General features: G+C 40.6%; 3 long non-coding RNA genes across 4 annotated transcripts; all 3 read right to left on the minus strand.

The window, feature by feature from the left end:
• Window positions 1-22,911: 22,911 nt before the first annotated feature.
• LOC110352184 (uncharacterized) lies at window positions 22,912-47,021 on the minus strand. The gene is made up of 3 exons (XR_002400743.2): window positions 46,825-47,021; window positions 24,016-24,116; window positions 22,912-23,005 (listed from the first exon to the last, which is right to left on the minus strand). It is a non-coding gene; the product is annotated as an uncharacterized lncRNA (long non-coding RNA).
• Window positions 47,022-61,973: 14,952 nt separating this feature from the next.
• On the minus strand, window positions 61,974-72,631 carry LOC110352185 (uncharacterized). 2 transcript variants are annotated; one of them, XR_005264871.2, is made up of 4 exons: window positions 72,506-72,631; window positions 70,056-70,151; window positions 68,768-69,194; window positions 61,974-62,600 (listed from the first exon to the last, which is right to left on the minus strand). It is a non-coding gene; the product is annotated as an uncharacterized lncRNA (long non-coding RNA). The 2 variants fall into 2 exon arrangements; XR_002400744.4 differs by lacking the exon at window positions 72,506-72,631 and adding an exon at window positions 72,289-72,464.
• Window positions 72,632-103,915: 31,284 nt separating this feature from the next.
• On the minus strand, window positions 103,916-136,803 carry LOC110352180 (uncharacterized). The gene is made up of 3 exons (XR_002400732.4): window positions 136,604-136,803; window positions 107,953-108,049; window positions 103,916-107,633 (listed from the first exon to the last, which is right to left on the minus strand). It is a non-coding gene; the product is annotated as an uncharacterized lncRNA (long non-coding RNA).
• Between the last annotated feature and the right edge of the window lie 7,376 nt (window positions 136,804-144,179).

Below are 144,179 nucleotides of genomic sequence, written 5' to 3' on the forward strand. Positions count from 1 at the left end.
ATGTTGATCCTTACTGGCTCTTCCTGAGCAAATAATGTTTTTTCATGAAAATGCATATACCTGCTTGTGTACATCTATCGTATGATTAATATTTGCAACCTGCAAAGAAGATTAACTGGAAACCTTGCCTGTGAATCCAGTGTTAATCTCCAATGAGCTCACACTTCCTCACCTTGTTAACCTCAGCTTAAAACATCTAAGATAAAATCCTGCCTAGCAGGCCATTTCAGCTGGGTGGTTAATCCAGGTTTCTCACATTGAAGGTTTAGGTTTAGCTGAGGTCCTTATTCAGTACATCTGAAGTAATCTACCTAGGTAAAGGGCTTTGGAAGCCCTTCCTCAGCCTGAGGGTAGGACTCTTCAACCACCTATTCATCTCAGCACCCACACTTTCTTCTCTATAGAAGAAGTTCTTTTATAAAAGTATTTTTATTTATTTAAAAAAAAATAATCCACTGACATTCTGTTTAACAACCTTTTACAGCAAATGTGGAATATATCATTTGCCCTACAGAACTACAGCTATACTAAAGACTTCCTTCCTTATAGATAAAAGACTCAAATAATCCCTCACACATGCTTTTCCTTTCTGGGACAACAGAAAGTAAAAGCCAACATATTTAAAACTTTCTTATTTCATCATATTTTAAGCATTTATTAAGTAAACAAATAATCCTTCTTATTATTCCTTACCTCGGGTTCCTTACCACTTTGATTTTTCCTGTTGTTAGGAGGTACAAACCAATATTTTTTTTGACACACATTTCTAAATAACCAAACTTTTTGGATTGTTGCCCTCACCTTTTGTAAAGAGTAGAGTTGCTAATTGATTTTCCACACACCTTGCCTTACCTGCCTCCTAGAATAATCTAAGGCAACTGCATCTCTCCATAACAAATAAAAGATTAACACCACCACCACCAACACCCTATTTTCTCCTCAGTAACCTGTGCAAGCAACATGGGTTGTACTTTCTGTGAGGAATATATTACATTTTGCAGGATAAATGCCAAAGATCAAATTTCTTTCAACCACAGTAGCTGGGGGAGGTGGTTCATATTCTATCCCTTATCTTCTTTTTTTTCTTTCTTTCTTTCCTTTTCTTCAATTGATAAAACTCACACGTTGATGGAATCTTAAATTTAAACATTTGAGAGTTTGTCATTGTTAAAAGAAAACTCTCTCGCTTTCCTTGTGTGCTGTAAGGGATCATCTGAAGTCAGGGAGTGCTCCTTCAACTGGAAGAGTGAACAAATAGAGAGAGGAAAACAAATATATGTTAGGATATGTTTTACCTTTTGAAGGTTTGACAACAGCAGCAGCAGACAGTTTTGGCTGACAGATATCCATGCAACCAGCAAAACTGTTCCAGAAGTTCCTTCTTACAGCATCTTCTGTCTTAGAATGTTTCAGTGCTATTTGTTGGTAGTCAGTGATAGATAGAAGGTCTCCCTTCCTGTCATGAGTGAAGCTGAAAAGACTACATCCAGATATATAACCATACCCCACGTGGAAGACCATCCTTTTCATCCTATGCAAGGGGAGTCTTTCATGACATCTAAAGGCAGTAGATTTATAATGGAGAAAGGCATTATTTTCTAGCACAGCAATCAGTAAAATTAATCTGCTTATTATGCTGCTCTCAGTTCCACATTGTTATTTCCCTCAATAAGGCTAAAAGCTTTGTAAATTTGAAGAAAGGATTTGGCAGGTATATGCATAAGATTAACATCTGCTAACTGTTATCCAGGAACATATCACAAGAGAAAATATCACCACTCTATGTTTCAAGACACAAAACTGACTATCTTTGGAGGTCGGGGAGAATTTTCTTTATATTATTACATAGTTACAGGGCATTATTGCAGTGGCTTTTATATGAGGACTGGTCATGTATATTCAAAATGTGCAATTTTGATAAAGCATTCAAATGAACTGTTAACTTCACAAAATAAGCATTCCAATGAAGACTATTTTCCATTCTGTTAAGATTTGCTAAATTTGACAAGAAATCCCTGTACGTTGTATTTTTAGAGGATTTTATAACATATCAGAATACTTACACAAAAATTGAAGATGTGGTGGTGGTTTTACTCAGCTGGGCAGCTGAGCTCCACCACAAATGCTCTCTCCTTCCCCATCCTCAAAGGGAAAGGGGGAAAAAATACAATGAAAAGGGTTCAAGGGTTGAGATAAGGACAGGGAGATCACCCATGTCCTCCATGGGCTGCAGGGTTGAGATCTGCTCCACCAGGGCCCTCTCCAAGGATGCAGGGGAACTTCTGCTGTGTGCCTGGAGCACTTCCTGCCCTCCTTCTGCACTGACCTTGAGGGATGCAGGGCTGGTTCTCACTCCTCTCTCTCCCAGCTGCTGTTGTACAGCAGCTTATTTTTTTTCCCCCTTTCTTAAATCTGCCTTCACAGACGCTCAAACAACATCGCTTATTGGCTCAGCTCTGGCCAGCGGTGGGTGAAAATGGAACCAGGTGAAACTGGCCCTTATTGAACATGGGTCAGCTTCTGGACTCTTCTAACAGAGTCTACCGTGCAGCCCCCTGCTACCAAAACCTTGCCACAGAAATCCAATGCAGAATATTTTCTGCAGATTATTTTGCTCCGACTACTGAATGTTCACACAAAGCTTTGGAGACAGGGTGGCCACACAGTGACTCTTTCAGAACAGATTACTTATTCTGTCTTTTTCAGGAGTATGTCTTCCTGCCTTTAAACCTGTTTATGTATGTACCTCAAAATCTACTTGCATATCTGCATACCCTACAGTAAACACATCAGTGCAAGGACTGGTGTAGGTTTTGGCTTTACGTGTCTGATTAAAGGCAGTAGGCTTTAGCTTAGCATCAGGTTATCATTAGTATTTATAGCTTACTATTGTATGCTAATAACGTTTATCTTCTATCTTCTGCAGACCCCTAAAGAAAAGTGAGAAAGAGAAAAAGCCAGTAGGGGGGCAAACAGTACATTAGCATTTTTTCCTATTTTCTTGTCAGTTATGACTGAAGATTATTTCTGGTTTTGCCTATATCAGTATTTGTAATTATTTCAATTCCATACCTTGTTTGCTCTGTCTTTTGATACAGCTGGAAACAGACCATATCAAAAAGTATAGATTGGCTAACCCATTAAAGGAATCCTATGCTTGCTTGTAACAAGCTTTTTTCTTAGCAGATTTCTGCTAAGGAATCCAAAGGACAGTTGGGGTCATATCCTTATAACTGATAACTGATATGCATATGATATAATTAATTACTGAAATGCACCCAGTAGCATGTATCCAGAAACTTTATTGCTAATTTTTGAACTTGGTATTTTCTGTATCATATGTTCTCCATAAAATTACCTGGATACTAAATGGTAAATATATATCTTGAAAGATGAATGACTTCTAGGCTTGATACCTCTGATTTCTAGAAGTAGGAGACACTGAAGTTTTGCTGTGAAGAAAATTCAGATTTTAAAATATTGATTTCCTCTTGAACTCAAACAAAACTGTCATATATTCTCATTTCTGACAGATACACAAATTTCTGAGGCTTTTGGAACTATCAAAATGTTTTATTTTGGTAGTGTCAAATTGTTTTGTTTTGCTGGTGTTGAAATGTTTCATTTAATTATGTCAAAATAGTTTCTTTTGTTAATGTGAAAACACCATAGCATTATCTTAAATCTTCAGCATAAAATACTGCTTAAAATTTCATATACATTCAACATAAAAAATTAATAAGTATATAACAAAAATCAATTAATCAAAATGGTGCAGTCAAAATGAAATGTTTTTACCTTATGAAAACAAAATGTTTTGACATTACTAAAATAAAACAAGACAGCTGAAGTGATTTGTTTTAGCTTTTTTCCAATGAAAATTTCATCAAAATTGACATATTCTCGAGGAACATTTTGACGCTGATGAAACAACATGTCACAATGAAACACTGTTCTATTTAAAATGTTTTTGTCGTCCTTCATTTTAGGAAGGGGAAAAAATGCATCCAAAGAGCTAGCCACAATGACACAGCAGATTTTGCTGCCACAGTTTTACATGTGCCTGGAGGTACCAGCAAAGTATCTCTGGCTACATATGCTTTGACTTCTTCCAAAACTAACCCAATGGGCTCTCTAGGTTGTTTCTTAAATGAAGACGATTCTAAAAATCCTGCAAAGGTTTATCTTTCTCTGTTCTTTGCTACAGTGAAAGAGCACAACTATAGCTGTAAGCATTTCATGCCATCTCTCTCTTGTCTTCTTTACTTTATGATTGGAGGTGATTTTCCCTCCTGCACACTTACCCTTCATGCCCCTTTCTTTCCTCATTTCCATGGTACAAAGGCTTGGGCACGCTCCCTTTTACCTTCTCCATGAGTATTCATAGTTCTAATTAAGTTAAATTCAGCTTGTCTGATTTGAGAATTCTTATCAGGAATACTTAACCTGTGCAAATAATATGCATAGACTGAAGTATTCATTCTGAATGCTAATTAACTATCATACAAGACTTCATACATAATCAAATGACAAAATACACGAAAAGCCTTAAAGCAAAAAATAAAGAAAAAAGCTTAAAAAAGGTAACAAACAGAAATCCTATGCTGGCACTTGAGCACCTTTCTTGATTTATGTTGTGACACTGGCTTCTAATTTTAGCTGGGAAAAGAGGGAGCCTAGCCATTCCTCCACCTGGATGAAGTGATAAAAAAAAAAAAAAAAAAAAAAAAAAAAAAAAAAAAAAAAAAAAAAAAAAGCTATGAGGGTCATTTAGCCTTCTTCATTTTCCAGGACCATATTTTTAAACTGAGTCTTGCAGAAAGTAAGTGATAATTAATTCTGTTTAGCTCTTTTTAGAGTGACTGCACTCCCAGCTATATTTTCACTTCAGTCTTTTTTTATCCTTTTAGAGCTTCTTGCCTTATAATATGTCTGTCTCAGGCCATAGCTCCTTCTTTTCATGGGCTAGTCCTAATATTCAGAGAGGGGTCCAGCCAGGCAGACTAAGACCCAAGGAGCAGGCTGCCATGAACCTGAAGATCACTGAGGAGACCCCTAGAACTTAGCCACCACCAACAACTTGCAGGGGCACTTTGAGTGTGGCAGTGTGATTCATCTTGCCAGACTTAAACGTGTATGTTGTATATGTCAAAACAGAGCCTTTTGTTCAGGTGATGCCTACAACAGGAAAAGATAAATTTTGGAGCAGGAATCCAGACAGACTGTTTCTCGTATCTGTATGTAAGTGAGCAAACCATGCTCTCAAAGGCTTCTTTCTCTTCTGTAGTTATATGGGACCTTAGCACAAATGTCTTCGAGAATTATAGAATAAAATCTGAGAATGCTTTGGGTTGGAAGGGACCTTAAAGATCACCTAATTCCAATCACCCCTTGCCATGGACAGGAATACCTTCCACTAGACATGGTTGCGCAAAGCCACATCCAAGTTGGCCTTGAACACCTCCAAGGATGGGGTACCCACAGCTTCTCTAGGCAACCCATGTCAGTGCCTCACCATCTTCAGGGTAAAGAATTTCTTGCTAATGACTAATCTAAATCTGCCCTCTTTCAGTCTAAAGCCATTCCCCCTTGCCCTATCACTATGCTCCCTAACAAAGAGTCCCTTCCCAGCTTTCTTGTAGCCCCTTTTAGGTACTGGAAAGCTGCTGTAAGGTCCCCTTGGTGCAACAACCCCAACTCTCTCATAGTAGATGTGCTCCAGCCTCTCCAGATCATCTCTGTGGCCCTTCTATGAACTTCTTCTTATACATTCATGTCCTTCATGTGATGAGGGTCCTGGAGCTGACATAACAACTATAGATACCTACATTGTTAATGCGTGAAATCAGTCAAGATAATTTCTTCATCAGGCTTACTAACTGGACCTATAATGATCCATGGACCTATATTTATCCACGCTGTGCCAAGCAATTTCAGTCACACCAGGATCAGGCATGAGCATGTCCAGGCTCTCAGTGTCCCCATGCATGAGGTCGTCTTTGAAAACAGGATGATGGATATGAAATGGATATGATGCATGTGAAAGGGCTGACACACAATGGGGCATGCCCAAATATGAAGTCAGAAAGTCAGGGATACAGTGTAACAGCTCTTTTGGACCCTCACGGACTTGTATATCCTGATGCATGAAAACCTGGAGCACCAAAAGTTACAAAGTACTTCAATCAACATGCCTAAAACACCCAAAGTCTTCTTCCTATGTATGTTTCTCATTATTGTCCAATTTCTTTTACTGTTAAGTAGGTCAATTGTTCCTCACTGTTAACGCTCCATCTAATTTCAGTAGCTCTGTACTGTAAAGATTCAATTTACAAATCTTTTGCTACTATCAACCTTATTTTTTTTCCTTCCAGAGTTTCCAGCTGTTTCTTCTTTATCCTTTCATCTTTTGATATGGTGAATTAGTGAATTAGTTTTTCCCTTCCATCATTTATATTGCTATTACGAATGCATCAGGTTATGACCACATCCTTTTCACCTTACAATTTTATCAGCATTTCTTTTGTCTAAATCTGTATTTTTTCCCTTTTTTAAAACCATTTCTTCTTTCTCGATCAAAGCATGGAAAAAAAAAAAGGATTTTTGCAAGGCTACACAGGTCACTGCTATCTCCACAGCTTCACAAGAGGGCCTATAAAATGTATAATCCAATCTATATGGTCCAGATAGAACTTTCTGTGTTCTGTTACATCCTCCCCATCTTCGGGCACAAAGAATCTAGTTGTCTTTTATGATATTCTTCCAACAACATAATTTTTTTTTATTGTAATTCTTCAGTATACAGACATAATTGCCCATTACATCATGAGACAAAAGAATATGTTAAATTTTATTCTGATGTAAATTTTGTTTTTGATTTGTTCTGCTCTAAAGATTGGCTTCTTCAGAGGTGAATTCTAAAAATCGCAGTAGTAATATACTATGGGAAGACCTACCATCACATTTTGAGCAGGGACTGCTTGGCTTTATGTTCAGTTTTCGTTGCTGTATGTATTTCTAATTTTGCACCTAGAAATAATCCTTCCTTCTGTCTTCCTTTCCACCCTTAGCTCAGTAAATGTTCTAATATGTAATGGTTTTAATCACGGAGAAATGTACATAATTAAGTGTGAAGTGGAAACATACAATATTACTATGCATGAATGCTGATATATTAAGAGCAACTGGACAAAGCCTACAAAAATATTGACTGATACAAACATGGATGAGAAGACTTTGACTGATGGCTATATGTGAGTGACTAATATATGGATGCATTAAAGGGATTAACTGTAAGTACAGATGGATGAGATGAATCAACAGACAAATGGATTGAAAAATGGACTGTAGCTGTACTGAAGGCAAACACAGATAAATAAAGGAATATTAGAGAGAAAAGGAGTGCAAGCATCCTTGTGGAATTTGTTCTCCTAAAATGATCCCTGTTGGATCTCTTTGGAAATCAGCTAGTTAGCAGTGAAATTGGTTTCACTTCACAGAGGTGTGAGGAAGATAAGAATAACCTTTGAATAGTAGAGGGAATCAGAATTTAGAAATGAAAGCACAGAAAGGTCTTAATGAAAGGAACACTAGGAAAGGATTACATCTTAGCAGAAGACTTAAGGACATAATGAAGAAAAAATTTAGAATAAAATAATAAATTTTCACATAAAATGGAATTCCTTTTTTTTTTTTTTTCACGGTCACATGTTACTGGCATTAAAGCTTGTCAAGAAACTGTGCCTTCTGTTTATAAAGGTGATGCAGTAATCTGTCTGTAGTAACACCAAGGGTGCAAGAGATAATATGCTCTTATTCACCTTGATGCTAGCGCTTGCAGCTAACCGTTTCAATTAACAGAACTATATAGCTCAGGAAGCTGAAATTTAAACAGCTTCTCCTCTAAGTCTCTGCTTTAAATCTCCATGGTGTCATAGTCATAGTATTGTAACACTACATGTATTGATTTATCATGTTTTGTTTTTCAATATGCATTTCTTCTCTGTGCACACAAATTGCGTAAATATTTGCAAGAATTTAGCATCCTAGGTCACAAATCCTGAATATCTCCTACTCAAGTCAATCACATGAAATAACCAGAAGTTACCACTCCTTAGAAACAGTAGCCTTTCCTGTGTAGGACCCTGCTTGTAGCTCTTTAGCAATCCACTTATTTATGCTATGGATAAAGTACAACTTCAGCATTTAGTAGCCAGTGACTGGTCAAATTCATTCTGCACAGAACTTTTCATAAAGCCCAGAGTAACTATTATAAAACCAAAATAGTTTTACATTTTTAATCCAAGTATGTGACCCTTCTATTGCAGTGGATATAGTCTTTGACCAGTATTTACCAAAAGACAGATATATATGGGGTTGGCTATGCCAACTCACAGTAACAGAAATTAAAGGGCAAGTTTCCTTCTACACAGAAGAGCAAGTAGACCTTTGAGGGAATAAATATACAATGGCAGAAATAACATTTTTCAGCTGACTTTGCTGAATTTATTCTCAGTTACTGTCAGACAATGTTTGAGGCTATTAATTTTAACATCATTTTAACATCTGGTTAAATGTGAGAAGCAACACTGCAGAAATGAACCATGGTACTTCCCATTATGTGTTCTCAGTATGTCTTCTGAGTCATTTCTGATTAGCTTGCTGGAAACATTATATTGTCAACAATGCAGAGAAAGCCAGCTGAGTTATCTTTTTGTCTTCTGAGCAGTGCAGCATCAATAATGACCAGCTGACTTCTGATTCTTCTCTATTTTTCACTGCAGTAGGGAGGTGGTGTGCTTTTCCTGCACTTGTCAAGATTACATTTCTAACAGGATGAAAAAATTAACTTTGAGCTGCAAACCAAAGCATCAAATTCACTGAGAAAGTATCCAGATAAAATGCTGTGCCATAGCCGCGCTTTTCGGCTTTAACTACAAAGAAGGGGAAAAAAAATAAAAAAATATTTTTTTAGGTCATATATTAAATGTAATTTTACTGATGTTCCTGTGATTGCTGTGACTACAGATATCTTTTTCTTCTTCACAAGTCAACAACATCAAAGCTCTCAGCTTTGGCATCTGTTCCTTCATTGAAAATACCTTGTTCTCTTCCTCAAAAAAAAAAAAAACAAAACTTATTTTCACCAACATAGTTTCTCTTCTTTGCCTCTATTCTGCTATGAATGGACTTCTTCCCATCTTGGAAGAATAATTAGAATCTCATATTCCCAAATATTTATGTCCACCATTTATTTACAGTCATACCATAATTCATAAGAACAAATCTGTTAACCACAAAGTTGTCTGTGTATACAAGCTTATTTCTGTTACATATAAAAAGCTATCAGACATTAATAATTGCCCCCACAGAGCTGACTCTTAAACTGTCAACTAAAATATCACTGAAAATTATCAAAAATACTTTTAGTTTTTATGGAAACTATGATGTTGTTGAGTTTTGAGATTTTACTGTAAAACTCAAAAAAAAAAAATTTCCATTTCACATTGGATTCCCTTTTCCACAGAGAATATGTTGTTGAGAAGTCTTTAGTTCCTTTCTGTCCCCTAGTTGGACTATTTTTTCTTATTACTGTGGTCTTCCCTTTTGGCAGAAGAATTTGTCCATAATTTACTATGCCATTTATCACGCATTTATCTTAAACCTAAATGAAGATTTATAATAATTTTTATTTTCCTTCTCAAAAAATATAATTATATAATTATAATTTAAAAATTATAATATTTTTTATTTTCCTTCTCAAAATTTATTTATTGATTTTTAACAAGATTTTCTTCAGGGGTCAGACAGCAAACATACACATACATGTATATAAACAATACTAAAAGAACATCACCTAATCAAAAATCCACTTTCCTTAGATATTTCAAAGACTACTTTTCAGGGGAAAATTAAGATAATTTCAAATTTTTCAGTCTTCCTGAAAATGTCAGTGCCTGCCCAGCCTGGCTTTATCTGAATAACGCTTAGAGCTGAATGCCATCAAAGTGATTGCCAAGACTGGCAGAAGCAATGGTGGCATCTGGTCAACCTCTGGTTTTAAAAATGAATGAGTAGTGGAATAATTACACTTTATTGTACCTGTTAATTTCTCCTGGAAAATGCCTTAATAAATTGATTGCATGTTTCAAGCAAACCTGTAATGAGAGGATTATTTACAAAGGCCACGCAGAAGCTGCTATTAAAAAGCAATCAGAAAGAGAGAGAAACAATGACAGGAGGGCTCAGTGGGGGAACCTTAATAGTGGGGGGTTTAGTATTTGGTTTGTATTATCTTGCTGACATTTTAATTAAAATGTATTTCTCTCATTTCCTTACTGTCTCACACTTTATCTGAATTAACTTTCACACTTTGTTAAGGAGGAAGACATTTTCTTTATGCACCAGGACGAGGCAGTGCCAGTTGCTTCACTATCATTTTTCAGACCTGAGCCTGTAAAATCTATATTTTCAAACATGGATTCTGTTGACATTGAATTTGAGATTGCTGGGTGAAGGGTTTTCCTTGGGCATCTGCAAGCAGAAAGGTCCAACAAAGGAGTAGACTTACTGCTTGTCAAATGGCTCCTGCAATCCTGAAAGAAATGGAGGCTTTAGCCAGACCTTTGCAGACACTGAGTTGAGACTATTAGTTGATAGTATGGAGAAGACATCCAAATTATTCAACCCTGATCTGTTTTAAATGTTGAAATTTTCAAATGGTGACTGAAATAGACTTTACACTAAATAAAAATGACATGTTATTCCAAATTACCCTCTCTCCCCCTTCCAAATTGTAAATAGGTTTAAAAAAAAAAAAGAAAATAGCAAGTTGGACAATTTGAAGTGTAAAAAAGAGATTAAATAAAGATATATAATTAGCTATAATTAATTAGCATATGTTTGCACTGGCCCCAATAAACTCAAGCACTACATAATTGTGATGGGGGAAGGAGGTCTAAATTATTAAGATAACTGGGTTTAGGATAGTGTTACCAGCATCTGAAGAACTTAAAATTCAAGGAGGGAGAAGTATACAGGATATGAGTAATGTTCCCAGAAGAAAACAGCAGAAGGACTGGAGCCTGAACCCTGTGTGGATGCCAGACAGGCTCGAAGCCACTTCCCTGGGCAGTGATCTCACTTCTTTCCCCTGCAGTACTGCCACCAGATGGGCAATGATAGCTTACCCTGGGCCTACATGTAGAACTAGCATAAAGGATTTCTTGAATTCTTCTCAATGTGTATTTGTAGGGCTCACTAAGGAAATTCTTATAAAACATTTTTGCTTTTGTTTGAAAATAGTTGGAGGAGGGCTTCAGGGGTCAAAACAAGAGGGTTTTCACAGTGAAGTGATGACGCAGCATCTCATGGGAGTTGCAGATCAGTTGTGTCCTTTTCGTGTACATGCGTAAGACTGACAGGGCAGATGCTTGCTCTGGTAGGACACCATAATGAGAAACTGCCACTTCTTCGCTCAAGGAAAAAGACAGCAGACTATCATAGGAAATATGCACAACCACCTGCTCCACTCACAAGGCTGAGAGGGACCGTGAGGCCCCCAGATATTCTGGGGGACATGACAACTTTCCTGTACATAGTTGGCCAGTCTGTGTTAGGATCTCTCTCAAGATAAATGGTAAGGTGACAATATCTGAATCATTTAAAAAGAGGCTGCATATAGTACTCTGTCACCACCAAGACCATTATCAGTCCAGCACTTTTTTTCTTATCCATTTCTAAGTTGATGTCACACTGTTTGTGATGCTAAAAATAAAACAAAGCAAAACAAAACAAAACAAAAAAAAAGTAGACTATAAAGCCCATAAAGTGAAAGCGAAAGAGTTGCTGTATGTAATGAGACCATTACTCATAAAACTCATTCTGTGTGTAGCATCCTTCAAACTAACTGTTGTCTAAAATGATTCAGGATTATAAATTGAGAGACAGCAGCGAGTATAACATATAGGTTACTTTAAAACAGTCTATAAATTGAAAAATTAACATATCTTTCCCCTATGAGTCTAATAAGAGACTGAAGAAAATGAGAAAAAAAACAGAAGGATGATGAAGCACAGTCCTAGCAGAGACTCAAAGTATGATAAAGACACAGCAATGTGAAGAGAGACAGGACCTTCTTCCAGGTAGCAGGAACTACAGAGAAAGCTCGCATTGAGAGCAGCAAGCCAGGAACAGACAGTGGTAAAAATAAGGAGGGAGAAGCCCTGGAGGGCTGCTGCAGCAGATCATTGGAGGACAGGTTTGTGTGGAGACTGTCAGCAGACAATAGTGTTGTTTCCCAAGCCTAAGCTCCTTCTGCAATGCCAGGTCTGAGTTATAGCAGCAAACCTGCCAGATATTCAGAGCTGCAGTAGCATCAAAGCCATCTGCAATCTTTCAGCAGCAGTTTGATAGACTATGGGTGGATGAAGTCTTGAGATATTAGAGTCTTGGCAACTAAATAAAATTGGAGGTTGAACTCAATGAAGATGACCCTCTCTGGCTCTTTTGATGCAGCTTTTCCCTCCAGTATACCTGCAAGCATATTTCCTGGCTACTTTCTTTTTTTTTTTTTTGTTGCTGTTGTTCTTTAAGGTGAAAACAAATTTCACTCCAAGGCAAATGTCACTCCCACTTGCATGAGTTCCCTTATCACCAACAGCAATTTTTCCAACAACCTATAAATCCTCAGAGGAACTAAATGTGACAAAACCTTATATCTGGCAGTTTTCTTACAAAATGCACAGGCTTCTGGCAACTAATATAGTAGGAAATGATTATCATCGTTACACTGCTTAGTTTTATGGTATGTTAAACTACTGATATACTGATTCAGGAAAAATGCCCTTAGTGTATATTTGCATGCTGAGGCATTCTTTGATTTACAGAAAAGCTGATTGTACCAAGGATCTGCAGTACTGTACAATAAGCTCTAATCTTTACTCATATTAGAATTTGTCTATCTACTTCTTTACTGTAGTATCTAGACATCTTTTATCATACCAAATGTGTAGCAATTTTTCAAATACGCATGACCTGTATCACTCCACACACAATATTGTATATAAGCCTAATAATCACTGTGCAACTTCCCCTCTCCCTAAAACCTGGAGGGATGGATTGCAGGATATTAAACCGAATCATTGTAAGTCCACACTACTACTGCATGACACTTCACATGAAAATACATTTAGTGGTCAGCGCAGTTTGCTGAACACTGATACAATCTTCTGGTCTTAGAAAATGTAATTTTGACTTCTGGGGAGCTTCATTCATTCCCAGGTAGTTTCAGGAGCAGAGGAAAAGTACTTAATTAGTCCACAAAGATGACAAAGGTTTGACTATCTGGGACTAGATTTTCTACTGAAAATGCCCCAGCTGGCTTCTAAGCGCCAAATAACGTCATTGTCCAGACAGGCCACTGATTCTAGCCTAACAACAAATAAACAGTAGGGTCATGAAGGGGGTTAAGAAATTCAAATATCCCCCTCTAGACACATTGCCTCCATTAGTAGTGGCAGAAACACAAGATTTCAGGTTTCCAGGTTTTTGAGTTTTCAGGTAATACTGACATTTCAAGATTTCACCTGAAACCGTCTCAAAATGGTCAGATGTGACAGCTCCCCACCATCCCCCAGATTCAGAGTTGTCTGCAGCCAAAGATCTACATGTGACAGATCTAAGCTGCTGCTTCTTTTCTAAAAAAAAAACAACAATAACAACAGCTACAACAACAAAAATCCTTGTATTCTAGAAAATTGCATTTTTCTGATGCAACTTGATTTTGTTTGCTAAATAGTTTTCAGTGATTTCCTCTGGCTGTCTGCCATCCCCTGTTAGACAGTGAGCACCAATGTTAATGGCTTGTTTCGGACACCTCTGAGGGAAACAGCAATCACCTCACACGGTTCACTGAGTGCTCTCTTCATGTGCAGCAAGTAGTATCTTGCCAATTGCAAAGCCCTGGTAGTGATGGACCATCGCACAACTTTTCCTCTTGTCCTCCTGCCAGCCTGCATGTCTGTGCTGACTTGGCATGTTGCGCTATCCTTAGGATTTACACTGAGTGCTCCTTTTTAAAAGGGGAGATGATAAAAAAGAGGCTGCCAAGTAGTGTGGAAACACAGTTCAGGGCACTTCTGCAAGTGAGACAGTGCAGAGGTGTGTTCTCAGCCCAGACCTCTTGAGCCAAAGTAGACCTTTAGCAGATTCCTTACCTCCTTCCTTGCACCTCTACAAAAATCAAAACAGGCTAAGCTGCAATTCCCTTCTCCAAATAAATAAATAAATAAATTGGATTAGCCATTAAGGTATGTTGGAGGGATACAAAATGCACTAACAGAGGTATAGGAGCCCACCCAAAATTATTCCACTGTCTTATTTGTGATATGGAAAGTTTCAAATATTTCCGTCCACATTCATAACTAGTAAATTCAAATAACCATCTTCTCTCTCTTCAGTATCTTATGACTTTACAAAACAACCTTAAATCCTGCTATGTATTTTGGTCTGAGAGTTTGTGTGAGTGCAGGCTATTTCTTTGTAAAATAAAAACAGGTGTATACTTGCAAGTATATGTACAGATACATGGATCCAGATGTGTCCACATCTTTTTTATAGCTTGTTTGTATACATACATGTCCAAGCAGGATCATATCTATCCACAAAGGCTAGATTATCAAAGTGACCAACAGCTCAGAGTTACCTTCATTTGTAACCCTTTTTAAAGTACCTGGAATTTCTAGTCAATGATCCTTTGAAAATCTACCCCTTTTCTGATTTCTTAAGGCTGGCATTCAAACAGATAAAACCAAGATAAATAGGTCTTTTGTACAATGAATATTTATTCAAAAGCACACGTAAGCAGCACAATGTTTATGTGTGTTGATCAATGTGCTAGTATATACATGTATGAATACCGTTGTGTGTCTATGATTTCGATCATGTAATGACATGATCTTTTAACTGAAATCTTGAAAGCTCAGGAGAAATATGGATGCATTTTATTTTACCATTTTAATGGAAAAAATGGTTGTGACTTAAGGGGCACACAGCACAACAGAGAAAGCTCTTGACATACAGTTCAAGCCTCCATCATTTTACAGCTGTCTGTGACTTTATAGTACAGCTAAATGGACATGTAAATGAAATGTAAATGAAATGATTAATAATTACAGTTGCAAGTTTACATCAGCATAGAGGAAATACACAGAAATTCCTGGATTTGAAATGCTCAGGAAACCAACTTTTTTAAAGCTGTTAACTTGCTGCAGAGTCAACACCACCCAACAGTTATGGCTACCCATAAGAAGATAACATTGGACCATTTAGGAGCTGTTTTGTTGTGATTTCTTTTTTCTATTTCCATTTACCCATATTAACAGTTGCTCCTTTAGGGACACCTGCAAGTTCTCTCTTTTGTGATAATGCATGGGCATGTGTGGCTTTGAGAGCTATTTATGTGATATTTCCATTAACAAGCTGTAATTAAACCATCTAATTAAAAAAGCAGTAATCTATTTAACAGGTTTTTTGTTGTATTTTTTTTAAAGAAAGCCTAGCAGAACAGTGATTAAGTTCCTCTGTTAGACGAGCATTATGGCTTTTCATAAGGCTCTTAATTATTCAACACAAAATGTTAAATAAATTAAATTAAAGGCATAATTTTATTTTTCTGGGAAAAAAATAATAATAAAAGAAAGAAAAGAAACAACAAAACACACTAGAGTAAAAAGCTGTTCCAATATGTCCATTAATACAGTAGGGATTATTTTTAATGTGTTGTGCATTTTGGCCTAGACAAAAGCTGATTAGAGATGTAAAATACAGTGAATAAAATCTTGCACTTACTAAACAGGGAGCTAACTGTACTTTTATCCCCAAGATGTATTGGAGCATAGGAATGGCCCTTCTGGGCCACAGTGGCAGTCCCCCAGCCCAGCAGTCTGCTCACAGTCTGCTGGGACACAAGGAGAGGCTGTCCAGGGAGAGTGCACAGCCCTGGCCTCTTCCCTTTCTCTTTCCCTTACATTTCCTCAGCATTTACCTTTGTTGGGGCGGGATTCCCTTTAGCATCCATTTAGAGATTTGTTGTCTGGGAATTCATCTATTCCCATTTGGAGCCTGCTGATGCTGTTTGCTTCTGGAACCTGCTGGGCCAGCAGCTGCCAGAAGTCCCCTAGCCACTGTGTGGAGAGGTGCTTTCTTTCACTGTTTTAAACTGTTGTCCTACTAGTTTTTGTCAAGTGTTCTGTAGTTCCATTGTTGGAGGATTTATTGAATAACAACTCCACATTTACCTTATCTGTGATCTGCATTTTATCATAACTCTATCAGAAATACTCATTTTCTTTTGCCTCTGAAATGAGATTCTGTTACGCGCTAATATCAGCCATACAATTCCCACCTCCATGCCTTGTATTCAAACTGAAAGACATTGAGAAGGCCAAAACTTCTACCCACTGTAAAAAATAAAAATAAAAAATCCTTTAATGTGTTTGCTCAAGTACAAAGCTCTAGGAACCATGCTCAGATCATTTCCATCTATGTATTCAAGTGAATATCCTAGAAATATAAAGTTGCAGTAGACAAAAGAGAGGCGTCAGGTTGCACAATTGCACGCACAAACAAGAGAAACCTGCCAACTACACTGGACATCAGGTAACTGAAAATAAATTCTGACTGGCTTTTAGGATTTGTCAGGGACCCTGGAGCTAATGTTGCTAGCTATTAAAAACAAAACCAAACAAAGCAAAACAAAACAAAGAAAAACTTCTATAACTGTTATAATTTATTTCAACGGTCTCACATTGACTTCTGAGCATTACTACTAAAGCTGATAGCACTGTCTAGGATGAAGATAGTGGAATTCTTCCCAGTAAAAGTCCATGCCAAAGAGAGCGTATTTTCAGTTTTCAGTTACTTTCCCTAAGCATGATCACTTCCGTCAGTGCTTCTCAGGCTGATCATCTCCAGCCTCATTCACTCACTTTCACTAAGACAAAAGTTTCTGAGGCCAAAAGTCCATCAGCAAAAATAAGGTGCTGCAGGAAGGAAATTATGTCTTTTGCTCAGTCTAATAAATAAATAAATAAATAAATAAATAAACAAACAAACAAACAAACAAACTTGTACTTTACTAAGATATTCAGTACCTCTGCTTTTTTATTTTTGCAAAGTTTAACAGGAATTAATTGCCTTACAGGAAAAATGCCTGCCTAAATCTCTCAGGCTGGTCATACTCAATACTGACATTGTGGAGCTCGGTGTTTTAATTTGCACAGGCTCTTAAACTCCTTGTGTGTTTGAAGGGCTCCTTGTGCTGCACCCAGTCACATGCTGCCTGGGGCTCTGGGAGCTGTGGTTAAGATGGAGTTTTTTGGCTGATGCAAGGCACAGTACTGCAGCAGACCCAGGGGCTGAGAGGAATTGGTTTCTCTCACCATTTTCAGTCTGCCTCTGCATTTTACACACAAGTAGCATGGAAGAAAAAGAGAGATCAGCCTACTCAGAATGCAGATGGGAGAGGAAAGACAGAAAATGAAGAAAGAGGAACTACAAAGGGGTTTTTCAGAAACAAAGAACAACCCCAGAGCTCAAGTATATTTATGCGCCTGCTTGGTTTGGACCCATAGCTTTTGCAGTGTTAGGGTTTGCCTCACCAAATCCCAACAAGAACAAACAAATTAGGCCAAAGAAGGGTGTTTGCTGTTTAATTTGAGCACAAAGCAGCGATATGTAAAATGAATTTCTGTATACTTAATCTTAGCCAAATGGGGCTGTCAGATGTTTTTTTCTCTAACCTGCCTCAGCACTTTATAGCACGACGAAAATGTTCCCAGAGTGTAAAGCACAAGCAAGTGGAAAAAAATATATAAAAACACCAAGAATGCAAATATTTATCATTTTATTTCTCATTAGCATCCCTTGCTTAAAAACCAGAACATGCTGCTTGTGCCTCCTTCATCTCTGTAAAGGTCTGGCTCCCCTCTCGCTCTTCCTACAGGCAGCAGATATTTGAGGCCATTGTGCAGGCTATTCCAGTGCTCAAGGGGAGTATGACAGGGTGCCAGGGTTGCCCTGTGACACTCACCCAGACTTCCAGAAGCTGGCACTTGCCTTACCCTGCAGCAGGAAATTGAGTTGTGGTTCAAGCCACATGCTCCCACTTGGTTTCAGGAATATTGGCCAGGCAAACAAGAAGATGGTAGTACCCCAGGCTCTTGAGTGGTCCTTCAGTACCAGCTAAAGCACACACACACACACACAAAAAAACGATTCTTAGGTGCAGCTCAAACTAAAGAATCCAGTTCAGTCAGTTTTCACTGCTGACCTTGTGCAGGAGATTGGGATGAAGGATGCAAATGCAGTCCTTGACAGGTTCCTATTCTCCATTACAAAACAAGAGTACCATTTATATAGGACTGATCTACTCACTTAGGCATAAATTCACTTTTCCCAGTAGGAACTTTCTGACGCCAAGTGAATGGCATGTTGGTTTCCAGTTCAGCCTGGATCTTTATCCATATTGATCCCTCTGGAGAGAGACCTTCTCCTACAGATCTCCCACACAGGGGGATCTCACATCTTCCATATGAACTGAACCATGGAAGCCACATCCAAAACATCACAACTGTTTTCTCTATGCATTTGGCCCTCCAGAGAAATAAACTTGGAGTGAAATGCAGAAGATATTGCTGACCCAGCAATGTCCTATGTTCTGCTGCCAGACAACACTGAAGAGAACACAGCAGAGAGTGAAGTGTAGAATAGCTTAGGTTGGAAGGGACCATAAAAGACTAACTAGTTACAAGCCCCTTGACATGGGCAGGGACACCTCTCACCAGACCAGGTTGCTCAAAGCCACATCCAACCTGGCCTTGAACACCTCCATGGATGGCGCATCCACAGCTTCTCTGGGCAACCTGTGCCAGCACCTCACCACCCTTGAGTATGGAATTTCCTCCTAACATCTAATCTAAACCTCCCTTCTTTTACTTTAAAACCATTTCGCCTTTTCCTACCATTCTCTGCCTTTCTTAGATTGCACTCTCCATCTTTTTTATAAGTTCTCTTTAAGTATTGAGAGGCCATAATGAAGTTTCCCTGGAGTCTTCTCTTCTCCAGACTGGATATCCCCAGCTCTCTCAGCCTTTCTTCATATGAGAGGTGTTCCAGAACTCTCATAATCCTCGTGTCTCTCCTCTGGACCCACTCTAACAGGTCCAGAACAAAAAAAGGCCTGTGTTTGGATGGTAAAAGAAAAACAAAAACACACACACACACAAAAACCAAAACAACAACAAGGACAAAAAATAAACAAAACAAACAAACAAACAAACAGAAATGTAGTTCACATGTTCCTTATTCTCTCTCTCTCTCTTTTTATTTTTTTTTTTTTTTTTATGTGGGGAGACAAGCTTGTTCCAGTTTCCTGGGTCATCACAAGTGAGCACCGAAAAGCCTAATCTAGACTAGTGAATCATAATGCAAGAGTATCAGCTATATTGAGTTTTGCTAGATATCTCAAGGACAAGAATACATTGTACCTCCCCATGTCACAGAAGGATTCATACAGCTCATGTACTTAGGAATCTGCTCTCAGAAATTGTTGTCAAAAGCAATTGTTGTGTTACTATACTTGTCCAAGCCCCAGTATAAGACTCTTATTTCCAGTGTGGTATTACCTCTTTTAGCATTACTGGGAGAATCTTAAAAGATAATGGCCTACTTCTCAACTTGTGATGGTTTCACACTGTTGACTTCAATTAAGTTATTGAGGTTTGAACTGATGTGATGTAAGGTTAGGGCAAAACTACTCCCCTACAAAAACATTTAGACACAGTACAATGAAAGAAATTGAGGTTAAACACCAGGAAATAACCTTTTAACAATAAAAAGACTGTACAGGAACAGATTGCCTGAGGAAGTTGTGGAATATCCAACAGTAGAGACTTTAAAGCACATATTAGCTAACAATTTCCAAGCATAAGATAGTTAGATGAGATTCTACATTGGGGCAGGAGCAACTGTATTCCTGAGGTCCTTTCCAGACATGTTTTCTGTAATTACTCACTTTGTGTTAACCATACTTAACCAAGTTGGATAACAACTTTGGCAATAAGTCAAATTTCATATCTGACATTTGAAATAGATGGACTGCTTTACTGTCCCTAACTCCTCCTGCACCGTTTCCTCAGCCTAAATCTCACAGACCTGTATACAAATCTGATTAATTAAATTCTTCCAAGGATCCCAAGGAGATATCCTTTTAAGACCCAGCATTGAATTACTTTGTGAAACTTCCATTTTTTTAGTAGCAGGCAATAAAAATATGTCATCAGAGTCTCACATCAAAGAGAATATTGAGGGAGAAAATGTCCACACCGCCAGCTGGTTCTTTCCAAATCTCATTCATATACTCCGTATGTGAGTGCTTGGGGGAAAAAAAGAAAGTACAAGGAAGGAAGTTTTAGACGGAAGCTGAAAGTTACATAAATCTGGAAGAAAGATGAGAAATAATGAAGCTTTTAATGCTGCCAAAGTCAGGAAACCTCATAGAAGGCAGAGATGAGTTTGGAAGTTGTAATTATATCACTGTGTTGCTGAATATGAATTCTTCCTTTTCAAATACGTTGGTATTAAAATGTACAGGAAATGGGAAATGAAACAAATTGCATACAGAAGGTGAAGCAGGTTTGTCAAGTTTCTTTGTGCAAAAATGTGAAATAGAAAATGAGAAAAGATTTGACAGAGGGGAGGGGAGGGGAGGGGAGGGGAGGGGAGAGGAGAGGAGAGGAGAGGAGAGGAGAGGAGAGGAGAGGAGAGGAGAGGAGAGGAGAGGAGAGGAGAGGAGAGGAGAGGAGAGGAGAGGAGAGGAGAGGAGAGGAGAGGAGAGGAGAGGAGAGGAGAGGAGAGGAGAGGAGAGGAGAGGAGAGGAGAGGAGAGGAGAGGAGAGGAGAGGAGAGGAGAGGAGAGGAGAGGAGAGGAGAGGAGAGGAGAGGAGAGGAGAGGAGAGGAGAGGAGAGGAGAGGAGAGGAGAGGAGAGGAGAGGAGAGGAGAGGAGAGGAGAGGAGAGGAGAGGAGAGGAGAGGAGAGGAGAGGAGAGGCTACAATAGAAATAAAACATAAGTTGTAGAGAAAGACAGCCTTCCTTCCTTCCTTCCTTCCTTCCTTCCTTCCTTCCTTCCTTCCTTCCTTCCTTCCTTCCTTCCCTCTCTCCCTCCCTCCCTCTCTCCCTCCCTCCTTCCCTTCCTTCCCTCCCTCCCTCCCTTCCCTCCTTCCCTCCCTCCTTCCCTCCCTCCCTCCCTCCCTTCCTTCCTTCCTTCCTTCCTTCCTTCCTTCCTTCCCTCCCTCCCTCCCTCCCTTCCCTCCTTCCCTCCTTCCCTCCCTTCCTTCCTTCCTTCCTTCCTTCCCTCCCTCCCTTCCCTCCTTCCCTCCCTCCCTCCCTCCCTCCCTCCCTTCCTTCCTTCCTTCCTGTTCCTTTATATTGTTAGGGAAAGAATAATTTTTTGCATTGGTAGCTCACAGTGTATAGTAACTGCATGCATGCATGGTTTCTGACCATTAGTTTACAACACTATTGTTTTTGAAGACAGATTTCAAGCTAGCTTATTAAATGCATGTGTTGTTGTTAGCATTATTTCTTCAAAGGAAATTAAACCTTATATCTGAATTTCAACTCTTTACAACAACAACAACAAAAGATACAATTTGATCCAATTCTGCTCCTAGAACGTCTGGACAAATCCAAATGCACATTGCTATTGCAGATTTAAACTAACTGAAAGCTCTTGACATGAAATGGGAACAAACATTTTGTTTCCATAGAGGGGATAGAGAAACAAGACATTTGTGCATTACAAGATGTTTTCAGTCCTACCTGGAGCCTTGACAGAAAGGTGCACTGAAGACTGAGAGTTCTGCTTGTCTAGGGAAGGGAGCTGGGGGAAGAAAAGAGAGAGAAAAAGACAAGGACTCTTTTGGGGAAGAAAAGAAGAAAGACTGTCAAGCCTGCATACCGATTCATTTTTTGAAGAGCACTGCTTTTGCAAAGAAGTAGATGTATAACTCTAGGGAAAGTATACAAAGGTGCAGGAATCAGAGCAGTGTCTTTTTCCTTCTTATTTTCTCTGAGCTGTCACGATAGAATTTTATATCTGGACTCTGATAAATGAAAAATCCATTTCCCCTTGGATTAATGACACAGAAAACACTTTGGCTTGGTACCTAAATCTAAATAGGACTTTATTCCATATGTACTCAGGAAGTAGGAATAATCAGAACAGCAGTAGCAAAGCTAATAACCACCAGACCACACCAACGCCTTTGCCTATGCGAGATCTCCATTACTCATTCTGCTGCCATTGCTTTTCTTGGATATGGGATACTGTAGAGAACTGCAAAACCATCTAAATTTGCTTATTTTGGAGGTGCTACATGTTTCATAAGCAGATGACGTCTGAAGCAGGGAAGCTTTCAGGGCAAGAATAATTCTTCTGCAATGTCTGCACGGGGTCTGGCACAGTGGGTCCACAGCCCAATTAGATCGCTTGCAGATACAGGAATACTGCACCAAGTGATAAGTAGGATGTGTGAGTGACACCCACAATATTCTTCAAATGCAGATTGATCGCTAAGTTTCATTAGTGTTAATGGTTGCTGCCTACAGAGAACGATTTATACCCTTAAGCCAAAAAAATCTTTTAGTTAGATCACGGAACAGTAATAATGTAGAAATGTACTGAAGTAAAATACAATAGCACATACGTGACCCACGTGTGTTTTCAGTCACAAACTGCCTGTGCTTTTTCAACATAAAATGACAGTTGTCTCTGCAGATGACAGAAATGAACGAAAAAAAAAAATACGAAAAAGCCTGATACACAGAATGCAAAAAATCATAATACTTGCCTAGCTTCATACTGCAAAATCACATCGTGTCACATTCCAGCGTTTCTCCTGGGTCCATAGCTGAGCAATTTTTGTCTATATTCAGCTACCGCAGCTGCAACAGAAGGATACCTGTGATTTGAACCTCAGCTTTTGTCATAGATGAGAAATATGTAGCTAATAACCCATTTACTTAAAAACATACATGGTAGGTAACAGAAGGGTCAGCATATTTTTCTTCTATCACCTGGCCAAGGGATTCCAACACATTGTCATAAAACTCATTTTATTCAGTTGACTATAGAAAAGTGGTAAAAAAATGTCCATTGAAAACATTCCTTATAATCTTAATGAAGTATGGGGAGATAACAAAGACTGCACCCTTATCAGAATAATACAATTAAGCAAATTCGGCCTGCAGCAGAACATTATTTTGCATTTTGAATTATTTTTAAACAGCTTCCTCTCCTGCCTAAGGTATTAGTTGATAAGTAAATGGTCATTCCACATGGTATCATGAAAATAACAACAGAGTGAGTACTGGAAAAGTTTTAGACCTCTTCATTTTGTGCCAGAAAATTGGTTCCTGTCTTTGACAACATAGTGGCCTTAGAGAGGTGTATTTTCCACAGCCAGCCAACACATCCACCTTAAATTGTCAGTTCTTTAGGAGGCCCCATTGCCTTCAGTAAACATAAAATGTGTTTCTGAAAGGTCTGTATTGATTTTTCATTGCATTGGAACTGAAGTGACTCATTGCTTGTAAAATTTTGATTAGTCAGACTTATTTTTTAATAATGGTAGGCATACATGCATCTTTCCTGATTTTTTTTAATAAAATCATGTAGGGAGACACCCTGAAAGTTAGCTAAATGGGACTAGTATAAAACTGGAACATCAGCATCTTCCTGCATAAATTTACAAGCACTGATTCCAAAAGGTTAACAATACGGCAGATGGATATCAAGATGTATCAACTCAAAAAAGTGAAGAACTCAAGGTTTGGTTCCAAAAGCACTTATAAGTTCAAGCATTTCCCCAGTCCTCTTGAGCAGGCTTTCTTGACTCATGAAAACCACCTGCTGCTTCAGTTCAAGCCAAAACCAGCCCAAGAACGGCACTTACATGTCTTCTGCTCTTCATCTCATTGAGAATGTGAAAGCATGAAAGCAGAGGCAAAGATGCACAAGTGTGAGCTCCCCATTTAAACTAATAAATGTCAGCCTCTGGAAAAAAAAAAAAAAAGTTAATCTAGTGTCCTATTTTGAGTTAAGGTCTAGTGTTTTCAGTACTCATTTTATGGCAAGATTCTTTCACTTGGAGAAACACTTTTGTATACCAGGAAAAATGTATTTTCTAGATTCTCAGTGCAGAAGTTGTTCCTGCATCCACATACCTATGATTTCACACTGTGCAACTTTTCTTCCTGTGGATGCTCTCTTTTCATATGGACAGCCTGAAGCAAATGCAGAAAGCTAGAAAAAAATGTTGAAGCTAAAGAAAAAAAAATATTTTTCTGATTTTCCTGTACTTTTAGTGTATTATATTGCTGTGGTTTTGTATTGTCATCAGGAAGAGCAAGGGTAATTCTCGGTTACCTTGGGTAAATAATTGCTGGTAATATGAGGACACAGGATAAAGCTGTGCTTTGCAGATGCCAAGGTGGGTATGAATGAATGGTAATGAATGGTCTTACTATACTCTCTAAGCCTCCATATATCTTGGTCTTTGGTTGTGTATGAAGTTGAGTAAGATTAGCATCTCAGGCACCATGGAAAAGGAAGTCCTGGAGAAAAAGGCTAACAGTTCTTAGACAATCACGTCCTCCACAGAGTAGACTTACCAATACATTTCAGATTTTCCACTTCAGGAAAGCCAAACATTTTACTCCTCCTCAGCATGGTGCTGTGTTTCCCTCTGATGGTATCTGGGCCACACTTTCAGGCAACTGAACATATTGATGTCTTGCATTACAGAGGAGTTCTTAGCTCAGTTCATGGATATATTTAGATCAGAGGTCCTAGGTTTAAAACCTGCTACTCCATCAAAATGGGTTTTGTTTTTCAGTCCTCTAGTGAATGAAGTCACAGGGACAAATTTTCAGAAGGCAGAGTTCTCAGCCAACAATTGAACTGATTTTTTTTTTTCCAGCCCCACAATGATAGAGGGACATTTAGCAGTCAGTACTTACCAGAAAATCTGTAAGGACTTTAGACCTTTCAATGTGAACACTACCAGGCTGCTCTGAACATTCAGTCTGTCTCAAGACTGTAAAACTACTATAAGAACCTATAATGTCCCTAAGTCCCTCAGGACTTCACAGAGTCACAGAATCACAGAATGGTTGAGGAAGGGACCTCTGAAGATCATCTAGTCCAACCTCACTGCAGAGCAGGATCACCTAGAGCATGTTGCACAGAATGGCATCCAGGAAGGTTATGAATATCTCCAGAGAAGAAGAGTCCACAAACTCTCTGGGAAACCTGTTCCAGTGCTGTCACTCTCACAGTCACCTGACAGCAGACTTAAGGTTTGAAAGTCTTCCTAGTTACCTACAGCTTGTAATTGGTCACCTGAGGACCCCAAAGAAGCTTTTCAGCCACCATGTGCTGCTTTACTGTTCTTCACACACTATATCCTACTTACCTTTGAATCACCACTTCATCACAGCTGGCTGCAGAGAGGAGTTCATTGGCAGTAATCTCAAGATTATTACTTTGTTTAAAATCCAAGTATTTAAACCACCTCTCAGTCAGTAGTAGCTCAGCCCAGCATGATAAAGAACTAGTTAAGTTTGTTAAGAAAAATGAACTGTGTGCATTTGCTGGTGATCAGAAGACTTAGCCATGAAGTGTTGAACCTTAGGAGAATGGTCACCTTAAGACCCACTTGAATATTTTTCTGTGATTAATACTTCTCAACAGGTCATAATACGAAATTTTGACTAGCAAGTGTTTTTTCATTAGTAAAATGGTTGTTTTGGCTATGCTGAAAACCAACGGTATGTTGAGGACCACATTGCTTTATTCCAAGAAGAAATTGTGTTTATGTAGTGTTAAAAATGCCGTCTTCTTGTATGATGAAAGTACAGCACTTAGCAAAATGTCTTAAGGTATTAAAAACAACAGAACAGTAATAATCTTCACATAATGAAAACACTTATTAGTCTAGGATCTGGGGATAAGGATGAAGCAAGTATTTCTTGTTACAGGACTCATCATTGGTATGTTCCCAGAAAAAAAAGAAAAAAAAGAAAAAAATGAAAAAAAATAAATAAATAGCAAAATGTGATTAAGATTAGCAGCATCGCCACTGATTTCCATAAAGTCAATCATATTTTTTATTATTTTTGAGAAAGTACCATTGAGCTTCAGACTGAACAGCAACATCCTAGACCTGCTTCCTCTAGGTCTGAAAACTTTCATCAAATCTGAATCTATACTACTCCTTAAAAAAAAAAATAAATAAATGAATAAATATCACCAAAAATAACCTTTATAACACAAAAGACTGATATTATTAAGAGGAGTTTGGAATGCTAGAAATGTCTCTGCAGGAATCAAGACTAGTGCCCTTTTATTCTGCTGCGGGCATTGATACAGAAATTCACAGGAAACTGTCTAATCAGAAGTAAATGCTCTTTCTGCAAAGCATTATTTTGTTTCTCTAAGCTATGTGTTCATGGAGGGGTGACTGCCTGGTGCTAATGATTAAGCCCAGTGGGGCTCAGCGTCTTCATTTGTGTACCCATACAAATTTCCCAATGAAGGCGGAGTCTCCTTTAGAAAGTTCACATACAGAGATTGCTGCAAGCATGTATGAATCTACTTTTCTTTGCCACTTCACACAGAACACACAGGATTAGTTCATTGATCACCTTATTGAAAAGTACTCTGATGGTGAATGTTTTTGTATTTTGCAGGTGACATAAGCTTGTTTTTCCCCTGCTGTGAGGGAGAGGAACTCCCTTGATTTATATTCAAGCTGCCTATGAGTTGAATCCTGCAATTAGATGTTCACAGCAGCCTGACCATTGCTGTGTTTCTGACAAATGGCATTGGTCTCTGTACAGCACCAGAGACATGCAGATGGAAATGTGTTCCAGTTAGGGTAAAATTTATGCCTTGGTTTAAGATCTCCCTCAAGACTGCTGATGCTTAATTGAAGAAACTGTTTTATTGGCAAAGGTTAAGACCAGTGAGTCTTCACCTAAGCCAGAGTGTTTTTAACTCTAGGAATAGCAACCAAGACCTGGATTCCTTCCCTGGCTGGGCCACTAGTTTGGATGCTTCTCTGGAGATATCAGATACTCAATTAATGATGTCAGGATTTCTTCTGCAGTTTGGGTTACTTTGGATAAAAGTTTATCTATATCTTCCTCTCCCTAAATTAAATAAACTTAATTTTATCTTCTGTATGACAGGCACTAGTAGGCTTAACTTGTGAACAACTTTATGATGATCATAGACTGATATTTGGAAATTTAGGACATAGAAATGATGACAGGCAGTAGTAATGAACTTGCTCTGGCAGGGCAATAATAAAAGTCTTTTGTGTCTTCCAGTCATTTGTTCTGCAAAAAGTATAAGTACAGGAGCATTGTGTAGGGTACAGCTGAGGAAACATTAGCATTTGTTAGGCTACCAACCCCTATCTGATTAACCTATTGCATTGAAGTGATAGAAGACCAAGGTACACATAGCAAGGAAAAGAACAGCTACAAGAAGCTGAGCACCTTGGAAATTGGGATGAGCTAGTTTATTTTGCTCAGATAAAAGGAAAATATCACATCAGGTAGCTTGTGAGTCAAAATACCACCAAGAAGAAGGAACTGGTCAGAAACCGCAGGACCAAATTTAAGAGGGATCCTTTGGGTCAAATACCAGCAAACACTTCCGGTCAGGGAGACATAAGGAATTAGGCTGCCAATCTAGATCTCAGCTTTTCTGCTCAGAGCATACCATATCCTCCAGTTTTATTCAGAACAATGTATGCCAGGACATGAGGAGAATATGTGTCCCCACTGGAAACCACAGGATTTCGTTATTCACTTAGTGCACCAACATACGCATATTTATCCTGTCACTTTCTCTGCTGCCATCTTTCTCTCTTTCATACACTCACCACAATAAATAAATACATAATTTAAAATAAATTAACACACATAATAATCCCAGTTTTTGAATATATGAACTGTATGATAACACAGGGTACAAAAGGCTTCTGATGAAGGCTGTCTTGGTAAGAGCAAAGTATTGCTCTGTGCACAAAGGCCATTAAGCCATAGGAAGGCGCACATATGGGGGGCACTAGGCAGGCTTACACATTTGGAAAGAGAAATATGTACAGGCTGCCTTAAAGGGAAAAGCAAAGAAAGCAAACCCTAGAAATAAAATGTGAAAACTTCCGAGCTGCATAGCCCAGGAGACCACGGTTGCTATAGTGTAAGATGGCACTGCTGCTTTCACAAGTAACGATTAAGATGAGCTCCAGTCTAGATATGAACCCTTGAATTACTGTGCATTGTCACAGTGTCAGTGCCTAAGCAATCCACCCACTCATGCTTTATAGATTGTACAAGAACAAGGATCACATTGGTCTGTTTCAAACCCCTGAACAGTTAATCTAACTGAGGTTTTTAAGGTTTTAGCAGGTCCTTCTAATAGCTGCCGTGGTAGTGTGCAGTTAACCTTTATTGCCGTGAGGGCCCTATTAAGAATGAGTTATGTTCATCTCCTTTAAGGAAGGAAGGATTATGTTTCCAGATGTGTTGATACACTTGACATATGCCCTGTGATTGCTAGGACTCTCAGGCACCAGAAGAGTGCTGTCTTCACAAGTCTGCAATTTTTGTTTATACAATGTATACACGTTTGTAATGGTAATTTGTGCACAGCACTTAGAAATTGAGTAACGAAACTCCAGAGAGAGAGAGAGATTGAGCGAGGCAGTAAGACCACACTGTATATAACATTGCATACTGAAAACCCATCCTCACAAGCACAGACTATGTAAAACTGGTTTCTTTTTGCTTGTTCCAATTAGAATATCCATAAACATTTTCAGTTGTTGCTATCATCACATCAGCTTGAACACATAGAATAGCTTGATTTGTAAGTATATGCAATTATATTTGTGAATGAAAGCATCGAATTTGGTTCATTTAGGCTAGTAGATGCACATTGTGTCTTGCTGTTCACCATTCAGAAAGCAGCAAGTCAATTGCGTGACTGTTGATGTTGCAGTTGTTACCACTAATAATTACTCATCCAGAAATCCATACCCAAGCCAAGGGATTTTTTTTACCCTACACTTTTTAAAAAACATTCTCATCTTTCTATGAGAAGAAATATAGTGGCTACATGCTCTACTCTGTAGGCTGAGGAATCTGGGAGTGACCTGAACCCCAGAGTTCTGCCATCTCATCTCCATATTTCTTCTATAGGAAATGTAAAATAAACCTAAGTTCATTCAGCTGACATCTCCCACCCTGGTATGCTTCATGGAAGGATCCTGGGGCATCCTCTGTGCTTAACACCAGGCACTTAACAGTAACAAAAAGCAGCCGTAGACAATGGCTGCTGAATGAAGCATGGGGTGTTAGGTAACATCAATTGAGGAAGAGCACATATCCAGCTTCAGACAGGGGAGGACCCAGGAGAGGATTTCATATGGGTCATCACTGGGTTAGTCATGAGATCCAAAGTTCATGTGGATGTATAACTAATCTAGCCTCCAGACTGTCCTTGCCCACCTATAATATATCTATATGTCCTCCATAACATGGTAGACACAACTAATGGGACCTCAGTGATCAATAGACAGTATGAGTTGGTTAATAAAGAATACATTTTGCAGGCAAATCTGTTCTTCAGCTGGCTCCATAATTTATCTTAGTGCAAAAAATATTTCCAGACAAAGAGCAAATATGCTTTCACAAATCTGGATCAGCCCATAAACAATGTGCTAAACAAAACAAAAGAGAAGGCAAGAGAGAAACGTGTTATGAATCCCTTATTGATGGTACCTGATCAGCTGAGATAAGCATTAGAATAGGAACTTGAAGGTAGACCCTTTTATGAAAAAGATGGTCCTCTGCTATACAAGTACCATATTTCTATTTATGTTTCTACCTCCTCACTTCCCTGTATCTCTTCCTTGTTTGTTCATTGTTTTATTGCTTGGTTTTATTTTAGTCATTCTAGTTTGGTTTTATTTTAGTCTATGTAAACAGAACATCTGTGCTCCTCCAAACTGCTGCTGCACCACAGAATAATGTATGGGTAACAAGCCTGCTTGGGATGGCAGAATCAACATCAGCTGCCAAAGGTGCAGGTCCATCAGTCTCTAACACTCCCAAGTGAGAACTTTGAGCCAGCAGCCCAGCCAAGTAGCAATGCCATTCCTGAAGAGTTGTGGGCTCCTGCTGCATGCACCATGCAACCAGCAGAAGGGGAAAAACTGTGTGGTGAATAGATGAATGAAATGAATCCATGCTCCCAGAGATGCTTTTGAAGTGAAAGTATGGAGAGCACAATGTTCCCTCATGTACCCAATTCTTTTCAGCTGCGTGTACTTCACTTCTGCAGCATTAGCCCTGTTGGAACAGCGCTGCAGCAAGATAGTATTGATAATATCATATGACATATTTTGAAACTAAAACAATGAGCTGATATCAGCATTGGCTACATAGGGCTTGCAGGTTACCTTCACATATCTATGACACCAGTCATATGTTTGCTGTGCCAGGGCTCCAATCTGTGAGTGCAAAACAGCTCAGTCTCGGAGGCTTTGTGAATAGGTTATCCCAGCTGAAGAGCTCTACTGTCTCACAAAGCATACCTATCCAGAGTAAGATTGTTACCATTGCTCTGCCTAGATTTGTCTCCAGAGACCCTCTGAAGTATAAAGCTGGCCTGCAGGGTAAATAGCAATGACCTGGAACTCAGGGCACAGTGCTGAGCTGTGACCACAAACAAGCCACTTACAGCTAGGTTTGAAGTCATTTAAGTTCCCACCAACAGGAATCAAGAACTTCTATTTTTCTTTTCCTGTCTGCAATTATGGGTATAATTACGCTATTTCATAAAATCATAGAATAATTTAGAGCAGAAGAGACCTCTGGAGATCCTCATATGGAGTTTAAATTGTCGTACATAGCTAATTAAACCCGCTTCTTTTTTATGTTCAAGCTCAACAGAGACAAAACTGTCTTGTACTGCCCCAACACACAAAAAAAAAAAACTAACCTCAATTAAATGTTCCTACAAGTAGTGAATAAATAAAAACAGGAAACAGGAACAAAATAGTCTCAGGGGATCTACCTGGAAGACTTAATACTTTTTGAACTTATCTTCCATCTGCAAACCCTACTATTTTTGTCTCACTGTGTCACTTGGAATGATATTTAAATGTCAATGCAAAATCTGTGGTTGTAGTATAGGGCAAAAATACCCTACCTTATTGTGCCTAACCTGACAACACCCAGAAGACAAACTGAAAAAGGCTGAATAACATAGCTCACAAACAGCAACACAACTGTTGTATGAACTGAGAATATGGTTGAAAATTATAAACCTGACTGACCTGTATGAAGAATAGCTACTCATTATGAGAATGAACTTGAGAGAAAAAGTACCATACAGCTTAGGTGCTGAGTCAACAAAAGGAATCCAAGGCTGTTTAATTGAAATTACCTTCTGAAATGAATGCAAAAAAAAAGCCCATCTGATTCATTTTATTTGGAAGCAAGTAAAAGCTGGGGGATCACTGCAGTTTTGTCATCCTCCTGTTAAAGACAGGCATATCTCGGCTGTGTGAACCTCTGCTTTGCAGTAGCCTCTCCACTCAGAGGCATGTAATGATGGATCTCATCCCACAGTGGGGACGGAGTGCTTGGAAGAGCCCAAGGAAATATTCAGACAAGCAGTATCTGAGGAGTTAATGATTCTGCAATATACCCATGGATAGGTCAAATGCATATGACCATTTTACTGATTGATCAATGGATTACAGGTACTGATTGCAAACGGTCTAAAGAATATGATCTCTCCTGATTACAAGACAGCTGCAAATGATGTAAAAGGGTATTAGAGAATATGAGTTCACAAACGTTATTTTTTGATTCTCCTGTACCCCAGCTCCACTTAGGATGACAACACTGAGTCATAGCCTTTGCTTTATTTTAAACCCTGTGACATTTGTGATTTTCCTTGTAGCTCAATGGATAGTAGGCAAGAATTGCATGAAGAAAAGCCTGAGAAGTCAGATATTTAACAGGCTGTTAAACCCCAAAACTGCTCAAAAAGTCCCTGTGACTGTGGGGCTGGGAGTATGACCATACTCTATGATCACATCTTCCTACCGTCCTAGGAAGGACAGTAGGACACCGGTAACATAGGACGTAACCGTCATAGGATGGCAGGACGGTAGGACAGCAGGTAAGACACCATCCTAGATGTCTGAAAGGGGCCACTGATGTAGATATTTAGCTAAAGATACTTTTGGCTAGGCCATACTCTAGATGCTATTGGAAGTTTTGGCTGGCTCAATTTCTCTGAAAACCAGGAGTTGTATTCAAGTCTGCTGAGCAGATTTTGGATGCTCATTTTAAACTATGGCTTTTAAGAATATTCTATTCCTATTCTGACCCTCCCTCTTTTTACTGTGTTGGCAAGTCCTGTTTCTTCCATAGTGCCTTCCAGAGAGACCAGGTTAAGGTGCATGTTGATAAAATAGTGGTTGTTCCAAAGCAGAATACGCATGCATATATGTATCTTTCACACTTAACTATAGTTCTTCCCTTTTTATCTCTTACTCTGTTTTTAAATCCTAAGACAAAGATTCATACATGGCAAGTGTGTATGAATGTGAACATCAGGTGATCAGGTGGGGAAAAAAAAAAAACACAATAGCACAAATACCAAATAATTATGAGCATTAATAATTTGATTAAATTCCAGTCCAGTCACCTCTCACTCTTCAGCAAGCTCTGAAGTGTATTTCTGATGCTAGAATGAGCATAATTCATTTGCTGAATAGAAGTAGGCTTAAAGCATGTTTTAATGTGTTCCTGACTAACAACCACTACCAGTATTCCATATTAGAACCATGTGTTTTTTTCCTTTTTTCCTGAACAAAAGTAAAAGAAAAAAAAATAAATCAATCAAATGGTAAAGCTCTTCAGAGTTTTTAGATAACTTAAAGTATAACCCTCAGAGTTTTAACCTGAATATACTAAAATAATTTTTTCACCTCAACACAAAATATTGTTCTGTTTTTGAGTAACTTGCTCTTTCTAATATTTTTTTCTTTATTTTAGACTTTTGTTTAAAATGAAATAAAATGTTCAAAGTAAAAAGGAAAAAATCATTTATAAAATGAAGAAAATTCTATTTCTAGGATTTCTATACTTGCTTTTTTTCTATACTTTCTTTTTTGTCAGTAAGTTTGACACAAATCAGCAAAATATTTTGTTCTCCCTGAAGTCTGTCTATGATTAGTTTGGCAAATCTACTAAACAACAAAGCTTTCCAATTGTTATTTTATGGTTCATTGTATTTGTTCTTCTTGAACATTAACACAAGAATATTTGTGCTCATAAGAAAGTTTGAGTGGCATATGAACATGCTGCTTGTGTTGGAGCTGACATCATAAATGTTGCTTGGGACCTATACAAGTAGCATGCAGTAAAAAGCGCAAAGTGACTGCAGTGATCACTCACCAAGTAGTGGCTAGCTAGTGAGAAATATGCTGCTGAAACACATGCACACCAACCATTGATTTGATCATTTCAAACAATGAGAAAAGCCTGTTTGTAAACACATACTAAAAAGAGTGGCTAATCCATCAAATAAATTGTTTGCTCCAGATGGTTCCCCCAGTGCTATCTATAGGTGTGCAAATAAAAACAGATGACCATATAAGCATGGCACACAGACCTATTGGGTTGTCTTGTCTACCTGTTTATCATCAGCCAGGGAGCCCCAGCATGCACACGTGAGCCAAGAGTACTCATAGACTTCTGATTGATCCTGGCAAGGTTTCACTTTTATCTTTTCTGCAGGAGTGTTTCTTATCCTGTGGGGTCTAGTACTTACTTGCAGCCTCAGGATCTGCAGCATGAAATGATAAGGAGTCAGGAAAAGTAAAAATAATGTTTTTTTAAGACTGTGGTTTCAAAGAAACAACAACAACAACAAAGGGCAGACTGAAAATGACATTATATGACTAGCTGACACCAAACTATCAAACAATACTATCCAGTACTAACCTTAAGAGACAGAAAGTTAAAGAAATTAAGACAAAAATGTTCTTCACGGAACTGTTACATGTTGTCCTTCAGGTTGCCTGTGAGCACAAAACCAATGGCAGTGGCAGGTAACATAAACTTACTGATAAATCTTATAAGCTCTCTTGTGCTAATCTACTTGCAGCTTTGTGCACCTCCTCTTACAGAATTCAAACAGGGGATGCACAAAGGCATAATAGAAGTCAATAAGGAATATGGTGGAAAGGTTTAAAAGCTGACTGGTTTTGTGTTTAGTGCCAGTGGATCATTATGGTTGGTACTGAATTCAACATCTTGAGGCACGACCATACTAGTTATGCTGCGAACACTCAGGAGACACCAAGAAAAAGGCTACAGGCATCAAAAATCTTAGATCCATGTTCATTAGGCATCAGCAGCAAAAGCCAAGGCTCTCTCTGTAGTCAATGAAGCTCAATAGGCAGGGCCACAGCGTGCTCCAGCCTACCTAGGGTCTGATACATCACCAGGGTTTTCCTCGTTTCCCTTTACATAGTCCACCAGAGCAAGTAGTTTCCTAATTGGGTCCCTCAGTTAGGTATCTAAAATTGCACAGGATAAGTGTGGGCTTCCATGATGATGTGAACAAACTAAGACTTCAAATTTCAAAAACTCAGAGAAAGCTCAGTGTTGAGATATATTCTAGCAAAATGATGCATTAGTTAGAGGTAATCAGCAAAACCCCAGCATTCCAGTTATTTAAAATTAAGCTCACAAAATCATTTCCAGACATGCCATAAGGAAAAATGCTGCACGGGAACAGACCAATCAATCTGGGGCATCACCCTTGTTGCCTCCCAAGTGCAAGGCACTTGCGGCCTTGCTATCCCAGGAACAGAGGCTTCAGGCAAGCTGGCCATGACTAACCATGTGAGAAAGACTGGGGGGACCAGGCAGTGTAACTCCTTCATCTGCAGGTAGAAGGTGAAGCAGGAGTCCAGGCTGGGACACCATTCAAGCAGCAACAGTCCTCAGTGACGAACAAGCATAGAAAGGCTCCTATTTCTGTGTGCACCCTGTATACTGAAGGCACCTTTTCCTGCCCTCAATAACCACACCACAGTTATCCAGGACAGAGGACTAGACAACCTGCTCTTTCCATGCAGCTACACCTCAAAAATACTCAGTCTGAAGCCAGCACATCATGCTGCAGCCTGACAGGCTGTGCACTGGGAGCAATTTAGACCTTGCTCCACACATTTCACTGACCTCTAGTAAGCTTCCAGGTGGAATTCAAGGTGATGGCTTTAAACTACACAGCCATCAATGTTTTGAGACCTTTTTAGCTTAGAAATGCCCTCCTTTGTCCATATCATACACTGACACTGTCTCTTAGGGGACCTGTACCCGAAAGGTGTGTCAGATTCCACCATTGTTTCTGCTATCATTCTATGCAAGACATCAATTTTGTGCTTTCTCTAAAGCTATGCTGAGCAGCAGTAGATCTATTCAGAGGTACACCCCTTATTTAGCCTATGACTTGTAACTGATTGTTAAGGTGCCTGAGGCACAGAATAAGTTCCTACACGTATATTCTAAAAAGAGCAAAAAATGAATAAAAGAACAGTTGTTTGCTGCTTTTGCTGTTAATTATCCACAAACTTACTTTCCTCTCTCCCTCCCCAGCACCTATGCAAGAAAACTGAGCTTTCACATCAGATGCCAGGTATTTTGTGCCCACTGTGGGGTGGAGGAGCTTCAACAACATGTGTTCACCACTCAACTGCACTCATCATGTTCAAAATTTAACATCAAACAGCTAATGAAGGAAAGAGACATTGATTCCTTTGACTGCCTTCTTATATATCCCTAACATGCTCTTTCTGCTCATCTGATTTCCATATGATTTTCTGTCACTTACCAAGCTATAGACTCCTCAGCACTTGCTTAGAGGTCTCCTACGGGCCATACCATTTTCTTTTTGTTGCCAAAGAGCTCTTCAGAGCCTCGGTCCCCAGCCTAAGCCCACACCCTCTCTGTAAGCTAAATTATAGCCATGGAGCTGAAAACCAGACAGAACAACTCACAAAGCCAAATAATTTGCACACACATTGATTTGTGGTGCTATGTTAAGAATAGACCGCTTCAGCGTTATGTGAACAGATGCCTTTTGAAAGAATAAGGAGAACATTTAGGCCAGCACTTTAAACACTAAACTGATAGGTGCTTTAGAAATGAGATAAAGGGTGAATGATACCTTCTACAGCTGTTGCAAAGCCCAGCTCTCTGGATATTTAGGGTTCATAATAATGGCAGTTCGATAGCTCCCCTTCCCTGCATTCAGAAGTGTAGGCAGAGCTGGCAGATGCCTTGCCTGTACATTAGGATACAGTGAGTTGACTGTTTGTAGATCTTACCAGAGCAATCAATAGCCTGGAGACCTCCAACCAGCTGGTTATGCAGCTGTCTAATAACTGTCATATGGCTTCCCGCTAGAAGAGAAAGGGAGCTGAGAAAGATGGAGTGAGACTAATTAAAAAAGAAAAACATTGAATATGTTGCTTTTAACTTCCCTCAGCCTGGTAATTCAAATTCCTAAATTAGCACAAGATAATGGAAAAAGCCAGGAAGTGATCAGGGGCAATCAGTGAAATGGCATTAGAAATCTATCCAATGTCCATGTCTTCCATATCTTTCATTGCAGTCATGACCATTATAGTATTTTCAATCTTTCATGCAGTCAATTCTCCAAAAATAGGTGGGTGGCAGTGAAAGAAATAAGTAGAAAGAGCCACTTTCCTCTTGAAGGTTCCCAAAATTCTACACACATTAGAGAGGAAGATTACATTAAAGTGGAGAGTGCATTGGAGTGAAGAGAGGAGCACTTTATTAGCACTTCACAGTTGGAAGGGGAGGGATTATGCCTAAGGATGTGTGGAGGTGCTGAGTTTTGGTCTATGGCTGAAATAGAAAACACATCATGTCAGCCACATTCTTTTTTGAAAGGTTGAAATTATATTTGGGGTTCAACAGTACCTTTCTTTAGAAGTAGAAATAAAGCATTTTGAAACACATTTGATTAAACAGAGTAGATTCAGAAAGTGAATGAAAAGAAAGAGTGCAGTACAGAATGGCTGTTATTCACCTACACTTAAATGGGGTTGAGGCTTCCTCTAACACTATTCAAAACAAGGATTTCAACCAAAATCTACTTTTTTTAAGCACTGAACTGAATGACAGCTGAAGACATTCCTATCTCACTCTTGTCTTTTGAAGATAATGCAACAGTCCTTTAGATACTGGCACAGAGTCTCTGTGACGTATAAATATAAATATATGTAACCTTAATCTTTTGGCTAAAAGCAGTTTTTCATTTTGTGTCAGGGAATATTTAAGGCAGACACAAAGTAGTTTCACTTTGAGCTTCAAAAGGACATCTCAATTCATAACATGCAATAGCAAGCAGTTAGGCCACCCTCCAAAGGGACAGACTTACTTAAAGTCCATACATTCTCAAAGAAGCAGGGAATGGCACGGACAAGTCTTGTATCTCAGACAGCCTACCCAGATACGTTTTAAAAGGACAAAAGAACAGATCCTCCTGTTATATATGGAGTGGTAATTCGTGTCGAGAAAATGGTTGATATTAATAAAGAAGGGGGAGATTTGGGAGTATGGCCATGGGGGTGGGCAAGCCCCGTGGTTGAGATAACATTAGACTCTTAATGATGAGGCCATCAGGAATGTAAAAGAGTTTAGAGAGAACAAAGAAGGGTGATTCAGGAGACTCCATGCAGTCTCTGGTTTCTTGTTCTCCAGCTGGTTTCTTGTTCTCCAGCCCTTAAGACATAGAAGTTTCTGGGTGTTTGCTGTTGTTATATTCAAAGTTGTTTGACCAATGAAAAGTTGTTTTGAAAAGAACTGCTGTGGGGTGAAGGGTATAAGAGAGGAGCCTGCCCTCAAGATAAAAAAAAAAAAAAAAAAAAAAAAAAGGCAACACGATGAAGTTATGTCATCAATAAAGAAGCAGGAAAGAGGACGGGAACAGGCACATTGATTGCCTCATGAAGATAGGTTCGGCCAAACTCAGCAAACTGCTCAGAGAAGCTCGCACTGAAAGTCGCTGGAAATAGGTGCACCAGAGCTGGGAAGAAGCTCAAGCTGAGAGAAGCGGACCCATGGCCACAACTGCCCCTCACTGGTAAGCAGCTGTGCATTATGGGGAATCATACGCCCTTAGAAACAAAGACGGTCCTGGTAACCTTACAGCTTATTCTCCTTATTAGCAATCAGACAGTTTATGATCCTGAAACATGGAACCAAATTGATGTCAGGGTGTGGGACTCTGCAACTAAAAACAACACGATTGCAGTGGGATTGTTCGGCACCTGGCGAGCAGTCTCTGAGGCCTTAAAAAGTTGTGTGGGACCACAGTCAGAAACGTGTGGTTTGCCAGATAGTGAGGGAGCTGCGGGCTCCTTTACTGATCCGACTGCTACACCATCGGCCCCCCCACTGCTACTGCCATCGAAGGCTTTTGCTGTTACGCCCCCTGTTGACCTGAACGTGCCTTTTGACCCAGGCCTTATTGGCCTTGAAAAGGAGATGGATATGCTTTTCTTTGGTCTGGGAAGAACAGGATACATAAGGCCCAAAGACCGAGTTGATTGACAACTTAAAGCAAGACATATTGTTCAAAAGGAATGGAAAGCTGAGACTTGTTTGTAATTAAGAAAAGGAATGGAAAATGTAACTGTTAAGTCATGGAACTTAAAGGATTGTTTGTTACCTTTCCTGATTGTACGTATGTATAGGCATACTCGGGTTTAGTATGTAAAAGCAATGTTCTATATATTTAGAATGTTTGATGTTTGTGTGTGCGCGTGTTGGTGGAGCATAGACTCCCCACACACCCAGCGCTGTTTACTTGCCTTTTATAGCTTTTATACCTTTTATAAATATTTCTTTTATAAATATTACTGAATTCAGATTGAGATGAGACTTCATTTATAACACTCCCAACTTATTTTTGTGGATGATACTTAAATCCACAAAGGTTTATTTGTTAAAAATTATACAGAGAAATGTGTATGGGTTTGTTATTAATTTTAAATGGACCTGAATTTTTTTATTTTTTTTTTAATGGAGTATTTTTGTGTGCGTGTGTGCATATTAAGCCACACATGATTGTCTACCTTTAATTACACTGAAATCCCCAGATCTAAATTAGATCAGATACAGATTGCATTCAAAAGTAGAAAAGTCAATTCTGGAATAATTAAATATCAGTATAGTATCTGTTCCTAGGAGGTTTCAGACCATGATGGAAGAACCCGATATTTAAAAACCCTAATGATAAGTACTGTAAAAAAGATAATAAAATAAAATAAATAGAGAAGAAAAAAGAAAGGGCAATTTACTTCTTTCAAAATCATTTGAAACTCAGAAACCCACCACGAAACTTCATCAGACTAAAATCCCGCCCCAAACCTTGTTCTGCTACAGTCTCAAATCTCTCTTCAAGCAGAAACATTGGTGTAAAACCACTTCCAAGCAAGAAACAAGGGCCTGCAGGCAGCTTACTAGGTCTTCACATTCAGATAGCTCATTTGCCAGTTATCTGGGGAGTGGAATCAAGGACCAGAGAGAAAGCATGGAGGAAAAAGCAAGTTTCCTTTTTAAAAGTTAAATTGAATTTGTGCAGTGTTTTCATGCATTTTATGACAAAGTGAGAGAGGATGAATTAAGTTATTTATGGTCAAGCCCAAACATAAAATATGCTGTCTGGCATTTCCCTCACCTTTTTATCCCTTGAAGTAATTTGCTTTACTTCAATGTAAACAGCATTGAGTGAACCCACTGCAAAGCTGCTCAGAACCAAAGGCTCCACAAAAGTCTGTGCTCAAAAACAGAGCAGAACATGAAGCAGGAAATAGAAACAATACTTATCAAACATTCGTGCCAGGAAGGTGCACAGAAGACCTCCCTTTTAGTGATTCTGGGTCTTTAGGGTTTCTGAAGAAAGGGTGCAGGTGGGGTGATAATGCATGCAGGGATGAGAGAAGGGAAGAAGCTGGGGTGAAGCCTTCTTCTCAGGACTCTACAGATGAAAATCTTTTCAGGACTTAAGATGTAGGAGTTAGTGTTAATTTTCCCTTAGAAAACTGGGGCTGGACCAGGTTGAAAATACTTGGCAATATTTCAGCCCTGAACGGTAAAATATCACGAGGCAGGATGCACAGAAGTCATGAGATTTAAGATATTTTTTAAAAGAGGCTCCTCTGATTTTTTTTTCTACCTTTGGGACACACAAACATGGATTGCATTTTCCAGTTTTCCTCTACAAATATGAACAATAAGGACTCTTTTATTGAATTATTTATTCTTAACTGAGGGCTGATATTTGTGCAGCAGCTCCACCTACACTCCCTAGCTCCCTTCCCATTATTATACCACCAAATATCACAACTTCAGGATCACCTTTTTAATTTTCTTGGAAATCATTCATCCTTCCTCAGCAGCAAGCCAGTAGCATTTACTCTTCTCTGTGGGTTTGCCCCAGACTGTCCCAGCTCCCTCTCTTATGTACAATTGACTTCCTATTGCCTCCATTACTTCAAAGACTAAATCGTGACACTAGAAGTATGACTATTAATAGAAAAGAAAAAGAATTCCAAAGCAATTGGCACTTCTTGGACTATTATTTTTCTTACTGAGCAAGAAGTTCGTGGGATTTATTTATTTATTTATTTATTCCGCTGGTATAAATACAAAACACATCCATTGAAAAGGAATAGTAATGAAAGACTGCTCCCTGAGTGCCTGCAAACCTTTCTGAAATTAGATCACAAAGGCCCAAAGTCTCCTTTGCAGTACATCAACATAGCCCCTTTGAATCTCATGGTGCTGTGTACATTTACAATAGCTTTGAATCCACCTAACAACACAGACAGATAGCCTGATGAAGAACTGCATATGGAGGGTATGGGTATGAAGTTGATGATGGGGAGTATTAATTGTCCTAACATTCTGTTCTACAATTTTCTTCCCTTCCACCAGTAGCTGTAACACCTCATTTTAAAGCTGGAGGTGAAAGGAAGGCTTCTTTGTGGCTCTTGATGTTCTTGTTTTATTTACTCCCCACCTACTCCTGTCATAGAAATTTGTTGCTCCTATCAGGAAACATGGCATGGAAAGCAGCCAATGAAATCTGATGCAGAAGGACCTCAGGAGAAACAGGAATGGAAAAAACATCCAATGCAGAGTGATCAGTATACTTCTGGGTATTGAATATTTGATGACACTGCCTGTTCAAAAGAAGAATTAGCTTTGCTTATTTCAACCCATAAAAGTGCTTTAATGGGTTGAGAATAATTTGCGCTGAGACTCTCTCTGTAATAATGTGCTATGGGGAAGAGATCTGTATTTTCTCTCTATTCTTGCCCATCCCCTCACGCACGTATACCTATATAATGTCCACCAAGACGTTCAAAAAAATGCAAAGAGTGATTGCGTCAATTTTGCAGAGTGCAATATTTCTTTCTATAGAAGAAAAAAACACCCACTATATCATCTTTTCTTGAAAGAGAGATTGTGATCCATATTAGCTGTATCATTGTTGGCTTCTCCATCTCTAATATTCCTAAGTTGCCAGCACATAAAAATACCCCTTGCAAATTCACTGGCAAGACCTAGTGTAGAATGCATTGTATCTATTTGCGTCTAACTGATAAATGTAGTATTACGGCAGGAACAGCAAGCAAGAGTGTAACAAACCAGCTCTTCATCTCTACATTAAATATAAGTTTCAAGTTTTATTGTAAGAGTTCTGGAAAATGTCAGGGCTGCAGGAGAATTTCAAGTGCAAAGTTCTTGTGGCTTTCCTACAAGCATTTTTCCTGAATAAACTTTTTTTTTTTTTTTTTAATTTGGTTGGAAATATTTGTGCATGTTCATTATCTGAGTGAATCTAAGTATTGTAAAAAGAAACTCCACTTTCTTTAACTTCTTGTCAGCGATGCTGGTTTTGGAAGTTTCTGTCTGAAGAAAACCCTAATAGACTCCCTAGAAATTCTGTGACACTATCCAACAATGAAAAAAGAATGTGTTCTGAAAAAGATACATGTCAAACTGGTACTTCCTCCATGGAAAGCTGAGTTTCCAGTGGCTTACAGTCATAAACTAAATCTTTTCAGTGATAAGTTTCACGTACTTTTTCCTTCCTGTACCTCAGAGACAATCCTTACAAGAGAAAGCACTGAAAAATACCTGACTCATGTACCATCATCAGAATTATTAACTGATATTCAGCTATAATGTCAAACTTCACCCTATGTCAGTCATGTGAAAAGCCTCTAAGAAAATGGGCATTTATTGGGGACAGAGGACAGAACTTCATTCTGGAGAGTTAACACAGAACAGAATTTGTCTTGCACAATTTACATGACTGGCAAGAAAGGTAAGTAGAAGAGCTGTTCCTTCAGCTGTTAAGCAGGCAGCCTTGAGGTGAGTATCTCTACAAGAACCTGACCATGGGACCTCTGAAGATTTCCAAATAAGTTGAAATTTAAACCAAGCATCTGCTTTTCTTTTCTCTGTGGTGAGGGAATCAACAACAGTCTGTGATCTAATCGGGCTCTGTTGGCAGGAATATCAGCAAGGGCACTGGGTGATCCTTTCATTAGTACAGAAGTCTCAGCTTTCCAGGAAAGAAAAGACAATAAAAACACAACAGAACATATGTCTTACTTCATATTTCTCCTATTCAGAATAATTCTGTCTGTATACTTATTAGCTGGAATAGTAATAGTTGTACAGTAATTACTGGTGTAAAAACAGTAGCATAGTAGTTTTTTGGTCAGGGTTTTGTTGTGCTTCCCTCCAACAAGCAGTGTCTGAAAAAAGGACAACATAAATTTGTGGGCATGCACAAGAAGTTGGATTGCTACCAGAATAAAAAGAGAATTAATGGGACTTTAGTGCATTTCTATATGTATTTCCTCCACTAATCCCAGTCAGTATAAATGTAAGCTTCTCTAAGCGCATTTCTCAATTGCGGATTTCTTTTTTTAAAAAATAAATAAATAAAAATTAGATTGATCTGAAAGACCCTGAGTACTGCACACTGTAGTGACAGTTAAAGAGTGACAAAGGGAACAGGATCATACCAACTTTGGGAGTGCTGCCAAACCTGAAGAGTAAAAACACCTTAATTTGCCATAGAAAATTCTGTTTCTGAAAAAAAAAGAGACAGTTTGTGATACTAAACCTTTAGAAGACAAGACACTAGTGTCCTGACTGACATAAAGACCAGATTAAGTGTGGGCATCAGAAATTGAAGAGAAGCTGTATAGAGGGGAGCAGGTGAAAGCAGAATGTTGGTCAGCACGGTTCCTACTTTGACAGAGCTAAATGATGCTGAGGATCAAAGTCTATGGCGAATGCCTGTAGTGAAGCACTCGGACCTCAAAGAGATGTGGGCAGAGGTGGGCATAGCAGATGATGAATGAGGTGCATAGGCTGGCACTGTGAAAAGATAAATAGTGCAATGTCTGTCAGGCCAGCCTCCCCGTGTGTAACCACTACAGTCAGCCTCCCATCAGCTGTAAGATCATTTGCAAATACTTTATAAACAAAGGAAAGCATTAAAAATTATACTTTCCCAGGAGAATTATCCTGACTTTAGTCTCTACAGCATGGTACCTTCTGTTTTGCTGCCTGTATCCTGAGCTTAATGAGCAAATCACCCTAGTGTGAGATACCACTTAACCAGTCAATATAGGCAATATAGTAATGAGCATAATTAAAACACCTTATGGCATATATGTTTCTCAAACAAAAACCAGGGCTGAGACACAGAGGCTGCTGGTGGAACAGAGAACAGCCTGCCTTTTTGTGAGATGGATCTGATGGAGAACAGCATGTAGAGACAAAAAGAGCTCTGATAAACAGATCTGATTATATGATGCACCAAGAAAGTGTGAGACTACCAAAACTGCTAAGGATTTTGCATGCTGCTACCACAATCCATGGTAGCCTGGCATTCTAACCAATGACATCTTTATTTTCTGTAACTTGATTTCACATTGAAGCACATTGTTTTTTGTCTCTTAAATGTATTTGGTTGAGGAGATTATTTATGAATCTCATCTCTGTTGACAGGAACTTTCCTCTCCCCTTGTAGCTTCCAGATGGATTTATGGTATCACCATGGCTGGCTGCCCAGCCTGGTCAAGAAGTTTAGTGGGGAAGATAGTACTCACACAAAAAAACAACCTCCACCCACTCCCAACAGAAAAAAAATAAAAAAAATAAAAAAATAAAAATGAAAACATCCTACTGGCAAGCTCTCTAAATCTAGATTCAGTCCAATTAAATGAAAATCAACAAGGGACTGGGTGGCATATGGATTCAGTAATGGCTCACAGAACCCTTCTTCTCCAGGGGGTTGGGTTAAAGAAGTAAGAGAATGATTCACCGTGGTTTCTACTTAAAGTTACAGGCAGAAGTCACAAATAGAGCTCAGGATGGAAAATAGCTACAGCAAGCACAGATGTTTTTCTCTATAACAGCACGGCAGGGAGAAAAAAAAAGACACCATTTCAAATCCTGAAGTTTGAAAAGCCATGATCATTCCCTACACATTAACTCCAGCCTTGCCAGCTTGTGAAGACACTTAAGAAAACAGAATGCAAGAGAACTGTTGTTTGTGCTACAAGATTATGAGGTGCTATAGTTACAAATCTTCTTTCTGGGACATCAGAAGTGCTGCTGATAAATCTTGCTGCCTGTGCCCAACACCGGAATAACTGAGGTATGTCAGACCACCCGCCATCCCTGAGATTTGGTGGTTTTCCATTGCCTAAAGAGGATCCGGTAGAATGGGGGACTGCAGGGATGACACTGATCAGAATTGCCTATTTGTTTCCTACTTGGTGATTTTCATTGCCTTTTATATTTACAGTGCATGGAAAGGTGCCTTGGACAATAACAATAAGGCAGCCTTTCCACACTTTGAAAGACTACTTGCTGGATGTCAGGCATGGAGCAGATTCAGCACTAGACAAAAAGGACACCAGCTTTGAGGAAGCTGGCAGAAAAGTGGTAAGAAAATGCACTTCTCCCTGCTGTAACCCAAAAAGGAAGTGACTAAGGAGTCTGCCTGAACAAAATGATGATCCCTATTTAAAGACCATGCTCCCTCAAGGACCTTAGGTATTATTAGAGGAGAGCAGGAGGTGGCATCCTGAAACAGTGAGCAGCAGTGTACTGCTTCTCCTTTATTGTTAAGTTCAGAAAATATTAAGGAAACACATTCATCTTGAATTTTCAAACTCAGTACAGGCAACACAAGAGAAATAGTTTGCTATGCTACAAGTGCATTTTGTGTGTGCATGTAAGGGTTTTAACATGGGCAATGCATTCATTATTTTCACAAACCTGTAAGAAGAAAAATAAAACAAAAAAAATGAAAAAATAAGAACTGTTTGCTATAGTAATACCATTTTTTAAAAGTACCATTTTAATTATGGGCTTGAGTTCCCAGTGCTGGGCACCATTCAAAATCAGTGCAATAATCGTCTACTGAATACCTTTTGCCTTTCAGTTCTGTAAATAAGAAAGGACACTGTTTGGGAAACACTGTAATAGGTAACTGAATGTTTGAGACACTGAAAAAATGCACTCACTATGGCAATGATTATTCATGTGAGTGTGCTGAATAAGGAATAATTATCTATATTCAGTACAAATAACTTTACTGGTCTACACACTGCAAAATGGAAGACACGGATAAAAGCAAAAAAAGAGAAGTGCTAAAAGCCCCTAAATATGCAGCAGCCTTTAGAAGCATATTTTTGTGTAGCACAGTCAGCATGTGAAGTTTCACCTTCCCTGCCAGAATGCTTTACCCTACCTGGGAAAGAATGAGCTCTTTGATGTCAAAGACGAAAACAAGGTTTTGGCAAGTTTAAGCCTTTGTTGTTGTTATTCTTGTGAACTATCATGAGGCTCTGGGACAAACATTATTCAGAATTATTCCACCAACATTTTCTGTTGAAATAATACATGATACGGGCTTTTTGAGTGTTATCTACTCTAACCACTTACAGACAAACACTATCAGTAAACCATTATTCAGGTTGGGTGAACAGTCATCTGCAGAGTGTACTATTGTTTCTGATCTCTAGCTGGCCAACATATGTCACTTAAAAGGTGGAAAGCTTTAAGAAATCATAGTACACGTAGCCATGTACAAATATACCTACTGTATCTAACTCCAATATTTATAGATTTGTAAAGATTAATGCCAGAAAGACAATATCTCAGCTTACCTGACCTTGCCTATTACAGGCCATTCAATTTTAACCATTTGCCCCTGCATTAAGCCCAATAACTCATGTTTGACTGAAGCATACCTTTCAGGAAGGCATCAAGTCTTGATCTGAATATAGCAGAAGATAGGAAATACATCTCTCCTTTTGTAATTTTTTCCACTGATTAATTCACCATACTTTTATATGTGTCCCTCATTTCTCATTTGAATTTGCCTGGTTTCTATTTCCAGCCATTGGTTCTTGTAATACTTTTCTCTGTTAATCAAAGTGCCCTCTCACATCTAGTCTTCTCCCCGTGAAGGCATGACCTTTAATCACCTCACCTCTCTTTCTACTTCTTAACGAGCTTACCAGCTCCAGCTTATGTGGGATGCGCTGCCCTGTTCAACAGTGCTTCCACGTCCTTCCTGGAGCCCCTGCTGCCGAAGCTTCTGCTTGCAATTCCACACTGAGACTGAATTGCCTCTTCCTGTGTAGATCTGACTTTGTTTTGGGCTGGGAACATACCCAGCTGATCCAGTGAAAACTGATTGCCCTGTGTGACTAGCAAGCCATCATTTTTACCACTTAACAGTACATCTCTTATGATTTTGTTATTATTATTATTATTTACTGTCACATGGTTGATGAAAATATTGAATAGAAGTGGATTTAATACTGAACCTTCTGGTATTCCATTTAGAAACACCCTCACTCATTGATGTTTTCTTACTGATAGCTAGCATTAAAAATTGTCAGACAGCCAGCTTTCATCTCTTCAATGTTCACTTTATGATATTGCATAGCACTTTTTGTTAAAAGAATTTCATGTGGTACTGAGTCAAATGCCACACAAAAGTCTATTATGCCTGTGCAATTTCTTTCATCGACCAAACTTATAATCACATCAAAAATGAAATTAGGTTTCCTTGACAAGATCTATTTTCCATGAAAAAGAATATCGACTAGTATTAATTCTATTACCACACTTAATCTTGTATCAACTGACTCTTGTATCAATTTCTTCATTTTTTTTAACAAGGAACCTTATCAGGCTAATTGCTCTACGCTTATCTTAGCTATCACACTTGCCCTTTGTGAACACTGGGACAGCATTAATAAGCATCCACACTTTGGGAATTCTAGTAATATTCTTATAGTTAGGAAAAAAAAAAAAAAAAAAGTCATTGAAGTAATTGAGCCAGCTAGTTCCTTGGCCAGTTTCTTTAGGATTCTTTGGGAGAAGTTATCACCATTGCTGACTCTGAAGTTACTCTCATACACAGTTTTTACCCCTCCTTAAGATATCCACACAAATAGATGTGAATAATCACATCACCATGATAGCCTGACTCACTATTAGTAGTAACCCTTATTACAAGTTGACCCCACAAAATCAGGTTGGCTATCTAATAAAGCAAAGTAAGAAGGGCACATTTTTTCTATTGCCTCAGATTAACACACCTCAAAGCACCAGAAACAGAAACCTGTGGGGACTCCTCATACAAAGTGAGACAAGTTATACTTGTATACAGTGTGGTAGAATGAGACTGGGACTTGGAAAATACTCGAGGAGCCCACAGACCATCTCCTCTTTCCATGGAAAATGTTTGTCCAGGGTTGATAGCCAGTGAAGAGACAAGCTACAAACACTGCTCATGGAAATGTGGGGTGATTGCTTGCTCAAATGTCCAGCCAACCACAATTCTGTGTCAGTACCCAACTCACTACTACTTTTTCCCCCTTTTCAATAACTTTCTCAGAAGTAATATAAACCCTTCTGGCATTGTAGGGTGATGATAAGATTGACAGAATACATGCTTCCTAACCAATATCTTTTTTATGAATAATCAATAGATGGAGCCAAGCTGATTCCCACTAGACTTTCCTGAGGGGCAGAAACTGAATTTGTTTTCATTGAGATCCTGTCCCAAACATAACACCTCCTGGGGAATTCAATGCAGAGGCATATGATACCAAATTTCCTCCTACTGATTTTTTTAAAAATAACTCCATTTGGTGGACTGAGATCATTTCAGATAAAACCCAGTGTGATAATCACTTCCCTGCCACCTGAAGGACCAGGATTTTGCACACTCCTGCTTCTCCTCTTGCACTCCAGCAAGAGGTGCCCGCTGAGCATTCTACCAGCATGTATGCCATGCTGACATGGCTTTACAGCTACAGCTCTCTCTGAAAACTCTGCTCATCTTTGGATTCATAGATCCAGTGATACCTGAACTCATTAAGATATCAAGTTCCTGGATGTCTGGACAAATTAGATCGTGTTGTCAACTCTCTCTGTTCCTGAATTTGGGCAAGAAGGTGGAGGTCCAACTAAAATTGAAGTAATAGAACATGAATGCAGAAAGCCATAGGAATGACGTACATAACACCTTCAAAATCAAATAACAAACATCCAATCTATGCAAACAATTTCCGTTACCTTCAGCACTGTACAAAACAATTCAAACCCTCATTAAGATGAAACAGAGTTAGGAAATAAAGGGTAGAAAGTGTTTGTGATTTGTCTGATATCACACAAATTTTCTTCAGAGTTCACATTTGGACTTCTTTGGCTGTAGAACACAGGATGATATGCTCTTATCTTTTGTCCTCTTGCACATTCTCTGCAGACTAAGAAAGCTATGACCACACATCGTGTTCATGTCAGTATATCAAGTCTTCCCCAGGTCAAGACCTGGTGATTGGATTGAAGCCTTTCAGAAGAGAGGAACTACTTATCTAATTCAGGTCTGGATCTAACCTGGAATTTCAGTTCTCAGGTATGTATCTTCCTGAGAGTTTACAGCACAAATAATTCACACCGTATGCTGAGACAACTATGTCTTCACCTTAATAAAACACAACCAGAACTGAAAAGAGAGGTTGCAACTGAAAAGAAGACAGAATTATTTCTGTCATAAAACCTGCAGAAGACCCAATTTCTTCTCAAGCATGACAGCAGAACTGAATGTCTAACCGATCAGCAAAGTGTTGTTTTTTTTTTTTATTCCACCATTCTCTCAGGCTGCTAGAAAACAGCACACTGGGTGGACGTAAGTCAGATTTTAGCTACAGTCTTACAACAGGGTCACATTAAGCGCTAAACAAACCTGCAAGCATTTACCTTGCAGCAGCTCAGTATTAGTATCTTCCTTATGACCAGCACCTGCATGTTCTTCCGTTCAGTAACTTCTCTTGCTTTCATGACCCAAGCAAGACACTACTGTATTATAATATATATATATATATATATATATGCTTCGCTTTGTTTTAAAGTGAGTTAGAGATGACATAACATTATTTTCTGCTGTAAAATGCTCTGTGAGCAGCTGGGGGGAAAAGGTTTATTGCAGCTTTATTAAAATATATTAAATAAATTGAAGACAAGCTATCCAGCCAGCTGATTGAGGCAGAGACTCCCTGTAGATATTTTGGTTGCACATTAAGAAAGTTGTCACAAGTAATTTGGACTGGAGCGTGGAGTTATAGACTGCCAAATGTTGATTAATTAAGCCGATGTTTGGATTAGTTCTGCTAGATTGTTTCATTAGGGAAAATGACTGAAAATATGGAATAAAGCAATCAGGGGAAATCCAGGAAAGATTTACATGTAAGTGAGACCTCCAGCAAAAAACAAGGGACTGGGCCAATCTCTCTGTGTTTTATGATGCTCTATAACCCTCCTCCTTCTCCCTGACTGGGGCAGGAATAGCAGTAGGAAAGCCAACTTCTGTTTGCTGTAATAGACACTGATCTTGCCGTAGTCATTCTCAACAGCCTAGGAATGGAGTCCTTTCTTTGCTGTGTGATGTCTCAATTTTACGGAAAACTGCCATCTATTGTTATATCCACAATATCAGCCTAAAGATGAGAAAGAATATATGATCATAAAAGTAATAATTGCATAATTATTGTTTATATTAATATCAGATTTTTCCTCCATATGTTTTTCCCCTGTAGTACTGTAGTAGAAAATGCCTTGATGAGAAGACCTCCTGAACTGGGAAATCCTTTTCTTATTTTCTTAGGTGCCTGTAATTGGTCTGTAAATGCACTGCCATGAAACTTCACTGAATTTAGCTGCATTCCAAAAATAGCAAGACAGTTAAGAAAAATAATAATAATAATAATAAAAAATCCAGCATGTCAAATTAAATTAAAACAAAATAATCTGTGAGTTTCAAAGCTGAAACAAACTGTTACGTACTCAAAGTAAATAATACTACACTGTCTGAGCAGTCCATTAAGAGAAGCACATTTTCCTCCAGCGCATTTAGCTTTAAGGGCAGGGAGAGAGAAGTGGGAACCTGGACTGGCCCCAGCCAAAAGTCTGGCCCAGCTTCACAGCCCTGCAGGGGAGAGAGTGTGCTTGCCAAAGGACAGAGACCAAATCCAAATTTCACGAAAGAAAAGTGAGTGAGGCAGTAGCTGAATGCCAGAGTGCCTCAGCTGGAGGAGGTGATGCTGCAGGTGCCCAGCACACTGCCCACAGAGCCGTAAGATCTCAAAATAGAGCATCGCGTGGCTGAGCCGCTGGCACCATCATAGGAAGCTGGTGCTTGTACCGCATAAGTGAAGTTATAACACGGAAAGTGAACTCATCACGCTTGTCATGATTCATAACATAAATCACTCTGCCTGATTCTAACTACATTTCACAGCCGTTGTGCTCCTGCTCAGCCAAGAGAGGCACAGACACAGCTGAAAGTAAGGTGCTGGGTAAGCTCCAGTATCAGCCTCAGGAAACCAGAAAAAGGCAGGCCACCAACTTTTGGCTGGCCTCATAGCATGGTCCACAGGTCTCATTGGTGGTTGAGGTGCATCAGAGGTCAAAAGTGTTCACATTGTGATAAATCGAGGTGAAATAAGTAACTGGGCTATTTGGCCATTTTTTACTAAAATGAAGGAAAATAAATAACACTTGTATACTATTCACTCTCTGAAAAAAAAAAATAAATAAATAAAATAAAATAAATCACAGCTGTTTCAAGGTAGTCAGTTCAAATAGTCAAAATCCTAAGTCACTCTGGAGAACATAGGCTCTATTTCCCTTCTTTCCAAGCTTGTTTATACTGCAGCTTAGAAGATAAAGACAATGAAAAATTTAAGAGAAAAATTCTAACTTAGTCTTATATAATATCATCTCAATATATCAAACCCCCAACTTAGACTAAGCAATCTAATAGGACTTTCACCACCTGAAGTCCATTGTCAGTTAGACTCTCACACACCAGGCTGGCACAGAGAAGAATCACATGGAGCTCAGGAGCGTTCAAAGAGGATGGAAAAAAAAAAACAAAGCCACCTGCATTCTCACCTCCAAAAAGAGAAGTGTGAGATTAAGCCAGCAGAATATCACTTTTTTGTCTTGGCTAATGCAAATTCCTTCCATTTAATGGATATGGAAAATCAAAGTGAATGGGCAGAGAAATTTTTTGATATGCTTATTTGCTCTGCTCACATATGTCACACTGCTCTTATGCTGGGCATAACCCTCTGATGTTATTCTTGTACAAACTTGTCACAAAAATCTGTATTTCACTCTGAGGTTACTCCAGGAAAACTACCTCTAGGTCAGTAAAATTACACTAGCAATTAACTAGACTAATTCAGCTCTGCCCCAGGTGGAAAATATGTTAATGTTTCAGAAGTTACAAAAATATTGTCTCTATTCTTCGCTCATGCTACTCATCAAAATTCAAAAATAGATAAAACAATGAACAAGAGAAAAACTTAATGTTTAACCCAACCCACCTCAAAGTATCCACCAACCATTGTGTTTACAGTACACTCAGCCGGTCCGCTATGTGACTTGATGCCACAAAAGCTGCTACATTTGTGGCCTACAACAGAAATGTAATAGGAAGCAGAGTGGGTTTTTTTGTTTGTTTGTTTGTTTGTTTTACTTGACAGCAGGTAACTAATTCTGAATCCAAACTATTAACAGTGTATCAGAAAACAAACAAATAAAAAAAAACAGAATTCTGAACCACTTCTTAAGATCTGTCCAAATTGTTCATATATCTTCTGTTAATTTAAGTAACATATTGTCTAACATATCATAATTTTGGCCTGCTTCTAACTGGTCAAATTTGATCTACAGCAACTTAGATAATTTCTGAGAAATGAGGCAGAAAGTGTGATGGGCAGAGCAAGGATAAACTACCACTGACTGCAAAAAAGAGATCTGCACTTTTCAAATGACTTGCCTTCTCACATTACAAAGGATTTGTACATGGGCACGTGCTTTGGGATATGGAAAATTCAAATCTGCTTTTGAAATTATGGATCGCTTCTCATCAGGAGCTGGATTCAGTGAACTGTTTAAACATGCTCAATACAGCTACTTTTCCAGCTGTTATTAGCTGAAGGTCTTCTGCTGACCGTACTTTTGCATTTATCCTTTCAAGCTGAGGAATTCTAAAGCAACAAATAAATCTCACATATAGATGCAGTCCAAGTTGAGGAGGAGGACAACTATCAGCTAACATTCTTTCTAGAGCGTTTCCAGTTATGACAACAGTACAGATTCCTAGTCCTAGTGGTGAAAAGAAAGAAAGGAAAACAGAAAGACAGACAGACAGTAAGAAAGGAAGAACGAAAGAAAGAAAGAAAGAACGAAAGAACGAAAGAAAGAATTCACATGGCAAAATCTCTGTAGTTGACCTCTTTATGTAATGTATGGATGGGAAACACAGCTGAAATACCTAAAATTCTGAGAAGTGCCAGAACACCATATCACAACTTAACAGTTCTTTCTACGCATCCAGAAGGCAATATGAAATCACAACCTCAGATTGGACCTCAGGTCCAATTAGCATTATTAACTTGGGCCAGAACTCTGACACTGAAATGCTCAGAACTCCTCCAATACAGGGCTTGGCTGACCTGCACAGGATGGAAAAAAGGTGTTCAGTAATTTCCTTGCAGCTGCTCATCTGGGAATCTCAGAACACCTGATTTCTTTGCTCATACAAAAAGCTCCTCGGTTCCCGTTTTCAAGGCACTTACAAGAACACGAAGGAAATACAGATTCTAAAAGAGAGTGAATGTACAGTTTCCTCATTATACCTTCTTGTGCTAGTGCTAGTGTTTTATTAACTGCAGTGATAAAAGCTGCTTAGAGGATTGGCAAAGGTCATAAACATTTCTCTTTTTCCCTCTCTCCCTATGTTGCCTGAGGGACCCACTCTGGTGGTGCTTCAGCACATGGCATTGCTGAGCAATGATGGAGGATGGTGAGGAACAGGGAAAGGAAGCACCAAAAGAGGCAGGAATTGCTACAAGTGCTTCAAATGTGTAGGAATGAGAACAGGGAAATCAAAACTGGACCTCTGTGCATGTTTCACAGCAGTGACCAGAAATGGCTCACATCCCTGGTGCTGTTCAGAATTCACCCAAAGGGCTTGCGATCTTCAGTCAATGAGTTATTCCAATGTCTTGATTGGAATCAGCTCTCAGGGAGACTGACAGAAGACTCACTGTGGAGATCCTTAAAAACAAAACAAAAAAAAAATGGACAAAATGCTGAAAACAATGTGCTGGGTCCTTTTCCTGCTCCACCTCAGGGTAAAGCAGAATCAATGTAAACTCGGGAGACCTTTTTAATTCCACATCTAGATTTCCAGTAAGAACAATGAGGCATAAGCATAAATTTACATTCTTTCCACATTCAGGAGCTGTGTACCCATGAACTAAATGTTGCATCTGTAGTCCTATAGATTTGGAAGAATCCTGCTCCTGAAACAAATGCTGTCAGCAGTCAAGGATGTTGTACAGAGTGCTAACGGTATAGATAATGCCAAAAGAGGGCTTGTAACCACAGCAAAACAAATTATTGAGAATGAAGCCTGCAGTGGTGAAATGATAAATAATTTATGCTTTTAGGCAGAATAAAGTTTTCCTCATCTTATTTCAGCATGTTGCATTTCTGGGAGTAAATTAAGAAGGGAATTAGCAGCTTTCTGTCAATCACAAGATTGTCCTTCCCTACAAGATACAGTCATCAGGTGTTCTGTATGAGGAATAAGCCAGGAGAAGGGAGGGACGTGATATTTTCCTCTATTCACTGATTTTTATTCCGAATAACATGAGACTTCATAGCACAGATGTTCATTCACTCAGCTTCATCAAGTCATAGTACTCCTCAAGCCTGTGACAGAAGAATCATGTAGAAAACTGCATGTGCAATCTAGTCAGGATTTTGGTTTCTGACTGCTTTTGTGCAGATACCCACTTTTTACTGTTTTATTTAAGTCCCAAAATGTAAGTTTTTTTTTTTTTTTCTGAATCGGAGACACATGTCCATTCTCCTATTGAACTGAAACACTGATTTCGGAATCTAATTTAAGGCTAAAACAAATCAGTGTTTTGATTTGAACTGAGCATCAGTGTTTTGGAGATTGTTTTTAACATTTCAGGTAAAATAGAGAAGAGAGTATTAACATTGTTCTAAATGCAAATGTCAGAAAGTTTAATTTTAAAAAAGGCAAAACAAAAATCAAACATTTTGATTTTTTCAGTAGGTGTTTCTGTTGATACATCAAGTAAAGAAAGTGAGCAAAATCTTGTTGTGAAATAAGTATATTTGACTAGAAAAATACCCAACATATTCCCATAGAAAAAAAAAAAAAAAAAAAGCTGCAAATTCTACTGCCAAAGATAGTCTAAATATTACACTGACACTGTCTGTCTCTGAAACTTGAGGTCAAGGTGCTTCAAATGTAAAAGGACAAACCCTCTTGCCACCTCTCTGCCCTCTTGGTATTTCTGAAATTAGCAGCACACTGGGCCTGGTGATGTTTATGATGTTTGAGCTGTAGGAACAGGAAAGCTGCACAGGAGCAGCAATTTCACCCTAAACAATCTAATTGTTGTTATTATTACAAACTATACCTTGTCAAGGATACATATATGTGTAATTTGGGCTTCCTCGGGTGTCATTTCCAGGGTTCAGAAACTCATAGATGGCAGCCCTGCTCGGTCTTGCCCTTGTATGTTTAAGGTCACCACTTGCATTACCAAACTCATTTTACGGGGCTGAATTTAGTACAGCAGATGGCAAAGCACTCTGCTGCATAATGTGCCTTTGTCCTGAGCCGGAGGACTCAGGGGCACTCCAGAGGCCATTTCCTCTGACTTTTGACCTGCTTCTGGAGGCTGGTAGCAGTCACACCGACTTCCGTGGGCTGCAGGGACCTCTCCGGATGGGGGCAGTTGCCTTGCTGCCGAAACCTACCAACCCACACCTGGGTTTTTGCTCTCTCCTTCCTTCTTAATGACAGGCATTTTGGCCGACTGCTGCACATTCGTGTCAACAAACCCCAGAGGGGCTGTAGGCTTTGGTCTGGAGGATTACAGAGGTGAAAACTGCTGCCAGGTGAGCATCACAGTGGTGCATTTGCTGCTGTTATCCTGTTTGAAAAGATGTTGTTTGCCAAATCAAGGTGGGGAAGAAGCATCACCAAGGGGGTACCAGCTCCCCACCCTGCAGCTTAAGAGCTGCTTTCTGCTCCTTTTGTACCACAGAAACAGCACAAAGAGCTGTGGCTTCTTATTCCCAAAGAATAGTTAAAGCAGCTCTGTCTGCAACTATCTTCTGTTTTGGGTAATTACCTTCTAGCTCCCTTAATTCCCATGCACTTTCAATAGAAGTTATTCTTTTCTTCCTATAAAAGTTTTGTTGCTTCATTATGCCCCAGAGATGACTATACGTCACTGGTGGCTGAGCGATTCCATTATATGCAATCAGCAAAGAGCTTAGGGTCCCTTCAAGATGAAAGATGCCATCTAAATGTAAGTTATATATTTCAGTAATATGCACTAAAGTGTAAATTCTGCTTTGCAAGGAACACTTAAGGTCTCCATCAAGCTCCATGGAGTTAATAAATTGACAGCAGTGGCAATCTCATACCATGCTTATTTCAAAGCCTCCAACTTCTCACAGGCAACTGCACTTTGCCAGACAAAAAGCCTTGCTTGCTGCAGTGCCTCACTGTTATTGTAATGCTATTGACATCTTGGCTTTTTTGTTGCACTCAAACCTTATTATCAGCACTGTAGTTTTAACATCCCCCAACTGCAGCAGAGAAAATTAGCCCTTGTTTGCGAATCGATCATTCCTTCAGAGGTGGACACCACCACTGCCACCACGCTGGTCTGTGGGAAAGAGGTTGGCAAGCAGAAGCATTCATAATTTATTTAACTTCTTGTAATAATCTGAACAGTGGGCCTTTGTTTCTTTGCTTCATAGGGTCTTTCTCAGTATTAGGAAGACAAAAAAATAAAAGGAGCAGGAAAAAACAGAAAAAAAAAAAAAAAAAGCCCTTCTGACCTGAGAAGATGCTCAAGGGATTTGTATTTATAACCCAACAGTGAGTCAATTGCTATGGAGATCCCTGAGCTGGCTCATTTCCCTTCTCCCCCTACCTCTATTTTGTCAGAGTCTTACCTTTGCCCTTTTGTTCAGAGATCTGGATTCCTTCCAAAGCCTGTTTTGAAACACGGTCCATACCAGTAGAATATAAGCTGGCTGCTACCAGTCCCTGGACAGTTAACCTCAAAGCTGGAGGAAACAAAAATAAAAACTGTTTCATCCTCTTGGGCTAGACAGCTGCTTGGTCAGCATATCTGGAGGTGGTTTCTTGGCTGAGTAGCAAACTTAATATCTCAGTTGCCAAGTATTAGAGAACATAAGAAATCCCAGAGCAGAAAAAATAGTCGGTGATGGTGGCAGCAAGGCAGATCCATTCTAACCCCATTGTGTGATCTGTAGATGGTCATTAATGCCTGGTGTAATGGCCAGGCAAATGGACTGGGTAGGTGGTGAGGTTGTTTAAGGCAAAGAGTAGTTTGCTGGGGACCTAAAGTTGTGACTGTGTCCTATACCTGGGAATAGCAGGTTAGGAGAAGCCTTATTCATTTATTTGTTCTTATTGAACTTGAATATAAGTTATTTAATCATCACCCGAGAATCACACTTTCCCCTGTGTGGCTCATGTCAGGCTACATTTGTCACAGAATTTTTTAAACCTTTTCAGAAAGGCTTTCAGAGCGCAGAGTTCATTTTGTTTTCTGTGCATATATTTTAACACATTCTTCTCAACACAACAACAAACCTGTCTCTCCCTGCTTTAAGTAAGCACAGACCTCAAAACCACACATCAGCTTCTGTGTGAGTTAGGGTTGAAATGTATCCATCTGAGGTACAGAAAGCTTCCCTTTGCCAGCCAGCACTGAGGGGACTCTAATGTTTAACTGAGCAGCTCCACTTCCTTGGGTAGGGTGATAGAGGCCTGCACCCACACATCCACTGCAAAGCAACACAAACTGCAGGCTGAACAAAACCTTTTTGGTGAGAAAAGCTAATGGTCAACTTTCAAATGAAGGGTGCCCTTAGCCCAAAGGTATGCTACAGCTGAAACTCCTCCAGCAACACAATGACTGCTTAACGTGCTGTGCTGCGTGTGGAGGAGCTGACCGAAAAAGCACACTGAGTTTAGTGGCAGGGCCTCCATCGGCTTCAGTGCCTGCGGACTAAGCCCTTTGCCTGATGCTGCCTCATGTACTAGGCTGCTTGGTGAGCTTCACGCCACATCAATTCCCCCCCCCCCCCCCCCGCCCCTCACTGCCTGACTATCCTAATTGCTCTGTGAGAATTGCCTTTGGAAAGATCCATAAATAGTTGGGAAGGGAAGCAGGGTGCATGCTAGGCGAGCCTTACCCAGCCAAGACGGTCTTGAAACTGTGACTGTTTGCCACCTTGTGGTGAGCAATTTCTCAGCTTTCATTTAGTTTTCCCCTGCAATGCTGCATTGGTATTAAAGTATCAAGCAAATTTTCTTCATGTCATCCTTTTTCCTCTTCTATGAAATCTCCATCTGTTGGAAGGCCTTTGTTCTAAAGCTCTTTTCTTTTTTTTCCTTAGTGATTTAATGATGTCCTTTAACTCTTACACAAGTCCAAGCTTAATGAGACAGTCCTTCTGTTCATTCACGGGTGTTAGCTAGCAGGTCCCTCACCTCAGTGAACGGTCAGCTGTATGAAGTGTGATGGTGCATCTGTTATTGCCTCAACATAGGCTTCTTTATCCTGGTTCTAAAATAATTTTCCTCCAAGAATACTTTTTAATTGCTCAAGGGTACTAAGGATATCTGTCCTGATTTAGGTGGCTGAAAATGCAAAGGAAAATCAAGGCCTCTCTTTCTCCCCAGATTGAAGGAATTCTTATGATTTTTTGCTGGTTTTCCTTATTTTCATTGCTCCTCTGAATCCTTGCTTTCTACATTGCTATGTCAGTCTTGGTCTTCTAACAGTACTCTAGCAGAGATGCCTGCAGCCATACCACCATCTGACACTGCCAAGTCCAGACTGAGAGGTACATTGGACTACTGTTGCATGCATCTGGACATAATACGGATTGCATGTGTGTATGGGGGTTTGATTTGTCTCTGAGCTGATGGAGTCACGCAACCAGCTTGGTATTTCTGAAATAAAATTGAGAATAACCTTTCTTCTGCATGGGCAGGAATAATCAGCAGATAAAAATATCGGTACAACCTAGTCCTCATATATTACAATCATAAGAAAAGGAAGCTAATTTTCCTCTTCTATTTCTAAAGTTTGTCCATGATTTTAGATGGTGATTATGTCTATACTGCTTGATGAAACAAAGTCAAGGACTCTGCTTTTTGGTACTGAGGCCAAATAACACAGAGCAACTGTGTGCATGTGTTCATGCACTTATGACACTTCACATTGGGACTCCGATGTGTCCCATGTAAGGCTGTGTGGCCCTATTATTTCCTTTCCTTTCATTTCATTTCAAGGTGTTTCAAATACAGAGAAGTCTGTGTTGCAGCCCATCAGAAGTCAGCATTGGGATACTTCTTACAGTAGAAAATCAGGGGATATTTCTGCATGCCCAAGTGGTGGCACAAAGGAATATACAGGTATTAGAAGGCACAGGGTCTCCTGGAACTGGGCTGGAAGACTGTGGAGCATGGAAGGACCCAAAGCTGGCAGCATTGTGTTCACACAGCTGAAACAGCACTTGGCACAGCCCATCCCAGTAACCCTTACCTGGACATTATCTTGAAGACTGCAAGCCGACACAAGGCAAAACTGCCAGGATGCATATTAGCAGTGAAACAATCTGGACAATTCACTTGTTCAGCACTGAAGCACTCCTTGCTAAAATAATAATAATAATAATAACAACAACAATAACAATAACCGTAACAATAATAATAATAATTTTTAAAACTGCCAAAAATACTTTTAAATAAATATCTTAAGAATTTCCAACGTCTTCTGAACTCTTATACACAGATGTCCTAAACTGTCACAGTGACCTTACCTGGGTTATTTTTTTTTTACTACTCAGTGGCTAATAGTGGCCGTAAAACAACAATTTTTCTGCAGCTTGGCTTGCCCCCACATGAAACTTCACCCAGCTCTGTGGGCAAATGGATCCTGAGGGACCACAACAGGCTGGACTCGTGCAAAGGAGCCACTGCTCTTTTAAAGTCTCCACTTAGAAGAAAAAGTACTCAGAGAACAAAATTTCTGTCCTACCACAGTTCACTTGCATTTATATTTCACCCTGCCCTTCTCTGCTATTTCACCCCTTTCCTTACAGAATTTGTATTATGCCTTCCCTCCCCCTTTCTCCCTGCCATAGTTCTTCACTCTTTGGCAAATACAGCCTAAGACTGGTTATTTCAGCTGATCCTTCAGTTACAGGCTGTTGAAGAGTTAAGCAGTGGAAAAAACTTGCCCAGTATTAATTTCTAATCAAACGCAGACATAAACAGTGAGAGTGGAGTTCATTCAACATACTTGAAGCAAAGTTCCATGAATAGAAGTAGAATAAAGCTGTGCAAAAAAAGCAATAAAGCTGGAGGAATAACACAGAGAGATAAAATCTATAATCAGAGAATACATTCAAAGCCCTATTTTCGAGACTGCAATGCTAAACAATTAATTTAATTTCAAAGGATGAAACATGAAGCAAGATGTCACCAATGGAGACTACAATTTTTATGCAATTCAGGAGTATCTGTGTTCTATTTAAAGATGAATAAATGTGTAAGACAAGAAAGATATACACATCAAATTTGGGTATAAACTAGAAAAACTTACTTTCTAATCAGAGGACTAAACCCAGTCAAAATTCTGGATCACTTATGGCTGCCCAGCCAGGTCATCCTGCAAATTTATACTAGTTTTATATAAGTATTTTGGGGGGGATTTAATCCTATCTTTTCATGAAGTGATACTTACCCACAGAGGAGAGAGGTAAATTCTTTAGCTAACTGAAATTTGCATCACTTCATCACAATCAGTGGTGCTATGCTGATCTACACCATCTGAAAATCTGGCATAAATTATTCTCTTTAGATCATTAGTCTGATTTCCTTAAATAAATTCAATGCGTATATTTAAAAATAAAATAAAATAAAATAAAATCAGCTGTCAGCATCCTGGTACTGCAACTGACACCAGTGATTTATTTTGTTCACTAAGATTGATTACTGTCCCTGATGTATAAGCATCCAAGGGCAGAGACCATCTCTTTTTGCATAGTGGAAAGCCATTCACTGCAACAAAGTCCCAGTCTGCTCTCATTGTATGGTTATCATATGCAGGTTTGCATACAGAAAAGCAACTAGAAAGGACAGAGAGAAAATTCACAGTAAGGCAGAGCTGTGCATGTCTAGACAACCAGCAGAAAGAACAGTAAAAAACATTCTACCTTTGTTTAACATTAGAGCTAAAGTAAATACACAGCATAATGCTGTTTTATTTTCTTTTTGTTTGTTTCTTTTGAAGAGATGCAATGAATTCTCGAACATTTGAAGTTTTAAAAATGCATATGGATCTACTTCTTGAGAAAAGCCATCATTCAAATGTTATTGGTGGTGGTGTTTCATTTTGTTTTGTTTTGTTTTTTCATTTCAGCTCTATAACCTATGTTAAATGTGCCAGACAGAATATTAGATCTCTTGCTGGCCCTCAAATGCATGAATTTATATGTTCAGCAAGATGGCCTGAAAAGCATTATTAGTATTCCCCTGACTACCCGATGGGTACTAAAGAACAGCCCTAGAGCTTCCTAGTGAAAGGGAAAAATCTCAGCCCAGCACCATTAGCATGAAAGGCTACTGGTTCTGAAGGTGTTAATGTGTTATTCACATCTTCCTTTTCTCCAAAAACATTAAACAGTTAATTGTGGTTCAAGGTTTCTGTAACAGGACACAAGCCTACTTTTACCATAGCAACCAATGGTATAGAAATCCTTTCTCATATTATTAATCATAGATGAAAAGTAGGCAAAACAGAAACATTAAAATAGTTGGAATTCAGAAGTGATTTTTTTTTCCTAAGTTTGGAAAACCTCCTTTTTCTTTCATTTGCATTCAGTAAAGTCCTTCAGAAAGAGTAATGCTTAAGAAGTCTGCCTAGTACCAGAAGTTTTTCTTGTTAAAAATAACAATGTATTTTCATTTACAGTGAAACTGTCTTATGCAGCTCTGTAAGTAGAAGAGGTCTTCATAATACACAAAATGCATGAAGTCCATCTTAAGCTAAACAACTTCCATTTCCCCAATTAAATGATTTCTATTTCTTAAAAGTTCTTTAATGTACCTGTGTGTCAGTTGTAAAGAGTTTATTAATTATTGGTCTTTGGCTCAGCAATAATGCTTCATAATGTCATTCCTCTTCTTGAAACAAACTCAACAAAATACACATAAGGGAAAGAACAATGGATCCCACCTCACTGGGATGATCACCACATGACATTGGCATGCACAGATAAGCCAGTAAGAGATGAGGCCTCCCCTTTTATTCTCACTTGTGCTGTTTCACCTTGAGATTGTATTTCCTGTGTACAAATGCATAACCTTGCATAACTGTGACTCCGAATTTACCACTTCTCACAATCCACAATGCAGAAGTCAATAAAGAGACTCAGAAAGGAGTCGCAGATGCAGGCTTCAAAATCTCAAAGGTGGTTATTGCTTGTCATATCCAGGGGGATTAGCTTGCTGCTCCAATGGGCACCTGCTCAGCTTCAGCATTCAACAGAAAATCCCTCTACAGGATGAGGTGGAGGCACCCTAAGACCTATGCCTCTTACCCTAGAATATTATAGAAGATTTGTAAAAAAAAAAAAAAAAAAAAAAAAAAAAAAAAAAAAAAAAAAAAAGAGGAAATAAACATTTCTATCTGTTCCATCCAACACTGGTTCTGAATTTATGACCATCTCTGACATGAGAAGGTTCTGGGAACAACATTTTGGACTAAACAGTCAGTTCATGCAGTCCCTGTGACTACAGTTTTATGGTTGAAACTTAAAGGGTGAAAGGTATCTTTATGAATCTGTAGTCTGACTGCAAGCTGTAAAATTTCATCAAGTGGTTTGTTTATCAAACTTATAACTTTTTTCTTTTTGAATTACATATGTTTTAGAAAGCTTTTCATGTAAAGAATTCAAGAGACAGTGCTTACATCAGAGAATTGTATAAATTCTTCCAGAGTTTAATGAATGTCTCTGAAAAAAAAAATAAATAAATAAAATCCATATTTTTAGTTTGAATTTGATTCATTTTGACTTTAGGTGTTAAATATTTCTATGCATCTCTGCATTAGGCTAAAATAATCCACTACTCTAAAGATCATCCTAAACGTATATTGATATCTTTAATGCCATAAAAGGTAGTAATACCAAGTCTTCATCTCTGTTTATGATTCTGCTACCTATAAATATTTTAAATTTCCTTTGTTCCACACTAGAAAAACACCTAGCTGGTCATCTGTTATCATCTACTTTTTTAAATTGGTGTCTTTTCAAAAACTTTTTTTTTTAATGTCCAAAGCTAGATATTGTTATTGTTTTTAGAATTTCTGTATTTCACTCAACTCATAAGCCAACAGGTCAAGGTATACAAAGAAAAAGCAACTTTTTTTTTTTTTTTCCCCCAGAATAAGCAACTAACAACAAAGGTAGCCCAGAGTCCTTTTTAAAATACTGGAATATGCTAAAATTTTAAGCATAATTTTCCCAATTCTTCCATATCCAAAAGAAAACAGACTGGGGAGAGAGCAATACAGATTGCTAGCAGAACTCTTCACAAAATACAGTATGTTCTTAGCTCCTGATGAATTGCAAAACTTGTCAGTCATTAGCATAAACTAAGCCCAAGAGTTTATGGGCCAGCAGTTAAGAATATCAATCAAATTAAAAATAAAAATACAAGTGGCCATGTAAAATGAAAAAAATACCTTACCAAGAGATGTTTGTTGTCTTTAACTGTACAATCACAGCTTGAAATTTTCAAAGTATAAAGAAGGAGACTTGCTCCTGATTAAAACAGATAGGGAAAATATAGGGCAATATGATCTATTGTAAATAAACAAATCATAATACACCTACACCACCTTCCTACAGACTGTGTGAAGTCACGTTCATAGAGAAAGGAGATAATCTCCTCGTGAACAGAGGGAAGAGAATGCCACTCTCTTACACTGATAATTCAAGAAAAAATGTTTTACAGACAGAAGGGACCATGACTGGCAAGGAAAAAGTGGACTCAAATTCACTCTATTCTTTCAGATTGTTTATAAGGAGGAAAAGAAGATTACAGGAGGGTAAGTAAACTGAACTCTCACAGAGCAAGGAAATACTGCCTTAGCCAGTAGTCCAAGAAGTACAGAAAAAGTAAGCAAATTAGCTTTAAGGCTAACACTGTTTTCCTTGCTCTAAGTAGAGCACTTGCTGGTAATAAGATGAGAGACTTTTTGTGATATATACAGGACTTTTTTCAATTTCAGAAAGATTGAGTAGGAAGCTGCATTTTTGTACAGAGTTGAGAGAAAGTGTATTCTGAAAGACGATACTGAATATATATGAGCAACTGCTGTAGAAACCCCTGATAAATTGACTTGGGACACATTCACCACTTATGCTTTCTGTGGCCATCACCCTAAGTAGATGCATTGTTTATTCCTGAATCAATTGCATTTCAGCTCCATTTCATTCTAATCAGATAGTCAATAACCCCTGGATAGCATTTGGCAGCTGGGAAACCACTAGCTCTCTATTTTTTTTTCCTTCTTAATTGCTGTTTGCAAACTAGTGTGTTCAGGTTTTGTTAGTACGGGTCTTCAGGATTTTTTTTTTTTTTTAATGCATCATGGAATTGCCACATCAATTGCAGTGGAAAAAGTCCATACTACAGTCTCTTTTTTAATCTTTTTAGAATTTGTGCAAATTGGGAAATCTGCTAGTCTGACATGCTTTAATGTTTATAGTAACAAGAGCAGATCAGGACAAAGTACCAAAGGGATCTAGGCTCTTCAAGCTATCTTCTATGGTGACAGACAGCCATTTAAGAAGGATGGCTGTAAATTTATGTTGAGTGCTGTTGCTGGGCATATGCATTGAAAAATGATGAAAGCTGAAACCAGGAACGTTGAAATAACAAACTAGTAAAATACAGTGTCTACAGGAAAGCTTAAATGATTTATCTCTAGATTTCTCCTATGGTCAATTTTTGCTTTTTTATTCAAGAAGGGACAATTCTTACAGAGTTAGTGACTAACTTTATTACTTTTGCCTACGTGAGTGGTGCTTACTCAAAAGAGTGACCCTAATGTTTGAGAGACAGCTCCTCTTACACTTCCCCATCAGAAGTCTTAGAAAGGTAGTATCACTGAACAGATGGAGGTTACATTCATGCTGTGATATCCCTGCAGATCACACAGCCAGTTCCCTGCTTTTGAGAAAAATGGGTAAGTCATAAAGGCCAAACACAGCTGCCTTCTCCAATTTCTCAGGCAAACAGATATTGGTCTGTACCACACAACAAAACCAAGTGACATTTCCTGATTCATATTCAGCCCTCCTCTACACACAATATTGTGTTCCACTTGGTGTTAGTGTACTGGGCATCTTGTGTCAGTGCAACCAACTGGATTTTGAAAGAGTTTTGTCTCACAAGAGGATATCTACCACTTTAAATACAGAAGTTCAAAATTATTTCATGTTCAATCAATTAAAATGAGTTGGCAACCAAAGGGAAGTTACAGAAACAAACAGACCTGTGGAGAAAGAAACTTTGTCATCTGGGCCTGAGATGGGGATGTCCCAGTCCCAGTGACATTCAGAAATTAGGGTTAGGGTTGAGTGAAAAAGTGAGTTTAGAGGTACCATTGGAGTGGACCTGCCATCAGGTAAGCACAGGAAATTGGAGCACCAGAGTGATCTTTGTTAGGAGAATCTTAGTGGTGGGGCATCTTAGTTTTAGTCTAAGCCAACAATTAGAGTCAGCATTGAGTGAATGAGAACCTGGAGGTGCTGTTTGGGTGGGGGTAGGATCTGGCATCCAAAGGTGAGTTTGGGCAATAATGGGATCTGTAGTGAGAGGATATTTGTGTTTGGGGCCATGGGTGACCATCTTTTACTCAGCCCTAACTGGAAGTTAGTGATAGTGTTGAACAGAAGACTAAGCATAGGAAAGCATTCCCTGCCCCAAGATGATGGACATGTTTGGTTTGGGGCCAAATCTTCTCATCTCAGCTGTCCATGGTCTGCACCCTACATCTATGCTAATCACCTCTGCCACTGGTATAGCCAGGCCATAGGCTGATGTTTTCATTTTCTTTTATCATAATATTAGAGTTAAATGTGTTACAATGCTTCTGAGAAGCATACGTCTTCCCCCTCAGATCATACAAAATGATAGCCTAAATGCTTAACTTTTTGTTACCTAGGTGAGAGGGGACTATTGAAATTTTCTCAAAACCTTAGAGCAGAAATTTCTCCATGGTCACCATCATTTGATAACACCACAGTTTTTTGTTTTCACAGAATCACAGAATTTTCTAGGTTGGAAGAGACCTCAAGATCATCGAGTCCAACATCTAACCTAACACTAACAGTCCCCACTAAACCATATCCCTAAGCTCTACATCTAAACGTCTTTTAAAGACTTCCAGGGATGGTGACTCCACCACTTCCCTGGGCAGCCTGTTCCAATGCCTAACAATCCTTTCGGTAAAGAAGTTCTTCCTAACATCCAACCTAAAACTCCCCTGGCGCAACTTTAGCCCATTCCCCCTCGTCCTGTCACCAGGCACATGGAAGAACAGGCCAACCCCCACCTCACTACAGCCTCCTTTAAGGTATCTGTAGAGAGTGATAAGGTCACCCCTGAGCCTCCTCTTCTCCAGGCTGAACAAGCCCAGCTCCCTCAGCCGCTCCTCGTAGGACTTGTTCTCCAGACCCCTCACCAGCTTCGTCGCCCTTCTCTGGACCCGCTCAAGCACCTCAGTGTCCTTCTTGTAGCGAGGGGCCCAAAACTGAACACAGTACTCGAGGTGCCTCCTCACCAGAGCCGAGTACAGGGGGACGATCACCTCCCTAGCCCTGCTGGTCACAGTGTTTCTGATACAAGCCAGGATGCCGTTGGCCTTCTTGGCCACCTGAGCACACTGCTGGCTCATATTCAGCCGACTGTCCACCATCACTCCCAGGTCCTTCTCTGCCTGGCAGCTCTCTGACCACTCATCTCCCAGCCTGTAGTTCTGCTTGGGGTTATTGTGCCCCAGGTGCAGGACCCGGCACTTGGCCTTGTTGAACTTCATGCAGTTGACCTCAGCCCATCGGTGCAGCCTATCCAGATCCTCCTGCAGAGCTTTCCTACCCTCGAGCAGATAGACACATGCGCATAGCTTGGTGTCATCTGCAAACTTACTGAGGGTTTTGTTTTTTCTCTCTCTCTAGTTAGAGCCTGTATAGGCAAAAAAAGTACCTTAGACCCCAGCTCAGCAGCCCAAAGATCCAGATACAAAAAGCTGTATGGATCCACACCCAGAATTCAGTGCTGCTTGCTTCCAAGGTCTGCATTGTTATCAGGAGGGCAAGGGTATCCACTGTTATATCTCAGTCAAGGCTGAGAGCAGTTTCACCTGTAAACAGAATTTCAGCTTCTGTGAATTATATCTTGCCCCAAAGAGCAGCACTTACACTTGGAATATAAAATCAAGAGGCAGAGCCCAGCTCTCAAATTAATATCTTGTCTCAAGTCATGTTGGAACATAAAACTAAGCTAATTTCCTGTGACTACTCTTTAATAAGTTTTAAAAGACAGTTGTAAAGAAGAAGACAACAACACAAAGCTATCCAATCAGCATGTACCCCAGAACAGAGCTATACTGGAAAAGACCACTGCGGGAAAATCACAGCTAGGACTCTCCAAACAGCCAGAGACTCATCACCCTGACCTGCACACCTCAGCTGTCCCCACAGAGTACTATTTCCCCACACCTTGTTTATCACCACACAGTGTCACTCCACTCAGCTGCCAGGCACAGGAGTGCACGGACTCGTGATGCAGCACTGACACAAGAGTTGAACACAAACTGCTCCACATGCTGGCATCACTCAGCAGTGCATGAGAGACATTTCCCCGCCACTTCTGTCTCTATTTGGCATCACAGCCTCAGAGTACACTTCATGAATAACATGAAGGCTTTCTCTTTAAACCTTAAAGTGCCACTGATCTTAGGATGAAGTGATTATGACGTGCACATTTTCAAGTTTTACAAATATCAGCTATAAAATCTATCAAGGTAACGCTGACCCCAACACATGCCTTTTCAAGCAAGATAGCCAGTAAAACTTAGCATCTGATGTTACAAAAAGAGGGTCAGGAAAAAATAAATAAGTAAGTAAATAAACAAAGATAGAAAGGTTTTGCTATTCTAACACTTTGTTAGTGCTACTAACATCTTACTCACAAGCCATTAGCTTGAGTTTTGTTTCAGGAATTTGCCTCCTCAAGCCCTTTTTTTCTTCCTTTGTGCAATATAAAACCAACGTATGTGTATCAATAGAGATATTTACATGCACTTTTATTTAGCCAGCATAAACAGCATGAAATAATTTACATTAGATGAGTAGATGTGCACTGGTACATATTCCCCAGATGCACTTAACTTAATCTATTTTAATTTTAAACTAAGCTATATTTTCTTTGAAAGTAAAATTCTGGAGCTGGTTGAAGAAATTACTTTGGATGTAATAAAAATGCATCATTACATTAGGTTTTGCAGTTTAATCTTCATGCTGTCTAAAGCCCACCTGCCCACAAGACTATATAGGAGTCTGAGTTATTTTACTTTCTGGCAGATTCCACTAAATGTAGAACCTCCTCTAGGGCACACGTTTAGAAATGAACTAAACACTTCCAATTTGAATTTTCATTTTTCAGTTGGGTGAATAATAGTCTAAGTAGGAACTTACAGATTGCTAAGAAGCAATGCAGCTGTCGGTAAGATGAAAGGAAAAAGTTCTCATTTTCAGGCAGGAGAGGATGGGGTCCAGCACCAGCTCTGGAACACTAGACGACCAACGGAATGATGAAAAGGGACATCATTTTCTAATAGCCTAGATGAGCTGAATGGTTGTTGAAGGCTGTTAACATCTGCCAAGTATTCACATGAAGCTGTCAGGTGGTTTGTTTGGTCTTTCCTAGGAGAAGAGTTGTTTATTTGACTACAAAGCATCTCGTAGCAGGGTAACAATTTGTCTGAAACAAGTTGGCAGAAGCTACTTATCCTGTTATCCCTTGAGCTGTGCTTGCTCTGTCAGCATCCCTGATGTCTAATCTCCAGGGCAGTGTTGCTGTAGTCCCCTGAATCCATTCATTCCCATCCACCATCACTTTTGTCTGAAGAGTACAAAATAGAAATTACAGTTTTTGTTATTCAACGAGATATCTATCCAATGACTTTCTATGGACAATAAATTGATGATGTCGCATAGAATCATTAAGGTTGGAAAAGACATCCAAGATCATCTAGTCCAACCATCACCCTACCACCAATATCAGCCATTAAGCCATGTTCCCAAGCACCATGTCCAACATTTTCTTAAACACTCCCAGGGATGGTTTAAGAAAATGTTGGACCTCCATGGCTAAAGCCGATCCAGCAATGTGTTATGTGGTCTTAATAAAAAACAAGCCCAATCAATCTTTACTTTTCAAAACGTAAAAACATGTAAAAGCATGAAAGTGGTAGAGAAATATAGTAGAGTATAACTGTACTCTAAGTATCCCAAAGCCATAGTGTTGATTCATGTTTCCTGAAATGGGAGACTAGCCAGCAATGTTGCAGAAATTTGTTCTTACAATAGATTCTGAGAACTTCTTGAAGTTTCATATATCAGAAATACTTAACTTTGGATTTCTTCTTGACATTTCATACTGGATGAAATGAAGAAGAAACTTGCTTAAAAACCAAAGAAACCAGAAATGTTTCAGGTGAGCTTAGAGAAAAGGCCAAAATGCTGTTTATTGTGTCTGGAGCAGTTTACATGTCCCTGTAGCAATAAATTTTATAAGACATGAATATTTCAAGATAGCAGGAAACTTGATGAATACACAAAAGGCCAGACCGGCCTTGTCATTTGTCCGACTATACAGACAAAGAACTTTCTATCTCATCTGTCTCAGATGTCTCACAGTGCCAGAGTTCTGCCCTACCTACAGTCCAACAGAAATGAAATTTAAGTAGACTTTTCAACTTACCCAGCTCCTTTTAAGACTTCCACCAGGCAGGTCATAGAATCATAGCATATCACAAGTTGGAGGGAACCCACAAGGAACATCAAGTCCAATTCCTGGCTTCACACAGGAGATCGTCAAAATCAGACCCTATGTCTGAGAGTGTTGTCCGAATACTTCTTGAACTCCAGCAGGCTCAGTGCCGTGATCACCGCCCTGGGGAACCTGTTCCAGTGCCCAACCGTCCCCTCAGTGAAGAACCTTTTCCTGATACCCAACCTGAACCTCTTCATGCCATTCCCTTGGCAATCTTCTTTCACATCTGCTTCCCTTTGCCTTCTACTCTGTCAGACCACTTTCAAGTGTGCAGAGTGGTCTTAAAACACTGCGTATCAATTTTGGTACAGGATTAATGGTTTCAACCATCAACAGCTCAATATCAACATGAATTCACTGCAATCCACATATATAAATCCACTGCATAAATCACACCACCCTAGCTTCATGTGGACTGAGTCCAGCATTCAGCACAAGCCCTGGAGTTTCTTCATATGGTGCCATCTCTCCCTGCCTCACACACACATTCCCATAGAGGAATGAGAGGGCTCATAGGCAAAATTAAGCTTCCAGCAAATTGTGCTGAGTCAGACCCAGAGCATATAACTCTTTTATTGTACACAGAATGCACAACAGCTGCAGGGAGGTTGTTCTGGGATACCTGGAAAATGAGAAACTAAATATGACACTATTTCAGAAGCACAGACACTTTCAGATTCAGATCACCTCTTGTTTTTCTTTCTATCCACGTGGTTATGGAAAAAAACCATTTGTCTATTTCCATGAATTCTACTAGGTAGTGCAAGGCAAAGAAAGCAACAGCAAAGGCATGTAGTTCTTATCCTTTTACGAGATGATAAAAGCAACTGAGAAGTTGTTGCAGCATGAGTCAATCTAGTATAATACGTCACAGACAGAAGGTGTCTGAAATATGCAGCACTGTATCTAAAATGCATGATAATATAAAATATAAAAGGGTATTACAAAATTGTACAGTTTAGATGACAGATAAAATATATGATTTGACACACCATATATTTTCATCCTTCCTCTCTAGGAAAATTGTAATCTGAATGTATTACTTGTAGAAGGGAGTTGAACTATTCTGCTGTAGAGTCACACAGTCTAGAGACAACAAGGCTAAGGGAGAGGACAGAAGAAGAAGAAAAGAAAGGAAGGGAAGATTTTGAGCTCACAAGTAAGAAAGTAGCAAAATGAGTTGTTTCCTTTTTTTCACTCCCACTAATGAGATGTATATCTGGCCCATGTATCTTCCTAACTGCTTATCAGATCCTTTGCAAACTGTTGGTGCAACATGGGAGAGCATCTATTAAGTGCACAGGTAAGCGCAGACTCTGCTTACACTGGCTTACAGAATGCAGAGAAGTTCAGCCTCTGGGGGATGAAGAAGCAAGGAGGAGAGGAAGCTGACTGGACTCTGAACTCCATTTCCTTCTTGATCTTTCATCTGACTAATAAGCTAGACAAATAAACCATTTGTGGTTTATTATTTAGACCCTAAGATTGAAAGTACTTGGGAAGCCACATCAGGAGTACAGGTTGGAGAACATGAAAAGGACTGGGAATCAAAAATCTGTGTTTGACAGAAGAGCCACATGAGTGCATTCTCCAATAAAGAAACCTTGTTGATACTCAAAGGTCCTTTAACAGAGTGAGTCTTCAATAACATGGCCAGATGCACCTGCACAAAGTCACTTAAAGGGATCCTGTTCTGTACTAGTACCCAAGCTTTGAAGAGGAGTTTACATAGAGTTAAAGAATTAAATACTAGAAACACAGACAGTAAGAGACTGCAGCGTATGTTCTTCTTAAACATTTTTAGCTCCACTTCCATCCCACACTGAAGTGACAAGCCTCTGAAAATAGTGGCAGGGTCCTGTGACACACTTAAGTCACCTGAAGTCTCAGAGGGGTATCAGACATGACAGCACAGTACCTCTGGGAAGCCAAAGCCATCACTTCAAACAGTTTTCTGTTCTCTTAAAGCGTGATTGCAAAAATAAAATAAATGTGGTAACATTTCCAAAAACCTTTGCAAGACAAAAACATAAGGCTTATCTGAAAACTCATGGAGGGTCATAGCAAGTGCCTAAGACACAGTCCACCTTGAAGGACAGCATATAGTTTCCTCCTCCAAGAAAAAAACTTGGTAAAAGAATGGTTCCAAAGATCTACTTACTCTCTGTTTACTAGTGCTTACATTGGTACATCCTCATTATACCGGCTTAACAGATGTCTTTAAACATCACAGACTCATTATCAAGCACACACTCAAAACATAATGCCTGCATTTGCTTTTCTTAAAGGCTGACCATGCCCATGGGTGCATGATTATTGGTTATATATGATTATATGCATGATTATAGGATTACGTAACGAACTATTAAGATCATCACCTTCCTTCAGAGGCAAAAGCAACATATTCATGCTGGCAACCAACATGGTGCTGTGAAGATGCATCACCAATCTAAAGAGCATGGGTGATAAATGCCAGGTGGAATCAGAATCTACTCAGCAGGGACCCATCCCAGCTGATGGATGAAGGGATGGAGAGAGAGAGTACCTGGATTTAATCATCTCTGGAGGTACCTCTATCTCATTTTGACTCTTGAAGGAGTTTGGGGGCAAGAAAACTCCCAAAGAATGTGCTTATAAGTGCTTATAGTTAGGTGAAATGAATTTTTGCTGTACTTTTCTGTTTCAGAAAGGGCATCTTTGTTAAAATGTCTTTGCCTAATGGCATAAATGTTACCATGGAAATAAAGTGCTATTTATTAACACTCATTAAGCACCTGTCTTCCCTTTTTCTTTCGTGGGTGAATGGGCAGAACAGTGTCTCATCAAACAGTTTTCAAAGGCTTGGGAGCAGGGAAGATTGATTTAACTCAAAATAAAGCTCTCTCTGGGAGGCTGATGTGTCAGTGGGACCTCAGTTCATCCATCTCCCTCGTGCAGCTAGCCCCCATCTAAGGAAACCCCTACCCAAGTGGCCACAGCCCTCACAACCCTAACCACTTCAGTTAGCAGAACTGACTCCTAGCACTGTTTCAGTCACTGTAAACCTTCCTTTGTTATCTCCTTTTCCTACTGCATACTGGAATGACACAGGTATGAGTGAGTTTTCTAAGGTGCTGACATGCAACTTTGCCCCTCTGTGGTTTTCTTCCCCCTTTATACCAAGGAGATATTTATATCTTAATAATCTGGATGTCATAATAGAATTCAACATTTAGGAGATGTTTCATCTCCTTGTGAGGGGTGTATAAGTGCCTGCATACCAAATGAAGAATTGCTGGCAAGCCTGTGAGAGAAAATGACCAGCAGAGCCTAAAAATGCAGTCGAGACAGGGCAATAGATGCAGTAAAAGTGACACACAGTAGGCAAGGTCAGAAGCAGCAAAGGCAGAAAAGGTGAAGGGTGCATAGAAAGGGGAGAAAGAATAATGTCTCTTCTAAACACTTCCCAGTCATGCTGCAGAAGAAGATTAGTTCCTAATGAGGGGGTCAGGGAAGACATTTGAGTGTGGCCATTCAAGGAAATTTATCCATTTATCTACTTGATTGCCTCCATAGTTACAGGGTGAATCTTTATGGGCCGTTGTTTCCCAAGCATATATAACTCATTCCTATCCTCACACTTATGTAAACTGAGCAGTGCCAGAAGACGACCTAAATCCCTGATTAATTTCCCGGTTAAACATTAGGTATGGAAACTCAGGCACCAAACACAGGTAGTCATGCCCAAAATGCAGGACTCCTATGCGCCAGTGAGATCATCTTTCCTCTCTTTAAAAATTCCCTCTTAAAACATGTTTTTATAATAGCCTCCAAGAAAGATGGAGGCTGAGGGAGACCAAAGAAAGCAGCATATCTTCTTGTGAGATTAGCAGATGAGGGGCTCTCAAGCACAAACACCATGAGCCCTTGGCAGAGGGCAGGGAAAGCAACTGCCCTCTACAAGGTGAGTGTCAGCACGGGCTCACACCGCTGCTGGAAGAGAGCACGGACTATGCTCTGAGATCCCCCTGTGCCCTGCCAGTTTGTTTCTGGGAGCAAGGCTGGCGAGAACAGGTAGCACTGTTCTCTGCTGAGCCAACAGCATGCAGCCAAACACCAGCCCTTGCAGCTCAACATGCAAGGACATCCACAGTGGGTGGTTTCAGCATGGGCTAATAAATGCCATTACTGAGCCCATGTTTTCATCAGGATCTGTCACACCCACAAGCACAACCTGCTCCCACTGTTAGTGTCTTTTTGTATCTGTTGTTGTTGTTATTATTATTATTATTAATTTCCATGGGCCTTTCTTTACCCATAAAAGGTGGAGACGATTCCCATGTGCTTCAAGCCACATTCTGTTATCAGAGGTAGGCCATACACACACAAACAAACCTTACCTATTAAGGCCCAGTTTACCACAGCTTCTCTCATCCCAGCTCCACAAGAAACTCCAACACTTGCCTTTCTTATTCAACTCCACCTCCAGCCTGACCTCTTTTTCAGTCTCCACACCCCCTTACATGACACAGCCCTATTTTCTTCTACCAGTGTGCTTTTATAATCATATCCACCTCTGCTGTATTCTCAAGTGTCCCATGTGCATCAACTTCCTTTAGCCCAAATAATTGTGCATGATTCCCTTTTCGTCTTTGCACTTATGCGAATTGCTTGGGGGATGAGGGTGAGGTAGAAGAAACCTAGAAGCTCAGGAAGAAAATGGTGTGGCAGACAGTTCTGCCCAAGAGCACATGTTTTGCTGTGCCTTGAAAGCACGTGGCTGTCTGTGAGGAGTACTGTCAGGTGTAGGTGGCCTGCCTAGCAGGATATCCAGCCTTCTGCCAGGCACAGAGGTGTGGGCAGAGCCAGCCTTGCTACGCAGCTGTGCTCTGTCTGACATTCTGCAGGTGATGGAAGGTCACTGAAGTGCAACTTGCTCCTGAGCATCCTTGGCCAGCCTGGCTTGTGCTGCCTGGGGAAGATCCGCAGAGGATATGATTCAAACAGCCCTTTGCGTTTTCTTGCAAAGTGCACTTTCATAGACACCAGTAATGACCTGGAAATGCCAACAACAAGTGGTTAAGCCACAGGTTTCCCAGCAGAGAAGGAAAAAAAAAAAAAAAGCCTTTCTCTCCATGTCTTTCATTACAGCTATTCAGCACAGCTATTGTTCGCGTGGGCCAGGACAAACATGTTTGCTAAGCAGAGCAAGAGGAAAACAGAGAAATATCCATAAAGCACACACAGCAGGCAACTGACTGGCTGGAGGAATATGAAGGAGATGGGTATTTGCAGACAATGCAAAAGTTATTGTGACAGCTGCAGACTGCAAGCCTTCTGTGTTAAACTCAGGGCCCAACAGAGAGCTTAGGAAAAGGAGAGGAGAGGAAAGGAAAGCCTTAGGAGAACTCTGCCAGGCCCAGAATAATCCTCTCCTGAAATGTGCAGTAAAAATACCATGGTGCAGCAGAAATGGCCATAACAGCACAAGGACTTTGTGGAGATCAGCAAGGAGATACAGGTAATTCTACTTGTGCACTCTGAGAGTCAAACACCACTGGTAGCACAGCAACCTTTCCTTGTCCATCCTTCTTAATGTCATGGCTAAACTTGTTTAGGGAGGGGATTTTCCCAGACTGTATGTACTCAGGGCAACTAGCAGAGAATTTGTAATGGGGACATCTCCTCTGGGTCTCAGCTGGCCCCAGCAGACACAAGGGTCTGCAACGTAGTCATGTAGTGTTCTCTCAGCTTAGAAAACTGCAAGTCATTTCTGGTGCCGTGAGTACAAGCATCAATTTCTGCTGACTTACAGCACCCACAGATGTGCTGCCTTAGCTGGTCACAGTGACAGCTGGCCATAGCTCAACAGAGCACTGCACATCCCAGGGGAGCAGGATAGTTGCAGGGAGATCTGTGTGTTACCTTATTTATTTATTTTTCCCAGATGTTAATTTTAAAAAGTTTGTGGGGCTTTTGACTGCATACCATTTGACAGCTTTGCCAGCAAGGAATCCCAAGGTTTCACACAGATTGCACCTCAGACAACATACAATAGTCCCCCATTCCTGCTATAGCTCTACTAGCTACACTGGGTTAGCAGTTACCATGGCTTGGATTAGTGGTAAAGTCATACCCAGAGTAGATGCACTGAGTTTTAATACATCTCAGAAAAGAGTCCCACTTCACCATAGCAGTTTCACATCCTTGTGAGTGCACAGAAAACTCATCTATGACAATCTCTTTTCCACCTGATGGCTTTATTGAGGTACTGCCACAATTGTCCTCCCATCAACATCTTCAACTGTGAGTAGACAACCCATGGATGGCCACAAATGCTGGGTTAGAAGCAGCTCTGTCACAGACAGCCACCTGTAAGAGCCTGCTGCTGACTGGTAATGAAGCAGAAGCACGTTCCCCCCAGGAGCGCCAGCCGGCAACCATGCATAAAATCAGCCGCATCACCACAGTGCCTACAGTGGAGCGTTCAGTTAGTCAGTGGCACATTCTGCATAATAATTAATACCTACATTATCAACTTAGTCTTGGGAGCTAACAGGCAGCAAAGACTCATCCGGATGACAAAGACATCAAACCACGAGAGGAAGATGACTGCCCCTGCCCAGTTCTTGTTTCAATGTGCACCTCTTATTGCTCTCACCACTCAGCTTCTGAAGGGCTCTCAGGCTCCAAAATGAAATGATGACACAAGTGCACGGCTGCAGTTTAGAGGAAGCTGGCACTCACTGCAGACCGTTAGGCTGGCCCTAATGAGCAGGGAAGCAGATGCAGACCTGCATCTTCTCTGCCCTGGCACACTCATGCTGAGTGTCCTGGGCAGCCTGTGGCTCCAGAGGGGAGGAGGGAAACACTGCAGTGTATTGGAAACCTTTGGAAAAGCAGTAGTTGTTTGCTGGGAGCACCCTGCCTCATGATACTCATTGAGGGACAGGCATAGTATGGTGTAGGTAACAAAACTCAACCCAGCCCCAGTGCCCACAGCTTTGTGTTCAGGGGCTGCTTCCCTCTGGCCTTTACCTCTGAGCGCTGTTAGTACCTCTCTGAGAAGGCAGTGAGAGAGCAGCCTTGCAATTTCTCTTAACTTCCCCTTCTCATTGCAAATCCCATGTGAGAATTTCCCTTTTGTTCTGTTCTACAACATCTTTGTTGTTCTTTCTCTTCATATACATTTTTTTTCCCTTTAATTGTGCCAGTACTTTGAGGGAGGAGGACCTGGGCAAAAGGGGGGAACATTCTGTAAGGTGAAGTTGTGTTAGGTCACAGTGTTGTAGCTTACAGTACTCTGCAAGGATCATGTCATGATCCATGTTAGTTGGAGAAGAAGAGTGGGAGAGGATCTGGAAGTGCTTTTCCTCTTTTCTGATTTATTTTCAGTTTCTTAGGAAGATACGTCATTCTGTAACTAAAGAAAGATGTAATTAACTATCTGTAAAAGATCTGAATGCCCTTCCTTGCTTTCTTTAGGTTTCTTCTGCAGATGTTGTAGCAGTTTGTGGGCTTTGGACTGGAAACAGTAAAGCATATATGCCAGCCTTCCTATTTTTCCAGTGTATAACTAATAGTTATACAGTCCAATCAGGGAGATCAGGGCTGGGACTGTCACACAAAATAAATACACATATCTGCTGCAGACACTGTTCTTCATATTTAAGGTCCCATACAAGTGCTGCTAATTACTTTAAAGTAAACATTTTAAACCAAATCTTGTGGTTAAGGATCTGAGAGGAAAGAAAAAAGTCCAAGGTACAAGAAGTACATGGGAAGAAATCAAATTGTAAAATTAAGACTCCATGTGCTAAGCTCAAGTTTCTGAGAAGATCATTCCTCAGTAAAGCTAGCTGAATAATTGGTAGTAAAAAGTGCCTGATGGTCTTCTCTCTGTGCTAGTATAGACAGCCACTAGCAGATTGTGATCACTTCAGATGACTTTATTATTCAAAATTATTTGATGACATTTTTGCAAGACAACTTTTATCGGCAGCTTGTTATTCACAAGAGAGCCATGCTTAGTGGTACTCACCATGATTAGTGGTAGTGTTTCTATTCCCCAGTTGCAGAAGCATAAGTCTTAGTTATCTAATACAAATACTTCCAGAATGTGAATTTAAAAGTGTCTTTCCCTGGGTGCAAGAGCACAGAAGCTTCAAACTGGTTTTCCGTGAGTGAATATACAATTAAAAGTACCTTGCTACAGTTTGCTGACAATGTTCCTGAAAGGGCTGTGTTTGCAGCCTCTACCAAATCATTTAGAAGGTCAAAAAACTACAGAGAAATGCTCTTTATGTCATTCAAATGGCTCTCACCTCTTCCATCGTTATGGCCACCCAGACTGGAGAACAAGATTATTCTCCCTTAAGCAGATTTGGAGATATAATTTGGCTTTAGCTTTCCCCTTCAAGGTAGCTCTATTTTCATACATTCAAATTATGCTGCTTTGGAGTAGTGAATCATTTCAGTTCCAAGAGTTAGTTTCTATGAACACTGTAGTAGTGTGCTGTGGTATTGATCACTATGTTTTCTTCAATTCAGACTCTTCTTTTCTGTCTGCTTGCTTTCATTTTCTGTTCACAACTTTAATTGTGCATCATGTTCATCTGTCAGGATACAGAAAAAGAAGAGACTGTCAGGCACAACACAGGCTATTTGTGTGAAGATTTGCATTGTCCTTCAGGTGATTTTCTCTTGAGCTTTTAGTATTTTCATTATCATCCTGAAGGAAAACAAAGTGTGTACCATGAGTATACGTGTATGAAAGGAAGGTAAGGGTGAAGGCTAAAAGGGAGTTGTTCTTTCCTTGTTACTGAAAGCAGAATGTAGACAGATATGCATATGGCTGTATATTTCATCTTGCTAGTTATACAAAAGACAATAACATCTGATGGAGTTAACATTGAACTAAAGTAGCTGCAGCATCAGTGTGCATAACTTTTCCCCTTTCTTTCTTCCCCTCATCAATACAGTTAATGACATTTGGCTGTTCGATAAAAAAAGTGTTTGGGGACCTATACTTTGCTGATGTGTAATAGAAAGCTTCAGGTCCTGGTAAGCCTGATTCATTCCTCCCATCTGAGTAAAGGCTAAATGTTCTACAAGTAAAGGTTGAATGTTATGAAATTGTTAGATGAAGCATGACCAATTCCTTTGAGTGGAAAAGGTATCATTGAATCAGGCTCCATCAGGCTCTTAGGAGAGATTTCTATCCCCAGATTTGAGCTATTTGAGAGCAATACATCCTGTGTAATCTCTAAGTTTTCCCTATAGTCAGAGGATAGAGACAGATGCCTCCAAATGGGCATGCATTTTAGTGAAATGTCTAATACAGATAGGATGACTTGCAGTTAGTTGACTTCTTCCTCTCTGGGAACCTAAAGATTACCTTAATCAAGTTACCTAAGATTCAGACTATGGAAGATAAATAAGATGAATCCTGCCTGAACTCAGAATTTGCTCTCAGCTGTGTTTGTTCCAAAATGTTCTGTTCCCTTCTCCAGCTTGGAGTACTGCTCACCAAGTAAGGAGATTCAGGAATTTTTGACCCCGTTAGGCTTGCCAAGCCCAAAAACACATACAATGGGAAACTAGGTTTCAACATGCTAAATGAATTGATGAAACTCCACTCCCAGAGCCTATGACCAGCAACAGTGTTGGAGCCAGAAATAATCCAACTTTCTAACCAGGATAAGATTTAATTGCATTTATTGAATATTTCAGTGCTACTTAAAGTACATTTGATTGAAATGTCTTCAAAGGACAATAAACACAAATTCCAATAAGCATTGACTGCAGCAACATTATGTTCATATTATGTTCATAGAACCATTTTTGTAATAATTGTGGCTTCATAATGCTTGACCAAAATTATTCCTCTCATCCATTTATGCATTAGGTTAAAGACTTTTTGACTTTGCTGTTATCTCTTTTCATTCCCTCCCTCCTAAAAATTGTAGGAATCTTGAGGTGTTGCAATACAAGCTGTACAGTATTTTGGAATCTCTTTTAACAACTTGTAAGTAAAAATAATAATAATAATAAATTAATTAATTAAATTTGCAGCATGGAACTTGTCTGTCAAGAAATTCAGAGCTAAATTGTATCACTGCACACAAATATAGTGTCTCTGTTTACCAAGGTATACATTAATTATTCTTAAAATACTGAAATACAACAGAAACCTCAGTCCCTCTGATCCCTGTAAAAATCCATCATGTCAAAAAAAAAAAAAAAAAAAGTCTCTAGCAAATGGTTACCTTTCGAACTCGGACCATTTGCTATCATGCTGTCAAGTTCCACCTTGGCTCCACCTGTCAGGATTGTGCAAGAGCACAAGGAATTTGTGTGGGTCACTTTTAAAATGCTCAGACCTTCATGCTATGTGGCATGCCAGGGATCATAACTTCATCACTTCTCTCTTCCTCACTTGCAGAGTATACATGTATCTCTGTTATGACGCAGCTTTATGGACCCATGTTGAAGAATTTCATATACCATAGTATGAGGTATGAAGCTCTTAGACTTATTGCCAGGTTTGAACTCCAGATCCTAAGAAGGAGTCCCAGATCCTAAGAAGGATCACTCTTTGAACTCAAGAAATTGCCTTTAAGACAAACTAGAACAGAACCTGAGTTTTTTTTTCCTTTAGTTTGTTTCACAAATATCAGCCATTGGAGCAACATGACAGCAGCTGTATGAGTAAGAAATTGATAGCACCTCAACATTTTCAGGGCAAAGCGACTATGATCTCTATTTGTCAGAATGGAAGTAAAGGCTTAGTTATTCCCTGCAAATGTAAGAAATAAAGTGCAACTAAGGTTTTCCTGGACAGAACAAGGAGACAGACTGACACTGCAGACAAAAAGGAAATAGGCAAAAGCAAATAAGAATTGGAAAGAAATACTGGTCAACACAAATGCTCTTATATTCTTCCCATGGTAAAAATGCTTGACCAAGAACATTTTCCAAAAGCACCTAAACAACTGTGGAGACCAAATCCATATTTCAGAAGAGATTTAACCCTGTGAAACCCATATTTCCTTGACTTTCTATGCTGTTTTCCTAAGTGACTTAGACACAACTCACGGTGTATACTGTCACTGTGGTAGTTACAAAACCTGTAGACTGGTAAAGTTGGGCATGTTAAGGAGCCAGCTCATCAGCACTGAAGCTGACCTGAACTCATCATGACCTGCAGTACTCAGAATGAATAAACACCTAGCTATCCACTCAGGCAAAGTGCTGTGCTGCTCTGCCTATGCCGAGTAAAACATCTACCAGCTTGTGTCTGTGTTTCCAATATCCTTTCTGAGAGCAGGACGTCAGCTTGCAATCCTCTCAGATCAGTGTGGGAGGAATCCCTAAAAAACAGCCATCTGAGGAGCCGTGTCTGCACAGCGCAGCACATAGCAGGTCAGCTCTGGAAGCAGTCACATCAGTGAACTGCTGTCAGTAGTCTAATAATCCTGGTTTCCCAACACCTTAGCAAGTCAGCAGGGTTAGTTGCTCTCTGACTGGATTGTCACCAAATTGGGAACCCCTATGTCCTGAAAAGCTGTGGCTTTTCAGCAGGCATCAAAGCAGCAAGCCTTCCTATACTGCAGCAAACCGGAGCAGGGCAGACCCACAGCACTGTCCCACAGAGAAGCAACTCCTGACACAGTTGTGGAGCTTTTAAATGTTGTGCATGTATCCCATGACAGACAGTTTATGGGGAAGACATTGCTTTCAAGAGGTTCCTTATTATCTACTTAAAAATACATAGATAAAGATTATTTTTTTCCAAATTCTAGTCCTACTGTATGTTCTCTTGTTTCTAAGGACATAACATACTTCGTTAGCTGCTAGGTGACTTTAATGACCTATTTCTTAGCGATATTGCCTTAGCCCATTCAGAAAAGAAGTCCTTTTTTTTTTTTTAATCAGCGTGGTTTTTAGTTGACCTCTGTGAAATGCTTTCACTAATTAAATTCACTGCTCTCCCTTGTATCTACAACCATTAAGTATTTGCAAAATGCCACCACATTCTGTCCGTTTCTCCAGGTGTGTTGCCAATTAGCAAAGTGGTTCATGTTTATCTGACTTGCAGCCCATTTCACAAAATGCAAAGACTGATGTATATCAGCCTCTGTATCAGGCCAAGATCTTCCTGCCCCAGTCCCCTAAGACTCACACCTCTACACCTATTTCATACTTTCCCCCTTTCCTTTCTTCCATACCCCAGATTTCTCTCCTGAAGAGCCATGTCTGCTTCTCAAGCTAACTTTTCTATAATTTTTTGAGTTCAGCTGGTTTTCTTCTGAATCTGTTGCTAGGCAAAGAAGAAAAAGGACTAAGGTATCTGGCAGAAAACTCAACATATCTGAGTTACGTGGATTAGGAAGAAACTGATGCTTCACATTCAACATCTACAGAAAGTGAAACGAGGTGAATATGAGATAGGTAATCCTTGTAATTCCTTTTGAAGGGTTTATTGTGGGGATATGCTGTTCAATTACCTATAGGCCAGCAAGGAGATTATCAAGGGAAAGATTTTCCTCTGTAACATACAAAGGGACTTAAACCTGAAGTGCAAGTGAGAAGATTTTGCAGGCGAGCACTGTCTTTTCTTAAAGGAGGAAAGGTGGACTTTTCCCCTATAGATCCACAGGTTTAATTGTAATTCAATCTGTACATTTTCAAAGTCTTGTACAAAGTGGGAGTTGACCATCCCACTCCTACCCTCTCTCCTCTTTCGTGTGACTTATGCAGCATAAACTTTTGTACAGTCACTGCAGAGACAGATAGGCTTCATCATTTGCCCGGGGCTTGATCTTGGGAGGAGCTGAACTGGAATAGTAGAGCAAATTCTTTTTATTCAGGAGCCTTAGGGAGTATTGGCCTCCCATGAGAACAGAGGATGCTTTGAATTTTGTGAGATTCGAAGGTTGAGCATAAAGTCAAAATCTCCATCCTTTTGTGGCACATAAGCATAGAACTTTCCTGCTTCTTGTAAGAAACACAATATTTGTGAAACCCACAGATGGATAACCAGAGTCACCTACCAGCCCCTTCAACAAATGGCTATTATTCTGGTAGTGTGAGACCTCAGTAAGTCTCTGGGCCTGTTCTCACTCTCTTCCCTGCAGTCTCAAGTCAGAGGGAGCACATGCACATGTGAGCACTGGAATCAACTACAAAGCTTTTCTGCTTGCATAGCTGAATTTAGTACTTCCAGAAGAAAATTCTTGCTTGTGGAGTGAACCAGAGGAGGGCCTCAGCTCAACTACAGTAACACCTTTCCCATAAGCCAGGACTCCCTGTGCTGCACTGCACACTGACACTGGGAGAAGAAGAGCAATGCTCTAGCCCTTGTCTCTTTGGCTGACTACGGCTCCTTTCTGCTTGGCTGCCTCTGGCTTTGTTTTAATAACTCAGCTCTCTGAGCATCATTAAAATGTCTCTAACTGGAGCCTGCAATAAGATAGCAATCAGCATAAGAACCAAAGCAACTCACTCCACAAATAATATTTGCCTCTACTGTTATGAGAATAATGAAACCACCACTGTAAGGCTTGCAGGAGCCAGGTGACAAGGAGAGAGTGGAAGGAATGGTTGTGAATCTTCCTAGAAAGGTGGACAGATAGGGACTTTGCAGTGCTGGCCATTTAATATAGTAGTTTTCCTCTTGGGCAGTTTTGCATAGTAATACACGTTGGAAGCTTCAAGCAAACTCTGTGTGGATTACAATTTCCCCTGAAGGAAAATCAAAACCAGCACGTCTGAGTCCTGTTGAAGGCTCTGATGCACACTGATGTGAGTTAACTTCGGCAGGCAGCCAAGGCCCACCCAGCCACTCACCCACTCCTCCCAAGTGGGATGGGGGAGAGAATCAGAAGGGTAAAAGTGCCAAAACTCATGGGAAAAAACTATCTCATAAAGAGAGTTTAAAGGTAAAGCAAACACTTCATGTGCAAGCAAAGCAAAATAAGGAATTAGTTCATTGTTTCTCATCAGCCAGAAGGTGTTCAGCCATTTTCGGGAAACCAGGGCTCCATAACAGGAAGATTAACCCCAAATGTATCCTCCCGTTCCTCTTCCTTTCCACAGATCTGTTTGGTTTTTTTTTTGAGCACAACATCTGCTATGGGATATCCCTTTCATCAGCTGGGGTCAGTTCCCCTTTCTGTTTCCCCTACCAGCTTCTTGTGCACCCCCAACCTACTCACATAGAAAGCTTTGGTTCTGTGTAAGCAGTGCTCAGCAATAGCTAAAACTCTGGTTTGTTATCAACACTGTTTTTGTCCCAAATCCAAAACATAACACCATAGTCATTGCTATGGAGAAAATTAACCCCTTCCCAGCCAAAAGCCAGTACACACATGAATATGCATAGTGAATTTCTATGCGTATACTATGTTCTCAGGACCGGCTGTATCTTGGCATGCCAGAGGGTCTGTGTTTTGGAAGACAAGATGCAGGCTCACATGGCTCTAATTTAATGGTGCTTCTTTAGCAAGACAGAAAAACTTTCCTATTCACAAATTCTCTGGCATTCCTGACTTTCTGTATCTCCAAGTAAGAGGGCTTGTGTGCTCACAGTTCATATGGGATTAACTGAAGCCTGCTTTGAACTTGAAAATACTGCTGCTGACCCAGAGCCCAAATCAGCTGCATTGGAGTTGAGGCCAGATCATATCAACATATGCCTATGCACAGTAGGGCTGAAATGTCAGGGCAACTTTGCATGGTCCAGGCTGGCCTAGCATTTGCCTGTGCTGATGCTGGCTTTACCTGCTGTTCTTTTTCATGAATACCAAATTTAAGAGTACAGATCAAATAGCAGAGGCATGCCTCCTGCTCTGCCTGTGAAGGGACATCTCAGAACATCTTTATTTGAACTATGCAGATATAATTAGTCAATCAGTGATAGGAAGAAGGGAAATATTCCTTGTTAATAACCTGCAATGTGCCAGCAGAAGCTCTCTGAAGTCCCTAAGAAGCCATTTCTTTGAATCCTACCACAAACTGCAATAAAAGTAGGGGTGTTTCCTTGCTTCTGACAGTCATCTACCTCTTCCCAGCACAGTCTTAGTCAATATTTATCAATTGTTCAGGAGTTTCATAGGTGGAATTCAGAAAAAGAAAACCCAGTTTCTGTTTGTATAGATTTTGTGACACCTCCCATCAACACCAAAGAGTATCCCTGTGGAGAATTCCTCACCATCTCCAGTGCTGATGCTGCTGAGCCTGTGCCTGCTGATCTTGGACTTTTTTGTGTATTTTTGGTGAGTCCCTCAGCCCTCTCTGGCTCCTTTGCTTTTTCTCAGTATCGTGGTACTAGGGGTACTGATGCAGCATTGTTGTTGCTGTTACTTGAGGGGGATAGCTACCTTTCACACATTTCTGCCTCCAGGAGAGAACTGGTACTAGAATTATGACTTCCTTTTTCTTCTTCCCTTCACTACCAAAAACTATATTCCCTCCCTCTGTGCTTGCTATTGCTCCTGACTTCAGTTCTTTCTGACTCCTTTCTTCTTCTTACTTAGGGAAGGAGCTGCAGTAATAGCATCAAAAGCATTCTGCTGATACTCCAAGAGTAGCTTTGTGTAAACAACTGGGCTACTGCTCAGGATATGTGGATTTAGTTTCTTTTCCTTGTGTGACCTTGGGTAAATTAATTCTGCTCACATCTAAAAAGGAACATGAGCACTTAAAGTGGGACATAGGAAGATTTTGCAATGCTCAAAACTGCCACTCATCTGCTACTTCATATTGAGAGGTTCCTCAAGTTTTTTCAATATTTAAATCCTCTTCTCACTCCATCTTGGCCAGAGATGACACAGTCTTGACAAGGCTTACACTGATGCTCCACCAGAATCCAAAGGCTTGTCTGTCTTCTCTCTGCCTGGCCAAAGCCTCTGGATTCAAAAACGCGTTGCTAAAACATTTAACAGAACAGCCTTTGGGAAAGGAAAAGCAATTCACTTTCTTCCAGGTGACGGTGGGGATGCTCTGCAGTGAACAGCCACCCACCATGGGAAGTTTCTTTGAGCAGTCTTAGAGTTACTTCTCCCTAGCTCTAGGTCAACATCCAAAGCTCAAACCAAGGGCATCTGAGCTTCCTATAGCCTTTCTGTTGAAGATGGTCCTTCAGGCATGAATAAAAAAAAGATTCACTAGCCCTGAAAACAAAGCATCAGTGAGACTGACTTTTCTACTAATGGCTTTCCTGGAAGGGGAGAACACTGCATTTGAGTCCCTCTTCCAAGAATGACTTCTGCATTGTACATTGAATGGTTTGTAACTAGCTCATATGGACTAGTATGAAGAAAGGCTGGGACATACCTCTATAATCATCCTAACACATGGGTTATATTGCCTGCTCTTGCATTCTTTCACCTTCTGGCCCTAATAATCTTTCTTCAGTGCATGGGAGGTGGGATAATTTCAGCAGTCCATGAAACAACGGAATTTGGATTGACCAGCCAGCCGGCCCTCAGCACTGCTCCACTCCTCTGCCACCTCCCTTCTCACCAAGCACGCTTCTCTAAGATTTAAATCCTCTGAGACAGAAGATGACAGTGTAACTATTTTATAGCTGTTGAACACAAAATCTGAGGAATAACATGAAAGACTGTCCCTGACAGAGCCTGGAGTGAGAGGTAGCTGCTGCCCAGTGAGACCTCATCTCCCCAAAATCTCCCATCATAGAAAATAAAGATATTTTTCTGTTCTCCCTGTTTCTTTATCAACTGCCCACTTGGTTCCTTGCTGAGGCTGCTGGTTATTTTCAGTCTCATCCAGGGACTTTGTGCTTCACCTCCAGAGTTCACTTTGGTGAGCAGCCAGAAACTCAGTCAGCTGCTTGCTCACTCCCCCTCCTCAAGAAAAGAGGGTGAGAAAATAGGATGATAAAGTCTGCGGGTCAGGATCACTCACCAATTACTGCTGTGGGCAAAATAGACTTGGAGAAAATGACATTTATTGCTAACTAAAATAGATTTAGGTAGTGAGAAACAAAGACAAACTAAAACAATACTGTCCCCCAACACCACCACCACCACTTCTCCCCATGCTCAGCTTCACTCAGCAATCAGATGTCTTGTGATGCCAGAGTTTGCACATCTACATTACTCATCATACATGTTTGCCCTCAGGACCAAATTTCCCAGTTATCCAGACTGTCCATACATCATCAGAGAGGAAAAGCTGGGGAGAGGAAGGGGACTATTCAGCCCCAGGCCTCCTGCCTGACTGGCAACATGGGTGCAACAGTCCCAGCCTCCCGTATCAGCTAATGTCTTCACACGCAGACAATGAGCTCGGTGTGGACGCAGCCCATGGGTTTCACCTTCCCAGCTTGAAAATAGGAAAAAAACTATCCTCTCTGTTTAGTGGTACCACTCTAAATCATTTAGTTACTTCATGCAAAGTGTTTTGGTAGGGATTGCCTCCTACTCTGCGTGTGTATAATATCTAGCTTTGTGAATCCATAAATTATGCTGGAGTCCTAACGTGTGCTGTAATATAAATAGAAAGGGTGACTAAGTGAATTCACCTCATTTTCTTCCCCACCTGTTGTTCACAAACAACTTCAGAGACACAATCACTGGAGCAAACAGAAGAATGTGCATGCATGTCAGAAGAGCATGGAATAACAACACACGACATCTTTCCAATTAAAATCTGCATTTAGTTGAAATTTTGCATATTCATAGCAAGCTGATCAGAGAAATGATGCAGAATAAGGATTATTTACAGAAATTATTCATCAGCAAACTAACCAAGAAAAAAAAAAAAAAAAGAAAGAAAAAAAAATCGCTGTCTGCAGGTAGTTCAGGAACAGGAAAAGAAAAAAAAAAAAAACTTAGATGTAGATCATCTAATGAATTATTCACCATGAATTAACTAAACACCAGTTTGTATTTATACAGCATTTAGTAACACAAAGTGATGTGTAAGCATTACCTTTATCTACAAAAAAAAAAAAGCTGGATGGGTTAAATTAAACCAGAGCTCAAAGATATGAACAAAATGCATCAGCTGACCCACATAAAAATTGTAATTATTTCTAAAAATATATAATTTTCCTATTTATCATTTAAAACCTGGATGCTGAATGCTTCCTAAAATTACATCAATATATCGTTTTCCTGCCCATCTCAACTGCAGATGTAAAGGGAAGTTATTGATGCAGAGTTTATGTATCCTTTGTAGGCTGTTATTAGAGTTCCCTCTGCTGCTGACTATGCAGCTCTACTTGTGCAGCTCAGGTGCTGAGTACTAACAGAGGTAGGTTGAACAGTACATATTACTGAAGTGAATAATGCCTCAATTACAGACTGCTGGTCTCCAGAGATAGTGCAGGAGCAGCAGGAATAAAAATCCTGAGTCTCTTCCCCTGGACCCATGGGTCATAGTTCTGGTATTTGAAATGAAAAAGAAATATGAGTAACAGCGCGTTATCATTTATTGTATTTGCTCATCTAACAGTCATGTAGTTTTTATTCCCCGGACTTTAAAACCTCAAAAATTATTGTGCAGCCACTAGACACATTCCAGAAAGTACAGTGCAATGCTTGCTGGCACCCCAGCAAAACAGGTATGGTATGGAGCTGCATGATGAGTGTGACCATCACACAAACAACCATATGATGAAATGTCTCAGAGCCCATACCTCAAGTCTCCTGCTCTGGAGACCCTAGCACCACCAAGACCCCATAGCTGGCAATGCATGCTCTGCCTACCAACACTTACAGATCAATCCTGTAGGAGAAGGAAAGCAAGAGAAAAGGGAGATGACTTACTGATGACAAAATAGAAATCGATCCCACAGTAATGCTTTTGAGCCCCTTTGTGGTATGCTGGCCTCAAAGGAGTGCTTTTAACTTGTGATCAAGATAGAAATTTGTCCCAGGGAAGAGATTCTGACTGACTGATCTGCCAGGATATCAGTGTTGAATTATTTGACTTTCACTATCTTCCAGGAAAAAAATAAATAACAAAGGGATAAATGGCCCTGAATGAAACCAACAATATTTTCTTAAGAGACTTCATGGAAAAAATGTATTTTCCTATTTCCACATAGACCCAGTGAGGTACAATTCAGCCAGCTTCTGAACACAGAGAAATTCTTTCACTCCTCCTCACTCTACGGCATTTTCTTGGTCTCATCCTGTTTTCCCTGAGATGTTACATTGGTCTTACTTTTGCAATTGCTAAATTCTACCCAGACTCTCAGAGCATGAGAAATCTGTGATTACACCTGGGTGTAAATGAGGCACAGGCACAAACTGTCCCAGGAGAACAAGGACGAAATGGGAAGAGAGATCCAGAGAGTAAAGTCTCACGTGCCACAAGTCTTGAGGCACCAGAATGAAAGTCTGGAGAGCATAGGCCAGCTTGTGTTTGGAAGATCAGAGGATGGGGTCCAACTGGAAAAACATAGACCTCTGCAGCTGAGCTAACCAGACGTAGGTGCTTCCAACGTGCCCACACAGGTATCTTAAGTGTTACTGGTAGTGTCCACTGGAAATAGTCCATGTTAAAGAACAGAGACTGACAGCCCATTAACACCAAGAGTTTTATTGAGTTAATTTGATTCCTTACAATGAGAGAAATGCCAATCCATCCACAAAGAGTAGCATCGCTGTCCTGCAGGCAGCTTTGAGGAGGATTTGGTTATGTGTTACAATAAGACATTTAAAATTGCACTCATCAGTTTTCAGAAATCTCACTCATTTAAATTGTCACAGTTCAGTAGCCCTGGGATTTAAGTGTTGGAAAGGGTAAGAAACATCAGCAAAAACTCCTTACTAATTTATCAGAGAACAGAAAGAAAGCAAATTTTTTATTGAGAGTTTAGAAGAAAAAGAGGAAGCTGGGTATGTTTTCCACCCTACCTACTGGATGCCAAGTAAAAAAACACAGTGGTATGGCTGCTGCTAACCTCGGAGGGCTGACAGCAAGGACCCAGGTTGTCTGCTGCTGGCTTTGGACTGGCAATGCCGGGGGAAGATGGGTCTAGCCATAAGGAGGCCTCACACTGGCTCAAATCCAGGTTGCTCTGGTGAGGTGTAGCTCAGCTCCTGAACTGGAGCTCCTTTGAAGTGTGAACGATGGTTTTGGGAGCAAATCTCTCTCAACTACCCACTGTTTAGCTATTTTTGTCTTGACTCTGTGGCTTCGGCCCTGTGCTAAGGGACAAACTCAGCCTCATGGCCATCACTGTCTCTGGTGGGTGAGCATCTGTATGTCTCCCCAGGCCTCTCCAGCTTTCTGCAGATGAGGTCTCTGACCTGCAGTATCTGTCAGCTGTTTCTCAGGCAGCTTCACCCCACCTTGCCCATCCTGCATTTTAATCTTAGAGACATGTCACTTAATTTTTTCTTCATCTGCAAGTCTGGTAAACATCAGCAACACAGCCCAACCTCAGGCTTTGCTATATGAATGTGTTTCTCAAATGATAAGACTCAAATTAAGGTCTTATTAAAAGCTTATGCAGTATGTCAGCTTGGGAATATTTTCTTCTTACTTTCGTTTGATTGTAAGTTAACAGGAGGTGACAAGAAAGAGCTATGTCATCTCTGGATGGAAGACAGGATGGAAGAAAGGTGAGATGACTGAGAAAAAAAAAATCCCTGCTGCTAGTGTGTTAAGAATTCAACAGATGAAGAATTCCACAGTGAGGCATGGGAGATCACCTGTGCCCAAGACTCTGGGACATATCACAAATATATATGAAGAGAGATAAGGCTCTTTCCCAGAGTCAGGGAACAGCCATTGCACCAAGGACCGAGATAATAAGGGATAGAGACCTAATAAAGTCCAAAGGCTAACAGAGCCATCCCTGTCTAGTTTCTAGTAGGCAGGAGTTAGTTACCTGCAGGCAGTTATCTCTTTGTCAGTATGAGGAAAAAATAGGCAGAAGTTGATTTAACCCTGCCAGAGAGGGCTGTAGGGAGCAGACTAACAGGTGCCAGGGCAGGAGTGTACCTTACCACAGCCCTGCCACAGCATTCCTGTAGATAAACAGGAGCTGTCTCCTGGTTTCTTCCGGAGGGTCAACCTAACACCTTGTAAAAGCTCTAAATGCACTTACAAGAAGAATGGAGAGCAGAATGGCAATGTGCAATGTCGGTAAGATGGGTGAGTAATGAGCCACAGGCGCACCCCTAGACTGCAGCATGGCTCCTCATCAGCATCCACCCCATGAACACTGGTGGAAATAGCCTCTAGCCACGCTGCTGGAAGGACTACAAAAGAAGGGAACCATATGAACAGGAGGGTACCTTCTATCTCTGCTATTTGTGTTCTTACCCTTCTAATCTGTTGTGCTATTACATACATCTTGAAATTAAACTAATAAATAGGACCCAGTTGTGGACCACCTCCAGAATCCTGCTCCTTACACTTCTGCCAGTCCCACTGGCCATAAGAAATCACAGCCATGTCTGAAGTGGGCAATTCTGTCACTCCAGCTTGAAGACACTGGAGTTTTCTTGTGCTCCAAAAGACTCTGACTTAGTTTCCAGATTACAGCATTTTTAGGAATGAAGAATAAATTATGGTGTCTCTGCTCAGCTCTCTAGCAGTGGCAGTGCTTCACAGGCTTTGTACCCTGCTGCTCACTGGTTTGCATGCCATTCCCTACAAGGCAAACGAAACAGCCAAGCAGGTATTAGTAAGAATGTGTAAGGGAGTAAAATAGGTTGGAGGCATGGGGATGAAACAGGACATCTCTTCAAGACTTGCGAAAAATCTGTCTGTAATGTTCTTTCCCAGCTCTGCTCAGTTGCAAGCAATGCAATTTTTCCTCTGTGTCACTTGCCTGTTAAGCAAGGAGCTAATACCCTTCATAAATAATGAAAGAAGAAAAAAAAAAAAAAAAAAAAGGAAAGCAAGGCTACTTGCATTCATGACTAAGTCTTCTTAACTCAAACTCTTCTTCCCTTTGTGTGAAGGAAAACTTGGCAGGCCTGATTCAGGACTTCATTACCTTGGATGTATGGCTGTGGCTGTGCTGCACAACATGAAGGCAGGTGATAATTGCCTTGCCCTGATTCAGGTACTCACATTTTCCCAGTTATTTCTAACCAGTGCTGCAATCTGAGCTGTGCTACTGCAACACCAATAGTGTCGGTGAGTCTGGTGTGAAGGCAACTACTCTGCTCTGCAGTCCCAGTCCTTTATATCAATATCAGGAGTGGAGCTCAGTCTTTGAGATACTACTGACGTTGTACAGTGCTGTAAAATGCATGATGGTTCAATATTTCACAGCTGCAGTAATTCATTGGTGTAACAGACTTTACATACGCTTTAGTGATCTTCATATCTTTGTAATGCTAATACTTGTGGTAAGTAAAATAATAGATAAATAGATTGGTTTTGTGAAACGTGTTTACCCTCACCACCCTCATATCTGATGGTAAACTCTGTACTGTCCTTTTACTGATTTCTGGTTTATTCATGATCATGAATCACCAAAATAAAAATAAAGTTAAAAATAAAAATAAAAATAAATTTTTAAAAAAATAAAAATAAAGTTTATAAACTTTAGCATGAATTGCCATTCAGCTGATTTTGTTGTTGTTGTTGTTGTTAGAATTGTATCATTTCTTAAAAACTGCTGGCTGTATTTTCACTCATAACTGCTCCTAGCATTTACACAGCACAAAAACAATACAGTGTGAGTTCAGAAGTTAATCGCAGATTGCACCAGATAAATGCTGCTTAAGCTCTGAAGTACAATAAAAAGAGCATCACCATTGCCAGAAACAGGTCACAAGTTTTGTACTGACTTTTCTAGGCCTCAAAGATGAGGTTTGTCAAGCTTTCTTTGTTTGAATTTGTCTTAAACTGCCGGAGGCTTAATCTTACCTTCTCTAGCAATAACAGCAGGTTTTATAAGGTTGCTTTCTTTATTTTGTTTTATTTTTGTTCATTTTGTGTGTTATACCCATAATTTGTATAGATAGAAGCTACAAGTAATTATTCTGTGTATAATTAAATATTTATGACTACTGTAATGCTGCATTGTGGAGGCGTACAGGCCTGGAATGATAGCAGATTACTTGGAAGCAGGGATGGAAGGAGTACTGGTTTGAGATAATAAGATACAGCGTACAGGCTGGAACTAGAAACCCCAGGCCCACAGGAAACTTAACAGTGATCAGTCAAAGTAATATGGGCCTGGAGTATTTAAGTATTTAGCATACATAAAATGCTCCCAATATAGTAAATCTACATGTAACATGAACCTGCAGACCAGTGAAGAAAGAGCAATGTATAAAGTGTGTTATAAACACATAAAAAACGCATCAAGTATATACTAAAGTGCAGAGGAAGAAACCATCACCATCCCCAAAGGAGCTAGGATACTGATAACTCCCCATAACAATCCCCCACCTCGACTGAAGCCATCAACATGAGGATGCAGAAATGTGTGGTGTCTGCCAAGATGCAAGCTCTTAGAGGGGAGCCAGGAGTTTTATATAAATTTTATTATCTTCTAGCTCCTAAAAGCAGACCAAGAAATTTTCTGAAAAGGCAAAAAAACAAGGTCATTGTAGTGGTTCAATAGCATGAACAAGGTAGATAAAAACTCAGAAAACGCTTTATGCTTTGTGTTGCTTTGGACCGGCTCTAACAAAAACTGAGATGAGCTCTGGTTCTGCCATTTACAAAGCAAACTCAACAGCTTTTGCACCAAATCAGTGTTTTCTGAACATTTCACTAACCTTCTACAGATGTTCATAAAGACCACGAAAACATTCCTATTCAGATGAGATTCCGTAAAATAATTTCATTTTACACAGCATAAGCTGTTTAGCAGTCCTTACCACTGATTCCTTTCAAAGTCGGTTCTCTTTTCCCTGTCCTCATAAACAATTTTCTCAGTGTCCCCTCATCATACCTAATCTCCTGTAAGCAGATTGTTCTTCCTCGCAAATTCACAGTTATTGAGGGGCACACATCTATCACATCCCAGGCAAGACACTTGGGAACCGACTTTCATTTGCAGAAGGGCTCCTTTTTATCCTGTTCTGATAAGGGAAAAAGGACAGCTGTTTCTACCCATTTCAGGGTAAGAAGACTTTATTGGCTGTAAGACGTAGGTTCTTAGTTGAAATGAAATGGACCCCAGTAGATTATTTTCACTACAAGATTGTGTAGAGGTCTCAATCTGAAAGTGTGGCAGTGTTCACACAGGTAATGAAAAGACTTTACGAGTATATGATCTTGTAATTGGACTCTCATGGCTGGATGTTGGTGTCTGCACTGAATTTCAGTGAAAGGAGGTAAAACCACTTGACCACCCAGCTTCAGTGATTAAACCGAAGTAAAAGCTGAGAATTAGTTGAAACTGCCATTAGAAAGAAATAAATGGGCACAGAGGGTCTGGGAAAGAAATACCACATAGAAGAATATTTTCAGATTGTATTCAGATCTTAGCATTACAGTCTAAATTGAGTAAAATCCTTGGATAGCCCAGCATATTAACCAAGCAAATATTATCAAAGTTATGTAAGAAATGCATTACTTAAAGAAGAAAGGATTGTTTGACTATGCTATTGAAGTATGGTGAGCATTTATGAATTAAATATTCTTTTCAATAGTATCAGTATTGCAAGAAGGGCAAGGAAACCATCAGCAGGAATCAATACCATTGTTAGACATAACGTTAGAAATGTGAAGGCCTCCACTGAAGTAATAACTAACATTTGCTAATTTATCTTTAATTAGTACTATTGAGATACCTTTTTCGTTTGTCCTTGATGCCTTGCAGTCATGTTTAAATGGGGCTTTGACAATGCAAAATCTTCTACGATGATATAAAAAGACTCATTCAACAAACTGCTGCTGTAAAAGATCACCTTTTCTGCCAAGTTCCAGAAAGCTGTATAGGTCCTTCTGTGAAAATAGCACCTGTAGGTTTTCAGTGCATTATCCCTATAATATGTTTGCAAGTCAGGAAAGCATTGTAATTTCCATTTCACAGATGGAGACAGAGAAGTGAGAACAGGACTTGTGGCCAGCTGGTCTCTCCCTCACATGAAATGAGAGACAGCAAAGGCACATTACCAGACGTGAGAAATAATAAAGAGCTGCCTAGAGTGAAGGACAGATGTAGACCAGATGCAGTGAGTGCAAGTGAAGAAATCAGGAGAAGTTTCTTGGAAATAAAGTCGGAAATTTAGGTGATGAATTGAATTCAAACATGTAATACAAAGTATCTATGCGACATCCACTTTCGGGACTGCAAAATATAACTTAGTGCCAAATGCTTTCAGAGAGAAACAAATTCAGAGCAGAGAACAACCACCTCTCTGCATCTGTACCCTGCATCTACTTACAGGCCAGTTGCTACTAGAGCAAGCTCTGAGAAAAAGGTTATATGTGGGATTGCATTGCACAAGGGTACCAAACCCAGGTGTCTCACATTTTGCCAACACTGGAGAGCAGAGGCAGCAGTTTGGAAAGAATAGAGTTTCTCAGAGGAGGACTTCAGTATTGTTCCTCCAAGGGAATGCTCCTTGTGCAGCTCTTCACCTCACGAAGAGGAAGAAATTCAGACAGGCCTTGTGTCCAGCATTTTGTATTGAATACTAAGTGCAGATTAAGGGCAACATGACTCTCCTCAGTGGAGGTCCTATGCATGTAAATGACTCTTTTAGACTCATCTTCAACCCGTCAGGATCTTGACCAGGATTATAGAGGAGGTTAATAATAGAGCTGAGTCAGAATTTGGGTTATGCAAGCCCCAACCCACCCTCCTTCATATGTAATACCTCTTTTTTTTTTTTTTTCCTACATATATAAACATGTTCCAAAATATCAGATGCATAGATGTTTGGAGTTAAAGTATTTTTAGGGCAGCTGTGGATTTATCAAGCTCACATAATTTTAATTGAAATTGTGGGCTTGAATTCACTGGAAGTTTGAAAAAAAAAAAAAAAACCCTGCCTTGAGTTTTCCCATTCTTGATTGTGAGTGGAAATAAACAAAACAAAGCAATAATAATAATAAAATAATAATAATAATAATCATCATCATCATCATCTACTATTCTAACCTGGAGTTTTTGGTCTGATATATACATATATATGAATATTCCATACATCTTTTTTCTTCTCTGTAACATTTTTTTTTCTCTTTTATTCCCTCTTTTTAAATATACCAATTTTGTTCATAGCCTGGCCCAGCTGGTAGACTTTTAAGACAATAAGAATGAGAAATATGATAACACCTTGAATTATTGATTTTCTTTTTTTTTTAACTGAAATGGAAGTGGATTTGTTAGTGGAATTTGAGATCAATGTTGTATTTATTTATTCATTTCTGACTTTGGGTGAGTGTAATCTTATAGTCCTTGGCACTTACACTTAGACCATTTGTTAAGAAGGCTGTTGAAGATGTTACAGTAGGATTTACTATGCACTTTTACAGATTTATTTCCTGTTAGATAATTCATTGGTGTTTCATGTACTACATACTGGATAATAATATAAAAGGACACCGTGCTTGTAAAATTGAACTGAGTCTTTATTAGTTGAATAATTTACTGAGACACTGCAGCAGCAGTTGGCAATCTCCCCCTGCATATCCTCACTGACTTCCCAACACCTTTTCCAAACTGTCCTCACAACCCTTTCCACCACTTTTCATGCATTGGCCACTCAACCCTTCCACCCATGTGTACTAATCACTTGTTTCCTATGTGCAACGGAAGCCACTGCTTACAATAGTGTTCACTGTTGCAAATGGTGTGGACCAGTAACAAATAGCAAATGAAAAACTGTGGCAGTGAGGTAATTAAAGGGAGAGGGCCAGATGGAGTCAGTTACAGCTCTCTCACCCTGGCACAAATTAAAAGATGCACAGAAACAGCACACGCCTATGGCAGTGGAAAAAAAAATAAATAGATGTAGCAGCACTCCTTTCAGCTGTACTTACCCCTTCCCCTATTCCCTCCAGTCTCTCTCTCCTCCTCCTCTCTAAGGGTATGTGGCAGCTGGACCTAAAGGCAGAACAGCTGTGTCTGCCAACTGTCTGCTGAAGGTAAAAAGGTAAAAGGGCTGTATTTCGTCAGTAGAAGGTCACCTTACTCTGCTTACATGGGAACTTCAGGAAAACTGTGGAGGCCCACTGTCTCCTCTTTGTCACCCCTACACCAACCAGAAGCAATTGCAAGCAATGCCAGCACAAGCATATCAGGGTCAGCACCACAGCTGAGAACAAGTCTGGCACATTCTAAAAATGTATTTTGGGCAAAAAAGTGGATTTTTGCACAGGAGAAGTATTGTTTTTTAGACACCAAGTGAAAGCAACATTACAGAGGCAGTGAAATTGTTTTTCCCCTGCCTGGAATTTTTTCAGAAAGAGTGAAGGTAAAGTGAGATGCTCCCTCCTGGCCTGCTGATATATCCTTGCTTTACAACATGTGAATGATTGCATGGTGCACAAAGCAGAGGGAGGCTGATGTTACGAGCCACTGCGTTGCAGGGGGATTCTCCCAGCACCATGCCCTGAACCTTTCCAGGTCCCTTGTGCTAATCACCTGGGAGAAAAGAGGAGAGCAGAAATGTTCAAACAACATCATCCACAATGTATTTATCGCTAAGCATAATTGACAGAGGCTTTGGAGCAAGCCTTAATTATCTTCAAAATACAACCCATTTCTCTTCCAGGACTTCAGTGCATCACGAAGGGTCTTAAGCCAGATTTAAATGAGCAAGTGTTACCCCCAGAAGCAATCTGAGCACTCCAGTACAGATCACAGGGTGGATCTCTTAGCAGAGGCTAGGCTGCCAGCCAGATCCTCAACTGACATCAAACTCCTTGGAGTCCACTGGGTTTTATACCTCAATAAGAATCTGGTGGTAGACTCTTGGATAAATGTCATGCATTGGACTATGCCTGTGAAACTGCAACCTGAATCTGACAGTACCAATCATAAGCAAAGCCTGGATTTTTTTAGTGATATCTAGTTAGAATCATAGAATCATAGAATATCCTGAGTTGGAAGGGACCCTTAAGGATCATCAAGTCCAACTCTTGACACCGCACAGGTCTACCCAAGTTCAGACCATGTGACTAAGTGCACAGTCCAATCTCTTCTTAAATTCAGTCAGGCTCGGTGCAGTGACCACTTCCCTGGGGAGCCTGTTCCAGTGTGCAACCACTCTCTCTGTGAAGAACCCCTTCCTGATGTCCAGCCTAAACTTCCCCTGCCTCAGCTTAACTCCATTCCCGCGGGTCCTGTCGCTGGTGTTAATGGAGAAAAGGTCTCCTGCCTCTCGACACCCCCTTACGAGGAAGTTGTAGACTGCGATGAGGTCTCCCCTCAGCCTCCTCTTCTCCAGGCTGAACAGGCCCAGTGCCCTCAGCCGTTCCTCGTACGTCTCAGTTCATCCCACTGAGCACAGTGTGCATGCGACACTATATAAGGAAGGGCCTGGATTGAGAGGAGCCATGTGCCCAGACACTGCCTGCCTGTATCCATGCCTCTTCCAGGTGCTCCTGCATAGAAGCAAGAAAACAGCAAGCTGACCCCAGCATGAGAGGCTGGAGTCACTTGGAAGACCTGCTAGCAGAGTCCCTAAGGACCCACAGCTACAATAAGTGACCCATGTAAGGGAAACCTGGTGCTCTCATGGCTGGAGGAGGGAGTACAGTCTGCAGAAAAAATCTGCAGTGACTGTGAAGGAGCTGGTAGTGACCCCTTGGATCAGGCTGAGCTATTTGCCTCCTCTGATGCAACCTGCTGTGGACTAAATTCACAGTGTTTTAGAGCATCAGAATATATTCCATGTCTTCTCCATTTTTTTTTTTCATGTCTCTTTCCTTCTGCTAGCCCTCTGATCGCTGTAGCATGCCAGCACTGCTTCATGAGGTTTGCAGTATTGCTCCAAGCTGCACACCACATCTTTCCACCTTATATTGCTTTCCACCCAGTATTGCTTCACTACAGCAGGCTTCATCCCGGGTATTGCAGAGGTACAGCTGCTCCCCACAGCATCAGCATTTGGCAGGATCTGGCCCTACATTGCTTTTATCAGATTGCAAATTGCTTTCCACTTTCCCTCAGTAATTCTTCAGCCCTACTAGTCCTCCCCTCCCAGTGTGACTCTTCTTTTTCCTGGCACACGTACAGCGAGGTAGGCACACAGTAGATAAAGCAAAAGCTAATTGCAAGGCATGTAAAACACAATGGATGTGCTGGGAATCTATATATCAATACCGATGGGCATCCTTATGTGCACTGCATAGCTAAACACCTCTGATAAGAGGCTGGACTGGGAACACATCGCACAGACAATAATGGATTGCTAGCTACAGCCCCAAAACTAACTAAATAAAGGAGACAGGCTTCTGAGTTTGTTCATTATTCTTATAATCCTAAGTTAACAAAAACTCAGGGCTGTGGTGGGGATAAGACGTTCTCCCACTGCCCCCTCCTACCTCCCAATTACAGTTTTGGATTAGTGCAATGAGCTGCCTAGGGTGGTTTGGCAAGGACCCAGACTCCGAAGTCACTCATCCCTGACAAATGCTGAAGCAAGTCTGAACGGCAGCAGCTGGGAAATCTTGGAACTGGGCTGGCAGCCTGCCTGGAGAGCAGAAGCAATTTCTATGTCTAGATCTTGCTCCTAGGAGGGTCAGGAGTTCTGCCTTCTTCTGTCCTCCCTCACTGCTGTGTGTCCACAAGAAAGGTAAGCAAGAAGACCTTCAGGGAAAAAAAGAAAAGAAAAAAAAAAAAAAAAAAAAAGATTAAATAAATTACTCTGGAATGCCACCGTGGGGAGTGGTAGGGTATCTACGTCATTATAGCTCCAGCCTTACAATACTGTCCAAGAGGATAGGGATAGGAAAGGTTGTAGACTGAACAGCCCCTCAATATTCAGTCAAGAGGAAAACAAGAAAAAAATATCTTACAGAAAGAACATAGTGTGTACATATGTGTGTCTGCACTGTAGTTGTAGCTAAATGTAAAGTGGCAGCTGCTTTTAGAGACAATCAAGGTCTTACATCTAAAATTCAAATGCTGTTGGAACAGCTACTTCACTCAATGGTGTTAGCTCTTAAAAAACCCTCTCTTCTACAAAGAGCGTGAAGGTTTTTTAGTTGTATTTGCTTGCTACACTCAGCAACAGTTTCCAGAAAAGGGAAGAAGAAGATGAAAACTGGGTATTTACCAGGTTGGTTTCATGGAGGACCCCTCAGTTTGCCATGATGGCGCATGGCATCCCCCAGCACCTCCCCAGCTGCCTGCCTGGGGCTGACACAGCCAGAGCAGACACTGCTCCTAACCAGGAGCTTTCACGTCATTGGACATAGTCACTGCCACTTCAGGACACAGCTCTTCCCTCCTCAGCTTTGAGCAAGGCTGCTCTGCCTTCAAGCTCAAACATTCTGGTTTCTGCTGTACAGTGGCTTGAAATGTCCCTTAATGAGGGAAGAGCTGGTTCTCTCTAATGGTCTCTATTGAAGCGAGTAGCTCATTCAGAAAGTCCCACCTTTACAGGCAGGGAAAGATATCGATGCTGTTGAAAAGCGACTATTATCTGGTTTGGTTACTTTCTTTTTGTTGTCTCCTCCTGTCAGTCTCAATGTGTTCTGTCAATTAATTGGTGTACCAGTAATGAATAAAGTTTCCCTCATATTGGGTGTGGACAAGTCAGACAGGCAAATAATGCCCATCTTTTCAGACCTATTCACGGTGCCTTTTGCATTCAAACAGAAAATGCTTTGAGTGTGATTGCAAGATAAATGTTTGGACAAACAGACCGGTGATACCACAGCTGAATATAATGAGCCAGACTGACCTTGGTTCTAACTTCTCTAGCTTTATGTGGAACTACAGGTGCTCTGCATCTCTATAAGTCAGGTCGCAAGCACCTAGCATTTTGGCAGAACATATTAGGAGCTTAAGTTAGAGCAGAACAGTAGCATAGCTCTGTGATAATGTGGGCACTAAAACCACCCTGAAAAAGTTTCTTTTTATAAACTGACAGCATATTGACTGAATAATTATGGAGCAGAGCTTGTTAACAGGGCTTATCCTAACTGCATAGCTTGTGTGTTTCTTCTTACAGGCCCATTATTACCATATTCTTTGACAGACACACACAATCACAAATTCATCCCACCTTCCCAGCAAAATCCCATGAAACAAGTATGTTTTATTCCATGCAAGGATTTACCTGATGCCAGGGAGGAGGCAGGTTCCTGCCGTCTTTTTAGGCCCTATTTATCCTTCTGCACCCCAGTTCTGGCACCAGCCAGTCCTCTGCAGTAGGGAGCTTCACAAAATGGGTTCTTTCCCTGAGGACAAGGGGCTGAGGTCTCCCTCTACCTGGTGATGGGCCAACTTTCCCTGCTGACCCTAACACACAGAAAAGAACAACAGCCCTGTGGGGCCTCACTCTTTCACTCCAATTTACATCAGGATGCATCATTTTGAAAAATAGGTACCCAGGACAAAATAGAGATAGCAGATTGAACACGTTCCCTCTTTCTTTCCCTTCATGTACAAATTAACAGCACACAAAAAAAAATAAAAAAAAAAATAAATTACCAGTGGAGGGCATCCAGGTTTGAACTCCTGTTTCCCATCATTATTTGCAGCAGTCACAGACTAATTTGGCAGTCTCAGTCATATCACACCTGACCACAACATCAAGGACAACACCCTATGGACATAGAAGACAGGTACTGCTTCTGAAACTAAGGCCACCCATTTCTTCAGACCCAAGTTACACCTTCAGATAATGAGAAAGACATGCACAAGTCATGCAAGGAAATAGCAAGACTTCATCAGCATTTGTAACAGCACTTGGAAGAGCCCTGGATGAAAGGGGCTACAGCATCCATATGCTTAGACAGGAACAAGGAATATGAGGAAGAGGGGGAGGTAACTCAGAAATTCCCTTTTCTAATATAATGCCAAAACAAAAAATAATCTCCATGAATGGCCTGTACCAGGGGCTTCTATCTGACAAGCCAAATGAAATATGAGAAGCTTCTGAAGCAGGATGGCAAGCTTATCAGGGAGGAAATGAGCAGAGTGTATATCTGGCTGTCACCAGGAGAGGAAGAAGGTGCCAAGCCCATATCTGCTCCCAGCACGAGGAGACAATGAGCTGCCCTGAATGACAATAGCTCTCATCAGAGAAGGACACAAAGTGCCTGAGAAATGATAAAAAGGCAGCCAAGCTTTTCATTTTCCTAAGTGCATCCCCTCATTATATTTTCTTTTAAAAAACATCTTTTGACCAATTTTAATGCAGATGAGAAGTTACCAGATTGACAGCCCTGGAGACTAAAGACCTTCCTCATTATCTGTAGCGTAGACAAGGGCAAGAAAGCATCCCTCAAGCTCTCTGCTCTGGCAATGAGCCTTTTGGCCAGCGGGATACAGAGTGGAGGGAAGGGAGCTCTTTCTGAATGCATGCACAGCTCTTGACCCCTGCATGGAGCTACCTGCTAGCCAGCTCAGATTGTAGCCTGTAAAATGTGTGGAACAGGACTGTACAGAGGATAATCTTCTCATTTTGTATTGCAATAATATAAGCCCTCGAACACCACGCAGTACTTTGTGGACTGCATTTCACAAACATAGTGCCAAGAGAATAAACACTGTATGAGCCAACATCTCGCACAGTTAGCTGGATTCCAACCTCTGGACCAGGAGTAGTTTAGGGGGAAAAATAGATCTCTGCCCTGCCCAGAAGTAATATATTGCCTATCGGTTGGTGGGTGATGACTTGACTCTGAACTGAGCAGGGCTCAGCTGCCCTGTACACTGCCAGGGGAGGAACTGTCTGTACACAAGGCAGAGACTTTCCTTTGGGAAACAGAACTGTACCTTTCTTCTGAAGCGCTTCTTTACCTTGCTCCAGCTCTTGCCGAGTTTTGAACATGCATGAAACTGAGGGAGAGTTTGCCCATTTTCATTCAGCAGGGGAATTTGGCAGAAGCCAGGAAGTGATGCTTGGTACCAAGATGCTGCCTATCAGTGCTGACCAGAGGTCACACTATAGTGCAAGGCAGCAGCTCCTGGCTCCTGATGAATTAGGGACCATACTCCCCATGCAGCAATGGTTCCAGCTCACACCAAGTGCTGAGGAAGACCTTTTCTTTTTTCCTATTAACATAATAATCAAATTTCTTGAACAAATTTTTGAACAAAAAGCTGTGTGTTCAAGTTGAAACAATCAGAGAGATGACTTCAATTGACCCTCCTCTGCTAATGAATAAAATTGGTTTTGAAAGGCTTACCCAGGGAGAGGAGAGTAAGGGAAGATTACCTGCATTAGAATCACAAAGCCACCACTTTTCGTGGCACTAATGGCTATTGTTATTATATCTGTTTCCACAGATGTTATTAATGCTACAGTAGTAGTAATTATTATAGTTAATATAACGGTATTATAGTAATGCTATTATATAGTATAGTAGTATTATACTAATAATTAATATTATAGTATAAGCAAATGCTGAGGTCCAAGTTTTCTTTGTTCATCATAGCTGGCTATATCCGCAAATGTATATTAAGAAACAACTCCTAGCTCAAAGAGTAAATTTATATATATATATATATATATAGCTGGAGTAGATTTAAAGTCCTCTTTACTTTCCTATAAAATGGCAAATTGCTAAAGAAAAAAATAATAATAATAATAGTGTGAGATGGAGCCAGTGATGTAAATCAGATAATGACATGCTGTTTGCATCACCTCCCCTCTCTGTAAATGTTGTACAAACACCCAGACATTTAGCTTCAAAATGTCTTAGAGACCTTGGTCTTCAGAGACAGGCTTCGATCTCAATGGAATAACACAATCTCTTCTTCTCTTGTGGGAGTTTTATCTTGATTGTTCCTAGCCCTTTATCACAAGTCCCAGAAGATTCAGTGCATTTCTAATGCCTGGCTCTTTCAGTCTTGAGAAAAAATTCTAGCCAGGAATTTTATTTGGGAATAGTTTTTCAACAGAAAGTACAGTTTACACAAAACAATTACTTGCCTGAAATTTCATGGTCATCTACTATAAGTTTATGGACAAAATATATTTCAAGCAATCAGAAGGAACTTCAGGAGTTTTTATGTTTCTGAATCTACATGAAATGCTTTGTCTGCTTCAACTCAGTGTTAAATTCCATTCTGTCTACCGGCCCAGAAGCCTTTTTTCCAGTAATTTTTTTGCTGGCTCAACCATGTGGCATGGGTAATGCATTTAACACCATTCAGATGAAGGCTGAAACATGGTAATGGTGGAGGCTAGCATTGCTGCAGACCATAATTTAGGTATGTTTCTTCACTAGCTCTTTTTTTCCATACTAAAATACAGACAATTGGTTTGAGATGTTATAGAATTTTTTAAAATATAATATTCTAGTATATACAAAATGATATAGGCCAGCAAGTTCAATATACATAAACTGTTGCTGAATAAGCTATTTTAACCCCAGCATCCATGGCTAAGAGATTTTGAGCTCTGCTGCAGTAGTTCCAGGTATGGGAAGGAATAGACCAGCCTTGCCCCTGGTCTTGGGCACCAGAGGAGGCTCCAGAAACTCCAGTTGATCTCAGATGCTATTAGGGCAGCAGTCAGGGATTGCTGTGATGCATAGCTCACCCTTTACCTATCGCACCTTCTGACTTTCTACAAACATTACAAGCTACAGCTTAAACAGATTGCTTCTTTGTTTGGTCAATTAAGTAATTTTGGGGCCTCTCTGTAATCTACAGATGTTGTGGCATAAACAGCACAGCCAAAGTTTAAAAGACTGTGGCAGGAACCCAGGATTGTACCTGAATGCTGGTGTTTGGCTTTGACACTGCTTGGTTCTCCATATTTTGTGCTTATCACATTTTTTTCTTTACACCTTCAAAGCTAGCTATCATTCCATATGCAGAGAAATTGTAATTATTCTCTTTGGGAGAAGACACAGATGGGATCTCAACACTTTTTTTTTGGTAGTGTTGGTACTCCTTTGACTCAGCAAACCAGACTTCACTTCTATTTAAACTGCTTTAAATCTAGTTTTCAAGCAGTATAAATTAGAGCAAATTGTCTATGTTTGCATCCAGAAGCTACATAATTGCTTTTATGTTCAGCACAAACAGTTCAGAAAGTGAAATTCTGAAGACAAAGTTTCTCTGAAAAATGTTTATACTACTAAGAACTTATGAAAAGTGCAGCTTTCAGGGTGATGCATGTTTCCAGGAAAAACAGCTCCTTAAGTTTTAGGGATTTTTTTTAGGGTGGTATCTGATTTTCTTTTCCTGTTCCCTAGCCACAAACTTTTAACAAGTCTCCAAAATTCTCATAATACATTTTGTTCCCTGGAGGTACAAGGGACATTTCTAATGGCAGGTAGGGGGGGTGTTTAGTTTTGTGGTTATTTTATTTTATTATTTTTATTATTATTTAATATCCTGTGGATCTATACAAATCAGGCCTCTCAGCTGCCTTTTTTTCACACATATACATCTCCTCATTAGTTGTTCAGCTCACGTATACTTTGTATGCTATGCTATGTAGTTGCATTTGATTGCCAGAAAGATGCTATTTTCTGACGTGGAGGTAGTTTATCTCCCCTGCTAGTTGTCATGGCATTTTCAAAAGTTCTGACAAAACATTGTCTTCCCCACGAGATCTCAGAGGGCAGGGACAAGATAAAACAGGTTGCATTTCATTAACCTACTAAAATGTTACTGAATTCTGTCAGTGTAAACACCAGTGCGTTACCAGGTAATAATTCTTTACATAAAACAAAAGTGAAGCACAGTTTTCATGGCACACCTAGTACTAACCTAGGACTAGTATATAGCTTCTGGTCATTTTCACTGGGTTTCTATGTCTTACATGGGCCTTTAAGACTGGAGGCCATATTCTGAGACACAGAGTAAGCCCTAGGTTGTGCAAACAGATAAAGTTTAATTAGGAAGTGGCTACTTAATTTTCATCCCAGAATGAGCCTCCCAGGCACCTGTGAACACTGTAGTCCTCGTTAGCATCTCATTATCCAGCATCTTGTTGTTATCCATTTTGCTTTGCCATGAGTGTAATTCAAACTATGACAGAGGCACTTGGGGAGGGCTATTAAAAGACTGCTGAGGACACGCTGCCAGGCACTGGGTCAGATCCTCAGCCGGCACAATCGGCACCAGCAATCTCATTCACACAGGGCAAAGGCACCAGCCCTTTAAATTCTACAACAAATCCAGACGTAATTTCCTTTGAAATTCTGCAACTTCAGTGCCTCTTTTTTTGTCTCTTCTACCAACTCCTTGCTCTCTTCTGACTCATCTCCTTCAGCAGCCCCCCTCATTCTCACTTATTGTCTCCATTTGCTTGTACTCATGATTTTCCTTTTTAAACCTCTTCTCTAAGCAGCTTCTGCTAAAGCACTGTCCAAGCTGCTTTCTCTGCTATCTGCCCAATTACATGTGCTCAGCCTTTTGGCATTTGTGGCATTTTATGTTTCCATGATGGCAGATGCCAAGTGAGCCCTTTCATTTACTGCAATGAAAACATCATTGTTTTGAATTTGTCCTCTGAACTAGCTGCATGTTTTCAATTCTTTGTTTGTTTTAATACACCCTGTGCTTGATAGCTCTGTTCATAGGCTTATTCAGTCTAAGATCGGGTCTTGCAAGCTTCTGCCTTTGTGGGTCATGTATTAAAAGGACTCAGAAACAAATCTATCCTATCTGTCAAAAAAAACTAGTTAAAAACTATCAGCATTGGAAGCACATTCCCATTTCTCATAGCTTAAAGAGTATCCCTGAGATATTTTTTGTCTCTCCCAATTAAATGGAAACATTTCTGATTCATTTATCAGCTGATGTAAGTCAACACCACTCAAGTTAGCAGGGCTGTACTGATTTATGCTCACTGCGAATTTGGCACACGAGCCAAGTTTAGTAACTTCTGCATCAAATGCACTTTCACTGTAACTGTCTCCAACAGTACCTTTCTTAATGACAGAAAATTTGGACCTGCTATTGCTCTAACAACAAAACAGCACCATCTTTTCTCTGTGCTATGTGTATGGTGTCATCATTTAGCTCAGCATAAAATATCACTGCCGAAGAATCTGACACTTCAGTCTGACAGCTTTTTATGCCAACTTTGTGATGGCATAACTCATTTTACGAGTTGCAAGGAAAATAAGCTCTCCAAGGCCAGCATCTCCTCAACTCACCCTCCTCACAGTGTCCCTGTGCAAATATCTGGGGATTTGGCAGCTGCAAGAAAACGTTTCTCTCTCCTTGTATGTAAAAGTTGTACTGGGGCGGAGCCAGCCTCATCTTGGCACTGTGTGCAGTGGTGATGCACAAAGATTCAGGGTCACAGTTGATCACTCATTTATATCATCTGACTGTAGAACCTCTTCTAGCACCTGGCTCCAGAGAGTCCCTGGCTGAGTCCCATCTCCATACTAAGGTCTACACATGGTTCCCTCCAAGGTGTGCATATTATCTCATAAACCTGTGAATTCAAGGCTGATGGCAGGAGACACCTGGGTGAGAAAGGGAAAAAAAAAAAAGACAACAGTTTTTAGCAGCCTTAACTAATTCCTGCAGACCTGGAGGCTTGGCCTGGCTCAGCCCCTGCACAAAGAAAAAAGTCTTCCTCTTCTGACTGATGGCTGTGTTCCTGTAGCTACATGCCGGTATAATTCAAACCTGTTTCCTTTTTCACCTGCTTTTCTAACATTACTTACAGAAAGGGTGTCAGTTCTCTTTCCCCATCCTGGCTCAGCCTAATCTTAATTATCCCTTTTCACACATGCTATCATTTTCCCTCATGAAGAAATTTAAAAAAATATATCAAAATACCTTTCTTCTTCTTCCTCTTCTTCTTCTCCTCTTCCTTCTCCTCCATCTTCTTCGCTATTCAGTAGACTCTGAGGTTGTTTCCTTGTAGTATTTCTCTCTCAGGAAATAGAAAGCAGTCATTTATTGACTTGCTCACCCAAGCTGTTCAAAGTTTGCTTTTTTTTTTTTTTCTTCAGTCTAAGTTTTTAGCTGAGAAAGCAGTGTTCATAGCAAGGCAATATCTCTGCCTCTCCAAAGATTTTTGTGCTCTGTTGATTTTGTCATAACAACCTCACCTTCCAGACTTTGCCTGCTGGCCTCTTTATTGCCCCCTGAGTAGATGAAAAAGCACTGAGAGACTTCTGCTGCCCACAGATTCCCTAGGGCTGACCGCTATATTTTTACAGGTCCAAGAGGGCTGTCAGTTTCACGTGTCTTCCCAGACAAAATTCTGGCACACATGTAGGTTTGAACACTGCATGCCTGTTTTTCTTCCTAGTGTTAGGGTCTTCAAAGGAACTGTTGAAGTACATGTACCCTGAGCTCACCATCATCTGTGATTTTGATGTTTTAGTTGCTGTCTCCCCATTCTGCAGAGCTCAGGAGCACCAGTCCCAGTCCATAACACTGTTTTGCTTGTGGTTTCTTTCACTGTTTAGGCACTGAGGACAAAGCTCCCAGAACTGGCTTCCTCCCTGCCAGGTCTGAGCTGCACACCACAGTTCCATGTCCTCGCTCCAGCACCACCATGCCAGGACCAGGGACCACAGACTGAGCACTGTGGTCAACCAGCCACTTATCCCTGACACTTAGGGGTTGCACAAGAGAAAGAGGCAGTGATCCTGTGCTGCGTGACAGGGCTGTGTGGTTTAGCAGGACCCCAAACTCAATGGAAACCTCTTAGCTTCAGCTTAGCAGAGGGGTTTCTCTCCCATCAATATCATCTTCTTTCAATATGCAGAGCTGTTGCAGGGGGCTTTAGATGTGTAACTGTTGTATGCATTGACCAAAAATGCAGCTAAGATTTGCAGAAATGCAGGTTAAAGATTTTCCAAAATCAATGGAGGACAAGTAAAAGAAATTCAAGAGAGAAGTGGACCAGAGCAGAAAGTGCTAAAGGTAGCAGCAAGTCTCAGAAAACCTCTCTGGATTTGAAATCTTTTTGAGGTTTCGGAGCCAAGGGAGACTTGCAGCAGTGTTATGATGGAGAGCCAATAAACAGGTATCTATGTAGTTTTCTCTTCTCACACGTATGGTAAGTACAGGATGAAAACAAGAAGATGCTCAGTGGAGTACTTAAAAACCGGACACTAAGAGAGCTGTGCCAGTTGGATGTGTGGGAATTGTTTATGTTGTATCTTTTCTGCAGATGGAAACTTCTACTAGCAGGAGACTGTTGGTCACTTTTCCCCATCACCTCTCCCAGTTGTACACCTTTTGCTTTGACATAGAAAGTAGGTAATTTTTTTTTCTGCAGATTAAAGGTCTGGAAGAACACTTTGCTACCTGCCGTAGGTCTCAGCAATTATATTTGCTTCATTTGAACTGGTAACATTGCACTATGAGAATTCACAGCACTGTTGCTGTTGCCTGAGTGGCAGTAGAGCAGCACTCCCTAACAGACGAGATGTGATGCCAAGGCTTGCTAGTTAGGCCTGCTTAGAGATTTGTTTGGGCATCTGTTCCTAATTTTGCAGGACCACAGTGATTCCTCATTCCTGGCCCATGTGCAAACTAATGATCTGTGCTGCAGTTTGTCTTTTAATTAACTTCCAGAGGGGCTGCTCACTGAGATGTAGATTATGAACTGAATTACTTACAGAGGCAGAGAGCTAAGGAGGTGCATGCTAGCCTCCAGTGGCAGGATGCAGTGGCATTGAGCCACTGAGTCTGAGAAACTGGGAAAGATCTTACTTGGATGATCTTATGAACAGGGTAAAAGTGCTGGAAGCTGTCCAGATACTGGAGGGGAATGATTACTTTGGATTTTCTTGTATAGCTTCTTATGAGGACATTGCTGTCTATCATGAAGGACAGGGTACAGGGCTATGTGGGCAGAGTTCTTCTACCAGGCTAAGCCCTCTCTAAATGACCTCCTTTCCCTAGATATTCAAGCTGTTATGCATTTTGAGAGAGAATTACTGCATAATAGCATCATTGCCAAATGACATAAGGCCATCTTACCAAGGAAGTAGGCACTGTCCTTGTGTGTAAAGGCATGCTGTGACTGAGAGACTTGCAAAAGCCAGCAGGCAATATGAGGCCAGGCAATCTGCCTGATGCCAGGTTGCAGACAGACCTAGTTATAAGCAAAACAAAGTGAAGCCAAATACTTGAAGTCCAATACTTTGAAGTCCAAAATCTTCTCAGATTAATACCGTGTCAGCATGGACCTCCTTGACACAATGACAAACCAGGTTTGGAAGAGTGTGCACAAAGAGCATATATGAGCTGGGATAGTCACTGTGAATGCAGCTCGTGCTGTAGTCACTACGGGTCTTGGTTTCTCCAGGATGAAAGAGGTGGCTTTGGGAGCACTGCCAGGCTGCTCTGACCCTGCTTGTTCCCATAGCCCCCAAGGATGCCAATTCAAATGAGATCACTTCCCAACAACCTCCCTCCTACCAACCAAATATTTCCGACAACTCCTGTTTAGAGCAGATCAGCATGCCCTTCCTGGGGAGAGCACATTGATGTCCTTCTCCGTGACACATTGTGGCTGAGGAGAGGGCAACAAGGCAGGCCATGACAAGAAGTTTGCCCACAGAATCAATTCAATTATACAATAAGAATAATTCAACTCCTGAGAATCAGACAGGTGATTTACTGACCTGGCACAGGAAGGATCCAAGCATTGCCACCACTGTCCTGATTCTGGCACTGTGCACCAGGAGCAGAAGTATGCAGGAAGTATTTTCTTTCTGAGAAGCTCTTCCCCTCACCTGGGGACTTTGCTGCTCTATCTTTTTTGCTTTTGGGATCCCAGTCTCAGCTCTGTGGATGGACTTCCACTCATTTTAGCCATTTACATGTGAAATACGCAGGCAGGCAAAAGTGTGTGGTTGTTCCTCTACGACATGGTATGGACATGGTGGCATTTCCAAGGAGGGCTTACCTGGGATTATGGTAAGTGCAATGAGTTTCTCTGAAGGTGCTGACTTCTCTCTATGGACTGCAAAGGGAGCCTAGATTGAACTCCTTACTGAAGCTATGGGAGAGGAAGCCATGGGTCAGATCAGTAGTTTCCATAAAGAAGATGGAAGCTATTCGTTCTGCTTAAATTGAACCCTCACTGCACCAAAAGGAGGTGTCAAGCTGAACTTCAAAGAGAGAGAGAGAGAGAGAGAGAGAGAGAGAGAGAGAGCAGGGATGCTTGCTAAGTCTTAAGCCTATAAAAGATTTTTAGCCTCCCACCAGCTCACCATTGGAAAGAACACTGGCTACTCTTGGCTTTTCTTTCCTTTGTCATGCAATGTGTCATCAAATGAACTTACTCCTAAATTTTGGCTAAGAAAAACTGGAGCAGAAGACAGACCTGTTAGGTAAAGAGCAGGGGAAAAAGGTGAGGAAGAGGGAGAAGGAAAAAGAGGATACAAGAAGTGAAAGACAGCAGAAAGAAATGTAACAGTATTCGGAGGATATTACAGATCTGGGGAAAATTATATGTTGCTACGTTGAGGGGAAGGGACTTCTCACTCATGAAACAACCAGGCCAGGAGACAGGAGGGCCTTCAGAAAGATAAGATGATGCTTTTCAAACATAGCCTGGAACACGAGTAGCCCCGGGCTGCTGGTTAAAATTGATGTGAGCAATCCTGGACTTCTGCTGCTGCAGATCCTCTTCATTAGTAAGACACTATATTTAGGTCTCTCCTGACAGGTGGGAGGACCAGAGATTGTCAAGCAAACTGCAGTGAAGAAAGAAATTACTAAACTTTTCTTGTATCACAAGGTGAACTTGAACTCAACCTTAGGGGAAATTCAGGAAAATTGTTTGTTTCTCTGTTTGTTTTAATTTTTTATGTGTTGCTAATGAAAAAGAAACTCAGGTGGTTAACGCCACAGCTCAAAATATGCACACAAAACACCATAAGTTTCTAGTGCTTTACTCGTAAACCGTATTCCATTAGCAGCATTTTTTACATAGTTACATCTTCAAAGCAACAGGGATAGAGCAGGAACTTAGCATATGCAAACCATTGCTTTCAGAATTTCTTGCACCCTTTTTTCAGAAAATAAAATACTAATTTAAAAAGAGAAAAAAATACACGGTACTAGCATTTGTTCATGCATCTTTGAATGAAGTTCCATGTGTTATACAGAAGATTTAGTTCTCTCTGAGCTGACTACTCAGATCCCTAGTGGGAAAAAAAAAAAAAAAAAAAAAAAAAAAAAAAAAAAAACTTTTATTTAATTCTCTGCCAGATTATCACTACTTGTCTGCTTGTTTGTTTTTATTTATGAGGCAAGTTTGAAGGTAGATAGTAGAAATCATAACTATGTTGTTCTACCAAAAAAAAATAAAAAATAAAAAAAACAACCTGGAAGATATGACTATGTTGTCTACGACCATGAGAAAACCTTATTTTCCTTATAAATACAATGATGCCCTCCAGATGCCTTAAAACAGATTAAAAACAAATGGAAGGATGTTTTTGCTAAAGAACACAGTGCTGTGGAACTCATTGCCACAGAATGCTTGTGGAGGCCAAAGGTACAAAAAAGGGCTGGGAAAAGGTTAGACAAATTCATAAAAGGGTGATACTTCAAATAGCTATTTAACTTCATGCTTTGGGTTCTCTGAATCTGCCACACAGAAAGTGAAGGTTTATGCTAAAGACACCTTATATTTGCACCTTTTTTTTTTTTTCTCAATTGAGAGAGAGACAGAGAGAGTCCACATTATGCATTTCTGCCAGAGACAGAACGTGGGTCTTGATGGTCCTTTGGTCAGTAATAGACAGCTATTCTTGTGCTTCTTCTTTTTTGTCTCTGTCAGCAGAGAAATACTCTTGTCGGCCCAACTAGTGGTATTTGAGGAAGTGGTGGAGCTACACAAAACCAGTTGAAGAAGGTGTAGCATGGAGAGACCCTCAAGAAAATTTACTCTGTATTCAGGGGAAACACTTTTTTTTCCCTAGATACAATATTGGAACTAATAATAAGTTAGTTTCAGGTAATGAACATCATTGCAAGAATTACGAGAAGGTACAGTTCTTGCAAATTTAATACTTTATAGAAGCAAATAAATCAAATCTCAGGGGAAAGGCACTGGCTGTTTTTTAGCTCCTGTGAGTGAAGAAGAAAGTGTTTATGAATGAGAGGTATGTGGGAACTTCACACTTCAGAAATACGTATTAAATTTGCACAGAACTGAAATACAAGCTGAACAACTTGATTAATACTATCACATGTTGCTTGAATGCGAACTTCATTATAAAATAGAAAGTATTTTGCTTTCTTTTCTGCCCCATGCTGAATGTATATAGGGCTTCCCGTTCGAAACCAGCTATCATCCTGTACAACAGTCAGAAATTGTTTTCTTCTAATCTTTGAGCAAAGCACCTGGGATGAGTTGAATTTTAGCTGTAGATGAATGTAAGGTGAACTCAGATTTACCTATCTATACTAATTTGTGGACATTTTAACCCACTCAAGGGTGAGTTTATTGACAGATGCTCAGGAGCACTTGCCTCTCTAGGCAGTGTTGCTCAGTCACTGAGGCAAATGTGCAGGGATTTATCCAGAGATTTATTTCTTGAATCAGGATAACCCACAATGGCCTTCACCTTACAGACTAATGAGACAGGAACAGAATGTTTATTTGTTTTTCTGGCTCTGCATTTTACCTAAAAGAGGGCATTCCTGAGCAAAGAATTCCAGATAGGAGAATTTCCAATATCATTAAAAATAATACTCCTGGATATGCCATGAAAAAATGTAGAAAACATTAGGTTTACAAAACAAAGACTTCTTCCCTCTGAGCTTAAATGATGTAAGCAGTAGGTCATAGGCCAGGTCACAGACTTTATGCTGAAACCCTGCCTAAGGGTAAGTTTCACCCATTGCAACGCAGATATCATTAGTCTGTTGAAAATTCACCAGATTTTTTTTTCCATAGTTGCTAAGACTTAATCATGAGGGTAAAGGGAGAAGATATCCTTACTGACCTTTTTCTATTTCTTATTTCTCTCATTCTGTGAACAGAATTGTTTATTTTGCTCTAGTAACTCAAGTAAAAGCTCTCTCTCGTCTTTTTTATGTCCTTAGCAATTAAGATCATTTATTTTCTTTCCTCTTCTACCTAGAATTAAATCAGTTTCTTAAGAAAACCATAGGCAAGCAGTACCAAATGCATAGATTTGAATAGGAGATCCCACAGGGAAAATATTCTGGTTTTATTGAATTTAGAAACAAGTACCTTTAAAATAAAAGAATGCTTTAAAATGTTGGCTGTTGAAAAGACAATGGCAAACAGATCAATAAGGGGACATAGTTTGTATGTTGTTTTGGAATATCTTTTCTCACAACAGAAGATATAAAAGCAAATATTGATTTACCCTGGTTGGATTTTGATGGCTAAAAGGAGCCATCAAGGAACTACCAAAAGTTTGAAAGTCACATACAACACAAGTAGTAATTAAATACTTGGTTAGACAGCATGCTGTTTCTGAAAATATAGAAATATATAAATAAATAGAAAGGAAGGAAGGAACGAAGGAAGGGAGGGAGGGAGGGAGGGAGACAATGAAGAAGATGTTTGGTTTGCTATCCTCACCTTAGTCTGAAGCATGCTTGACTACTTCATCAAATCTCAAATGTGCAATGCTTTCCAGAAAAGAAGCCAGTAGCTCTTCCCTCCTGACAAGCAGACTTATTAAACACCACTCTCTGCTTAGCCATTAAGCAGAGGCTCTGTCCTAGCAGTAGGAAATTACTACTGACTTCCTGGAGGTGGCATCTTCTGTGGTAATGCAAAACCAAAGTCCTAACTACAGATTTTCTTCCCACTGTACTGTTAAACCACCCGGTTCCCATGGTTCAGTGTACATGGAGGTACGGTCTGTTTCAGTGACAAGTATATGACAAAGTAGCACCCATTTCTGGACATATTCTCCTTCCCTTCTTTTCACAAATACATCAGACTCAAGAATCTGGTCCCAAGCAGACTTGTGACTCCATAGGGAAAAAGTGCCAGACACTGCTTGTCATTAGAAACATCACTGCTGCCATTGATTTCAGATGAAAGGCTTACTATGTAAGACAGCAATGGATGGCAGGTGGATACACAGAAACTGTGACATCCATTTTAGACAGGGTTTCCCGGCCAGATTCCAAGATACTTCATCAAGTTGTCTGCAGTCTCAGCGGAATTTCACCGGCTATTTCTTTAGCTTCCCTAAACAGTCATGCAGCTCCCCTTACCTAGGAGAAGTAACCCAGAAGGCCCTGCACTGCAGACCTGAGTGAGATAAAAGAGTTACAAGCTCAGCAACTCCAAGATTAACACTGATGAAATGAGTCCCTGAGTAAAGAGATATTACAAATCATAAGTGTAGGTTAAATCATAATATCAAATAACACCTCCTAAAACCTCACTTTTGGAAATTCTTTTTATTTGTCGTCCACAGATGCAGACTTCAGGATTTGGTACTTCCAATCTTTTCTAAGCACCATATAGCTAGATTTATTTATTTATTTATTTTCCAAATGAAAGGTGAATAAACTGGGCAATAATGTGATTCCAGCTGCTTGAGCTTTGAGGAAGCCAGCCAATCTCAAAACAGAGATGAACATGATGGATTTAAGCTGTTAGAAATCAGTGTATCCCCACTCAAACCAATTATATTTCACCACTGCAGAATCAGCCAAACATCTGGCCAATTATTGTTAATAATTATCAAGTTGGATCCATCCTAGGTATTGAGACCTGCTCTGTCTCCTGTGTATTTCCATGAGTTCCGCATTTTGCTCTACTGAGTGACCCAGCAGTGTGCTCTCTCCTCCTACAAAGTGAGGACTTACACCAAGCTTGTCTCAGTTGGAGGCATTTCTGCATATATTGCTGAAAGTTGAATAGGTAAATACGACTAGGTTTTGTTCTTTTAAATATTCATCATATAATTGCTAAGTGAAACAAATGCATTGTCCTTTTGTTGCAAAGTAAAAAGGCTGAGCAGGAGTATGAAAATATGCAAACACTAAGCTGAGACAGACCAAGAGCAGTTGCTTCCTTCCCATTGTGTGACAGGCAAGTAACCCCTTAGGAGCCATCCCCACATGCAAGGCTGGCTCTGGCACATACAGTTGAATCTCACACTTCACTTTCTGCCACACAGACAAGCAGAAACAAGTACAAAAGCATGTGGTGTAGTGGGCAGACTGCTTGCGGTGGTTTTACCCAGCTGGGCGGCTGAACTCCACCACAGCCGCTCTCTCACTCCCCCTCATCAAAGGGAAAGGGAAAGAAAATACAATGAGAAGGGCTCAAGGGCTGAGATCAGGACAGGGAGATCACTCAACAGTTATCATCATGTGCAAAACAGACTCAGCATAAGGGAGATTAATGTAATTTATTACCTATTACTAACAAGCCAGAGCAGTGAGAAACTCAACCTAAAAACACTTTCCCCCATCCACCCTCTTTTGAATCTTCCACCCAAGTGGTGCAGGGGAACAAGCAATGGTGGCTGCGGTCATTCCCTAACGCTTTGTCTCCACCGCTCCTTCACGGTCACTCTGTGGCCCTGCTCCATGTGGGTCCCTCCCTCGGGATGCCGTCCTTCCCAAACTGAGCCTGCAGGGGCTGCCACAGGCAGCAGCTCTCCAAGAACTGCTCCTACACGGTTCCATACCACGGGGTCCATCCCCTAGGAGCAAACTGCCCCAGCACGGGTCCCCCAAGGGTGGGCAGCAGCTCCCCTCAGAGCCCCTGCTCCTGCGGGGGCTCTCCATGGGCCACAGCCTCCTCCAGGCCACATCCACCTGCTCCACCAGGGGTTCCCCTACAGGCTGCAGCGTGGAGATCTGCTCCATGTGGGACCCATGGGCTGTAGGGGGACAGCCTGCTCCACCAGGGGCCTCTCTACAGGCTGCAGGGGAACTGCTGTTCTGGTGCCTCAAAGCACCTCCTGCCCTTCTGCTCTGCCATTGGGGGCTGCAGGGCTGGTTCTCACTCCTTGCGCTCCCAGCTGCTGTTGTGCAGCAGTCTTTATCCCTTTCTTAAATCTGCTCTCCCAGAGGCACAACCACAGTCATTCACTGGCTCAGCTCTGGCCAATAGCCTTTGGAGCCGGCTGAAATAAGCCCTTATTTAACATGGGGAAGCTGCTGGACTCTTTTCACAGAGGCCACCCATGCAGCCCCCCTGCTACTAAAACCTTGCCATGTAAGCCTAATACACTGCTGCAGGTACAGCTCTGCAAGGGAAGGTGCTGACAGATACAGCACAAAACTATGGTTTTGATACAACCCTTATAGATTAATATTTTCTCTTCCACCACCATGGGTTAACTCCCATATTGATAGTGAAGTGACTTACCTGCTTATCTTTTGGCACAGAGCATGAGTTGCAAGTAAGAGATGGCACAGTCATGGCACCTCCCCTTCTCTACAGCACACGGCTCCCAGGGTGCTCACTGCCACCTTCCTATGGCACGTTAGCAGAATTAACTTGTCCCTGCTTTTGTCAAGTCCTGTCACCACCTATGCCCAGCATTTCCCAGCACTAGTTCAGCCAAAGTTTGATACAACTTATTTTTAATTCCCTCAACGCTGCTCCTTGCCCCCACTGTTAACACTGCACTGCATACCCTGCCATCTCTTCCCGGCTCCCCATCATGTGCCTCTGCCTGCCCATGAAGTGTTACGACCACTTCCACCCTCCACAACTTCCCAATATCCCAAGCTTCCCACCGTGTGGATAAGCCTGGAACCAAGCAAACCTCCCTCTGAGAGATGAGTTGCTGATGCTCAGAATGAACTGCTTGCCTCATGTATACTTCCTGTCATTTAAGGTAACAAAAACATATGTGCCTCAGATGGAACAAGGCTGGGAAGAAAAGAGACTGTGGCAGCTATAGGGGTGTTCCTACATTAAGTCAGAAGACATGCCAAAGTCCAGCACCTTCAAGCAACGAGACATGAAGATAACAGTCCAGCTTTTAAGTCTGCTGGCCCTACAAGACCCTGCATAGTGACAGACTCCTTTGGCTTATAAACTTGAGCCAATATGACATGATAATTGGGAAGGGAGCAGACACATGTCACACTTAATTAACCAAGAGACTATTTTTTTTCCACCATGGCAGAGTACTTTTAAGTCAAACCTTTCCTGATTCTCAGCAGTGATGGCTCAAGGACAGTGACAGCTTGCTTTGGTCTTCTGTCACACTCATTGTTGCTCCAGAGAAGATGGGAGCACAGACCTAGCAAATGTTTCTTCAGCTATTTTAGTGAGTCACTATGAAAGTATAAAGTGGTGATTAAAAGCCCCATATTTGCACCTCAATTAGCTGAGGTCTTCTGCATGAAATAATGGTGTTGGCTATTGGAAAAAAAAAAAATCATTGGCTGAGGGGTCAAATGGAGGTTCTCATCACAGTGATGCTTTGTCACTGCCGAAGGGTTCATATAGCCTTCCTTCTGGCCCTAGCTAGAATTCTGGCTTGAACACTCAAAAAATGATATGTTGACTACCTCCTCGCTCCCATCCCCAGCTTGTATAAGATATCGCCCTTTGATTCATGCCCTAAAACTCATCATGGTGTTGCAGGGACCTGCCACCTTATTGCTGCACTCCCTGCCAGAGTCTGTGACATGAAAATTCAGCAACCCAATATGTTTTACAGTGGGGGCATTTTCCGAAACAAAAGTTTATTTGGAGAGAAACTGAGTATGACCCTTACAAAAATATTCTTCTGCTCCTTGTATGCCTCAATAACCACAAAGGCAGAGACACAGTTTGGTGCTGGAGCCGATGGACAGAGCCAGGCACCCAGCAGCTCTCTCTTTTTTCCAGCTCTGTCAAAGCAACAAACTGTAACACAGAGGAAAACGTTCTCTCCAAAAGCCTTTCAAATGCCCAGATATGCATTTACGAGCCCTCTATGCACATAACACCCAGCTTCCAGAGTCATTCCACCTGACTCCAGCAATGCGGGGGCTCAATAGAGGGATGACCTAATGGGGAAATGCATGGTCCAGAGGCATGTATTTGACTGTGCAGCGTTGCTGCTTGCCACCTGTGAGTATGACAACAGGTAGAGAGCTCAGCATGGATGGCAAGCCTGTTCCTGCTTGCTGCCAGCAGCAGAAATCTGCTGCTTCCTCCCGTGTCTCCATAGAAACTTCCCTGCCATCTGCAAGAGGCCAGCAAAGAGCTTGATTTCTCTGCAGCAGTCCCTTAGCATAACATACAAGGGGAAAAAAAAAATATATAATCAGGACTTTGCAAGTGGTGTAAAGGAACTGCTGTACACAGCCCTCGGGTTGCTACTGTATTTCCTTCCTGCTCCCTCAACAAACTGGATGTGTCCCAGTTTAGCCTGGCAGCTTTCAGTTGGGTTAGGGCAGTGCTAGTGGGACAAAATTAGCTTCAGTCCAGAATTCAGGCTGGGATGCTTCTCTATATCTCTTGGCTGCAAGTTTCAAATCCACTTAAGGGATCTGGAGGCTCAGTTCCCATTCATTTTCAATGGGAAGGGACCACCTACATCCTTCAGGCAGCTGTGAAGTTATAGCACTTGAAAAAAACAAGTCATGGGCTACAGGTCTTCTGAGAATAAAATTCTTCTTGAGATTTATGGCAACTTGGGTGAGGCTGGAAATTACTGAATATAGAGCCAGAGTGCTTCTAGAAAGAAAAGCAAAAGCTAAAAATGGGCAAAAAGTGATTAAAATAAAAAAAATAAAAAATAAAAAATAAAAAAAAAAAAAAGCAAAACTTTTTAAAACTCTTTAAAACTCTTTTCTGAACTTCAGTAATCTCCATCAAACTTGGGGTGGAAGGACAAATCAATCTGCTTTTTAATCCAAATCACTTCTGTAACATATATAATAGCTAATTAAAGTTTTTGCAAAAACAAAATTCATTGCTGGATGGCTTTTCCTTTAAACACACTTCAAATATGATATTAAAACGTCTGTTTTGTATGAGGTGTTGGATGGCATTCTTTAGCACACTCTATGAATACTGCAATGGTAATCAAGACTTTATTTCTTGTTTCATTCATAATCCTTGTTGAATTATTTTTTTTTTAATTTTTAGTAAATGAACCACAACTTTTAGAACATATTCTAAAAAAAATAAATAATAAAAAAATAAATCAGTGCACTCTAAAAATAAATACATTGAAATTTTAAAAGCCTATTTTGAACTCCGTAGAATGGAAGCAGTTTTGATAGTCTCCACAAAATATATTTCTCAACTATAAATTTCTTTCACTAGCTTTTCTCAGGAAAAGTTTCCTGTATATTTGGGAATGTTTTATCATATTACAGAATAAATGAGTAAGTGAAATAAATAGCAACACCATTCTAGCAACAGCTGAGCGCCATTTGTTCAGTTCACACATTTCTATATTCCTAATTCACCCACTACCATAACACCTGGGCTGATACTGTGTTAGAGACTGGGCTGAACAGAAAGGGCTCAGCTCAGCTTTTGCCTGTAGCCTTTCCTCCAGATCATCCACCTAATATCTTGTAGCCTGTGCAGAGGATAAAAAAAAAAAAAAAAAAGAGGTAGTAAGAGGTAGTGAAGGGAGGAAGAAATATCCGTACCCAAAAAGTGATGAGAGAGCTGAGAGAGAAAGGGTGAAAAATATTTCACAGCGATATAAATATTTCCATTTACACCATTCTGCATGTGGCACTCACATAACAGGAGGAGAAACACTTGAAATATACAAAAAGGTAAGACAGATGGGTCAGAATGGAAATAGTTTTTAAAATTTACTACTCCAAGGTTTAGTGGGTAACAGGAATTTACCATCCCTGCCAACCTCCACTTCCTTCAGAGACCTGAACACACGGTGTAGCTCATCTAGGCAAAGAGCTTCAGACAAAGAGGTAGGGCCTTTATAATGTTATTGTTCTCAGAGGTAATTAAAACTTATATCAGACCTCATTGAGAAGCAAAGAGGTACTGAAAGCAAATGGAGGAAAAATAATAATATTAAAAGAACCTCTTGCCTGATCTTCAATTAGCTATGCCATCTCTGGCAAGTTAACTGCATGGTTCATTACTGATGAATAACCACCATTAAGGTAATGGACTCAAACCTGCGGGACTGGGATCACTCGTCTGGGAAATGTTTAGTACCAGGCCATTTGGCAGAAGTTTTTCCAACAGAAAACAAGGGGGCAAAAGGGAAGCAGGCTCCCCCCGGAACAAGTATTGCCAGCATGTGGCCCAGCCACGTAAAGTTTTTCCTCCCAAGAAAGTATTGTAAAAATTCTAACGGGCTTTGCTGGATTTTGTTTGTTTGTTTTTGTCGGTTGGTTGGTTTGTAATCAAACCATTCCAGCCAAGAGGGGTAAAAAAGGGGTGGTTCTGTTCTCTCTTACTACAGCCAAACCCCTGGGAAGGTGAAGACTCTTCAGGATACAAGGGCTAGCTCATTCACCACATTTGCTTTACTTCACTTTAAAGCCTCTGAACCTGGGATGCTGGTTTCACTCTGCTGAAGAAATAGAGTGGGTTTTGCTCTTCATTAACCTCGTGTAGGTCCAGATTTATTGAATAAACACAGTGATCCATAGCTACAGCCTGAGCTTCCTCTCTGCTGCCCCATTGTGATTTTTGCCAGCTCACACCAGGGTTTTCCCACAGACAGAATAACGAGGTGGGAAGGACTCTGTAGAACTGCTTCAGGAGCCAGGAGTTTCAGTACAAGCACCATCTCAGATGCAGAATGTTCATTTAAAAGATCGAGAAAGAGATTAAATCTTTCAGTGGTAAATCTTGAGAGTGCTTGTGCGATCACACACATCCCTAACATGTAAAAGAAAGAAATGGGAGTCAGCTCTGCTCATTAGCTGATCTTCTATCCCATCTCCCTAGCAGCATAAACAATGCCCCAGCTGGGCAGTCCCAGGAAAGCTCCTCAGCATGTTTTACACTCCACAAAGCCCATGGTGGCTGTTCTGCTTAGAGGAGGGCTGTCCAGCATGGCCTTGCAGGTGGCCGTGCCTCTGGTCAGCATGGAAAGGAATAATGTCACCCAGTGGCAGGCCTAAGGCCTCTCCACTAAAGTGGGGAGTTTTATTCATAAAGATGATAAGGATTTCTGAGCTGGGTCCATACCTCTTCACCTGCTGTAACACAGAGATTTCTTCCTTCAGGAAGACACAAGCCTGGCTTTGCTGTGTTGAGAGGGGATGAAAAGTCATCTGGCTGAGTGCTGGGGAAGTGCTTTCCTTTTGTCCTCTGCACAAGAGGAATAGCTGGTAACAGGCAATCAGCACTGAAGCATGTTCAGCACAGTGTCCAACGGGCAATAGAGGGGGTCGTGACAGTGTAGTGTCATGACAATAGTGAGGAACTGCCTGGGAACTCCATAATACTTGTCATTACAGTTCCTTGAAGCCCTGAGGAGGTGGCAGAAGAAGCAGCGTGGTCAGAAGAGGCCCTGGAAGCTCAGCCCTTGGCCTCGTGAGCTAAAGAAAACCACATCAAGAGGACTGCCACACAGCTTGTCCCAGCAGCAGACTGGCATGTGTGTGCAGTGCTGTGGTTCGGCTCTTTCTGTGCCTTCCCTGAGCATGCATTTTATCTCTTTCTATACAGAGCTGTCTGTAGCACTTTTACCCTTCCAGAAAAAATATGATTTCTTTAAGATGTTTCCCATGCCACTGTCTGGCACTTTTTATTCTTCCAGGAGCTAAGCCTTGACACTTCTGCTGAATTTTAAGAGAAAAATCTTTCTTCTCGTTTCACCTGAATGGGAAGCCTGTGACAGAAAGACTGCATGAAGGGAATGAGCTTGCTGTGAAAGGAGGGGGAGGTGGGGAAGGAATTGACTAATTTAAGCTTTGGAGTGGGCTTCCTTCTTCTCCTCCCAACAGTGAAGGGCTTGTCTCCACTCCTACCATCCCAACCTCTTTTCTTTCAATACCCCACGTGCCAGCACACCCAGAGACCCAACCTCTCACCTCCTAAAGCTGTCTTTTTCCTGCCTCTACCCCCATTTGTTCCCTGACCCACAGCACCCCAGAACCTGTCCCTCTTATGGAGGAACAGAAGGAACGGCTGATGCCAGCATTAACCCAGAGCATATTACAGTCAGTCCAGCAGATCTGACTCGATCATTGCATGATACAAAGAAATCAAAGTCTCCAACAGTGGCTACAGATCTCAGTGCCCACAATGAGGTTATTGGCACAGCAAGTAACCAGACTGATGCCATCTGTACCAGACTCTGCGGTACTTGGAGCAGCATGTTAAAGGAGTCTTTTTAGTCTGCCAGGCTTCACTGTCTATATTAGCATCCAAGGGAGATCTTGGAATAAAGCCAGCACAAGAGCAAGCCTGGGGAAGAAAATCTTTGGGGAAAATGGCTTTCTCAGCCTCTTGTATCTGGTTCTGGACTAAACTGCTCTCTGTCTTGATGTTTCATTTTCAATTGGCTGCTCAGAATTGGCAGGCCATTTCAGTGAGAGATGTCATGTTGTTCTCTCACTTTCCTGGAAGTTTCAGTGCAGAAGCCTTGATTCAGCAGATAACTTTGGCTGTCGGCAAGGAGTTAGAGACCATCGTGGAATTTATGGAGCAAGAACAGCAGAGTCTTTAACACACAGACATGGAATGAATGGGAATGAAGTTCAGCACTTGCCTCACCCCTTCCTGAATAAAAGAATGATACAATCAAAAAAAGCAAGGTTTTCTTACCCAGACTAGGATCAGCCCTCACTCCCCTGGCAGGATCATATCCAGCCCTCAGACACATCTCACATCATACCATAAGAACCATAAGGTCATCAAGTCCAACCATCAGCATCTCTGCCACAAGCAAGGCCTCAGGACCACAATTCCTCCTCCCATGATTATTACCCCATATCAACTGCCCCACAAAACCTCAAATTCAGCCTCTTTTCTGCCAGAGCCTGAGATGGTGCCCTGTGACCATTGGCATGTATGATCTGCCTCAGTTGCTACTTGTGGACCTCAGGGGCTCCCCTTCAGACACCACACGCACATCCGCATCCCCCAGAAACTGCCCCAGGATCTCTATCCCACACACTCCAGGTTAAGGTTCCAGAAAATCCACTGCTTTTGCCCTGATTTCCCCAAGACCATCCCAAACTGTTGTCCAGGTCATACTTTTACACACCAAAGTCCTCACCTGCATAACCCCAGACTCCTATGCCAGGATCTCCATCCTCAACAGAACCACTGCCACCCCCCACGCTGCTCTGGGATGACTTCTCACCAAACTGTGTCCCTTCTGCATATCTGCTCTAGCAAACACTCTCCACTTCTCTAAAAAGCCTGTTTTCCCACCACCAGGGCGGTCATATCACTCACCCATGCTATTAACTCTACTTCACCTGAGATCACCATGCCCGTAACATCTCTCCTCATTGCTTCCTGAGAGCATCCAGGTACCTCAGATCCCTCACATACACACACACACACACTCACACTTGGGATCTTGCTATGCTTGCTCCTAGCATTAGTTCAGAGCCTGCTGAGCCACGGGGTTCTGCTGCTCACCCTCCTCCCCTCTACAGAAGCTGCACTTCTAAGTAGGAAGGACACACTATTCCTGATACCACAGCCACAAATCTCCAAGTGCTGACACTCGAAACAGTTTCCATCTGCTTCATTAAAGAACAGAGCTGTGGGTCAGGCTGTTTATTAGGTACTAAAATTTAAATTGAAGCAGTTTTCGAAAAGCAAACTTTCCCAATGTGGCATAAAAGTGCTTAGATACCAAAAAAACGCTGCATGGACAGATTTAGAACCCATCTCAGGTTTTGTTTGATTATTTATTTATGGTACTGTTCTTTTTAAGACAAGAGCAGCTTATCTTCTGTATTAGTTTCTGTTGACTGGGAGGATAGAGACCTACCTAAAAGCACATTCACCAGCCTCTGCAACACCAAAGGTTCTCCTGCTTCTCCAGAAGGACACTGCAAAGGGACCTACAAACAAAAGTCCCCAAGGCACCAACATTTAAGATTGTTGCCTAACATTTCCCATTGTACAGCAGCTTCTCCTCCATGTATGTAACTGACCTAAACTGTAACTGTCTTGACAAAAAAAAAAAAAAATCCTCACAGATCTCAGCATCAGGCTGACAGGGACCAAAAGATGACTTTGCACAGTTCACTGCCATTGATAAAGGCACAGAACGACTGAACCAAAAGCAGGATGGAAGGGAGCAGTGGGCTTGGCAGGGCCACTTTTATTTCTATTTATCTTGACTCTTGAACTTTTTCAGATTACAAAGCAACAGACTGAAGTCTTTTTTTGTTTGTTTGTTTTACTTTAAAGTTGTTTTTTTTGTCTGCTTTGCTGTGCTTGTAAAACAAACTCCTACTTATCGCCATCCCAAAAACTCTAAGCCAGGGTAATAGGAAATTCTGATTACACTATCACCACTTTCTAAAAAGCCGCACCCATTTCATGTTCTGGAGCATAGATCTGAAACTTAGTAAAAGGTTTCATCAGGGGCACAGAATGCCATTAGAGGTGTAAGTGATTGAAAGTGAATATACGTTGTTTCAGGTAACATTTAGGTTCTCAGCTGAAGGTTTCTGCTAGTGCCACTCCTTGCAAAATCTGTCTTCATATTGCCAGAATTAAATTCTCAGCCATGACCCAGATTCTTACGATAAAATCAATTCCTAGATTTTTAAATTTCTTTCCAAAGATTTTCAGAGGTTTTTGAAGTCACAATGTTTGCCACAGACATGAAAGCTAGCAACAGATCTTCTTTATTTCAAATAAAACAGGAGATCATTCAGAATCATGCGTGCAAGCAGTAAAAAGCAGTAAAGCTGTATAATACATCATTACAATACAGCAAGCACCACAGGAATAGACAGTATACAACACCTAAAATGCTAAAAAACATATCCTTTAGGAGACAATTTCTCCTCAGTGGTTTTGAGGTCAGTTTTCCACAGATATAATAGTATTTCCATTTTCAGAGAACAGCTTGGACCTAAGATTCCTATGAGGAAAGTGTCTTTTTCTTATGTATTTGTTTATTTATTTTCTATATAATGTTCTTAATCTATCTGGGTCTTGCAGGCTGGGAGCTGTTGTATATATCCTCTGCCTTGTTCCATTTTTGCTTTTTCATTCTAACCTATACTATGGCACAGTTTCTCTGTTTCCTGTCAGCCTTTATATTCTCACGTTTAAGTTTTTTTGCTGGTTGACCTGAAAGAAGGAATTCTGCTCTCAGGCTCCATCCTTAGGTGTCCATGTGAGCATTATTCCCACTTTAAAGCTTTCCTGCTCTCCAAAGACCCCTTTTCAGCTCAATGAGAGGAGTTAAACACAGAGTGGCAGAAGGCAAAGTCTCAAAGGATTAGGATGCCTTTGACAGCTTTGTTGGTCAAATTCACTCTTTTCCTGAGACCCATCCTTCTCCCACTTCAGTAACCAAAAATAAGCAGTTATCTTCATGAAGGTTCACCCTGGTTTCAGACAGACCTCTGTGCCATGGAGTTGCACTGACATGTGTCCAGTTACCCAATTCTCCCACCCAAGGAAAGCAACCTGAGCCCAAAGGGGCTTCCCTGGGCTTGCTTCAAGTAACAACCAACAGACGTGAACACCAGTTCAAGCCTGACCATTTTGGCAGCCAGCATTAACTTGCAAAGACACCTGCAGAGATGAGGGAATTCAAGGTCGGATATTAAGACCTTTTCAAAGACATTTAATTAGTCTGACAATGGCTCAGTTTCGCAAAGTGTTTATTTTTACCTAGTGGCCATTAGAAACCCTCATTCATTCATGGCATTATAATTTACTGTTATGGTTCTGTGTCCTGGTGAATAATTTAAGCTGCATAGGCTATGAAACTTTTATTACTAGGTTAACTCTTCATGTTTGCTTTCTATGGCAGTGCTTTGAAATGTAAGCCACTGATGCTGTTACTGGTGACTCATCGTCTTAGCTAGTATTTTTGATGTAAAAAAATCAATTATTAAATGGAACATTTTTCTCTTCAGAAACCAGTCCTTTGAACTGTTTCCTATGCAAGGCAGGCACCAAGCTATTTATGGACAGGAATCACATTCCCTGAATCTGCTGATATTGCTAAGCACCTAGATTTATTGAGCACAGGAAAATCCAGACTGAGCCCCAGTTAAAAAAAAAAAAAAAACAAAAAACTGCTAGGGTGCTCCTTCAGATGATGAAAAGTTTTTTCAAGCAGGTGAAGTCAGCTGTAGTGCTTGACCTTTCTGTGACTGGACCAAACAAAGCCTTCGATCTGTTGCTTGCAAATTTTCATAGCCATTATAGCGACATCACTTTCTTCAGTGTTGGCAGCAGCAGAAACAACAGGATTTGCATATTGAAGCATGAGAAAGCATTTAACATTCCTGTCCTCGTGTGCCACTATTTGGCACAAATCTTCCATAACATGCCAGTTCTTATTGTGTGTTAAACACCTGGTATAGCACAACATGTGCGCCAGTAGTGAGACACCTCACATGGAGAAGAATTCACTGACAGTAGATAACTTAAAATAATTCTCAGTGTGCTAAATGACAAAAGCTACGAGTTCTACCAGAAGCTTTCTTTCCTCCATCACTCTTCAATCTAGTGTATTTGCCATTAAAGCTTTAATTACATCTTTTAAGAGTACAATCCTCTTCTCTCTCCCTGCCTTAGGGCCTTTTATTGGATTAAATGGAATTTCTGGTGCACAATTGCTGCGAGATACCTATAGGGCTGAATTGCTTTCTCCAAAGAACAGCTGAAATCCATAACCAAGCCTGGATTGCTGTACAGACTGGAAAACAGGGTAATTTCTTCTCTGGAGTAGTGATTTGAGTCAAATTCAGGAAGAGCTGACAGAAGAAAAATTATAGGTTTTTACCAACATACCTGGTGGCTCCACTTGATTTAGTGGATCTGTGCCAGCTTTCCCGGAGTCTGGCTCCTTTGCCTTCAGTGGTGTTACACTGGCTGGGACGCCAGCCCAAGGCAGGCACCAGTGCTTAATGCCCTTCATCCTGGGGGTGAGCAGGAACAAATTAATGTGCCACCCAACCTGAAATGGCAGGACTCAGCCTTCTATACAGGATCAACCAGTCAGAGGCTCCTAATGCTCAATACCTCTGTCTCATGAATCCAGCTCCATAATGTTTCTAAAATGTAAGAGATACTTTGCCTTGATGAGGACAAGGTATGGCTAGGACAGTCAGCGTTGAGTGTTCAGGACTGCGATTCTCTGGCTCCCATAGGAAGACATGATGGCAGACCCTGTTTGGATTTATTGCTAAGGCAAGCAGCCAAGCATGCAAATCAGTGATGAGCTTTATTTACAGTACAACAGATAAAAACTTAACTTTTTTTTTTTTTAATCATGCTAATCCTTATCCATTTTATATCTTTCTTCAAGGACTGCTTCTAGGATATTAGAAATTAATCATTCTCTGGGGTAGGGCTGATGAGAGCCTACCCCACGCACACAAAGGACATAAGCACTTCAAGTGCTCAGACCTGTAGAAGGAATACAAATACGGCCACAAGAGCTGAGAAGCCTGTGTGTATTTTTGGATATCACTCTTTTTTAGTGAAGCAGATGCTCTCTGGGATATAGATTAAGTTCTGTTGCTCATTTTTCCAGCTGCCTCAAAAGCAGGGATGACAAAGTCTCTCATAAACAGATTGAAAGGTCATTTGGTTTCACTGTTGCTTTATCTGAGTACCTCTGTGTCCTCCACTGAAATGTCACTGTGTGCCTTCTTCAGAGCCACTCCTTGGTGATTATCAATTAATACACGTTAGGTGTATATGGAGCATTACAGATCACAGACCAACATCTCTTCTTAATTATAATGGCATAAATTTAATAACCCCACCAACTTCAGCAGAGACATTAACAGTTCACAGAAATATAAATGAAAGCAGGATATGGCCTTTACAGTCTAGACCTTAAGTGTAAGGTCTATCTCTATCTCCTACTGAAAATTAAGAGTATTGGGAGCAATGGAAATATTGGTAACTCAGTATGAAGTAATACTATTTCTAAAACATTAGAATGATATTCTTTTCCTTACAGTACACCAGTGCTGGTGAGTGATAAATGGTAAATGCTCAATTTTCAGTACGTTTCCCTCTCCACTGCCACCACCTTCCCCCTTTCCTTCCCCCCCCCAAGTAAAACCCCTTTTAAAATGAAATTCAAATTTTGGTAAGGATAGAGTGATTATGATGTCATTCTAATTGTTTTTCCATTTCAAAATGGCTTCTTATTTATCACACTATAATACAAGGGTAAAAAAAAATAATTGAATTTAGAAGACATTTTGAACTTCTTCAGGGTGAGGTATTAATTTGTCTAGAATTCATTTCAACATTTTGGTTTGTTTCTCATTAAACTCTAACACTAATGGTTAGAAATGTTAAGACTTCTTATGAAAAACATATTTTATAGGAATGTCTAAGTATTGTTACTCTAAGGGTTTTGCTTAGAAATCAGTTGCATTTGTACTACATGCTTGAGAGAGAGAGAGATTAGTATTTTCACAAATTGTCCTTTTTACCAGAATTTTTTCCTCTTGTATTCATAGGTATTAACAAAGTAGGGTGAGGAGAGAGAGGAAGAGGAGTGAAGAAAAAAGAAAAGAAGCATAATCAGCAGGAGATAACGTGTTTGTCCAAATGAGAGGAACAGGAGAGACATAAGATCCCTAATATCACTCTAAGGCTAGCAGAATAGTATAACCTGCCAGCAAAAGGAGGAACAGAAGAAGGAAGAACACAAAGCTCAAGATGCAAAACTTGCCTCCTCAGAAGCCCTGTCCTCACTCATGCAAGAAACCAGCTCAGAAATACATCTAAATGTAAGCACTGGAGATTGCATAGCAGCAGGTGTTAGGAACTCTTGAGCATCTCATTGGGTGAGCCACCGCCATTAAGTTCTCCACATCTGAGCTCCCAACAGGGCAGGAACATTCACACTATGAGGTTAAAGGATGAGAGAGAAGCAAGTCAACAATGGTATTTACCTTGTTGGCTGACATAGAGCAGCATCCCTCAAAAAGCTACAGACCACACATTTCTCCTATGCTAGCAAAAGAAGGCAGATATTAGCAGGAGGGCTTCAATTCTGCAAACACCCAAGAATATTTTTGAGGAATATCTTTGGAGGGCTCAAATATGTTGGGTTAAAGAAGTGAGAAGCTGCTCAGTCAGTCTCTAGAGAGCCTTGTTCTGTCTCTCTAAGGAACCTTAGGAACAGGCACTCCAAGCAGAGGTTCAAGCATGGGATCAATTTGGAAAGAAAATTAGGGGCAATACGCAATCTGTGGGAATGGTAAACGATCAAAGGTACACATCATGTTGACACATTTCATTTGAGTATAAATAACAACAAGAATGGGAGAAAGTCATGCCAGCAGAGTTACAACTTCACAGTGTTTGCTCAGAAGTTAGAACACTACAGTAAGTGCTTTTCACTGTGTTTTATTTGAGGAGTAAATTTTAGGTATTTTATGATTCTTCTTCCTCTAAACTTGACTGGAAAATACTACTGTCTTGGGTTTTAGATACAATAACAACTTTTATAAGTCCTGAAATAAAAACAGAACCTTATTCTGTGTTTACAAAAAAAAAAAAAAAAAAAAAAAAAAAAGTTAAAATTAGATACAGAGAAAAAGAAATTGTAAAAAAAAAAAAAAAAAAAAAAAAAAGTGACCGATACTGCTTAGCATCTCCTTCCTTTTTGTTCAGAGAATAAGGAAAATATAATGACAAATGCCTTTTTCAAGCCAGAAAAAATTTTGTTTGGTGCAACCTGATGCAACCTAGGAAAGACCTATTAGCTTATTATTTCCGTGACTTATCCTATCTGTCTATTTATCTGTTTATCTGAATGCCCCTCATCTCCTCAGCATTTAATATTTGATGACCTATTAAGAGTCCTTGTTCCAGATAAGCAATAACAGAGTTCATCTCTGCTTCAGGTTTGTTTACAGGTGATTCCTTTATTACCACTGCTGCCTGATATCTTGTAATGCCCAGAACTGAGCATGATCTGTTATGTTCATTCTAAATTTAAAAAAAATAAAGGTATATATAGGGGCTGTAGAGACAGATAATTATAGAAAGAGCACCATCTATTGTCAGGTAAAAAAATATTAATGCTGTTTATGGGCTTAGAGCCTCAATGGTGTGGTGACAGCTGTGAGATTTGGACCTATGCCAGCAGCTAAGGAAAAACTACGCTGAATGCTTTTGGCCCCAAGATGAAATGGCCTAGGTGATATGAATGTCTTGTATTGCATCTCATAAAATATAAGACGCTGAAATTCACATGGGGCCAGGAGTTTTTATGCAGCTTTCTTTATGGGAGCCTGTTAGAAGTGGGCTGTGAATGAAAATTGAGTGTAGCACCATGAATGGGGAAGGCCATGGCATTTATCGGGATGTTTGGATGGCATGGGCAGATAACCAAGCCATGTGAAGCCTCATTTGGCTGCAGGAAGCCCTAAGGGCGTGGTGCAGCATGCAGTGTAGGTGATGCCCAAGGCAGCAGCAGCAGCATAGCACGTCAGCTGAGGCCACGGGCCTTGTCTCACAGCTGGACCAAGGAGACAGGGGAGCAGCACTGCTCCCACAGGGCCAGGATACTGGTTCTCTGTGCCATCCTCCATCACCTGGTACAGACAAGCTTAGAATTGCTCTTGCTCTGCCTTGCAGAAGATGATGACAAAGACCCTGGGCTGGCATTTTGCCAGGTGAGGGGCAGAGAGGAAGGAGAAGATTCCTCGACAGTTATTTGAAAAAACTGATTCATCTCAGGCAGCACAAGTTGTTATGCCAAGCACTTCGTAAATCATTTATTCAGCTCTCTGCATTTTCACTAGACAGCTTCATTATTGTTTTAATATCTTAATAAAAGTGAAGGACAATGACTCCCCATAACAGCTTGTGTGGCCTTTGCTGGTGGAAACAGAGAGGGGAGGCAAGAGAGGAATTGAACAGAATGAATAATATCCATAGAATACAAGTAACTTCCTCCTCCTTCCCTTCTCAAGCTTCCCCATGTAACTGATCCTGCCTTGGGACTTTCCACACAAGGCAGCAGAGAACAAAATAGAATATAAGGTTACAGTCAGCAGAGCATCTCATCAGCTGCATGAAAGCTAATGATTCAGCTGCTCAGTACAGACAGTGGTGTCCCTTGGAAGAGCATTTACCAATAGACAAGATTTTCAGTTGTACAGAGGCTAACGGAAGGAAAATAGGTGTATTCATAAAAAAAAAAAAAAAATTACTCTACCTGGCCACTTGCACATGAGAGTTGAAGCGTGTAGTAAAGCAAAATGCAAACGCTGTCACAAACCCCTGGCCAGAAACTAGCTGTTTATAGGGTTAGTGGACAGCAGGAGAACAACAGCAGGAATCAGGGAACACGAGTCCTGTATAGTCCAGGAAGCCAAGGGGCTACTAACACCTACTGACTACTCCACAGATAGACAAGCACTGTATAGTGTGAGAAGGGAACAGACAACAGATGTGGAGATGAGGGAAAGATTTATTCTTCTTCAGTATTTGCACCAATGGTCTCTTCTTCCTCCAGTGGTACTGCTTTTGAAGGAAGTAATACAGGAGTGCAAATCAAGGCAAGGCAAGCAAAAAGTGAAATAATTATGCTCTGGATTCAGCATCCAAACCACACCAAATACAAGAACCAAGCAAATTCCCACTGTGAGAAGTGAAAAGTGAATTCTTAACCACTAGATCAGTGTACTAAATCCAAAGAAGGATTATTGCAGTGGAAAGAATTTTTTAATTTTTATGTATGCAGGCTGCACAAAGTCAGATCTTATCTTTCCCTTGAAACATACTGAATCCAAGGTGGAGTGGGATTAATCTGCTTCATCTCTTCTGTAATCTACTGCAGCTTCTTTCTCTTTCACTCTCACTTTCTTTCTTTCCTCTTGATTATATGATAGTCTTACACAGCCTTTTTCATCAGGAGATAGTAAAGTGCTTGACAGTGATGAGGAGTGTTATAGTCTGTATTTACTGATGAGTGAACTAAGAAAGAGGAAATTGCTGAAACCAGCCAGCAGCAGAGCTGGCAGTAATACCTAGCCTTCCAGTCCCTTATTGGAGCCACTCATCTACATCAGCTAATATAATAGGTTGTGAAGCAATACAATGGAAATATTCAGACTCTCATTTCCTATCTATTGTATGTTTCATTTGCAATTGGATGATATAAACCTGGTAAAAGGAGCAGCAAAACCATAATAATAATAACAATAATAAAGCCCAAACGCTACAGTTGGAAAGAAAAGGGAAAAAGAGTAAGGTTCAATGCAACCAGAAATATTCTGATAATTCATAAATACCAAAAGTAATGCACAGGAGAAAACAAAAAATTCTTCCCTATCTAGTAGAGCAAGCTTCAGCTATACCGTATTAATCTGAGGTTTATAAGGAAGCTTTTTTTTTTTTTTTTTTACGTGTGATAAAGGGTGAATTTTCAGAGTTGACTGTTTATTTGCTATTACATTATTTTTTTCTAGATAACATTAAGCTTTCTTTCCAATGGAACTCTAGGATGAAGTATCTGGGATTCAGGGAAATTATGGAGAAAGGGGGAAATGGCAGGTGAATGCTCAGACTTGCACAGTGCCAAGTGCAGCAGCTCTGGGTGTGTGTGATTAGCTCAACTGTTTTGGAAGGAAATGCTAGTGAGGTGATCTCACTTTTGAAACAAGAACTAAGGAAGTCATGGCTGAAAAGGGAAAAGTGAGTTTTAGCTTTGATAACTGCATTCATCTCAGCTGCAACATGTTTCATAAATGCCTATTCTAGTAAGTTTTAAAAGTAGTACACTGAGATGAAAAACCAAGATCTTTTTACTCCTACATCACTTTTTTCTTTTTTTTTTTCCATTTTAAAAATGCATTAAAATGTTTTGTTTTCCAAATGGAGAAATAGTACTACATGGAGATTAATTTCTGATAAATCAATATTCTGATACATTAGCTCCAGTGGTGCTGAGTAAGAGCCAACACTCCAAAGACTTCCATCAGTGTGGTTGTGGGGCTCTTCACAATGACAAGAAGTCTGTGGATCTGGACTGTTCCCTGTCTTCAGGGCAGCAAAAGATGAAGCTGTCATTGAGCAATACAGATGGCAACTGGTATGCTAGCACTCAGAAGAGCTGTATTCATTTCCTGGTGCTCCCTCAACTTCTTCTGAGAGTTTAGGAAAAAAATTAAACATGCTCAGGAAAATGAACAGACGGGATGTTTCGCTAAATGCCATCTCTTCTGTGCTTCCTGTGGATATCCAGTACCCGGCACACATGATGGGCACTGGTAGGAGAAAAGTATCATGTCTACAGTCTTACGGTCTCTCTTAAAGCAAGGCATTAAGCAGCATGGCAGTCAACAGGCCTGAACCATCTCTGAGGGAGGAAGGTGGCAGCCGTTTCAGTAGCAGCAGCAATAAAGGTAAATGTTTTAAGAGAAGAGAAATAACTCCCACACCCTTGGTTCTGCTTGCTTTTCTAAGCTATCCCATTAGCCCTCCACAGGATATCTTCAACAAAAATGTGCTTTCACAGTGGAGCCAGCTATTCTGGATGAACAACACCAAGCTTGCAGAAAGAAAGCTCTTAGAAATAAAAACAAGTCACGCTGATCCATATGATCAGCCTAGAAGCATTTTCCTGTGCTGGTAACTGGTGACCTGGGGAGTAAGGAAGTCAAGGACACTGTCTGTAAAGAAAAGATGCAATTCCCCAGATGACGGTACCACGTAACCGCAGCCAATGCTTTTTGAGAGCACAGCATCAGCAGAGCATCAATGAGACCTGCTTGCCCTAACCTCCTTGCATTCCCACCTTATCTCTTGGGAAAATAAATAAACAAATAAAAACAACAGCTTCCAAATTTTTCTGGACTTCACCCAGACTTAAATTAATGACAAAATCTTGGTGATCATGGCATGACCTCTGGACTAGTGCCCCACTCCCATTAGGTGGAGTCCAGATGGGGTTTAGAAGGAAAATTTTGGAGCAGGAAAGATATTTCTCTCCACTTTTTCTTCTTTTTATTTTCCCCTTTAAATATATGTGTCTCATTTTGAAGCCTGACAGAAGGAGAGAAGACGGGAGGGGAAAAGAAAGAGAGGGAGCTGAAACTGAGCTGAAAATGAAGGGAAGGTTATGGACAAGGTGATGAGAATAAATTGTATGTCCTGGACTGGAGGAATTATGGCATCTCTGCACGTCTTTAGGCCTTGAGGGACTGCATCTTTTCTGAAGGAATTCTAAAGAGATTGGAGGCTTAAATGGGAGGGGAATAAGAGCTTTGCAGTGTGAGGGCTTGAGCATGCATGACCGTGCGCATCTGGCATGAAAATAACTGAGTCTTTTTCCCTCCAAAAGAGGCAAAGAGAAGAGCGGCCCAGGCCGTGCCTTTGGGGAAATCAGCATATGCACAGAGCAGCAACAGTAGTATCTTGGGCATCTGCTGTTTCCAGCAGGGAACCAACTTACTCCTTTGGAGCTGCCCGGTAATTTTCTTTTTCAAACCAAAACCTTTCCAGGGGAGGGAAATTTGACGTGGCAAAAGAGCACTCTACTAAAATTTGTTTCCTCAAAAGTTGGATCTGACATTCACCGACCATCTGACGTGTTCAAACACTTCTCTCACCTCCAGTAATTAATGCACACACATATAACACTTTCACTACTTTGCTCTTCAGTAATAGTATTTATATGAGGATTTCAAGGCTCTTTATGAAGAAATGCTGGTATCACCATGGGGAAAGACTAAAATCCTGGAGTAAAGCCATTTCTTCAAGGACATACAACTTCAGTGCAGCAAGCTCAACATTTGATACCAAATGTCCAGATCCTCTAAGCCTGCTCCAGCACATCCTTCTGCGTTCAGTCTGCAGCTGCAGCCTACTTTGAATTACAACGAAGCCAACACCAAACACCCTTTGGCAAATATTTTGAAAACACCCCTTAACAAACATTTTGAAATTCTGTTCACACTGAACTACTTTGAACTGACCCATTTTTAATGTTCTTTTCAGCATTTCCACAGGTTTTAATCTTATTTTCCAAGATTACCGTGACACAAAAGAAAAAGTTGTTTTTTGTTTTTGTTTTTTAAAGAGAGAAAGAGAGAAACAAGTTTCTCTTACGTGCTTAAACATAACAGGCTGAGAGGGCCCAAAGCTGCAGAACCAAAGCCCCAAAACCACATGCTTGAAACTTGCAACATATAACTGTGCAAGCAACCCAGAGCTCTTTGTTACATACGCATACTTCCAAGACTTGCGAAAAATATTCAACAGCCCAAAGGAATGAACTAAGCCTACTGTTAGTTTCAAGACAATTTCCCATAGCGAAAATGTTGACAGCAAGGCAAAGAGTCTAAAATATCCCTCTTTTTTCCAATAGATCTTATTATAGTCAGAAGCAAGCACATGAATCTTTACCTGCCACTTGTTGGCTACGTAACTCCTCTGAATTTCACTTCAAATATCTCTGAAAGCCCACTGGGGATAGTCCTCTGCCCACACCATGCTCTGCTTCATGCTTTGACTTTCAGGGAGAAAGAGACCCCATAGCCACAGCTGAAAGGCAGTAGCTCAGGATATCACTTTAGGTGGATGACTGCCACCTGTGCCCGAAAATGTGTGCCAGATGCTTAGGAAAAGAAGCTCTGCTCTCTTCTCTGGGGTTTTCTGAACCTCACTGAGTCTCTGCAGGTGCAGTAAATTGCCATTCAGCTAATGGGATGGACCCTTTAGTGGGAGCTGGAAAGACTTGTCCAGGCATGTAGGTTTATGTCCATGGGCTGCTAGCCGTGCCTTCAAGCACAACTAGCACAGGGATGATACAAACCTGTCCAGAAGTATTTCTAGCAGAGCAAGGGACAAGTTGTCACACAGTTGTGATGCAAATACGGTTCAAAGCCCAGTGGGAAAAGGCTCACCATACAGCCATGGAGTGTGGTAGCTGCAGAGAAGTGGTCTCAGAACAGTCTCAAAGCTGTGAGAACACTGAAAAAGAGGGAAACAGTCCATATTGCTACTCATGGTGCAGCCAACAAAAAGACCTTCATGAGCAAAAATCTTGTGTTTTTGGTTCAAGAATAATTTGAGCTTGAAAACAGAAAACCCTTGCAAATGTCAGAAGCAAAGCACAGACACTCCATGTCTTTGCACAGCCCAACATGGAACAGCACAGGGACCAGCACCCAGGTGTAACAACAATGAGGACACCCTGGCCATCCTGTACATCACATCAGTAAGTCGGTGCAATGCAGGGTCCCCTAGCCCCAGGGAAAAGCAGAGCAGCTGTCCTCTGGCTTTCCTCCCAGTCTATGCTGCTGCCAGGATGGCACGTGTCCACAGTTTGTCCACTGCTGCACAGAGGCTTGGGCAGCCCAGTCTGCCAAAGCCAGAGCACCCCGAGCACCACTGTCATGCTGATACCACATCATCTCTGATGGGGATTCAACATAGGGCGGGCATTTGTAAGCCTGAATCCTACAGGACCCGTTTCCTTTGTCACACACAGTGTTTATTTAACTAGATTCCCACAGCAAGAGCCCTGCTGGAGCACGATGCTGAGTCTCAGCTGGGCAAGATGACCTCCAACAGAAAAGTGGTGAGAAAAAACTCAAGTAGTGCCCCAAGCAATTGCTCATAACCCCTTGCAGCTGCTGCTACTTATGCATCTGTGTCTGTTCTTACCCTAGGATTTTTTCATGGTAATGTTTTTTTTCTCAGCCCAGAAGTCTTGGAAATTGCTGCTTCTTCAGAACAGTCAGAAATATATGGACTGAAGCAAGGTTTGGGGGAAAAAGTTCTTCATCCCAAATGTCAAAGTAAGGAGAAGAAATGCCAGTGGTAAAGCAATGGACAGAAAAACAAGAAAGTTGGATCCTTTGGAGAAGCAGTGGCAAAGCTGCAGCGTTGCTCAAACTGAGGAAGAAGCCCTTGTAACGGGATTCTTCTCCCTCCTGCTGAACAGAGTCCAGAGCCTGGACTGAATGCCTGATAGCTTAGAGAGTGTGACAACAAATCTGGGCTGCCCAGCATGGCATCACCAGAGCAGCCAGCTGAAAGCTCTGAGGCCTCTTTCCCACTCTCAAAGAGCCCACAACACTTGCTTTCAGCCTCACCTCTGCACACCTCTGTTTTTGCAAATCACCAGCCTGAATTGCCCTGAATTCCCTTACAGCCATAGCTTTATTTCATAAGGCCCGTTCTGAGCAGCTACTGGAAACTGCCTTCTTTCTCTACACACACATGCCCTGTACAGCCACTTTGGGACAGGGAATATTTAAATCAGTCATGCAGAAGCAGAACATATTGCACCGGAGGGGCAGAGAGCTCTCACCCGGAATACCCTGGCACCTGATGGCTCAAGCAGCAATATTTTTGCTGTCTTGGGGAGAGGGATTCAATTCCCTCCCCTGCCCAGAGAGGTCTGTGTTCCCTGCCTCCAGCATGACTGCTGTGATGATCAGCCTATAGCAAGCTGCAGGGAGCAAAGGATTCCCAGATTCCAGCTGAGCAGTGGCTCCTGTCGCATCCTCTGATGAACCCAGCTGGCACCATCTCGCAGGAAGAACCCCTGTTCCTTGCAGAAGCAATTTCTGAGAAATTATCTCACCTCCTCTTTAGTGTACACAGTGAATTTCAAGTACCAGTATTAAAAGACGTTTCACTATCAATCTGTACCTGGAAATCATGGCCCTTGCTGCTAATCTATGCCTCTACTGTTATTGCAGTGAAGTAGGTATAATTCTCTGACGGTGCAAAATTGCAACTGCAGCGCCAGGGGGGCCCAAATTGAATCAACTGGCTATACTTTGTCTTCCTTTTTACTTTATGGAAAAACAGGATTTAACGCTCTACTGCACAAATAAGGCTCCTCAGGTTTACAGAGCTCTCCAAAACAGAAATTAATGATGACACTCCTCATCCTTAGGTACCAAAGCACGCTGTGCAGGTGGGTGATTACATCGTTTCCTCCATTTTAGCAATGGAACAGCTCTTAAATAGACATCTCTGTGATCCGTTGAAGATCAGACATCACGTAAATGGCAGATGAGCTAAATCTTCTAATTCCTAGTCTGTGCTCTGTTGACTGACATTGCAAAAGCGGGGGTGGGAGGCTGGGGCAGGGAGGGAGAGGTGAAGAGAGCTGAGGCTATGTGTCACGCATTTCAATCAGAGTTTCCAAACACTCAGGAAAATATCCTCTGCCAGTGTGCCCACAAGTGCTAAATGGCAGCTAAGAGCTTTCAGGGAGCCTGACAAACATGGGCACAGCCATCATTTACTGGCAATTAAAAACAGAAATGCAGTGTGCAAGTGAACTGCCTGCCTCTTCGTAATCGAAGAGCACTTTGGAGTATTTATCAGTTCTATGGCCAAGAACATATGAATTTTTTAGTAATTGCTCCGTTCATGTCCTCACCACTGCATAATGAACTCAGCCCATTTAAAAGCCATTAATTAATCATTTATTACTGATTACACTTCACAATGGCATCCCAGATTGCTCCTCTGGTAGTGGTAGTAAACATGTCATGTCAGTCCCTGGCTTCACGTTCAAGAGGCCAGCACACCAGCCATCCCTAACAGCTCATTGCTCATCCAGAAGTGTTCCTGTGACTCTTTATTACAGCAGCAACTCTGGAGTTCAGGGTAGCGTAAGCTCACCCATGGTGTAACCTTGATCCCAAGGATGCATAATATGGCAGTAAAACTCTCAGTCAAGGCTGGAGGGGGCTATTGGGCAGGCTGCTGGGAACCTGCTCCAGGACCAGGTAAAAAAATGATGCCTTCCTGGACTAGAGAAGAATTGTGATCCCTTCTTGTCTAGCCTTTCCTGGAGACATTGAGAAAGTAATCCACTACTCATGCCAACATTTTGTTCCAGGTAGCCATTTATGGCTGTAAAGGTTCCTGGACTGTTCCTGAGCCTCTCATTAGACCATTTCCACCCCAGTCACAAATTGTTCATTCCACAACTGTGGGTGTCCTTCTGCTCTAGAAATTTCTTTTGAAGCCATCTGAAGCAGCTTCCCAAGTCTGCCTCTTCCATTAACTCTTCAGACCTTTTGTAAGACCTTCTCCACTTTTTTTTCTTTTTTTTTTTTTCCTCCAGCACTGGTCCACTCTTGCTCTATTCTAGTCTTTGTAAATTATTCACCATGCAATATCCTTCACATGACCATTTCCTGTAATTTATAGTGTCTGATATATTGTATTATTTAACACTGAAAAGCATTTCAGGATCCAGCTTGAGATGTATTAGGGAAGATGTAATGAATTGTGCTGTGTTGTATTAAAGCGTAGCCAATAAAACAGAAAACTATTAATAGCTTAACGTTTGTTGCTAATGTCTCCGTCTTTTGTGTTCATCGCAAGCTTGTCACATTTATTCTACTGCAAAGGGGGCAGGAGCTTTTAAACTTGTTTGCCTTCTCTCGGGAAAATTGCTTTGTTCTTTTCAGCTAACATTGCGTGCTTGTTAATGGAGCATTAATAATATCCATGTGATAAGCTTCTTCCATCAGACAGTGACGTCCACCAAATACTCTCCAGCGAAGTCTTAATTCTAGATCATAAGTGCAGAAGGCAAGGCCACAGCTGCTAGTAGTTTATTCAGCTTTCACCATGTCATATCAGGCTAAAATATTGATAATGACTGGCAATTTACATATCTTCTCTCAAACTCAGACAAGCTAGAGTTCCCATCACCACATTACACTTCACTGCTTTTATAGATCTAGACCAGTAATCCAACTTGTTTGCTTATTATGTAGTGAGACGAATGCAAGATCGAGCTTTATTTGGCAGGTGTGGAAGCAAGGATGCTGGTTCCAGACAGAAAGCATAAAGTCTGGGTCAGCACCTTATCCCTGATGAAGAATGTGTCATGTAAAGCCTCTTAACCCTTGTGATTTCAATGGCCGTATCACTGACACTATGGGAATTTGCTTAACGTTGCTGGGTTTCTCCATCTTTACACCAGATAAAGAAAGAAGAGGACTTTGTTCATTGCGAGAGGAGAAAACAAGATATGAATCCAGGCTAGTTTTGATCCTGCATAACAACTAATCTATGAATTGTGCTGTGAAATTCACACTGGATATGTTATAAACACACAAAGTTCAAATGCCTTCTGGAGATAGATCAGGTATCTTCTGTGCCGTGGCTATGAAAGCAGAATGTCACCGGCTTCTGTTTCACACCCATGTTCCGAAAGGATTTGTTTAAAGACTGGGATAAAAACAAATGTATTATTCAGAACTGAGTAATAGCTTTCACCAGTCACAGTGACAGACAGATAGGATACATGTGTTTTCTACGTGGCATGTAAATGTTTGGTACAAATCTAGGTCTTCAGTAAAAATCTTTACTGAGAGGGGGATGATGGAATTTCAAACCCAACTCCTTAATGAAGATATCTAAATGCAGAACCTACATCCCTACTTAGGCATCCTCATTACATGGTTTCATTTTCAGAAAAGTAGGTCACACTGGATCTGATTTTGTCTCATAGATCCTGAAAATCAGATTGCTTCTGACACGTCTTGTAAGGATGTTTTATGGTTTTATTCAGCTATTCATTGCTTTCATTGGGAGCAATTCACATCAATATTTTTAAATAACTTGAAATGCAAATGTAACCAACCTCATCTGAAAACATCACCGTTTATGGGACTGTTTATCAGCAACATGATCTCAGTTTTCAGTTTTTCTGCAACAGGAATACTCATTCCACAGGGAAGTTATGCTCTATAATTCCTTGAAAATAGCATGCATCAGTTTTGCATGTTTTGAACCACGGTGAATTCTGTTTTATTCCCATCTATTATCCTTGATAATTAGTCAGCTTTGTGTTTACTATGCCAGTTGTGTGTTAGTTTGGTTAACTACATTTGTTTAACATGGGAACTGCTGTTCATCATATAAGCACACTGCCTGATATTTCATTTGCCTTGATGTTGCTGTTATTTCCCTTTTTAAAGCTAGAAGGCATAAAGTTTAATTAACTGACCAGTATCTTAACCAGGAAGAATCTTGAAAAAAAAAAAAAAAAAAAAAAAAAACATTGCAAATGTATTAAAATGTCTTAAATATATTAAAGGAGGGTTATGTACAGAGAAATTAATGACAAGAAAGCATAATATAAATTACTATTTTCCAGAGGGATTTCAAAACTCACCATCACATAGAATATCCCACCTGAGCCCTACCCTCAAGTAGTTGAGATAAATGGACAAAAAAATAAAGTGCATAAAAAAATAAATAAATACAGCACATGATTCCACCAGCAATGTGCATTAGAAAAGTCATAATTTCTTACTGTTAAAGCTTTCCTTAGCAAATTATAAGAACTGGGGACAGATTAATCCAGCGTTATCCCCAGTAGAGCAGTAAGTAAGGAAATTACAAGATAATGAAATCTACAGTTAAAAGTAAACAGCACAAGGCTAGATAGGTACATTGTCTTTGCTTTTTGTCTGTGAGACTGCAGGATATTATCGATTGCATAGTACTAGGCTAGGGAAATGAAACGAGGCAGCAAATTGCAGAATCGGATAGTAGCTACCCTGAGTAGTCCAAGCCCTCATACTGAAAGGCATCCCAGGGGGAGATTTTCCCTAGGTAGTTTCTCCTCCCAGCTTTCTATAGCAAAATTCTCAGAAGAAAGCTGGATGGATAAGTGCCAGGACACAGTGGTTTACACATACATTTGTTCAGGCAGTGAGTTTGTGGCTGACGAAAACCTGTCAGTTTAGCCATTTTTTCTCACTAAATAGGCCAGACTAATGAAAGCTATTACCTGTCCTACCAGCCTGACCTCTCTTGTCCCTGCACGTCCTCCCCCCCATCCCTCTGGTGTGAGTTGCTGTCCCTTCTGCTCTGATGCATGCGCTGGACGGAAAGGGGCACAGCTCTGCTGCTGGTAATGATTTTGCAACAGCAGGCTGAACCACCAGAAGGCAGGAGCTTTTGTGTTTTTCTCAGTCTCTAATTACCTCCTTTCTTTCCTGATGTTCTCCAAAGAACATGGACAGAGAGAAACATCTTTGCACATTTGGTGTGGGAGAGAGGGATCAGGAAATTTCTCCTTGAACAGGACATGAGCCCTCTTTGCTTCTCTGCCTCCTTCAGCTTGAAAACTACCACAGACCCCATGTCCAGAAAACAAAAATCCTGGAGTTTTCTGGAGAAGGCAAGGCTTGGATAAATCATTGTGCTTTTTCAGCTAAATGTATCCAACTCCTCCACACACAAAAAGACTTTATCAGCACAATTTTAATAAAAGCAGATTTATTTCAAATGGGTTATGAAGCAGAATCATAAACACTGAGGAGTCAGGGTACTGGAGGTTAAATCTTTTTGACTTTGCTTATGCCATGTCAGTGAAGTCAGGAAATAAACAATATTTTTACCAGAACTGGTGTGTCTGTCAAGCTGTCCAATATAAGGTTAGGGAGATGCTCAGTTTTTGGTAGATGCAGTCTGTAGACTCCTCTTCTGAAAGACAATAAAAGAGGGGGAAGAAGAAGGCTTCCAAAATTTAGCTGTCAGTCTTCTAAGTGGCTCCACATAAGAATCACCACAAAGATAAACCAGAGACAGTGAATGCATCTCAGCCATTATAGACACAAAGAAATGCTGGGAAGCAGCTATTCAATCTACTTCAAATTGTTATACAAAGTCATTCAGAAAGTGAAGTGATACTTTAGTCCACAGAGAATCACCTTTTTGTGATATTGTACAAAAAATATTGGCACAAATATGTGCCATTTTATGATGATGACGACCCTCAGTGTAAAAGCTGCTTTTACCAACAATTTTCTTATATATGTGCATCTATCATTCTACATTGTCTCCATTTATATCACAGATCTGAGCCTAGAAATCACTACAAATAAGAAGGAACATTTTATTGCATGAGATTCAAAGAACCCAAATTGTAAAAATTTCACACATTTATCTTAGGTTCTCCAATCCAGCTGCAGAATGACAAAAA

Source organism: Anas platyrhynchos, chromosome 3 (assembly GCF_047663525.1).
Source record: "Anas platyrhynchos isolate ZD024472 breed Pekin duck chromosome 3, IASCAAS_PekinDuck_T2T, whole genome shotgun sequence".
Lineage (NCBI taxonomy): Eukaryota > Metazoa > Chordata > Aves > Anseriformes > Anatidae > Anas > Anas platyrhynchos.